At 37.2% G+C, this 117,934-nt stretch overlaps 8 protein-coding genes across 9 annotated transcripts in view; 6 read left to right on the top strand and 2 right to left on the bottom strand.

Annotated features, from left to right (window-relative positions):
• The window catches only part of LOC110094994 (methionine aminopeptidase 1D, chloroplastic/mitochondrial-like), a gene marked incomplete at its 5' end in the record, with an annotated part of 18,471 nt that extends 14,978 nt beyond the window's left edge, over nt 1-3,493 (top strand). The window contains 1 exon segment of the mRNA XM_028695164.1: nt 3,183-3,493. Within this exon segment, the coding sequence (XP_028550997.1) occupies nt 3,183-3,328 (146 nt within the window).
• A 1,167-nt stretch (nt 3,494-4,660) lies between these two features.
• Nucleotides 4,661-11,891, top strand: LOC110115567. The gene is made up of 2 exons (XM_020848834.2): nt 4,661-5,204; nt 11,704-11,891. Exon 1 carries the CDS (start codon nt 4,725-4,727, stop codon nt 5,163-5,165), a length of 441 nt encoding a protein of 146 aa, XP_020704493.1. The 5' UTR covers nt 4,661-4,724; the 3' UTR covers nt 5,166-5,204; nt 11,704-11,891.
• Nucleotides 11,892-16,306: 4,415 nt separating this feature from the next.
• Nucleotides 16,307-17,314, top strand: LOC110115678. Its single transcript, XM_020848990.2, has 2 exons — nt 16,307-16,681; nt 16,794-17,314. Exons 1-2 carry the CDS (start codon nt 16,505-16,507, stop codon nt 17,214-17,216), a joined length of 600 nt encoding a protein of 199 aa, XP_020704649.1. The 5' UTR covers nt 16,307-16,504; the 3' UTR covers nt 17,217-17,314.
• Nucleotides 17,315-30,462: 13,148 nt separating this feature from the next.
• LOC110115671 (polyadenylate-binding protein RBP47) lies at nt 30,463-66,561 on the top strand. The gene is made up of 6 exons (XM_020848978.2): nt 30,463-30,924; nt 44,590-45,043; nt 64,679-64,746; nt 64,816-64,946; nt 65,050-65,146; nt 66,198-66,561. The coding sequence occupies exons 1-6, from the start codon at nt 30,703-30,705 to the stop codon at nt 66,351-66,353; spliced, it is 1,128 nt and encodes a 375-aa protein (XP_020704637.1). The 5' UTR covers nt 30,463-30,702; the 3' UTR covers nt 66,354-66,561.
• Nucleotides 66,562-67,080: 519 nt separating this feature from the next.
• Nucleotides 67,081-73,394, bottom strand: LOC110115685 (serine carboxypeptidase II-3). Its single transcript, XM_020848997.2, has 8 exons — nt 72,999-73,394; nt 70,565-70,672; nt 69,470-69,744; nt 68,206-68,454; nt 67,993-68,111; nt 67,650-67,736; nt 67,425-67,530; nt 67,081-67,342 (listed from the first exon to the last, which is right to left on the bottom strand). Exons 1-8 carry the CDS (start codon nt 73,378-73,380, stop codon nt 67,190-67,192), a joined length of 1,479 nt encoding a protein of 492 aa, XP_020704656.2. The 5' UTR covers nt 73,381-73,394; the 3' UTR covers nt 67,081-67,189.
• A 6,355-nt stretch (nt 73,395-79,749) lies between these two features.
• On the bottom strand, nt 79,750-100,487 carry LOC110115656 (alternative NAD(P)H-ubiquinone oxidoreductase C1, chloroplastic/mitochondrial). 2 transcript variants are annotated; one of them, XM_020848967.2, is made up of 11 exons: nt 100,182-100,487; nt 97,274-97,467; nt 96,361-96,456; nt 93,943-94,009; nt 93,659-93,830; nt 92,673-92,766; nt 86,362-86,577; nt 82,288-82,695; nt 81,874-81,950; nt 80,217-80,320; nt 79,750-80,022 (listed from the first exon to the last, which is right to left on the bottom strand). In XM_020848967.2, exons 1-11 carry the CDS (start codon nt 100,354-100,356, stop codon nt 79,883-79,885), a joined length of 1,743 nt encoding a protein of 580 aa, XP_020704626.1. In that variant the 5' UTR covers nt 100,357-100,487; the 3' UTR covers nt 79,750-79,882. The 2 variants fall into 2 exon arrangements, with proteins under 2 accessions (XP_020704626.1, XP_020704621.1); XM_020848962.2 differs by having other exon boundaries at nt 93,659-93,836; nt 100,182-100,486.
• A 12,898-nt stretch (nt 100,488-113,385) lies between these two features.
• LOC114579704 (uncharacterized PE-PGRS family protein PE_PGRS54-like) lies at nt 113,386-117,219 on the top strand. Its single transcript, XM_028695142.1, has 3 exons — nt 113,386-113,541; nt 113,665-115,472; nt 115,767-117,219. The coding sequence occupies exons 1-3, from the start codon at nt 113,386-113,388 to the stop codon at nt 117,217-117,219; spliced, it is 3,417 nt and encodes a 1,138-aa protein (XP_028550975.1).
• LOC114579705 (protein argonaute 2-like) overlaps nt 117,216-117,934 on the top strand; it is a 4,968-nt gene continuing 4,249 nt past the window's right edge. Inside the window, exon 1 of the mRNA XM_028695148.1 lies at nt 117,216-117,929. Within this exon, the coding sequence (XP_028550981.1) occupies nt 117,216-117,929 (714 nt within the window). The remainder of the gene's footprint in view (nt 117,930-117,934) is intronic.

The following is a 117,934-nucleotide window of genomic DNA, read 5'->3' on the forward strand; positions in this document are numbered from 1 at the left end:
AATCTTTCCCTATAACCGAATTGATTTTTGAAACATCCTTTTCATTGTTGAGTTTGGGCGTGAAGCCAACATCTAGTTGGCTAATGCCATCATCAATGCTGGAAACTTTGTAGCTACTATACACTTAGGTTGCTACAAAGCCTGTTGCTGGCATAAATGTTCGATGACATACTATAAGGCCTTAATGCTGAAATACCTACACAATGTGCACACTCGCTCGTGTAGTGAGTAAGAACTTGTAAAACTGTCGCAACTATGGAGGATCTTTTGAAAAGGACCATAGTATCTGAAATACTGAATTATCCATAAGCCCCAACCATGAAAGGGAAACACTAAGCAAAAGTTTTCTGCCATTGCCTCCAATCAACACCGCTTCTATTGCCAAAGTCTCGCACTTGGAAAGCGTAATGATGAAGCTTTTTCTTGTAGAAGAAAACTATCAAAAGAAGGTAGAGGGTAGAGGCGGAATTTGAGCTGCAGCTCAACAATTATTGTTGGAGCAACCTCTAACGCCTTAGTATCTAGAGTTGGAAGCAAATATTTCTGACCCGGAATAAGTTTGAAAACTTAATTTTTAGTATTTAAAGAACATCAAAATTTCTTTATTAGTGAGGAGGTATTTTTAAATATTTATTTAGGTTGACATCGTACTTCGCATCATGATCTAAAAATAAATATTTAAAATGATAATTCCTACTTCGCCCGTCACTTTTTGTCTAATTATGTCTGCAAATTAAGAAAATGGTAATGCCTTCAATTGAGCGCATATATAACAATTCCGAATGTTGGAGGTTCGTCTCCTTAATTTCCCAAGATTTTGAATGTTAAGTCAAAGGACTTCAAAGGCTTCCTTTGGGACAACTTTTTTACTGTTTCTTAAAGCAGTTTTTTAATACAAAATTAAAATTTTCATACTAAAAAACTGTTTTAAGACGCAATAAAAAAGCTGTCCCAAACAAAGCCTAAGAGTGACAGTTTCAATAAGTCAAGTTTGAGAAGCACAAGCTTCTCGAGCTCGAGTCTAGAGCTTGAGCTGATGTATAAGGTTGGATTTAATAAATCCAAATGTGATAGAATTGCTGACAGTTTCTCTTATTCAAAAGTCAGAAAAAAGCCGTACTAAAAAGGCTCCTGTCTTTTCAATATGATTGTAGGACCTGCCAAGTTCTAAGCCTATCCAATTTAAAGAGCTAGAGTGACCCTAATGTAGAAGATTCTCTGAATTGGTTGACGGGTTAAGGCAAAGTCGAAGAGACAATCCTCACTCTATAAAGCATTCATACAGTCACTTAAAATGATTTCTAAATATCCAAGCTAAGAACTGAAGGTCATAAAAGAAGATTCTAAGTATGCAAACTTCAATAAACCTGATTGGAAAAAGCACAATTCTCAACGACTCAAATTTAAGGGCTTGAGTGGATGTATAATGTCAAACTTAACAGACCTAAATATGATCGAGTTGCTGACAGTTTCCTTTACTCAACAGGTCATGATAAATGCTATAGTACAAAAGCTGCCATTTCGTTAATTTGATGGCAATAGATATCAAGTTTCAAGCATTCAAATTGATAAATCTAAGGAGGTCTTTTCAATTGGTCAAAAGGTTAATGTTACATAAAAAAAATGATAGTTACTCAAAAGGAACCTCTAAGTCAAGTTTTAAGTTATCAGCCAAGTCAAAATCTCTAATTCCTTCCGCAAGTATAAAAAAGTGTAAAACGAGGGTTGGAAGAATTTTTCTTCTTCAACAAGTTGGACAAAGCATAAAGCAAACATCCAAAGAAGTTATCTAGATGTTTTGTTCAAAGCTCGAGGCTGAGTTGAGGCTGATTTGGTTAGAAAATATTAGAAATGATATTTTTTTATTAGATTTAAATGAGAATTTTACTCTTAATAGGACAATAGAGAAAAAAGATTCATGTAGCCGACCCCACGTAGTGAGATAAAGACTTGATGTTATTGTTATTGTTGTATGAATTATGTATGTACCTGTGTCAATCGTTAACAAATCACTAATAAATTGTTTGGACACATATTTCTTACAAACCTAGTTTGATTGGCCTAACTTAGCCTGGTTCGCTTTCACTTCCACAAAATGAGGGCGCACTATGCCATTAGCTCGCTTCCACTTCCCTGACTTGGCCAATACCACTTTCTGCCCTCTGTTTGAATCGTGGAGGAGAGAGAGGCCATAAAAGGGTTCAATGGTTACAAGAGGTTGGGAAAATTTTATGATGTTGCCGCCCTTTAGAAATTTTTTTTTTTTTGGGACATTTAGGCCATTTAAGGCAAACACACACACAACGCATACACAAAGACTCGAATTCAAGACCTCTTAGTTGGAAGCATAAGCTCTCAACTAACAGGCCAAGATGAGCTGTGTTTGCCCTTTAGAAAATTTTCCTCATGGAACATCCATGGGTCATGTCTGCAATATCTTTCGGGATGACGGAAGCGATGATCCCAATATTTTATGGGGCATAATCAAAAAAGAAAAAAACACATATACAAATACACACACAAATACGCGCGCACACACACGATGAGATTGATTGTAACGCCGATGTAGTTCTTGCGGGCATGTTATAATATTAGGGTATTGCACCGCGACGGGTGTCTAAAAGAAAAGGATGAAAAAACTAATTTTACATCAAAAAATTATAAACAATATTTTTTTATTGAATTTAGACTTCTTTTGAGACGACTTTCTTTTTGCTTCTTAATGCATCTTTCTATTAAAAAAATTAAAAATTTTGTACTAAAAAACCGTTTTAAGAAGCAGTAAGAAAGCCGTCCCAAATGAAGCCTTAATCATAAACTAAAAGTAGTAGTGATTTTGTGCACTGAGGTTACGTTTTGGACGATTTTCTTACTGCTTCTTAAAACAACATTTTAATACAAAATTAAATTTTTTTTACACTAGAAAGCCGCTTTAAGAAGTAGCAAAAAAGCCACCCCAAATGAAGCCTAAGTCTCCAAAATCCTCTCGTAACAGTTCCCATTTTTCGTTGTATTGTTGATGGCACTTGCATGTTGGAGATTGCCCCATGTTTCTATATTGATGAAATCTCTGGATCTTCTGAACTCCCAATGAAATTTCTGTTTCCTTCTAGTTTTTGATTCATTCAACTAAATTTCATTTTATCAGTTCGAAATCTGTAATTCATCATTAAATTCTGCAGAGCCCATGCTTACAATGGGAAGCACACAGCCTGTGATTTGGTCTGATGACTGGACCGCTGTAACCAAAGACGGAAGCTTATCAGCGCAATTCGAACATACCTTGCTAATCACAGAAAATGGTGCAGAAATATTAACCAAATGTTGAAGAATATGCCAGTGCTATGCTGAAAGGGTACAATGCTGCCAGGTTATTTTTATTGTTTGGTCCTTTTTGTATGGCGGACGTGCCATTTATTTGTTATAAAAAAGCCATATTTAGGATCATTTTTTATTATTTATTTTTATTTAAATATATTTCATTTTTAGGATACTTAATTGGCCTTTAAATTATTAGATTTTATTCATATAAAATAATTAAATAAATACATCATAGATCCCTATCTATATAAATTGGAATGATTATTCATTCATTTTGGTTTAAGCCTTGCCTTCCATTTGCCAAATCAGAGAGACTTTGGGTATTGTTTAGGACACTTGTAGTGTTTTATAAAGTTGGTCGTGGAGAAAGCAACTTTACTCTTATGGTTGTAGAAATCAACTTTCATCATAGAAAATTTTGAAAAATAATAAGTACGAAGAAAATAGTAGTCAAATAAAACTATAACTACTGTCTCAAAAAGTTTTCCGATACAAATCCTTTGTTTTGCGGGGAATGGCATGGCTATTGAATTCTGACTCATGACTCATAATGGACTGGTCAGCCATGAAATGATTAAATGCTTATGCTCTTATTTTGCAAAGTTTATTGCCTTTATGAAGGCATGATGTTGAAGCTATGTTCGAACGAGTTTTGGTGTGCCAACATAATAAGATTAAGGCTTCGTTCGGGACAGTTTTTTTATTGTTTTGTATAGTTATTTTTTAGTAAAAAATTTCTTAAAAGTGAAGAAAAAATAGTAGTTTAAAGTTGTCTCAAACGTAGCTTAAGCATGAAAATAAAGTTGGTTAACTTTGCCAATTCCTTTGAAGCTTTCAACGTTAGTATGATGGATATTATTAGAGGCCTTCCAAAGCTAGTTCTAAATAGGGGTCTAAAGCTTCGAATCTCCTCTACTATGACCTCGCCTCTTCAGTGGGGCAAAGCAAGTGTGGACTTGATGTCGGTGGGTGGCCTTGATAGGTCCCGCTGGTGAATTAGTTACGCTACCAAGCGCTCTCTTTGAAGTGGCAATGAGTAGATACCCTTGATCCCATATATATATTGATTTAACTTGTGATGATTATAGTCGGCAGTTGTGGCATTCAATAAGATGATGATGATGACATCGATGATTTATAGTGGCATTGGTTGAGAATGTTAAAACTCAAGATATTTCAATGTAGTTTTAAGTATTTTTAAAAATAACTTGATTTTTTAAAAATAAAAAATAAATAAATAGGCCGATATAAATGAGCAATTTATTATTCTAAAAATTTAAATTTAATAAATTTAATTTAGTTCTCTGAAAAAAAAAAAAGAATTTAGTCTAAGGCAGGGATCAGTGAGATTAACAAGCCCCATGATCTTAGCCGGGTACCGTAAGAAGTAAAGAAGACCAGAGATGGGCAAGGGCCGCTCTCATGGATGGAGCGTTTTCGACACAATAAAGGCCTTCCCCTCCTCACCCGAAGCCCTAATGGCTGAAATCGATGCAGCCATTGCCGCCGTCGAGTATGGCCATGCCACCGCTCTCCTATCATCATCGTCTTCATCTCCATTCCCACCTATTGCAGCTGAGACCAATAACGCGGTGAGTAGTGCCTTTGGGCCCAGAGGATCCTCCCACGATGCACGGCTGGCGGAGGAGTCCTACCGCGCAGCGTGCTCTGCCCTTGCCACTGGCCGACCGGACGCCGCTCTCCGATCCATCCGCGTCGCCCTCGCGAGTTGCCCGCCGGACAAAACCTCAGCAGTGGCCAAACTTCGATCGCTTTCTTCCATCGCATCCTCTCAGTTGCAGAAACAGAACCAACAGCATCAGCAGCACTCGCCACTGCTCTGATGGTCAGAACTTAACCGCGTCTTCTTCTTAGTGTTCTTGGTGAGGTTCTTGCCTATCCTTTGCTTTATTCTTGAATTGTCGGAGTTTTTCTTGGAAAAAAGAACTGAGTTTGGAGTTTAACATTTGGACAAGAAGCATGGGGCATGTGATCATTTTTAATAAAGGTATTGAAATACCACATACCATGATTTCTTTGGAGCTAATGTTGTTATCTGTAACTCTGGATTTAATGAGGTACTGTCTTACAGTGATTGGTGATGGAACCAGTCCTGTTGAATTGGTAAATGGTTTCTCGTTTATCTAACTAAATTCCTGTGAAGATGTTGTTGCACTCATGCTGGCTTGATTTTGCTAAGTTGGAAGTTTAGATAAACGAAGAGGATTGACAATGATGGAATACATTTGGATGATGTTATTTGATTATATCTTGAGTGTAATGTTATCTTAGGAATCTATTTCACTTGTTTGATGGCCTTTTAAGATTGCAGCTATAAAGATGTAAAATCTAAATAGCTGCCATCTAGATGTTAAACCAAATCTCGTGGAAAATCTAAAAGAAGCTATTTGATGGCTAACAGAAAGATACAAGAAAAAAAAAGTTTTAATTCAATTTTGACTGTCTCACATAGCATTGCAATTTTACTTAAAAAGAAAAAAAAAAAGAAAAAAAATGACAGCTGTTATATTTCACTAAGTATATTATTCTAATCCAGAAAAAGAACCAAAAAAATCCAAAACAATGACTGTTTTAATGGATGAAAGAAATGATGAAAATAAAACAATATGTTGAATCACCATTATCATTTTTGATGCATTGCAATCTTACATATATTAACAATAGGCCAACCAAAAAAAGTTTGATAGATCACCCCATCACTAAATTATTAGGTGATTCAAGTTCCATGGCTTGTGAAGAATTCTTAGTCACATTAGCATCTTGGTGTTTGCACATTTGCACTGATATTTGGTGGCTTTGACTGAGTTTAGAAAGAGAAAAACCTCTTACTTGATGGCTAAGCAGACTTTTGGAGTCAAATGCTTCTTCGTTATTTTTTTTTTCTTGCACGGTCATTTTTCAAAGTAATTATTTGAGTTTCAAGCATGAAAGCTGCTTTGATATTGTCCTTTTCCTTGCCTCATTTAGCCATTAGAGAGCTTGCTAATCTTTTTTTTTTTTTCTAAATTTGTTTGTGTTTATACAGGGGTTTAGGTAGACCCTTAACTATTTATTCCATCTAAAAGGGTCTTTATAAGAAAAGTACAAACAAGAGAACATATGTGTAAATTACGAGTAAAATTTTTTTTTTTTCTAAATTTGTTTGTGTTTATACAGGGGTTTAGGTAGACCCTTAACTATTTATTCCATCTAAAAGGGTCTTTATAAGAAAAGTACAAACAAGAGAACATATGTGTAAATTACGAGTAAAATAACTACAAAGTTGACAAAATAAAAGGTATTCCTCCATAGTTGTATACGCTACTTGCATCTTATCTCTGAGATTACAGCATCAATATATATGTCTTCCTAATTCAGAAATACCATTGAACTTCTCTTCAATATTTTGAGAAACCTTCAATTCATATCCCTCTTTAACCATTGAATTTGTAGTTGCATTGCCTTTCCTCCAAATACTGTCAAATCAAACTTGAATATAATTAACAATTTCCTTATTCTCCTCATCATATAGAATCCTCCATGATCAATTTTTATCACTAAATACTGATTCATTTAAGGATAAAGTGTCCACATCTATAGACTCGCCCATAATTTTCAAACATATATTGCTAACAAAGTTCTAATTCATGAGCCCGTGTATACGGTTATATAAATGCAGAAGTTTTGACTCCCAAGAATCATAGAATGTAAGTTTGATTTTGCTTTTAGTATCTCATATTAAACCACAATTGGCAGAATTTCCAGGATTGCCTTTTGAGCAACAATCCTCATCCAATTTAACCTCCCCTAGGCAAGGTTTCAACCTCTCACAATTTTCACACTCCTGGATTCCTTTTTCTTCCATAGTTTATAATATGAGTACCAATTTTGTATCTTTTAAATGAGCCATCCTCTATTAGATTCACATCTCTGATAATTCTAATTTGATCATTGGCTTTCCATGCTACTATGCTCCATTGAAATTCATGCCCTTATATTCAACATCATTTTTCTTTAGTCATGTTAACCATACAATAAACATAGGTATCAACAATCTCAATTGATCACTATTGATGCAATCCTCATAACACCACCACACATTCAAAAGAGAATGAGTTTCATATAGTTTGGAACTTGCAGCTAAAATATTGAAGCATAATGATTCCATATCTGAGTCAAGGTCTAGCTTTTGATGAATAGATCTCCTTAGCAACATTAGCGCTGGGACAAACATCTGAAATTCAAACCTTCTCAAGTCCTGTGTCGACAGGTATTGCATCCTTCAAAAACCTCCAACAAAAATGACATTGCGGCTTTTATTTCATAGAGCTTCAACTAATGGATTGTTGGCTCTAGTTCCCTTCTTCTTCAATATCTTTTTATAACGTTTAACATTTGTAATTTCCTTAGACAATATTATTGGAGAATCGACAGGTTTGAGTGATCATATTCCTTCTTATAGTTGCCATGTGTTGGGATACGGCGAAGCAATAAGTCCATAAGATTTTAAGCCTTCATAATAATCCAGGTAAGACACGAGTCTCCTGACAGCATATTTACTCCCATTCATTAACATCATTATATCATCAGCAAAAGATAAGTGACTAATAGCTATAGGAAATCCCTCATGGTAATTCATAGATTGTTATTTATTGAACATTTGTATTAGCCCTCTGGAGCTATATTCTGCAACGAGTATGAATGGAGATAATGGGTCACCTTCCCTAAGACTCCTGCAGACTTTAATGATGCCACCGCTTTCCCAATTCAACAATTCTGATAATCAACAATTATGATTCGAAGTTTGATTACAGATTTGTCTTTTTCTCCTTTGGAGGGCAGAATTTTTGGGCTATTTATTTTGCAACCAGGTAGAGAGAGCGGCAAATCCTGAGCCCGTGGGCACTCTGTGTGCTCACTGTTTTTGGTTATGTGGCTCCTCTCTAATTTTGGTTTTTTTCTGGGTTGCTGATAGCTTGTATTTGGGAAATTTTATTTTCTTTCCCTCTTTTCTTTTGTGTCTTGTTCTCTTTTAAGTAGTTTTACTTAATAGTTCTGCTTACATGTAACTATCTCATTTTAATGAAAAGGGCTTTGCCCATAATTTTCCAAAAAAAAAAAAAAGTTTGATTACAGAAATCCACATAACCTTATTATATCAGAACTTTCCCTGGACCTTATCCTATGTTTTAACCAAGTCCAGTTTCAAAAATATACTGCCATCTCTAATATTTCATTTCAACTCAGTTGATTACTTTTGGGCTGAAAAAATATTATCTGTTATATTCCTGTCAGTAACAAACCCACTCTGATTTGGAGCAATCAATTTAGGTAGTAAGGCAGCAAGCTTGCGATCAAGTATCTTTCTGATTATTATAAACAGCTGAATAAGGGCTTATTTGTCTATATTTGGTCAAAGAATATGGATTTTTCACTTTAGGAATCAAGACATTAGATGCTATTTTAAAGAATCTTAGTAACACATTTCCATTAAAGAATTCCATAGTGTCTTCATACAAGTCATCTTGAATGAAATCCGGACATGTTTTATAAAAACAATGGGGTTAGGAGTTTCAATATTTGACCCTACTTGAAAAACTTCGGGTTCGAGTGAACTCATTTTCCCAACAGGTTGGGTTCGGGTTTTGTTTTCCGACCCATTTATAAAATCGGGTCAGGTCGGATTGACCCGGAAACCGAAATCAGCCCAATATGTTATTCATAAATAGACCATATTAGCCATCATTGGTTGCAAGGAATGGTAGTATTCATCTACAAGTGAACAAACACTGATATTGATTGCAGAGATATTGTAGCATTCGTTGTAAGCTTTTCGTATTTTACCCACGCATTACAACTATCGCACATCTTATTTATTCACCTGTGTGTTGATGTAGGCTACCAATTGCGAACTGCATTTATCATTGGTTCCTCTTGTATGTTGGATGGCAAATTGTCATTCAATGCACATCTGTATCTTCTGCTCACAAGGTGCTATTGATGTGGGTGTTGTGCTTGTCTTCGAATAATTGCTGGTTGTAGGGATGATCTGGCATATGCTACATATTATTCACTGGCTCGCTGCCACCCGTAGATGGACAATTGTAGCTTGATGGGTCTCTTACAGCTGCTTGCAGGTGTTCACACTCACAACGGATTGTTGATACCGGCTCACACATGAATCATTGCATCATAGGTTTTCTACTATATTTGCATATCTACTATAATCTTCTCAGATATGCTTATAGGGGAGCTACTGTACTTGCGTCGTATCCACCGATGTCATTCACGGGTGGTTTTAGTGTGCTTGTTAGTAGTGACAAGTTGTATGCAAATTGTTGGTATTGACTGCGAGGTATTGCTGTATTTAGTGTCTGTCACCCTTATGTGAGCTGTTGTATGTTCAATAGGTGTTCTGTAGAAAGGAGGTGTGGAATTTTTAGCTAATCAAGGGATCTTATTATGTCAAGTGCTGAAACCTTTTGAATAGGCCTTCAAGTCTTTTTATGACAGCAACCAAAGATTGAAGGGCCTATCTAAGGTATGTTGTTATAGCATATATAACACTCTTCAGTAGAGTAATTATCCCTCCCAGTGGCAATATTTGATATTTCCAACGATATATATTCTCTAGAAAACTTTTTTATCATGTCCTCAGGAAACACACTTTAAGCCTTTGAAAGAGACATCCCAAAGTATTTAATATCAATATTTTATTGGAGAATCGACAGGTTTGAGTGATCATATTCCTTCTTATAGTTGCCATGTGTTGGGATACGGCGAAGCAATAAGTCCATAAGATTTTAAGCCTTCATAATAATCCAGGTAAGACACGAGTCTCCTGACAGAATATTTACTCCCATTCATTAACATCATTATATCACCAGCAAAAGATAAGTGACTAATAGCTATAGGAAATCCCTCATGGTAATTCATAGATTGTTATTTATTGAACATTTGTATTAGCCCTCTGGAGCTATATTCTGCAACTAGTATGAATGGAGATAATGGGTCACCTTCCCTAAGACTCCTGCAGACTTTAATGATGCCACCGCTTTCCCAATTCAACAATTCTGATAATCAACAATTATGATTCGAAGTTTGATTACAGAAATCCACATAACCTTATTATATCAGAACTTTCCCTGGACCTTATCCTATGTTTTAACCAAGTCCAGTTTCAAAAATATACTGCCATCTCTAATATTTCATTTCAACTCAGTTGATTACTTTTGGGCTGAAAAAATATTATCTGTTATATTCCTGTCAGTAACAAACCCACTCTGATTTGGAGCAATCAATTTAGGTAGTAAGGCAGCAAGCTTGCGATCAAGTATCTTTCTGATTATTATGAACAGCTGAATAAGGGCTTATTTGTCTATATTCGGTCATAGAATATGGATTTTTCACTTTAGGAATCAAGACATTAAATGCTATTTTAAAGAATCTTAGTAACACATTTCCATTAAAGAATTCCATAGTGTCTTCATACAAGTCATCTTGAATGAAATCCGGACATGTTTTATAAAAACAAAGGGGTTAGGAGTTTCAATATTTGACCCTACCTGAAAAACTTCGGGTTCGAGTGAACTCATTTCCCCAACAGATTGGGTTCAGGTTTTGTTTTCCGACCCATTTATAAAATCGGGTCAGGTTCGGATTGACCCGGAAACCCGAAATCAACCCAATATGTTATTCATAAATAGACCATATTAGCCATCATTGGTTGCAAGGAATGGTAGTATCCATCTACAAGTGAACAAACACTGATATTGATTGCAGAGATATTGTAGCATTCGTTGTAAGCTTTTCGTATTTCACCCACGCATTACAACTATCGCACATCTTATTTATTCACCTGTGTGTTGACGTAGGCTACCAATTGTGAAATGCATTTATCATTGGTTCCTCATGTATGTTGGATGGCAAATTGTCATTCAATGCACAGCTGTATCTTCTGCTCACAAGGTGCTATTGATGTGGGTGTTGTGCTTGTCTTCGAATAATTGCTGGTTGTAGGGATGATCTTGCATATGCTACATATTATTCGTTGGCTCGCTACCACCCGTAGATGGACAATTGTAGCTTGATGGGTCTCTTACAGCTGCTTGCAGGTGTTCACACTTACAACGGATTGTTGATACTGGCTCGCACATGAATCATTGCATCATAGGTTTTCTATTTGCATATGTACTATAATCTTCTCAGATATGCTTATAGGGGAGCTACTGTACTTGCGTCGTATCCACCGATGTCATTCACGGGTGGTTTTAGCGTGCTTGTTAGTAGTGACAGGTTGTATGCAAATTGTTGGTGTTGACTGCGAGGTATTGCTGTATTTAGTGTCTGTCACCCTTATGTGAGCTGTTGTGTGTTCAATAGGTGTTCTGTAGAAAGGAGGTGTGGAACTCAGCTTGGTGTCGGTTTGAATCGAGGAAGGATCACGAGAGTGTAGGAGAAGAACTGACGAACGACGAGTTCATTCTCATTTTAATGCCAAGGCCGGTCGTACCGGAGGATAGGCGTCGACGCGACCGGAGGATAGGCGTCGACGTGGGGAGCTTGTCCGAAGTACGTCCTTAGATGACCGGATAGCTGCATATGCGATATTTGAGATGGATTTCCGGCTTACAATGTGCAGAGTTGGACACTGATGTTGAGTAGGTACAGGATTATTTTTTTTTTTTTTTTTTTTACAGGTCAACATATGCATCACCCTTTAGGTCATAATTCACGAGATTATTTTAAGGATTAGTAAGATGTCCACGCTACTGTCATTCGATGGATACCATGTGAACTGCTAGAGAAAGTGAAATGTAAGGTCAACCCAATATTTAAAGTTTTTGAAGGAGATTTAAGCAGACTGACAGGTGAAAAAAAAATCTTCTTGATGAAGAGATGCGATTCGATACTACATGTCCATAATTTCTGCTTCCTTTGTTCTCAGTTAAGTTTTCTTGTAAGTTGTAATCCAACTAAATGTATATTTAGAGTTTTTTTTCGCTACTCCCTGATTTTGGTGCCTAAATTATTATTTTTTAAGGTGCAATTATTGCCAAAATTCCCTTGCAATTTTCAGTGCTAGATCCACATGCCACGGCTGCTGAAATTTGCCCAGCGAATCTTGGCATAAGTAGCTATCCTTTTGTTTATATGATGAGTAGTAGGGAAAGCAGAAGACCTTTAGTCAAGTGGTCTTCTAGATTTATGTAAACTTCTATAAGAAAATGGAAGATGGTACTGCAGAAGTGCTAGGCAAGTTTATATCCTTAAAAGAATCTAAAAGGATTCTTACTTCCTTTTCAAATGCTTGCATGACTTTATGAATGTTTGAGAGCAATCCAATTTATTCATCTGTGCACATGTACCATTGCCTGCCCTCCCTACCCTCTATTTACACAGCTTAAACAAATCAGAAAGCATAAATTATAATTAAGGTGTAAAATAGTTGAGCCGAGCTTATTTAACCCCTTGACTTGAGCTGTTGAGCATGAATTTGATTAATTAATCTAGTTTGAGTTCGAGTCTGAACTCATAGAATTATTATGTTAATGTTATTAAATTTTAATAATATTATTATTTTTTACGTCATCCTGTTCGATCTTGATTTGACCGGTGTATTATAATATTTATTTGAATCATAATTATCTTCTCTCTTTCATAATGAGCTGGCTCATGAGTTGGCCCGAACTCATAGAATTACAAGTGAAATAACAAAGTATCACTTCATATAAAAAAGTGATATTATTTTTAAAATTTTATAACAATTTTTTATTTGAGCTCCAAAATCTCAATATATTTTATATCACTATTTTTTAAACAAGCTTACTCACGAGCTAATTAGTTAAATCAGGGCGGGCTTGAGTTTCATATGTTTGTTCATTGAGTTTGGCTCATGAGTTCTTTATTAAGTAGAGTTCAAGTCGTCTCATGAGTTGGCTTGACTCTCACTTCTAATTATGATAGTGAGGTGCAGATGTTTTGTTTCATCTTTAACATTCTCTTTTATCATAATTATGACTTATTTACTTTGATAAACAATGACAACATGTTTATCTCAACAGCTCCCTTGATATGCACGGAAATATGACAATCCTGATGACATAGCCATCTTTTCATTTGAAAAAGATAGCACTAAAACGACATCCTGGTGCTCTATACAAGTTATCTAAGGTTTCGTTTGAGACGGTTTTTTTCTGTTTCTTAAAGCTGCTTTCTAGTATAAAAATTAAAAAAAAAATTTGTACTAAAAAATCGTTTTAAAAAGCAGTAAGAAATCCGTCCCAAACGAAGCCTAAATGTACATTTTATTCCAGGTAATCTTACTATTTTCAAGCTTGCTCCCATGGAAAGAATGTGAAAGGGTTGCATTTGGTACCTAACATCATAGTTCTGGTTGAGGACAGGCCATTTAAGGCCAAAACTGATATATTAGAATAGTCTCTGTCTCTATTTCTTCTTTGTAGTTGATACGTCTTGAATTTGCTCTAACTTTAGCTTCAAGTGAAATTTGAAAACTATGGCCACCAAAGAATTTTCCGCAAAGTGCCAGTGGTAATTTCTTGGTTAAGTGCCTTTCTTCGTCACACTGAGCTTTTTGGGAGCTTTGACAGAGCCATCCCAACAAAAAAAAAAAAAAAAAAAAGATTACACCAAGAAAACTTGGAATGCCTTGTCTAATGTTCCTGTACTTAGATGACATGAACATTTCTGATATGATGGAGATGATAATCACCATAAATTGTATTTGTTTTTGTAATATTATGTATTGTAATGTAAGTATTCTGAAAATTATAGTTTTAAAGGATTTTTTTTTTTTTTTGGAATGGGGGTATCTACCTGCTGCTACTCAAAAGTTAGTGCTTGACAGTGTAATTAATTCATCCGCGGAACCTAGCGAGTACGAAACACGATCCAAACCCGACCCGGAAAAATCCAGGTTAGTGTCAACCCGGACCCGAAACGGGTCAGGTTCGAGTTCAACAAATCAATTCGTTTTAAAAATTGGGTTGGGTTTGGGTTGACCCAGTAACCCGAAAATGACCTGAAATTGACACAAAAACTCCTATTTGACTCGGAAACCCGAGATTGACCCTTTTTTTACTCGATTTTGACCCGAAAATTGAAGATTGACTCGATTTTTGACCTGAAAACTACCAATTTTAGGTCAACTTCGGGTCATTCGTGTCGGATCAGGTTGACCCGGATCCAAATCGGGTTGGTTTCGGGTTCGGAAACCTGACCCGTTTTTAAAAATGGGTCGGGTTTGGGTTGACCCGAATAGTGCCGGGTCAATTCCAGGTTCGACCCAAACCCCACCCGTTGACCCGAATTGACACCCCTACTAGCAAGGCCATCCATCGGCATCGGGCCCACGCTTGCTTTGCCCAATTGAAGAGGTGAGGCCGTAGTAGAAGAGGGGATTCGAACCTGGGATGGGAGGTTTCTAACCGGGCTCACCTACCAACCACCCTAAACCTTGATGGATAAATTTTAATGGAATTCTTGATCAATTTATTGTAAGGTACCTGCAGCTGGAGCAGCCTTTTAAACATTGAAAATAATTTCATTTGAAACTTGACGCTAATTCAAGTAACTTCAGTAGTTGTTAATCTATCAACCACTGCATGAGCAGTAAGATTCATATGGTTTCCTTCCATTTAACTAAGCAGTTTCAGGCCCCTACAATTTTTAAAATTCTAATAGCATAATTTAATGACTCTATATATAATAAAACCAACTATACATAATTAAGAACAGGTGGGCCAAACTAACTGGTGGAAATTTAAGAGGAACAGTAGTAACTAATAAAAGACAACCCAATTTCTTTAATTCATATATTTTGATTGAACTCTAAATAACAAAAGAAAAACAGAAAGAATTATTATGTGCGGACACCGGACGAGAGAACCGTCCGGTTTTATCTCTGTGAAAAGTAAGAGTCTAGTGATTTGCGCTTTTACTATTCATGCTGCGTTTTTTCTGTTCACAGAGACAAAATTGAACGTTTCTTTTTGTCTGCTCTCCGCACAGAATAATTTGTCGAAATTGAGAGGCTCTAATATCCTACATTCATTGATATTGTTGTCACCAAAATTCAGTTTTATCTGCTAAGGGGCCGGTCTAGGTTACGTTTTTAAACTTTTTTTTTTTAAATATATTTTCCAAAGAGTTTACTTTTCTCATCAGAATTTTCAACAAGAATTCAGCACATAATAGAAAAATAAGTGTAAGATGTATAGGAATGGACTATTTTATTAGAGATTATGTGCTGTTTTGATGTTGAAATTGTCTGATCAAAGCATTGGATTTTGATCCTCTTCAATTACTCGGGTAATTGCACTTAGAATTATCCTTATAAGAGTGGTTGCACCTATAATTACCTATCCCAACCATACAATTCATGTTAGAATAGTTTTAAGAATTTGACCTTAATCATTTAATATGAATTTGTTGATTGGGATATGTAAATGCATATGGTACAGTTATGCTGCTGATTAAAATTTCGTTTTAGTGCTTTCTAAAGTATTTTTTTTTTAAATAAAAAAATTATAATTCGAGAAATTTTTGTACTAAAAATTTGTTTTAGAAATCAATAAAAAATTGTCCAAAATGAAACCTAAATTATTACTCATATTCTGCTAAAACATTGTGCTTTTACTGTGTTTTGACTGTTCACAGTAGCAAAATTGAATGGTTCTATGTGTCTGGGTTCTACAAGTAATAATCTCACGGTTGGAGAAATTATTCTATGCGGACAACGAATGAAGAGAACTGTTCGGTATTATCTTTGTGAACAATAAAAGCACAGTGAGCTGTGCTTTTACTGTTCACAAAGATAAAACCGGACGGTTCTCTCCATACAACATCCACACATAATAAAATCTCGTAGGTTGATACTAATTTTTAATAAAAATCAACTATAAAGCTATAATTAATCATTTCGAGCTTAATCAAGGTGTCAATGTCAAGTATTTTCCTTATATTATACTTGCTAACTTTATCTTTACCCCAAAGGCTTTGAAAACCTTATTCAAAAATACAAAACTAGGTTGCAATGCCCTTGTCACACATTGCCAATTTCCCAACCACACTGCACATATAATATTAAAGTCTATATAAATGCATACATTAAAAGCCACAGGCTCTCACTAGATTTCATTCAGCTGACCTTCATAGCACAATGGCTCCTTGCTTTTCCCTTTGCTTTGATCCCCATAACCAACCAAAGCTCCCCTCCTTCCTTAAACCCTTCTGCTTCCCTTTCTTCCATGGCCCTTTCTCCCCTTCCCCTTCCTCTGTTTCTTTCGATGATGGTGACGACGGCGCCGCTGAAGACTCCGATCTTAACAATTATCATGTCTATATATATATACGATTCAAGCAGAGTTTATAAGAAATTCCTTAATAGGATTTCTGTCAAGGGGAAAATTTAAAAAAAAACTGAACTTTTGCTTTTTCTTCATGTTTAGGTGATCATCTTGGAGATCAGGCAACGGGCGATGAAGGCGAGAAGCGAGCCGAGGAGCTCCTTCGTGATCATGACGGCGGAGGAGTTCGCGAGGCTGATTAAGGCGGCGCCGCCGCCGAATATGAACAAATCCGATGATGCAGAGGACAGGGAGAAGAAGAAGGATGGAGAGTATGAAGGAGAAGACGAGAAAGATGAGGACTTCTTCTCGGTAAGAAGCTGCTTCTCTCGGTGCTCTACTGGAGACGAAGAGTACTGCTTGAGTGGTCGGACGGCGGCATCGGAGAAATGGTTCAGGGAGTGTGAAGGGTGGCCGTTTGGGCTGTGGCGGCATCGGAAAGTGGTGGTGCTGCCGCCGCTGCCGAAGTCCCCGGCGGACTCTTGGACTTGGCATAAGAGAAACCTGAATAATGTCAAGGTTTGACCAGCTTTTATTACTGCTTTAAAACAAGTGTAGTGGATTGGATTTGATGAACTGAAGGACATGGAAATAAGAAACTTGGAAGTATATTTTGATCCAAACTTAATGAAGTTGAATTTTAAAATTTCAAATTTTATTTTTTTAATTAATATAATATAATATTTATTGATTCTTTTTATATTTATATTAATTTAAATTTATTTTAAAATTACTGGTATATAAAAGCTATGCATAATAACATTATAAACATCCCAAACTTATTGAGCCCCCAAATTTATTGTTATTGAGCATGAGTTCAGGTGAAATGCATAGGCCTTGGAGTTGCTAAGGACTTCAATTTGTCCTAAATTTATTTATAGACCAACTATTCTCAAATTTATATTACATGTATTGAATTTATAGATATCAAGATAAAATAATTTAGGTTTTTTTATTACTTTTTAAAACCGTATTTTAGTATAAAAAATTTTTGAATTAAATTTCTGGGATTTTTACATACATAACATTTAAAACTATTCAAAATACATATTCAATACCCAAACTATTATATTTATTAATATAACACCTAAAACCTTCATTTTGTATCTATTATAACACTCGTCTTCCTCGTCTAAATTCGTCGCCTTCTCCATTGATTTCCCGCACGACTATCTTCTATTCGTTCGAGCAATCAGATTCACTCGCAAGTTCGTCGCCACTCATCTGTTCGCCTATTCGTCCAAGAAAAAAAATTATTTATATAAATATTCCACATGAAGATGTAAATCTCTTTTGATGTAAATAGTGAGATATCAATGCTACTTTTTATTACCTTAATTTTGATATATGAATCTTTTTCAAGTTTTTTGTAATGATACAACAAGTAAAACTTCGTTCCATCATCACCTCTTTTATGAATATTCTATTGAGATCTAAATAATAGTATTTTTGGATCATTAATCAAAGATGTCATACTAATATCTATCATTAAACCACCATAATCTAATTGAGTAAAACTTAATTGATTTGGGTGCACTAATTGGATCAACTTAGGGGCATCTTTGTTTGATCACATTTTGATCATGAGTGGAGATCTCTTTCATCATTTATTGAAGGTATCTATAGTGAACTCTACATATTTTGGATACTGATCATCATCATGGGCGGAACCCAATTGTTGGGGTTGCCCCCAACAAATAGTAAAGAGAATTCATCATTGAATTTCAAAAATATCCTTCAAACCAAAATTTGTTCCGGGGGGCGCTGCTCCTAAAAATTACCCCTGCAGGGGTGCTGCCCCCTTGGACCCCCGACATATATGTCTTATAAGTTTAAACCCCCCCCCCTGAAAATTAGAGCTGGTTCCGCCCTTGATCATCATACATTTCTTAAAATCTATAAATAAGTTAGAGCATTCAATATTTTGGGGAGTTCTAGAGAAGTTGGAGCATTCAAGGCACGAAGAACCATGAGATTTCTTGGAGAATTTTGAAGCTTTAAAGGTCATTGGGACTTTTAGAGTTGTTCATGCCTAGAAAGTCACTTGGATCCTCATGAAGCTTTGATGAGCCACCCTTGGCAGTTGGCATGTCAAGACATAGTTTCGTTTGAGATAATTTTCTCATTGTTTTAGTATTAAAAAAAATTTGAAACTAAAAATTATTATACTAAAAAGTTGCTTTAGAAAATAGTAAGAAAGTTGTTCCAAACGAAACATTAGGCATACCAACAAACAATTTCATCTCTTAGAGAAGACGTTTCTTCTATAAGATAAACAATGTTATTTTTGGATTATTTATTAAAGATGTTTAGGATTTTTTTCTCTAAGATTACTATCACATTTAAAAGCATGAGATAGTAGTTTTACTGACGCATTATATTTTTATCTAGTATGATAATTATTTTTTTTGATATTTAGGCCAATTAAAAAAAACTCAAACACGCATCACATACACAAGATTGGAATCCAAGACCTCTTTGTTGATAGTCAGAGTATAAGCGAACAGCTTTAACTTATTTACCATTATGCCATGTATTCTTTATATAAGGAAACTTGTACCGTAACTTTAGTTTAATGAAACACATCTTTACTTTCCTATCTCCGTCCCTGTCTGCTCTCTCTAGGACGTCTGTCCTCTTTCCTTTTTCTTTGTCTTTATGGTATCAGAGCCATCCATGGCTGATCAAGAATCGACAAACACCCACCCTACCCCTTCTCCACCTTCCGGCCACCATTCCACAAATCTTCTCATTCCTCCACAACTCAAGTTTCTCATATCAAATATCAAGAATCTCATTCCCCACGCCCTCACCGCCGACAACTACGCCATATGGCGTATTCAAGTTCTTCAGCAATTTACTGCCAACGGCTATGCTGGACATCTCACCGGTGCGTCTCCTTCTCCTGCCGATGTCACCTCCCCGAAGGGTCTCCGCTGGCAACTTGAAGACAGCAATCTTCTCTCCGCCTTATTTTCAACAATATCGCCTTCCATCCTTCCTTACATCATAACCGCCAGCTCCGCGCAAGAGGTTTGGCAAGTTCTTGAACGTCGGCTTCAACCCACATGTCGTTCTCGAGTAATACAACTCAAGAACGAACTTCATCAAATTCAGATGAAAAACCTATCCGTGCAACAATATCTATCCCAAATTAAAACAATTGTTGACAGTATAGCCGCATCTAGTTCAAAAGTTGATACTGAAGACATCATCATTCATATTCTAAATGGCTTACCCTCCTCCTACAATCCCTTTAAAGCCGCAATACGCACCTATCCGATACAGCTAGATCTGGACAATCTTTACTCCATGCTGTGCAGTGAGGAGATTAATGTCACTCAAGAACATGCCAAAGACTCATTATCTGCAGCTGGTAACACAGCTCTATATACAAACGCCTACAATTCACAAAAAGCCCGATCTCAGAAACGGTTCTTCAAGAACAAGAATCAACAACCCACCCAGAACTCCAGTGTGTCGGTTTCGGTACAGACGCCTACCGCAAGCAACACAAGGCCTACCTGCCAAATTTGTGGCAAACCAGACCACATAGCAATCAACTGCTGGCACAGGTGTAACTTCAAATACGCCCCCACGATCACAAGATCTCCCCAAGCCTTCACTGCTCAAACCACTCCAACTAACTCATCCGAATGGATCTTGGACATCGGCGCCACCTCCCATCTCACGCCGGACATCGCTAACGTGCAATACCCTAATTCCTACGCCGGACCAGACAGCGTCTCCATCGCCAACGGCTCGACAATACCAATTCAAAATTCTGGTCAGGGCATATTACCCCTTCTCGACACACCTCGTAAGCTTTATTTACGCAAAATTTTACATGTACCCTCATTAGCTCAAAATCTGCTATCAATTTCTAAATTAACTACTGAAAATCCAATATCTATAAGATTTGACGCCAATGGTTTTGTAATTAAGGATATCCAGGATCGTCGTCCGTTACTTCGTGGCAATCTTCATAATGGTCTCTACAATATTAGCAAACAGCGAGCCATCAATCCCGTGGCCCTACACGCCAGTACTCACGCCGCTCAGACTTGGCACAACCGGCTAGGACATCCTCACCGACAGATCTTCTCCGTCCTCTCGCACGCCATTCCGGACATCAAGAATGTTACATCTATTTTACCTTCTATTTCTTGTAGTGTGGCCAAGAGTCACAAACTTCAATTCAATAGAACAATTTCAATTACTAAATGTCCTTTTGAGCTGATTCACACGGACCTCTGGGGCCCGGCCCCTATATCGTCACTTGACGGCTTTCGCTATTATGTTCTTTTTACTGACGATTTCACTCGCTTTACATGGATTTACTTAATGCATACAAAGCAAGAAACGTTTTCCAAATTTAAAATCCTGTACAAACTTATTAAAAATCAATTCCAAACAACTCCGAAAATTCTCCGCTCCGATGGCGGAGGCGAATTTGTAAGCAACGAGTTCACCTCCTTTCTTCACCACCACGGAATTCAACACCAACTGAGCTGTCCCCACACTCCCGAGCAAAACGGGGTGGCTGAACGCAAGCATCGTCACCTGATAGATATAACTCGCACCCTTATTCACGCTTCCAACATTCCTCACGAGTTTTGGGCCGAAGCTCTATCCACTGCCAATTACCTTATTAACCGGCTTCCCTCCAAATCCATAAACCTTGACACTCCTTTTCAACGTCTTCATGGCCGGCAACCCAACTACACCTTTCTTAGCACATTTGGTTGCCTTTGCTTTCCTTGGCTCCGACCCTATGCACCTAACAAACTGTCTCCGCATTCACAAGAATGTGTGTTCCTTGGCTACTCAACTTCTCACAAAGGCTACAAATGCTGCAACTTAACCACTCAAAAGGTTCACATCTCTCGGCACGTGGTCTTTTACGAACAAATTTTTCCATATAAAACTAAGCTCCGCAAAACCACATCAGACCACATCCCCACGCCCACTCAGATATCTCCCTACCTCTTAACACCAACCTCCACTATTCACGCTTAACCCAGCCAACCTGCAATAATACAACCGTCTGTGTCCTCCCCATCTCACATTTCGGGTGAACTCTCCCACTCGAATCAACACACTCCTTCAAATTCCGCGCTACCTCCCACTGCACCAGCTCCTACCACTTCTCAACGACCAACTCATCACATGATAACTCGCCTAAAATCAGGCATTTCTAAGCCTAAACATATTTTGTCACTTGTGAGTACCATTTCTGTGCAGGACACGCCGAACACCTACAAGAAAGCTGCAATGCAGCCTCATTGGCAGAAGGCCATGCTAGACGAATTTCAAGCGCTCCAAAAACAAGGCACGTGGATTCTTGTTCCTCCTCCGCTCAACAAACCTATTCTCGGTTGCAAATGGACCTACAAAACCAAAACTCTCCTCGATGGAAAACTTGATCGCTACAAAGCTCGCATAGTTGCACTTGGATATGATCAACAATTGGGAATCAACTACACAGAAACCTTCAGCCCGGTCGCCAAAATGACAACAATTCGTATCCTCCTCACCTTAGCTGTACACCGGAAATGGCAGATACTGCAACTAGATATCTCCAACGCGTTCCTTCATGGGGATCTACTCGAAGACGTCTATATGCGGCAACCACCAGGTTTCGCTGGTCCAAACTTCCCCAACTCGGTATGCAAGCTTCAGAAATCTCTATACGAGCTCAAACAAGCTCCGCGCCAATGGTTTGAAAAATTAACTCAATTTCTTCTCACAAACGGTTTCAGGTTCAGTCGTTCCGACCCGTCACTTCTTATCTTTACTCACAAAAACATTCAAATCTTTTTCCTCATTTATGTCGACGACATTCTTGTAACAGGGAATGATGACCAAGCCATTCAAAAACTTCTTACGGATCTCAAAACAAATTTTGTTCTGAAGCAATTAGGTGATGTCTCCTTATTTCTCGGAATACAAGCAATTCGGACACCTGCAGGCCTCTTTCTCACCCAGCACCACTATGCCGAAAAGATCATACATGAATTCAATTTCACGGACAGCAAATCGGCTCCAACACCGAGCACTCCCAAATCCAAACAACCTCCACCGGACCTTCAGCCACTCTCTGATCCTTCGACCTATCGCCGCATCGCCGGATCTTTACAATATCTATCTGTAACTCGCCCCAACATTGCCTTCGCTACAAATCAAATTTGCCAACAAATGCATCAACCAACCAATTCAGATCTCCAAGCTCTCAAATGTCTCCTACGCTACATAAAAGGCACTTCCACCTACGGTCTTCCAATCCAAATCAGAGATCTCACTCTCCGAACCTACACAGACGCCGACTGGGCCTCGGACACGTCTGACTGAAAATCGATCTCGGGCTACTGCATGTTTTTGGGATCTACCCTCATCTCTTGGACCGTCAAGAAGCAAGTAACGGTCGCCAAGTCCTCTACAGAGGCAGAGTACCGAGCTCTCTCGGCAGCCACCTCCGATGTCATCTGGCTACGTCGCCTACTGGATGAACTGGGCATCCCGCAACACAACCGGACTACCATTCATTGTGACAACATCTCGGCAATGGCTCTCACCGAAAATCCAGTATTCCATGCACGAACCAAACACATCGAGATAGACTATCATTTTATACGACAACACCTCAACTCCGGCGGAATACAACTCAGCTATATCGCTTCCACCGACCAGATCGCAGACATTTTTACTAAGTCCTTTCCTCCTGCTCGCTTTAAAGAACTTTGTCGCAAATTAACCATTCAAGATCAGAATGATTAATTTGAGGGAGACTATAAGCGAACAACTTTATCTTATTTACTATTATGCCATGTAATCTTTATATAAGGAAACCTGTACCGTAACTTTAGTTTAATGAAACACATCTTTACTTTCCTATCTCTCATCCCTGTCTGCTCTCTCTAGGACGTCTGTCCTCTTTCCTTTTTCTTTGTCTTTATAGAGCTCCAAACAAATAGACCAAGGTGAGTTGCATATGAAAAACCTTAAAAGTTAGTGATTCCTAACATCTTTGCATACTAGATGAGCATGTGAGCTTAGGAATTTGAAATAATCTATTACGTTCTACTAATGAAACGCACTAATCAACCTAAGGTAACAATTTTCCAAGCTTGGAAATTAATACGATCATTAACGTTTTGTAAGATTACTTGTATTTGGTGAGATTTCACATTTAATGACATTAAGTGAGGCGTTGGGGGTTTGCTTAAGAAGATACTAAGCAATGAGGATGGATGGGATTATGGCTGAAAACGACTCGAGCCGAGCTCGAGTCAGAGAGTGAGCTCGAGTCAGAGAGTGTTTGAATCTAGCTCGACTTGAGGGAGGAAAAAAGCTCGTTCAGCTGCTCGAGTGACAATTTGCGCCTAGTCCATCCGTCGTCACAACGTCCGTCGCCACTCGCTAGTGCCAACGTTGTCGCCAGGTTTTTGTCGTCGCTAGCTTCTCCGGCTCAACTGGAGACGCTAGCTTCCGTTGCAACCGACGACACCAGCGACAACTCGAGCTTCTTCGTTTCAAATGGCGATGTTAGCTTCCTTTACAACTTGCAACAGGCGACGCCAACGACAATTCGAGCTTCTCCGTTTCAACTGGTGACGCCAGCTTCTATTGCAACAGGTGATGCGAGCGACAATTTGAGCTTCTCCGTTTCAACCGGCGATGCCATCTTGCGACTTGCGTTCGTCCGTCGTGACAGGTTCTCCCGTCGCCAACATCCGCATGCTTTCATTTTCCCGCCGATTGTATTTTCCCACTAGCGAGATCATCCGCGAGTTGCTGGACGAGCTCGCGAGTCGAGCAGTGTGTAGTTCGAGCTCAAGCTCGATAAACAGTCGAGCTCGAAATCGTGTTCGAGCTCAACTCGTGAGCTCGATAAGCTCGACTCGTCGAGCTCAAGCCCGCTTGTGAGCCGGCTTGACTCGGTTGCACCTCTAGATGGGATAGAAAATGATCTTTCTAGAATGAGAAATTAATCCTAAGAATTTACCCCAAGAAGGAGAAATTATTCTGTGCATACACCGGACGGTCCAAAGATCAACTAGAACACACAACGTCACCCGACACAAAACGGTACCGAGCAAAAAAATGACGTGACACATTCTGATTGATCTCCGAATGCCGTCTGAGATCGGCACAAAAAAAATTTTCCATAAGAAGACAATACTTGTAGATAATTTAGAGAAGATTCCTAAGAAGTTTTTTTAGAGTGTTTGAGAATGCAACTTAGAGACACTGTGTAGGAACGCAAAACAGAGTCAAACGATGGACAAACTTGACAGTAAATAATGTAGGATCTACATCAAGAGTTGAGATTATATTAAAGCCTAAGTAGATTACGATAATTACATTGGGCATTAGGGTTTATTTAAAAGGACATTAAGAGGATGTCATCAACTTTTTGCAAGAGCAAAATTTTCATCATTGTTTGGGGTTTGCATGTTTGATGGACAACATGATCTAGGCGAGTGGACTTAGTAGTGTTGAAGAGTAAGGCTTCGTTTGGGACGGCTTTCTCACTGCTTCTTAAAGCAGTTTTCTAGTACAAAAATTTTAATTTTTGTACTAAAAAGCTGCTTTAAGAAGCAGTAAAAAACCGCCCCAAACGAAGCCTAAGTGTTCAAGAAATTGAGATGGATAAAACACCTCAACTTAATGGTGAGAAGTATGCTTGAATGTCCTCTAAATAATAATTCTTAATGCATGGTAGAACATAAGGAAGTTGGGATCTAAATTTTTTATTTTTTATTTTTTTGAAGGTCTCCGCAAGTGAGATTCGATAAAAGATAGATCGTCTCATTTTAAAACTCTTCATGTATCTGGGGAGATTTCTCGTTAATTTACTTTTACATATACAAAAATTTACTTTTTCATAAACTAAATGCAATCCTTCAGTGATGATTAAAAGCACCATCACTGATAAGGTTCCTCTTATATAGAGGAGAGTAAAAGTTTTATTATGATATCCCTTGTTCAAGGGAGGGCTTTTTATGTCAAGATTAAAGCTTCGTTTGGGAAAGCCGTCCCAAACGAATCCTAAACCTAGGAGCTTGGAGTATCAGGGAAGAACGGATAAACGAATAAAAGTTTGAAGCTTAGCATATACATTCTACATAAATATTTTTAAAATATTTAACTAGCTTTTCATAGAGACTTACAATATCATAAAAGACTTAACATACGAAAATTATCATTCATCAAAAAAAGTTTCACATATATCATGTACTTAACATTCGAAGGGAGAGCATATAAACTATTCTATGCTAAGTACCTATCATTAGATGTTTCATGATTGTTATAAACAAAACCCCTTCTATCATCTATTTACACCACAAGAGAATTTTCTTTAAAAAAAATATTTATCAATTTATATGAGTTAGTTATATGTGAATAACTAGTGTCTATATCCCATTTCTAAAATACATTAACTGAAAGAAAAAAAAAAGCATATTAGTCATAATATTCAAGCTATAACAAAATAATAAACTGTGATTTTTTTATTTGAATAATAATTATAATAATAACTATTGCTTAAATGTTAGAGTTATATATAATAATGGAATAATAAATTGTGTAGTGACTCTTTTTGGCCTACTTTTAAGAAAAAAAGGCTAATAAAAAGGCCTACTTTTACATTGATCTTTAACAACTCATTCAATTTGTCATAGTATAAAATTCAACAAAGATTGATGTTATATCTTTGCACCTCATATTCAATATAATAATGTCATTAGTCAAAATTTTCAATATAATAAATGACTAATATCTTTTTATTGGTATGATTAGAATAGACATCTCTATGAATAATAAGGTAACTCAAACATGTACCCATAAAAGATATCCTAATCCAATTCCCATCAAAAATATCACACCCAAAGTCTGAAAGGCGGTGCACCTCGGTGATACAGATATGATGAACAAATCAATCCTAACTCACGAGATAATTAATCTCAACAATTATGATCAATTAATGTTGTTTTACATTAAAGATAAGAATATTTTATATATTAATAATTGTAACAAGAACATAAAAGCACAAGTATAACAAAATAAAATTTAACTACATCAATATAATCTTTAGCAATAATTGAACATGGAGATAAAAATAACTAATGAATGAAAAAAAAAAAAACTATATAAGAAATAACCACCCAAAATCTAATAAAAATATAAATAATGGCCAACAACTTAAACTTAGGTATTTGATTAATGTAATAACTAATGTTTGAGGTTGTTAGCTATGAGGAGAAAAGGATTTGCAACATGAGTAAAAAGAATGATGGTGAGATTTCGGCTTCTTTTGGGACAGTTTTTTGTTGTTTTCTAAAACAACTTTCTAATACAAAAATGTCTTGAATTAGAAATTTTTGTGCTAAAAAACGATTTTAAAAGGCAATAAGAAAGCTGTCCCAAATGAAGAGCCTTCTTGTTCTTAGATTATGAATCAAAGGGTATGTGACGTACGCCTCGCCAAATTATTAGTCTTAAAAGCATGAGTTGAGGCACTAATGGGGAGCAAGATCCTCATAATGATTATAAAAGAAGAGGAGGGTGAAGGCTTTTCACATGAGAAGTTGGGGTAGTCATTTAGTTCTTGGTCATTAAATTAAATTGGTTCTCATATTCTCTATAATCTTTAAAATCATATCTTAGTTCTGAAATAGTAGTAAGTACTTAATATTAATCTCTTCTTCAGTCTCCCATTTTGTTAAACTTATTCTCGCCGATCTCCAATCTTAAATGTTGTCTATTATTTATGCTTAGGGTTGAAACCTTATTCTTAGATTTGATGAATCTTCTTGGCGGCCCGATTAATTAATTATGATCCTAATATTTCAGTCTCGTCAACCTCAAATCAACAGAAAATATATTTGTATTTTCTATTTTAAATAGCTTCATATGGTGTCATGCCAATACTAGCATTCAAATTATTATAAATCGAATGTAATCTTTCTAGTAACTTCCAAGTTAGGAATATAAGCTCTTAGTGCAGCACGCAACGCTCAGCGGCCCGAGCCAGGCAGCCAGCATCCAGTGACGTGACTCGACGACGTGATGCTTCGGGTTCGCCGGTTCTGCCGTTCGGGACACGCACCGCGAGACTCACCAGTGACGCGACTGGCCGTTCGGAATCGGGACGCGCACCGCGAGACTTCGGGTTCGGCCGTTCGGGAGGCGTGAGGCTGGTCGTTTCGGAGTTCAGGACTCACGCGACTTGACAGCTGACGCTTGGGGCAGGGCGGGCAGCAGATCCGGGCAAAGAAATTTCGGGTCAATTTCGGGTTGCCGGGTCAACCTGAACCCGACCCGTTTTTTTTTTGAAACGGGTCAGTTTATTGAATCCGAACCCAACCCGTTTCACAAACGGGTCGACCTGAACCCAGATTTTTCTTGGTCGGATTCGGATCGGATTTCGGGTCGTGTCAAAAATTGACACTCCTACTTAAGAATCTATACCAACTAATGAAAAGACAATGAAAGAAGTAACTATTTAAGCAACCGCAGCCCAACTTTCAATAAAAATATAAATGAAACATTACAACTTAGGCTTTATCTGAGACAGTTTTAAATTAATATTTATTTCCTACTTTCAAGAGATTTTTGTATTAAAAGTAAAAAATATTTTTACAAAGCAATAAGAAAGTCGTCCCAAACGAAGCTTAAGATACAAAATATTTTTATAAGTGATACATCATCAAAAAATTATCTTGATGGGCACAAATCTCGATGCAAAATCAAGTTGGAAACTTCAGAAATTAAAATTGGAAACATCCGAACTCGAATTTTAGCAAACATATAGTCAAACTGAACATCTTGGAAATATGAACCCAACGACACCAAATTCGACTCAATCCGAGCTCAACTGAGTCCAAATCATGGACCCGAAGCCCTGTTGAAAGGTTCAAACCACAATTTGGATTATCAAATGGTTTCCAAACATTATGTGATTATAGTTGAATTGAGCGGCTCAACGAGACGAATCCAACGAGCTCAGGATCATTGAATTCCGACATCACTAAAACCTTTAAATGTCTGACAAGCTGCCCATAATCAAGGGATTCAATATCGGCCGTCCATTCAACCACTCCCCATTTGCCCTTGATCTCTCACCTATTTACGGGTCATGCCACTCCAAAAATTTATAAATAGACCTTTCATTTCTCTTGAGAGGGGATCGAAGCAAGAAAAGAAGAAGGAAGAAGCTCCCTCGACCACCGTCGGACTTCCGTCGGACCACCACTTGAGGCCCTCACCTCCATCGGACTACCGCCTGATGTCGTTGCTCCGCCGGACCACCACTTGAGGCCCTCACATCCGTCGGACCACTGCCTGACATCGTTGCTCTGCTGGACCACCACTTGAGGCCATCACCTCCACCGGACCACCACTTGAGGCCCGGACTTCAACCGGACCACCACCTAACGTCGTCACCTCACCGGACCACCAATTAAGACCCTGAGCTCCGACGAACCACCACTTGAGGCCCTCACCTCCACCGGACCATCGCCTGACGTCGTTGCTCCACCGGACCTCCACTTGAGGCCCTGAACTTTGCCGGATCACCTCCTGATGTCATTGCTCTGCCGGACCACCACTTGAGGCCCTGACCTCCGTCGGACCACCCCCTGACGTCGTTGCTCCACTAAACCACCGCCTAACGTCGTTGCTCAGCCAGACCCCCACTTGAGGCCCTCACCTCCGTCGGAACACTGCCTGACGTATTTGATCCGTTGGACCATCACATGAGGCCCTCACTTCCGTCGAACCACCGCCTGAGGCCCGAACTTCCGCCAGACCACTACTTGAGGCCTGGACTTCCACCGAACCACCACCTGAGGCCCGGACTTCTTCCGGACCACCACTTGAGGCACAAACTTCTATTAGGCCACCACCTGATTCCCAGAGTTCTACCAAAGTACCACCCTACTATTATCGCCCGTCGACTATGGTCCTTCCGACCTCCAACACCTATTATGGTTCTTCAAACCTACATCGCCAGACAACGGTCTTTCTAACCCCAGTCTCCTACCAACTACGATCTTTCTGACCCATGTCTCTTGCCTACTAAGGTCTTTTGGACCCTCATCTCCTGCCGATTATGATCCTTCCGACCTCCATCACCAGACAACGGTCTTTCTGACCACAGTCTCCTGCCAACTACGATCTTTCAGACCTTTATCTCGTGCTGACTATGGCCCTTCCAACCAAACAAACATGTTTATGTTGATTATTGTAACTCCCACCTTATAATGTGCTCTATATGAGGCACATTTGTAACATCAAGCCAAGGCCTTCTCTCTAAGAAGGGCCTCATTTGTAATCGACTGTAAATACTAGTGGATTCATTCAAACTGGACTAGGTCCAGTGATTTTTCCCCCCTTTTCCGAGGCTTCCACGTAAAAATTCTAGTGTCTCTTATGAACGCTACTCTCTCTCTCTCTTATCTGCTGGTGTGCTGGATCTTCGTACAATGCTAAGACATTAAACTATATATTTCTCTACCGCCGCCGAATACTCCAGGATGCAATAATAAGAAACATTTTTTATCATGAGTCATAAAATTTTCAAGGAACATAAAACCAAATTTATAACACATGTAAATTTTTAAAATTATTTGTGGTAAATATTTGATTAGAACATTCTTACCCAATTTAAGTAAAGAATATTCTGACCCTATTTTTTTCTCCAAACGTATTATATTGCATATCCAGCCCACAATTTGCTCGCTTCCACCAGTGAAAGAAACGACGCAAAAGCCGTAGATCCGTCCATCAAGGCCGTCTGCTGCACGTCGCAGCCCTCATCGGACGGCTGTTGTCAAACCTCACCTCGAAGCCGCCTCACCTATAAAACTCCTTCCACCCCTCCTGCAAGTTGCAACTTGCAAACCTTCCCTCAACTGCCGGCTCCCCGCCCCCGCCTCCTATCTTCATCCTCTCTATTCTCCTCACCGCACAATCACCACTATCGCCTCCAGAAGCCACGGAACCCGCGATGCAGTACCCTCCGGCGACGTTGATGATGCCGCACCCGATGGCGCCACCACCGCCGCTGCCGTTTACCCCGCCGCCCTTCTTCGGTTACCACCAGCCGATGCTTCCGCCGCCAGCTCAAGGGAGAAGCAGCGGCGAGGAGAACAAGACGATCTGGGTGGGAGATCTCCAGTACTGGATGGATGAGAATTATCTGCATAGTTGCTTTGGACATACCGGCGAGGTCTGGATTTCTGCTCTCCTTGTATTCAATGCTACTTTCGTCTATTGTTGTGATGTTTTCATTTGTGTCAATGGGAAAATAGTATGTTTATTTGATTGTAAATTTGATGGAGAGACTTTGGTATTTGGAGCTGGCATTGATGAAGCGGTGCTCTGATTCTGAAAAGGGATACTTCTCAAAAGAGAACTTGAAATTTCCTTTTGTCTATTGAATTTCGTTAGTATTTAGATCTAGTGAGCTTGTAGGCTTTTTAAGAGACATAGAAGACATTTTATTTTCTTGTTATATGCTCTGTTATTTCATTGATCTGAACTAAAAGTAAGTTCTAGTATCTAATGTGATATATTTTGTGTTCTGCCATGGAATTAAATTTTGTTGCTTGTTTATGTGGAAGGGGAGACACTCCTAAAATCAAACATTATTTCTTGGGATAACATTATCTTTGTAACTTTCAAAGTTATATGCAATTTTCATTCAGTTAGACATTCTTTATGATTATAGAAATCTATATTCTTAGTGATAAACGCTTATTCTTCCTAAAATTTTCACATAAACTTTTAAATTAGCCGTAGGAGATCAACCCATTTTTGGCTTCTATTTAATTATTGGCCTTATTAGTTAGTATTTGTTGAGAATTTTGGAGGATGGGTCTGGACATTGGATTAAAGAAAGCCATAGCTCATGCATGCAGGGAATTTTTTGTAAAGATGTTACCTGATGTGAACCCATGAGTTCTCAGTTCAAAAGGAATCAGCCTAGCTAACTCTATAAGCCTTCGATGTTCTCTCTGACATCTACTATATTATGTCATCAGACTGAACTTTGAAATTCCTTTTTTCAATAATTACACCATGATCATTTAGTGGTTAAATTTTTTGGATTCCAAGTAGGGAATCTATATTATGCATGAACCTTATACTATTGTTTTGGCTTAAATATATATTTTTACATTTAAGCGATATATTTTGTTCATATTACAGTTTGTAGGTGATGATTAATAAATGTAGCTTGTTAGGCATTTTTGCTTAGCAATGCTTTTTTTTTTGTTTCATATATTGAGGTGCTAGCCTTAGTGGCTTTTAGATGTTTAGGGAAAATTATTAATGATCAATGTTGAACCGATTTTACTCTGGCTTAAGTTTGGCTTAAATGGATTTAGTTTAATCTTGAGAAAAGATAGACCTAGAGGCTATAGCTTGATCTTTTGTTAGTTAAAGCTAAGTTTGTGATGTAACACCTAAATTAAAACTCAAACTTATGGCTAAAACCAATTCTAGTTTGAACATATTAGACAAATTTATGAACACAAATTGTATTTATTTTATTATTTGAATAGTTTTTTTTTTGGATAATTTCATTTTAAATTTCAAATAGTTGTTTTCATTTGATCTCAAATTGAACTAGGGATTTTAATTACAATGCCTATTTCAATAGATTGGGTACATAATTAAGATATTTCCATTGATTTAAGATAACTTATGTATGTAAATAAATAAATTTTCAATATCATATATTGAATTAAGATATTTCTCTTAAATCCTCTCTCTCTCTCTCTCTCTCTTTCTTCAACCTTCCTCGATCGATAATACAACTACCTTAATCTTCCATTTTAAGGAATTATTTGTTTCCTACAATAACCGAGACCTTCCCTCCTGCCTCAATATCTCAAGCTTCTTCCTTTTTCATTTCCTTCACTTCTCAAGTCAATTTGAAAAAGGAAATAAAAGACAATGATAATTCAAGCTAAGGATGAAAAATAGAACATCGAAAATGAATATATTTACATCCATGATTCCTTATTAGTTATCTATCACTGATGAAATCTCGAAGGTGAACCTTAACTCATCAACTTCTATTTAACCTTACCAAATTCTACATCTCTTTGGGGAACATGCAAACATTCATAGAAATCGTGATGTAATAATGTTGATTTTAGGCTAACCATTCAATCTTAGGACATTTATCATAATTGTGCTATGATAAAGTCAATTTTTTGAATAATCATTTGGTTAGAGTATATTTGTTGTGTCCCTATTGGCATTAAATTTTGAACTAGGTTTGTTTGACAATATTTAATTTGACACTTGCTCTGTTGTGAGCTTTGGTCAATTTAAGTTTGGCTCTTGAAATCATCTTAGCGTGGAAGGTTTAGTTTTTCCCTAAGGATAAAATGATAAATTATTTTGTATTTTTATACTTTTTATATATTTTAATGGATTTTAATATTTTAATATTTGGGACATCTTTTTGGTATTTTTTGTTAATTTTTGCTCTTTACATTTTTTTGTAAGGGGTATTTTATTATATTGGGTAGCCAAGGGTTGAAAGTATTGGGGACTAATGCTTTTGGAAGTTTGAGATTTTAAACACTAACTCCTAGGACAAGAATCTTGAGAATTGATTGGGTTAATGGCTATAATTACCTTTATTTTAGATTTTGACTTCATCATGACCATCATTACGGAATAAGAGCTTTATGGGAGCATTTATTACAACATGGTAGCATAGTACTTATTTGGTAGAGTTATTGTTTCTTCTTATTATGATTAGCTTATAGTTTACCCATCATCAGGAATGGATTTAGGTAGGCTTTTCTTGCTTTGGACTTTTAGGAATTCCTTGAACTTGATGCACTCAAAGGGAGGCGACCCTTTGGGAATAATGGTTTTAATTTTGATTTGTGGCTCCTTAGACTTATGTATTGTGTTGGTTGCGAGCTTTGGATTTGGATTGTAATTTTGATAACTTGTGTACATGCGAACTCCATTGGAGGTTTTTGTGTTTGATTTAGGTGTAGGTAGCATTTGGGAAAAAAGGGTGACCGCTAAGATTTTAGATCTAGGATCTTGTTTAATGGTAGAAAATTCTGTCTATATTTGGTTGATTGTGGAGCTATAATTTAACCTCATTTCGGATGGTTTAAATAATGTTTTTGCATTTTTAATTTTTCATATTTGCTTTGAGGGCTCTAACATGTTTGTGGGCATCAACTGTGTTGACCTGATCAAAATGAAAAGGAGGAATCCTATCAGGGTCTTATTTAACTTTATCTATATGAGGGTAGAACTTGATTTTATTAGTTGGTAGAGCATTTAGGTTTTGACATGGGGAGTTAGTTTAGCATTGTCATGGAGGGATAATTTAACCTCCTCATAGAGGAGTTGCATTTTATATGTAATGGTAGTCGAGTTGAAGATGTATATGATTCCCATGTCCTTTGGTGACTTGGTAAAAATCATAGACCATATTGAATTTGCATATTTTAGAATTTGGACGAAACATAGGGCTAAAGCATTTTGGTTATTTTAAAAATTTCCAATTTTTTGTAATTTTTAATTTGGATTTGAAATTCATACTAGAGATAGATATTGATAAGGGGGAACTCCCAACCAAATTTATTAGTAAAATAGCATTTTTAGGAATTTTAAAAAGTTGAGAATTGGCACCAAGAAATGCAACAATCAAAGTGTTGGGAAGTTGGATTTAAAAATTTTATTATATGTATAACTCAATGAGAAGTGGCACCAAAAAGTTTTAGAATTTTAGAATTTTTAATGATTTAATTAAGTGCAGGAAAATCAATGGTAATTTGGGCATGATTTTCCTTAAGCTCGAGTTTGAGAGTGGATGAAAAATACCCACTAGTATGTTACCTAACAAGACAAAAATGATGAGTCAAGAGGAGCTTCGAGAGGGGACCCATACCCACTAGGCAACTAACGCTTAGAGAGTCTATAACTATGTTCTTTAGAACTGATTGTGTCAATTCATAGATATTTTCAAGCTTCCTCTTGTAAAACTGATTGGGTTTGGGGTATAATGGTTGCGCTCGACAATACCAAGCTATATTCAACATAAATGAACTTATGGTTGAGCACCATGACATCTCCATAACAAGAATTTTGTATCCATGAAGATAACCATGTTTTAGTTGTTATAGTAGACCTTCAGCTTGAAGCGCTTGCAATCTACCATAAAAGGATAGAAAAGTAAAGCTTTGGAAATTCAAAGGCGCGTGATATAAAATCATATTAAAATAAAAGAAGAAAAAGAGGGGAAAGTGTTTAGAAATCTCCCCAATACCTCTTAAGTATGATGGGACTTTTTTAAGGCTTTTTAGGCAAGTGCCTCTTAGATAGAATGGCCTTAGAAGAGCATTTACATTTTCTATTTATAGAGGGAAGTACTAGGGGCAGAGAACCCTAAGTTAGGCCTGACATTATCTAGTTCATTTCTACTTAGAAACTTGTTGTAGATCAATATACTTTAGAAACATCTATTTTGGTTAAAGGATATATCATTATTTGGTCAGTGCAGATGATGGACATTTTTTGTTGAACTTGATTATAATCCCATACTTTCATGTTCCTAGGTTATTGTGGATTACAATCTCCTTAATCAATAGTGGTAGTTGACACTAATTGATTTTCGATCCTTTCAACAATCATGAGTTATGGCATTCAAGGAAATCTCATAGGCCTACGATAAAAGCTTGTTGAATGTGCTAATTTTAAGGTCATTGATAGAGGACGTAATGCCTGTCGAGTGACCATATGGTTTACAACTCATTAGCTTAGCTATTAAGTAGCATCCAAGCTTAGGTTGCTAACGTAATATGATGGCTCCATCAAAACTAAGCGAACCTCTTGGTTATGGGGCACATGCAATGCGAGATTATTTGGGGACATTGTATGGATACACTTGATATGACATTAATTTTTGTGAGCTTTGGTTAGACTTGAATTTGATGTCTTTGGCAAACTGAAGTGTGTGATGAATGGATGGCTACTTTGAACATTAAATGATCAATTATTACTTGATTTTTTGGTTTTTACATTTTTTTGTTTCTTATTGTTTTTTTAAAGGGAGGCAGGCTTAGATTTGATGGAGTTTTGTGTGACTATAATTTACTTGATTATGCATCTTCCTAAGGAAAAGAGTTTGAACTATATTTTTTTCATGGAATTTGAAAGAGCATTTCTATAATAAGAAATCCCTTCAATTATGATTGATTATAATCATACCCATTATAGTGGAAAGGCTTAAAGCATTTATCTTTGTGATTGGAAGCTTGATTTTGATAGTATATTCCTTCTATTGTGGGGTTCCGAAAAGGGAAACTGCTTCGCGAGGGTTAGAATGCAAATGGTACGATCGCACTATCCCGTAGGACAAAATAGTCGCAAATCTTTACACTTCACGCAAGTAGGCCAATGAAAGAGTATATGGAATTATACATATTATTATTCATGAAAAATAATATTTTTTAACTACACATTTCGATGGATAAAGATGTATATATTTATATATATATATATTATATATATATACTATATAATAATATATATATATATATATATATAATTCAATAGTCATGAGATTTTCCCATTCGATATATCAGCTTGAGTGGGGTTTATTTGATGTGGTGTCGGTTCCCACGAGTGCAAGCCTTCGTGATTAATTACATCCAGGCCTTGACCTAAGAATACTATCGATTATGGATGCTATTTTATTCTCTTCTTAGTTTTATGCATAGTGGGATTCCTAGGTTCTTTTAATCTAAATGAGATAGGCTCAATGGGCTATTCAACACTCAAAGATCATGCAATCATCTGATCGATATGAGGGGAACAAATCAAGAGAGGATACATCACAAATAAAGCATGCATGAGAAAAAGATTGAAGGGACATCATCAGTGTAACGTAGATATGTGGGATTTATAGCCTCCCAAAAATGGGGAGTTTACCCATGATAAGACATGTAGCGATATACTCATAACACCATCCTTTGATCCTAGTTCTATAGAAGACGTATTGTACTCCTAGTACTAATGCCGTCAACCTAACTAATGCAAGACAATGATGAGACTTATAATTTAAATCCCACTAAGGACCTAAACAACCCTGACCTAGATTTATCACTCTGCTCTAAAACTTCACCTAGCATTTTAAATCTATACAACCTAGTTTTATACAAATATAAGGGTGGTGGGGAGGTATAGAAGAGTAATTAGCCTCAGGCTTGAGCATGAATGATATTATGCTAATGCAATTGTGGACCATCCCTCTATGTGATAAAATAAAATCTACATGTTTGACTCAGGCTATACATGAAGGGTATGACTAATTATAACTAGTCGGTAGCCACCATGAAGTGGTCTAGATTTGAAATATTAATTTTACTTTAAAAGATTGACTTAAGAGTAGTCATAAATTAATTTTTGAAATATTAGTTGATTTTAAATCCTATATTTATTTTATCTTGATTAGACAAATTTAACTTTTTATAGAAAATTAACATCCAAAGAGCCTAATGTAAGGACTTCGTCCGAGCCACCCCTAAGCATAATAGTGAAAGAAACCTAAGAAAATCATATAGTTTTAGTACGCAAACAAAGTTAACACACTAATCATCCATGAATAAATAATAAATAAGAGGTTAGAAATTTAGCTAGGTTGTTTAATATACCCAAGAAAAAAGAAAATAGGTAGCTGAGCTCTACCATAATTACAACTCAGTCTTAAAACTATATAAAAATAAAAAGGTATGTAGGGTCTTGATCGTTCTTCACATGTTTGGCCTCCTGCCTTTTAAAAGACCTACATACCTATATAGCTTTCCTAACTAAATTACATATGAACAATAAAATTATATAAGTTCTCTGCGAAATAAAGATTAGCTCAGTTATAATAAGACCGTTATATTCATATCTAGGCTTAGTCCTTAGACCACATTCCCGAGGGCTTAATAATCTTCACGGTACTTGTTAGTAAACGCATTTATAATGATAATTATAACAGTTTTATGAGCTCATTGGGAACTTGGTCACTTGTAGAAGATATCTTTATAAAAAGTCTAACCACTTAAGGGCAAATATTTACTCATCAATCCATAAAATAAGAAATAAAACAACCAGAAACAAAACATCACATCTTCACAAGTGCAAAGTGAAAAATAGAGAAATTGAAAAATGTTATCCTCCCTATCCTAGGATGCCTATAAAAATGTGTCATATGTAGCACCTGAGTGTGTGAAGTTAGTGTTAACTAACTACTCTAATTTAGGTGAAGGCTTCAAGTTGCAAGGTCAAATTTATATTGTTTAATTTATTAGCCCAGAGATTTTTCTTTAAGTGATTAGCTATTTTGAGTGGATTAATTTCAACTTAATTTTAGAGTTATAATTTTGATCATTAAGTTATAAAGAGCCCAAATACATAGGCCTTAACCTATGCTAGTTTTGTAAAGAATCGAGAGGCAAATGACCCATCCTCAATCCTACACTTGACTAAGGCTAGAGTGATTACAAGGCTACCAGGTTGGCTAGTCTTTTCTTGGTTCTCTAAGACTCGAGACAAGGTCAGTAGGAAACACACTAAAATGAGCCTATTGTCCACCACAAAAATCCTAAGCCTCCTATGTCTAAAGTTGATCAATTTTAAAAGGGTGAAATAGGATGGAACACTCACTACATAATGATGTAATAGGGTTATATCGAATCTAAAGTTTGACACTTGGGTGGTTAGAGAGTTGGATTGGGCTCCTAATGGTTGCTTTAAAATTCTAAAAGGGAATAATTTGTGCAAATCTATAGACTCTTTTCTCCTTCACTTGTGAAGTACATGGCATTGTCACAATGAGCATGAGGACTAAAGCCTTCTAGGACACGTAGCCCTGCAGCTCGAGGTTTTCAGCCTATATACCTCACACGAGTTAAGGGAGAAGGTGCAAAAAGAATAAACACGAACCAAACATAAATTAAGGCACTAAGGTTTGACTTAAAGTTCATTTTCTTTTCCAACACCATATGTTGCATTTGAAAATATATTTTAAATGGTGTTTTCTATTTCTTTTTATAAGATTTGGAGCTTAACACCTACATCTAGTCAATTCCTTCGTTGCGTTATCACAAAGGGTGTGAGTACCAAAGACTCCTTAGGACACGTAGTCCCGCAGCTTGAGGTTTTCAGCTTATAAGTTTCATTGACAAAATGGGTAGTATGAAAGCTATACATATATAAAAATTTAATCATGGGAATTTTAATATGACGAATGAAACTCAAACATGGGATCCTAGACTAGGTTGAAACAATGGAGCCTAATATATCACCTATTAGAGAGACACACTACACAAAATTAATACACAAATCAACATAACATGTTAGAGTTCAAATTTTATTTTTCTTTTCACATTCTTAATCATGTTTATGAAAACAAGAATTGAAGGCTAAAAAATCATTAAGATGTGATTTTTATTTGCTTAAATGTTTTATTAGCTAAACCTAGAAAAATCATCCTAGTGAGGTCTGCTTCGTGCTAAAAACAGTGATACATATGGCACAAATGAGTGTCCTACACTACAGGCCTGGTTGATTATATGAAGATCTTTAAGATTCATAGAGGGGGGCTAGCTTTGACCAACAAGGCCAAAGCTTTGTTCGTACACTAACATATGACTAATGTCTAATACAATCCTACCAAATATCATTGAGTGAAAGTAAAAAAAAATAATCCACGGTGTGTGCAAGTGTTACCAATTTGTTCACAACAATAGAGATGGTCTTAACAAAGTTGTAGAAATTATATCTGACCATGAAGCAAGCCTCGACATGTATGTATGCCCCACAAAGAAGGAGCCTCTTCAAAGGCCCGGGGAAACATGACTCGTCAACCAACATGAAACACAACATGAGTCCTTGGCAAGTAAAGCAAAAGAATATTTATAAGCAAGTGGATCAATAATAAATATAAGTGACCATCAAGATAAAGTTTTGGTGTGGTGCAAGGTGTATGTAATGATCTATACATTAAACAATACATGCAGATCAATGCTACTAACTGTTAGACCGGTCCAGTGGACCGGTCCAGCCGGTCCGCACGGGACCGGTTGAGTCGCGAAACAGGCGACTATTTTCGCCTGGGCGGAAGCGCCGCACGCACGCATGATCTACGGGAGCTTTTTAGGAAGCTTTTTTGAGGGTTTTGAGAGGGAAATTTGAATGTAGGGACTGTTTAGGGATTTCCTTTTGATTTGTATGCATTAAATAGTTTGTTTTCCTAGGGTTTGGGCATCTGGAATTTGGCTGAAATTTGAGATCTCGTAGAACTAGGATTTCTTTGGGCTCTAGCGGCGTCTAGAGATTTGGGAGAGATCGATCCTCCTCTCGAATTGAGGATCAATTGTATCTTTGCTATTTCCTTGCAACTACTAGTAAAATACAAGTCTTTTCTCGGATTTTTGTGCAGTTTTTCCTGCTTTCATACTGTTTTTGGCTGTTTTTCTGCTGTGGACAGCAATTTTACATTGGATCTACTTGGTTTTGGTGAGAAACACTTGGAAATCCAAGTATTTCCTATCAAAAGATAGATAAATAAGATACTGCATGAAGAGTATGATCAAAGGCATGAGATAGGTAAACATGCAGTTTTCTAATGAAGTTGGGGCATTTATAACTAAGATGTTAATTGTCATTCTATATGCAAGTGATACTAATGGCAATATGATTAATATATATGATAATGTGTGCTTAAAATCTTTCAAAATAAGTTGAATTCTTCATATATTTTGGGCAAATGAAGGAACAAATGAATAGAGGTGAGTTTCTAATTTTAGGGATTTTGGTAAGTTAGAGCATTCATTCATCTCTATGTCAACTTTGCAATGCATTGCTCATGAATTTAATCAACCATGCTCTTTGTGAGACTTGCAACATAAACTTCAAAAAGGCAATGAGAAGTTTCACAATAATTAGATGCTTTTCAAATTGATTAAACTCATCTTCAAACACTTGCAAAATCTTGTGAAAGTTCATAAACTACAACACATGCATATTCCTATGCTTGTAAGTAATTTTTGTCATGGTTTATGCTTAAAAGAGAAATATGCATGTATTTTGAACAAGTTGCAAGTTTAAGAACCCTATCTTATGCTTCATTTAATTTAGGATATTATATAAATAAGCTCACACAATTTTGAAATGGGATGGAGTGTAGCTTATGAGTCTGTGAGAGTCCATAGGATATTCCAAATTAGCTTAACCAATATTTAAAATTAGATGAGCATATTTACATACTTTGCAAATGTTAGGTGAATGACAACCCTAACAAATGCAAGTTCAACACCTCACATCAATTTTGGCATGACATGTGTAGAGAAGGGAAAACACAACTTGCAATATTTGAAGGCATGTGCATTAACATTTGATCTAAGATCAAATGATTTTAATAAGTTTTATGGGTTTTTACCTCGCCGGGTCAAGTCACAGTGCTAATGGGTATCCTTTGGCCTTCAAAAGATGAGATAGAAGAAGTAAGAATGTGCTTGCTATCCAAGTGCTTCGGATGTCATTCCCGTTGTTTGGATCACTCTTGAATGCTGATTTTACTGTCACAAGCTCACCAGAGATGGTATGAGAGGGAGAAAAATGTTCCTACAGCAGATCGTCTGCCTCCAAATGTTCTCACAACTCTCCACTTCACTTTCCGCTTAGCCGAACATCAACGGTGTACGAGAAAGACTCCTCAAGGGGCTCAACACTCAGGCCACTTCCTCGATCTGTTCGGATCATATGCACGAGTCACCCTTATTCTTGCCAAGATTAGGTCGTACGTACAGGAGGTACCAGATCTCGTTCGTTTTTTATCCTCCCGTAGATTCGTCCCAGGAATGTGAAATGATCGCTCGATTCGGCCGGGTCTCGAGCACAGGAACTCCAGTTGCTCGACTGGTCTGGATCGATCGCATGTAGGGAAGCTTCCGTTCGACTTTTCTTCCCCGGTCGCATGCGAGACAAGTTGCTGTGCTCGGCTCCTGCTGAAGGGAAGGCACACAAGCAGAAATGACCACCCCTCTTCTCTGGGGCTCGGGCTCACACAAGGAGAAGAACCTTGCTCATATCTCCCCGCATGCTCTCTACATGCATGGACGAAGCAGGAACCTGTAGCCAAAAAAAATGGAATCCCCCTACAGAAGCTCTCGGTTTTGCCCTATATGCTTCAAAAACACAATTGTTGCTTTGTTCAATTTGATCTTCTGTCGCTCAAATCCCTACTACGGCAGAAAAAAAAAACTGTAGAAAAAGGGAAAAAGGACCTGTAGTAACTGTTGGTTTAATTATAGCCGTTAGATCTCATTTCCTGATTTGGGAAGTGATTTGAATTAATTTAAAAGTCAATTGGAGTTTTGTTGAACTCAGATTTAGTTAATTGGGCTGAAATTGAGTTTGAATCAAACCAGATTTGAATCGATTTGGGACAATTTGGGTTCAATTTGGTTCGATCGTTCGAGTCAATTTGATGAAATGGAACTTGGATCAGCACTGATTTGGATCAAATTTGATTTGATGGGGTTCGATTAGGTTGATTGTGCACAGTCGAGCCCGATTGGGCTCAAATCTTGCTTGATAATAGGAATATAAATTCGCTCGAGAGGATGCACGCGATAAGCGAGGTCAACAGTAGTTATAATATTTTGACTATTGAATCCATCATGAGTGAGAAGCTCAAAGCATGCATCTTTCTGATTGGGAGTTTGATTTTGATGGTAGTCTTCTTTTATTAATTTTTTGATTGAAGCCATCATAGAGGTGAATTTGACATTGCTTGATTGATTTACTGTCAGTAGCATATATTTTATTTGGATCATGAGTTGTCACGAATAAAAAATCTATATGAAAGTCATATATAAATTATATAATATATATGTTACGACACATGCCTATATAAAAATGCATGTGCACATGCATATATGTATGTATATTTTTTTGTGTAAATAAACATAACAGAGCTGCTATCAAGACAAGAACAGTTGAACAAGACTTTCTTTGCTTGACCCAATAATGGTATATATTTTAAATTCGTTATGGATTTATAATAATTATAACCATCATGGGAGAGTTGGCTCGTCAAAGTGCCTTTAGGCTCCCTTGGCTTGGAATACTTTTATTTTTTTCACAATATTGGGTAATCCTGACTTTATTACACAAATTAAGGCGAAGGTATATGTGCTTTTTTAATTGAAGTTTATTGTGACATTAACCTTATCGCTTAAAAGGATAATGCAATACTTTTGGTCAACTACACAACTCTCCTTGGCCTATTGGTTGAGAGCTTAGGCTTTCAACTAAGAGGTCCAGGGTTCGAGTCTATGTGTATGCGTTGTGTGTGTGAGTTTGCCTTAAATGGCCTAAATGTCCCAAAAGAAAATGTAAAAAAAAAAAAAAAAATTTTATTGTCATCGTGCTTCTACCATACATGTTTTATTTTTCCTTGATCTTCATGCTTTGGAGCTTGATTTTCCTTCAGACGCATGCATCATGTTTCTCTACCAAAATGTAAATTTTGTGAAATGCGTGTTAGATGCTGGAAAAGTATGATTTTGGCCTTTTTGCTATTGCTAAAGTTGATGCCAAAAGGACACTGGTATAATCTTTCTGAGCAGTCTGTTCATTAGCAGACAGATGATATTGCCTTGCTTGGGAGAAATTATTATGAGCGGAGACCAGACGGCGAGAACCGTTCAGATTTGCTACGGTTTTGCTGCCCTTTTCTTGGGCTTTTGCAAATAATTAGCAAAAGGGCAGCAAATATGCATTCATAATTGCACTTTTGCTGCCATTCTGCTGAGTATTTACAAAAGCGCAGCAAAATGATAACAAATATTCAATTAGTAGGATATTTGTTGCGCTTTAGTTGCCCTTTTACAAATACTCAGCAAAAGGGCAGCAAATCCAAACGATTCTCGTCATCCGGCCTCCGCACAAAATAATTTCTCCTTTCTTGAGGATGGTGTGTAAAATGTTTTCATTGATCAACTTAAAATTTCATGATTCAATATTGTTGTAAACCTTCCTAAAATGATTAAAGGTGTAACAGACAACAACAACATCCAATGTTTATCCCACTACATGGGATTGGGTACATGAATCATTTTTCTCTATTGTGTCCTATCAAGTGTCAAATTCTCATTTAAATCTAATAAAGAAAGGTCATTTCTAATATTTTCTAACTAAGTTTTTTAAGGTATGCCTCTGCCTTTCGTAACATAAGCCTAATCTAATACATCTACTCTTCTAACCGGGTTATTGGAAAGCCATTGTTTTTTGTGACCAAATCATTTACGACGACTCTCTCTAATCTTATCTTTCACTGGAGCTACTCCAGCCTTTTCACATTTATGCTGTCTCTATGAATAAAGCACTCATCCATCTAATCATCCTCATCTCTGCAACACGTAACTTAATTTCATGCTTCTCTTTTAATGGCCAACATTCTCCACCATAAAGCATTGAAAGGTCTCACCGCCATCTTATAGAATTTTTCCTTAAGTTTGAGGGGGACTGTTCTATCACACAACAAGCCTAATGCATTCATCAACTTCAACCATCCAACTTGAATTCTACTAATAATATATTCATCTATTTCACCATCACTCTGAAAAATAGACTCAAGATATTTGAAATGATGTGTAACAAGCATTGTGGCAAAATTGTTGTTCTTGAATAAAAGTATTAACTCTTTAATGAATGTAAGTTTCATTAATATTAAATTTTATGGATTTATAATTGAGAAAATGGACACATTTTTTGTATCTTTGATATTTATAATCAGAAAATTCATTTGAACCATACCTTGTACTTGTTATTTCTCTAACTCGATCTTTGGCAGGTCTTCTCCATAAAAGTGATACGCAATAAGCAGACTGGAAAGTCAGAAGGATATGGTTTTGTAGAGTTCTTTAGTCATTCAGCAGCGGAGAAAGCAATTCAGACCTTCACAGGCAATTTGATGCCTAACAGCGACCAACTTTTTCGGCTAAATTGGGCATCGTTTAGCATGGGTGATAGGCGTTGCGATATTGCATCTGATCACTCTATATTTGTAGGGGACTTAGCACCAGATGTTACTGATACTCTGTTACAAGAAACTTTTTCCAGCAAATATTCATCTGTAAAGGGTGCCAAGGTTGTTTTTGATGCAAATACTGGCCGCTCAAAAGGATATGGTTTTGTGAGATTTGGAAATGACAATGAAAAAGCACTTGCCATGACTGAGATGAATGGAGTTTATTGTTCTAGCAGGCCCATGCGTATTGGAGCTGCAACTCCAAGAAAATTATCTGGTATGTAATATTTATTTGAGGCATTATCTTCAAATGTCCAGAGTTATACTTGTCTTCAGTTTTTTCTCATGGGCTCGTTGCTGTTCCACTTATAGGATTTTTTATTTAATTTTCAATAGACGTGAACTTTCTGTCGTAACTAAATTAAAGTGTTTCTTTTGCCCAGGTTATTAACCGTGCTTATTTGATAAGACTAATCCCTATAAATAGTCTCACCTCATGTTCAAGTTTAAGAGCGATAAGACTACTCCCTCTAGGCAAATCAGGCCCCTAGGTAAAAGACTTGTAGTAGAGCCGAATCCCCTAGGAAGAAAGTGAGTCTACCCTTGACAATGTCACCTCATTCTGACTGAGTTTTTTTGGTGAGTTTTAAAAACTCTGAAACTATCAAAGACCATGTTTTGCCTTAAAACTTAAAAGAAGATAAAAGCTTTATAAAATCCACACTAAGTTGCTATACTAATGATGGACCAGCAGTTGAGCCGGTGGGCTCCACTATTGGGGGGGGTGGGGTGGGGTGGGGGGGGGGGGGGGGGGGGGGGGGGGGGGGGGGTGGGCATTAACGAAGAAGAGAGAGGAGCTCAAAGGGGAATAATTTTATTTTTAATTACTTACCATAGAATACTAAAATGAGAGGGAAGTTTATTTAGGAAAATGGGGATGATTTAGATTCATATTTGAGAGGGAATTATAAAAAATTCATTTAGGAAAAGATGACTAATTTGAATTTAGATTTGGTAAGGAATTATGAAGGCTTTATTTAGGGAAATAGTGCTGATTTGAATTCACATTTGGGAGGGAAATATGAAGGTTTATTTAAGGGTAATTAGGTTGTTTTATTTCCAGGATGTGATTGTGTTTTTGTTGTAGTCTTCTTTGGAGTTATTTCTAGCAGTGCCTAGGGTTTGTGGAGAGTCGATCTTTCTCTCAAATAGTAGATCAACTTGTATCTTAGTTCATTGTGTTGAAATAAGGATTTTTATCGTTGATTCTACTGTGTTTTCTCTTTGTTGGAGATCATATACCTATCAAATTGGTATCAGAGCATGATTTGAGACTTATGACAGCAAAGAAATTTGATTCCTTGGAAGAGCATTTGTAGGAGAAGTGGGCCAACTCAAAGCGACATTTGAGGAAAGAATTTCATCAAAGGAGGATAAGTTTTCCAACCTAGAAGAGACGATGAAGAAGGTGTTGGATCTTCACGTCCAATTGGCGTCATCAAAGGCAAGAACACTGATAGGAGGAAATGCAAATTTCTTCAATAAGAGGGATGATCATGATGTAGAAATCTTGGGAGAAGAGGAAAGGTGACAATCTTTTGAGCCACTTTCGAGGAGAGGAATTGGATGGGGGGAGGGGTGGGGGGTGGGAAGGGAGGTTATGGCATGTGGACTTATGGAGATGAAGAATTCAGGAGGGCTAAAGTTGAAGAAAGGGAGACATGAGAGGGGACATGGGGGAGATTATCATAATTGTTACATAGGGGGAGCCAAAGAAGGAAGAGGGAATTGGGGAGGAGGAGATATGAGGGTGATGAATCTAAAAATGCTAGTGTTTGAAGGTGAAGATGCACATGTGTGGATATATAGGGTGGAGAGATATTTTGCAGTGAACGAGTTGACGGATGAAAAGAGGCTCACGACAGTCTCTCTAGGTTTGGAAGGAAAAGCTCTAGCATGGTATCAATAAAGGGACATGAGTGCTTCGATCAGATCATGGGGAGAGTTCAAGGCTTGCTTATTAGAACGTTTTTGAACCAATCGAGAAGGAGACTTCTATGAGTAGTTCTTCGTTCTTGTGTAGGAAGGGAATTTGATATAGTATCGATAGAAGTTTGAGTTCCTTTTCAGTCATGTGGGGAGACTGTTGGAGATGCTAGAAGGAAACTTCATGAATGGGCTTGAGACCGGAGATCAGGGATGCAGTGAGGGTGTTGAGACTAAGAGGCTTAGAGGAGACCATAAAGCTAGCCCAATTGGTGGATGATAAGAGGTCTCTGGAAAAGGAAAGTTAAAGCAGTCAGCCAAGAGCTACGTACCAGACAACGACCATTTTTCTGGCACCAAAAGTGCCACCTGTACCGGCCTGATAAAACGATCTAGAGATCGAGGAGTGGGAGCAAGATCGAGAGGAAATTTTCAGTGTTTGATGGAGACAGAGTTGTAGGAGAAGCGAACGAAGGGGCTGTGTTTTAGGTGTGATGAGAAGTTTATCCCAGGGCATAGGTGTAAGGACTAAACCCTCCAGGTTCTTACTGTTTATGATGACAAAGAAGTTGAAAGGGAGGGTAAAGGGGAAGCGATGGTGGTGGAAGAGGAGCATCTTCAGCTGGACGTATTTGAGGTTTCACTGAACTTAGTGGTGGGGTTAACTCCAAACCATACTATGAAGGTAAGGGGGAATATAGAGGGAAAGGCCGTGGTAGGTCTGATAGATAGTGGGGCAACCCAAAATTTCATTTCCAGTAAGATGGTGGATCGGTTGGGGCTAAAGCTAGTAAACATGAGTTGTTATGGGTTCATGATGGGGACATGGAAGATGGAAGGGAGTAGGGGCACTGTAGGGGCCTACTCCTAATGCTACAAGGGATACAGATAAGGGAGGATTTGTTTTTTTGTTGGAGTTAGGAAGCACTAATATGATATTAAATATGAAATGACTGCAAACTTTGGGGGAAACAATGATAAATTGGAGAGCTCTAAAAATGAAAATCCAAGTGGAAGGGAGGAAGATGATCATTAAGGGGGATTCTTGTTTATCCAAGACCATTGTATCTCTCAAGAACATGGTGAAAGCTATACAAGGCACGAAAGGGGGATACTTAGTGGAGCTTCAAAGCATGGAAGCAATTCAGGAGGACAAGGTAGAGGAGGTACCATTGCTAGTCCAGTTACTACCACACTAGTTCAGCGATACATTTTAGGCCCATCACGGATTATCCCCTTGTAGGGAGCAAAAGCATGCCATTACCATGAGGGAGGGAGCTATATCCATCAGTGTTAAACCTTATAGATACTCCTAGATTTAGAAGGATAAGATCGAGAAGCTGATTTGAGAGATATTGGAAGCAGGAATCATCCAACCGAATGTGAGTCGTTCTCGAGCCCAAACTGTTGGTGAAGCTAGAGATTTTGAGTGGACTATTGGGTCTTGAATAAGGAAATCATTCCAGATCAGTTTCCTATTCCTGTAATAGATGAGTTGTTAGATGAGTTGTGTGGAGCGGTGATCTTTTCCAGGTTAATTTGAAGTCAGGTTACCATCGGATCAGGATGAGAGCAGAAGATGTGCACAAAATTGCTTTCCGAACACATGAGGGATACTACAAGTTTTTGGTATGCTTTTTGGCCTTACCAATGCTCCATGCACCTTACAGTCTCTCATGAACCAAATTTTTTAGCCGTACATCCGAAGGTTTTTATTGGTATTTTTGGACGATATTTTGATTTATAAGAAGACCTAGGAGGAGCATTTGGATCATCTAAAGGTTGTTTTGGTAACATTGAAGAAACACCAACTATTCGCCAACTAGAAAAATGCTCCTTTGCACAGTCCAGAGTGGACTTGAGACATGCCATATCTCAGGAAGGGGTGACAACTGATCAAAGCAAGATTGAGCCACACTAAGGTGGCCTATATCCAAAACGCTAAAAGAACTCTTGGGTTTTTTAGACCTCTCATGGTATTACAGGAAGTTTGTAAAGGGGTATAGCTTGATAGCCGGCCCACTGATAGAACAGTTGAAGAAGGATAGCTTTCAATGGGGGGAAATAGCGACCAGAGCCTTCGAGCAGTTGTAAAAGGCCATGACTACAATTTTTGTACTAGCATTACTAGATTTAAGTCAGGCGTTCACAATGTTTAAAATTGCATAATCGGGTATTGAAGCATTTTTCATTCGTGAGGCGAGGCGTAAGCCTCAAAATCAAAAGATTGCGTAAACATAAAATGATAAATTTTTTATATACTAATGAATAAAAAATATAAAACATAAAAAAGCACAAGATATGAAGTGAAATCAAAATATCCCAATAATAAAACAATATGAAATATAGTTCAGCTCAAATTCTATCTTTTTCAAATCACAGTATTCTTTTCGTTAACATATAATTCCAAAAATAAATAGCAATGACATATCACATAAGAATTCATAAGTCATCAGCACTGTCATCACTAAGGGGGTCTTCATTTGAATCATCATTATTATGAACTGTTTTCTCCCCTTCCTCCTATCCTATAGAGTCCATGTCTCCCAAGCAGCTCCTTCTTCCTCAATATCAATTATCTTCCTCTTTCCCTAAATATTTTTGAACAATAATGCTTCACTTATTCTAGATTAAGAAAACTTATACAAAACATGCACTCATGAAGAAGCAGACTAACACTAACAACTATTACTAAGGATGATGAATAAAATAATATGCCGGGTAGCCGGGGCCCCCGGAACAAATTTTTATTGTAAGAGAAATTTTGAAGTTCTGTTTATTTTTAAAGTTTGTAAGTCGTTTGGCTGTCCCCGGAATAATTTTTTATTGTAAGAGTAATTTTGCAATTTTGCTTATTTTTAAAGTTTGTAAGTCGTTTGTATGGAAAGATACTGAATGGTATCGAACATGTATCGAGCGGTACCGAGCATGCACCAAGAGGTACCGAGCATGCACCTAGTGGTACCGAGCATGTATCTAGTAGTACCAATCATTGTTGTGCTGAGTGGTACCGAGCTATACCGAGCATGTACTGCTCGGTACTGACCGAAGACGCACTGGGGTGGTGGGCCGAACCAAATAGATATATATTAGGTTTTATTTTTTAACTTTAAGAGGCGAACGCCTCCAAAACATGAGGCAAGGCACACCTCAGTGAACTTGAGGCATACGCCTCAATGCTAGCTCTCATTGCGTAGGCTTTGATGCTTAAAAGTTCAAAATTATGTTGATGTGCACCTCTTATTGCGCAATTTTAAATCATGGGCGTTCATAGTGGAGACGGATGTCTCACGTTATGGACTTGGAGCGATACTCACTTCAGTCAGTTACTGACCACCAGGGAAAGGCTTAAAACAATTTATGAGAGGGAACTGATGGCTACCGTGCCAGCCATACAGAAGTGGCGTCCATACTTGTTGGGATGATATTTCATAGTCGCGACTAATCATAGGAGCTTGAAGTTTTTGTTAGAGTAGAGGATGATAACAGAGGAGCATCAGCGATGGCTCTCCAAGCTAATAGGGTATGACTTTGAGATATATTACCGACCTGGGCTAGAGAACAAGGCGGCAAATGCTTTTTCATGATGCTTGGAGATTCCACATATTTTCAACTCTATCAGTTCTGATGGTCATGGACTGGGAAGCCCTGAGGAAGGATAATGAGCAAGATGAAGGATTGGGCAAGATCAGATATGACTTATTGAAGGATAATGATAACCACCATGTATATGCCTTAACTAGTTGAAGTTACTATATCAAGGATGATTGGTGCTTCCTCGGACATCGATGTTCATCTCTCAGCTCTAGCGGGAGTTTCATGGCAGTTCTGTTGGAGGGCACTCATTGGTATAGAAAACATACAGGAGATTGATTGCTAAATTCTACTGGATTGGTATGCAGATGGATGCAGATGAGATGGTGAACAACTGCGATGCGTGTCAAAGACACAAGCACTTGGCAATGGCTCCTGAGGGACTCCTACAGCCTTTTACACTACCCGAGAAGGTATGGGAGGAGGTCACTATGGTGGTGGTGGATCTGTAGAGCAAGTACACATTTTATTCCTGATGCCACCCATATACGATAGTATCCGTCGTTGCGGTATTCATAAGGGAAGTGTTTCGTTTGCATGATATACTGGAGTCTACAGTGTCAGATCGAGACAAGGTCTTTTTGAGCCACTTCTGGAGAGAATTGTTCAAAATGTAGGGAATAGTATTGAAGCGCAACACCGTGTATCACCCCCAAACGGATGGGCAGACAGAGGTGGTGAATTGTAGTGTGGAAACTTATCTACGGTGTTTTGTATCTTATCCCAAAATTATGGTCGAGATGGTTAGCTTGAGCAGAGTATTAGTACAATATTTCTTATCATACAGCAGCTCAGATGACACAATTCGAAATCTTTTATGCTAGAGATCCTCCCCATTTGCTGTATTATGGGCACAACAACACATCAATATCCTTAGTAGAGCAGTATTTGGAGGAAATGGACCAGATATTAGCAGAATTAAAAGGGCACCTGTTGAGAGCCCAACATATCATGGAAAGACAAGTTGATGCACACGGGAGAGATGTACAATTTGATGTCGGAGATAGGGTTTATTTGAAGCTCTGACTATATAGACAAAAAATTGTAGCAAGAAGAAGGAATGAAAAACTCTCCTTGTTATTTTGGGCCCAATGAAATAGTGGAATGTTTGGCGTAGTAGCTTACTATTTGGACTTGCCAACCAAAGCAGTTATTCATCAAGTATTTCATGTATCATACATGCGACGAGCAATTGGAAAACACAAGCCATCCATAACATTATCGATCACATTGACATATGACATGGAGGTGATTTTGGAGCCAAAGGAAGTAGTAGGGGTGCGTCAGGGTGAGACTGGGGTTAAGGATGTATTAATTAGGTGGAAGAATTTGCCATAGGCCACATGGGAGCCTTATCAGACAATCAAGAAGCAATGTCTTTCAGTCCACCTTGAGGATAAGGTGGCTCTTTGGGAGGGGAGTATTGATGGACCGACTGCTGAGCCAGTGGACCCCATTAGGGGGGTGTGCGACGAGCAAGAAGAGAGAGGGCCTCAATGGGGAATAATTCCACCTTTAATTACACTTACCATAGAAAATAAAAATTGAAAGGAAATTATGTAAGTTTGTTTAGAAAAATGGTCCTGATTTTGATTCTGATTTGTGAGAGAATTAAGAAGATTTTATTTAGGGAAAGAGGGATGATTTGAATTTAGATTTGGAAGAAAATTAGGAAGGTTTTATTTAGTGAAAGGGAGCTGATTTGAATTTTAGTTTGGGAGGGGAATAGGAAGGTTTATTTAAGGGTAATTAGGTTGTTTTATTTTCAAGTTATGATTGTGTTTTGGCTGTAGTCTTCTTTGCAGTTATTCCTAGTAGCGCCTAGGGTTTGTGGAGAGCCAATCTACCTCTCAAATAGTAGATCAACTTGTATCTTGGTTCGTTCTACTGAAATAACAATCTTTCTTGCTGATTATGCTATATTTTCTCTTAATTATTGCTTTTTTTTTTTTTGGTTTGGGGATCGGATACCTATCAACTTACGCGAATCTTATTCTCCTTTAATTTTTATAAAAGCCTAGAGGAGATTGAATAAGAAGTAACTAAAAAGTGTCATTTGTGTAAGCCTAGTCCTAGAAGGCAACCCTCCTCCCTTTTTATGACAAGATTTGCGTTGAGTAGTGTGTAAGTCCCTTCTAGCTGACGAGTCTAGATGGTTACCATTGCAAAGATGAAATATTTTGAAAATTTTGTGGCCCATCCAAGGTGACGGTGAATTAAGAGAGGTATTGAAAGTGACTCCCCCTTTTCGACATAATTCACCTTTAGTTGCATGCGAGTCCTTCCAACTGACGAGTCGAAATAATAGCCCCCATAAAGACTTAAGTCTAGGGAAAGGTGATGCCATCTAAGGCACAACATCATGCCAAGTTAAAAATTAGAATATTTTGAAGAATATGTGATGTGGACTATCCTATTCCAACGGACTAGCTTACCGCCTTATAACGACTACCGATCTGCTCCACTACTCGCATTACTGTTTTATTGCTTTTTCTGTTACTGTTTTATTACCCTGCACATGGAGGAACATTTCTCTCCTTTTTTCATTTTACAGCAACTAGCAGCTTATATTAGGATTACTGCTGAGGAAGTAAGGCAGAGAATGATATATTGAAAACTGCTATTATCCCTTCCTCTATAGTCTCTCTTCTTCTTCTTCTTCAGCTTCTCTTCTTCTTCTTCTTTCCTGCACTATTCTTGTTCTGTTTCTGTGTATCTTCTCTGCAGGTTGCGGTTCCACACCACATTGGTATCAGAGCTCGGTTGCGAGCATGAATGGCGGAAGGAAGCAAGCGTCCAACACTCGACGAGGATCGAAGTTTGGAAGCCCTGTGGAATGCTCAAACGTCTATCGCACGTCAAATGGAGGTACTCACTAACGAATTCTTCTGATTTTCTACAGAGATGCGGACAGAGATCCGATCCTTGAGAACAAATCGACAAGTGCCCGTGATAGACCGTCCATTCACACAGGCACTGGCACCCATACCGGTACCGCGACATTATCAACGCCGCTACACAACCCATCAAACTGCATCAGATTCCGACAATGGGGCCGACACGCAACAAATCCTGGACGCATCCGACTAATCGGAAGATGAGCGACCGATTCAGTTCGGACCACCCCGACGACAACTGGAGCACCAGCATTCTCATGGAGAATTCCGTGTGAAGCTAGACATTCCCTTCTTTGACGGCAGGTTGAACATAGAGGAATATTTGGATTGGGAGAGAGCCGTCGAAGCCTTCTTTGATTATATGGAGATTGCACCTGAAAAACAGGTGAAATACGTTGTCTGTCGTTTGAAAGGCGGAGCTGGGGCATGGTGGATGCAACTGATACAAACACGGAGACGGGAAGGTAAAGGCAAGATCATGAACTGGCGCCGGATGAAAAGACTACTACGAGGTCATTTCCTACCTACGGACTTTGAGCAAATGCTCTACCTCCAATATCAGCATTGCCTACAAAGCAACAGGACTGTGAATGAATATACGGAGGAGTTCTATAGGCTCAGCGCCCGGAATGATCTCAATGAATCTGAAAACCAGCTTGTCGCACGATATATCGGAGGATTGAAGGAGAGCATTCAGGACAAATTAGAACTTAATTCTGTTTGGACCTTGTCACAGGCCGTGAATTACGCTCTCAAGGCAGAGATTCAGCTCAATAGGCACTCAAAAACTCAAACTCCACGTCGGTACAGTGCTGAATCCACAGGGGATATCAGCAAGACTCCATCAACCGCCGCTGGCGGTAGTAAAGCTGCTACACCTCAGACTGCCGGCGCAGGAATTTTGGGAGCGGAGCCAAAAACGACGTCTGCATTGCGACCACGGTTCCCAGTGAAAGAAAACAATCCTTACACTAAGCCCACAACGCTTAAGTGTTATCGATGCTTTCAGCCGGGACACAAATCAAATGACTGTCCCAACCGCCAGCAGCTCCAATTATTGGAAGGGGATCCGGAGGGTGATCACCATAGTGCCGAAATGGTGAATGAACAAGACTTTGAAGATTTACAAGCTGATGAAGGGGATCCCCTAGTATGTGTATTGGAGAAATTGTTATTAGCTCCCCGCCAAGCTGGTAATTCCCAACGTCATTCCATTTTTCGTACTCGATGTACTGTGAATGGCAAAGTCTGTGACCTGCTAATTGCCGGGGGATGCACCGAAAATATTATAGCTCGTTCTGTGGTTCAGAAGCTCCAGTTAAAGACCACGAAGAACCCAAACCCCTACAAAATTAGCTGGGTTAAGAAGGGTATTGAAATCCTTGTGTCAGATATGTGCCGAGTGTCTTTTTACATCGAAAAAAGCTACATCTGTGAAGTATTGTGCAATGTTCTTGATATGGACATCTGCCACTTGATTCTTGGCCGACCGTGGCAGTATGATGTCGGAGCCATACACGACGACAGAGCAAACACTTTTACCTTTGATTGGAAAAGCCGCAAAATCAGATTATGGCCTAACTCCTCCCACCTGGACAATAAGGCCAGCTTGGAGAAAACGGCTATGCTTATTGTCTCCGGACCGAATTTAATTGATTCCTGGAAGGATTCGTCTGACATGCTTGCACCGATGATCGCTGACTCACATCCAGATAGCCAATTGGCAGATTTGCCAAGCGAGGTTCATGAGCTACTCCGACATTACAAGGACATTTGGCCCGAAGAACTGCCCGCGACGTTACCTCCAATGCGTAGTCTCCAGCACCACATTGATTTGCAGCCAGGAGCCACGCTGCCGAACTTACCGCATTATCGGATGAATCCACGGGAACATGAAGAATTGCAAAGAATGATTGAGGATTTGCTGAGCAAGGGTCTAATACAACCCAGCCTTAGTCCGTGTGCCGTCCCCGCGCTCTTGGTGCCGAAGAAAGACGGAACTTGGCGAATGTGCATTGACAGCAGGGCCATCAACAAAATAACGGTTAAGTACCGTTTTCCTGTACCTCGTCTCGATGATATGCTCGACAAGCTCGCGGGGGCCACTATCTTCTCGAAGCTTGACTTGCGCAGCGGCTACCACCAAATCCGCATCCGGCCCGGCGATGAATGGAAGACTGCGTTTAAGACATGAGATGGATTGTACGAGTGGCGAGTCATGCCGTTTGATCTGTGCAACGCTCCGGCAACATTCATGCGCCTAATGAACGAAGTTCTCAAACCAATCCTTGGGAAGTGTTGTGTCGTCTATTTTGGCGACATCCTTGTGTTTTGCCCTTCTCTGCAAACTCATTTAGAGCATTTATCATCTCTTTTTGAAATTCTGAAGGCACACAAACTCTATCTTAACTTCCCCAAATGTGAGTTTGCAACAGGTTCTGTTCACTTTCTGGGCTTCATCATCTCCAGCGGCGGCATCCTTACGGATCCACAGAAGGTCCGTGCCATAGCAGAATGGCCAACGCCACAGTCAATCCCAGAAATTCGGAGTTTTGTCGGCTTGGCGAACTTCTACCGCCGATTTATTCGCGGTTTCAGCATAATTGTAGCACCCCTCACAGATTGTCTCAAGGACAAATCGCTGCATTGGACTAATGAACAACAGAATAGCTTTGACACCATAAAGGGTGCGCTCACTTCAGCTCCGGTGTTGGCCATCCCCGACTTCGACAAACCATTTCATGTTGACACTGATGCATCCGCTGTGGGCATTGGGGCTGTCCTTTTGTAGGAAGGTCATCCCATTGAATTCTTCAGTGAGAAGCTGAGCCCATCCCGCCAAAACTGGTCCGCTTATGAGCAAGAATTTTACGCAGTGGTCCGAGCATTGAAGCAGTGGGAGCATTACTTGCTCCATCAAGATTTCATCCTGTGTTCCGACAATCAGGCACTCCAGTTTATTAATAGTCAGAAGACGGTGAACAAAATGCACGCTAGATGGACCACATTCCTGCAGCGATTCAGTTTCATTCTAAAGCACAAGTCTGGAGTGCAAAACAAAGTCGCAGACGCTTTAAGCCGGCGCTCGGCGCTAGTTGTTCAGCTACAAACCGAGCTCCAGGGACTACCAAGTATTCAGGACTTATATGCAACAGATAAGGAATTCGCAGCACCTTGGGCTGAACTTTCCAATTCCCCCACCGTCTCCTTTCAGGATTATTCAATCTCACATAACTATCTCTTCAAGGCGGGATTATTGTGTATTCCTGAATCTTCGTGGCGGGAATACCTTATCCAAGAAATGCATAGTGGTGGCTTAGCTGCTCATGCGGGTCGGACCAAAACACTAGAGCAAATGCAAAGTAGATTCTATTGGCCCCATCTTAGGCGTAATGTTATACGGTTTGTGGAAAAGTGCCCGATTTGTCAAGTTTACAAGGGATCAGCTCAGAACACCGGTTTGTACATGCCTCTACCAGTACCAAATTCCATCTGGGAAGATTTAAGTATGGATTTTGTTTTGGGTTTGCCGAGGACCAAGCGAGGTGCTGACTCCATCATGGTCGTGGTGGACAGATTTTCAAAAATGGCCCACTTCCTCGCTTGTAAGAAAACCTTCGACGCTCTTAATGTGGCCATTCTTTTCTTTAAAGAAATTGTTCGCCTCCATGGCTTGCCCCGTAGCATTACCTCCGACCGCGACGTCAAATTCGTGAGTCATTTTTGGCGTGAGCTGTGGAAACGGTTGAGAACAGAAATCAAGCTTAGCTCAGCATACCATCCTCAGACCGACGGCCAAACTGAGGTGGTTAATCGCTCACTCGGCAATATGCTACGTTGCGTCGCCCATGAGCATCCGAAACAGTGGGATGATTATCTAGGCCAAGCGGAATTTGCCTATAATTCCATGGCCAACCGGTCCACCGGGCAATGCCCATTTAGCATCGTTTACACTGAATTACCAAACCATGTGGTTGATATTGCTATACTTCCTAAGTGCAAGAGCAAGTCGGCATTGCAAACGACTGAAAGTTACACCAAGATGCTAGAAGATGTAAAATCCAAGCTGTCGGCGGCCAATGACAGCTACAAGCAACTAGCTGATGCTCATCGACGGAAAGTAGTTTTCAATCCGGGCGATCTCGTCATGGTTCGTATGCGCCGAGAACGATTCCAACCTGGAACTTATTCTAAGTTGAGCCCACGCAAGATCGGACCTGTGCCTGTCATCTGCTGTATCAATGACAATGCATACGTCGTGGACCTTCCTCCGGAATTCCGCACTCCAGCAACTTTTAATGTATCCGATATATTTTCGTATAAATCTTCCGATGTAGGCGTCATCCACACCATTTCCTCAGATGAGGAAATTCTCAAGCCAGGGGAGACCTGATGTGGACTATCCTATTCCAACGGACTAGCTTACCGCCTTATAACGACTACCGATCTGCTCCACTACTCGCATTACTGTTTTATTGCTTTTTCTATTACTGTTTTATTACCCTGCACATGGAGGAACGTTTCTCTCCTTTTTCATTTTACAGCAACTAGCAGCTTATATTAGGATTACTGCTGAGGAAGTAAGGCAAAGAATGATATATTGAAAACTGCTATTATCCCTTCCTCTACAGTCTCTCTTCTTCTTCAGCTTCTCTTCTTCTTCTTTTCTGCACTATTCTTGTTCTGTTTTTGTGTATCTTCTCTGCAGGTTGCGGTTCCACACCAATATGTCAACACGAGTACATTCATTAAGAACTCAAGACAGTTGAACACACAAATATTGCCAAAAAAAAAAAAGAACTTTCCATTTAATTCATTTCAAATAATATTATACTTATCTATTACAGAAAAATGAAAAGGAAAAAAAAATTAAAAAATACAAAAACCGATTTCAGTTGAGTCATGCTCTCCCCTTCTGACAACTCCAACATCTAGTCATAGAAGATGTTCTTATCCTCAAATTTGCTATCAAGTTACTTGAAGGCGACCAGCTTTTGCAGGCAATACTCAACCTTCATCATGCTACTTTCTAAGTGCATCCTAATACTATAAAGTGTTTAAAAAAGCCACCCAATGCTCCTCCTACTTGAACTCTTTGGCTTGTCAAGTGGATTCATCATTGCTCCTGTTCTCCTCAAGTTCAGGTCTGATGTGAGTGAGTTCCTCCTCCAAGGTCTGCACTTGTCTTGGCAAAGCCTCCAGGAAGATGACACAGGCACAGGGACTCCAACGTTATGTTGAATAGGCGGAGAAGAAGGCTTGCAAATAGCTAAAGGCGACAAGAAGATCCCGAGCAGGTGGCCCCTCTGCACGTCCCTCTATGTGTGCGATTTCTAATGACATCTTGAGCATCGAAGTGGCTTCTGAAGAGGTTGCCATCTGCTAGCTAGTTGTGTCTTGTACTTACACCACTAGAATTGCCACCATCGTATTAAGTAAATGGTCAAGCAGACTGAGCGAGAGCCAAAGTCTTGTACTCTCTCGGTGGATGACCTAAAACTTGCTCATAATTATTGGTATCATAAGCATATTGGCGACATCAACCCAGTACATAAACTTTTCAAAAACTAAAAAAAGAGTTCTCCTTACCTCCATTGGTAGTTGGTTATCACCCACCTCCTCTAGCATAGAGCAATGATTGTTTGATGGTTCCTCCTAATCCTTTTGAGTAGGGCTCACTACATCAGGTAAGGTGTTGATCATGATAGGAATAGGGTGGACTCTCTTGGATGTAGAAATTTGCCTAGCATTCCTCTGAGTGAATGGAAGCTTGTTAGAATAAGAGGTAGAGGCAACCTTTGCCTTACTTCATCCTGCCACCACCTTTTTATTAATGAGCTGGCTAGATTTTCATCCCTCAGCATCCATAGATTTATGTTTGAAAAGAATATCCTTCCATAATTTGCAATTGTCAACATCGACATACTTCACAGGACTTGACCTGGCCATATTTTGTACGAGCTATAGGAACTGAGCTAAAGCAAAAGAAATATGACCTTATCAGGCCCCCTCGCTTCTATTTATAGCCAAAGGTAGTACAAAGGTCAAATTAACATCATTCTAAGGATGTTGGAGAAAGGCGCTCTTATCAAGGCAATAGTAAAAGTATAGCTTTTAAACTCTGTTTATTTTCTCTCTATCATTTGTTGACATATTAAATGTTTTTCTTCTTAATTCCCTTGTCTTTTTACTAGTCGCTCACCAAAGGAGAAAATGAACCGGTGAACTAAATATATGTTCATACATGGTGATGTAGGTAGCTTGCAGGTATTAATCAGGTGCTTCTCCTGTTGACTTAGGCAAGAGATGCACTCGATCCAAATGAGCCTTGTCGAATGGAGCATTCATCAGAGTAAGTTCAAGGTTGGGTAGGCATTTGCTAAGATGAAGCTCGTGCTATAAGAGTTCACCCCCAAGGATTTCGATCGAGGATGCATATATATTGAGTGAGTTCGATGAGAGAACTTCCCTCTCTACGCCTTCACTCGGAGAAGCACTCTCTTTATGAAGACTTGACTCTTTCATTAGTTCTCCTCCACTAAGGCCACCCACTTTCCACCGATATCACCCATCCAATCTTTAGGAAATACGTAATTATAGGACAGACAGTCATGGCTTGATCAATAGTATTCACCCCTAGTTCACAGCTGCACTCACCTAGAAGACTTTGTTGCTCACCTAGAGGGACTCACCACTCATCTTGGGCATGCATCTTCAAGGACTCGCCTAAGGTGTTCATCATGGAGGATCCGTTCAAGGCACTACCCTCTAAGACTCGCTTGAGGCACTCACCACCCGCACAAGGCACTTGTCAAAGACATAACGAGTGGTGTCATAGATACATGGCCATGTGTATATATTTTTCTGATGCCCCATAATCTAATTTAGAATAATTATATTTTTCATCTCTTATTTAATTTACCAGAGATTCTATTAAATCATCTATGTAAACTAGTCTAGCGGAAGCAAATCTATAAATTGTATACATCAATCTTTCACTATATTCATTCATCAAAATTTGGTTTACAATACCCAATAGATCACTATAACACAGATCTATCTCAATAAGCTCTTGACTATAAAAGAATAAAATAAAATATAAAAATCAAAAGGAAAACTCGAAGATCTTGAGAGCCTCACTCCATAAGATCATAATCTCTTCCCTGATATGAAATCAATCAAATCCACTTAATGAGCTTATAAAGCCCAGCAGGACCCCAATACTACCAAAAGTTTCCAATGCAAGACAATAATATCAATATGCTAGCTCATCTCAATCAATAGAAAATCAATGATCATCGGTATGAAATCATCAATCAATATCAATACATCAATAGAAATTAATATAAACTGTAAGATAAAATTATCTCAAGAAATATAGAAATCGATCAACATATAAGGAAATCAATAAAAATTTATAAATCAATGTTAGGTGTCGTACGGTAAAACACACATCGATTATCAATCAATTATGTTCATGCCAATGATTCCATCATATGTTTTTTATCAATGGCATGCCATGTGTATCTATGTATCAGCATGCCATATAAATGTTCTATATCAATATGTTCATCAATATCTATAATTATATATGTCATATGTTATGTCATGCTATTTCAGTTTCAAATATTAATTTTATTAGTTCTATACCAATTTTATCTATCAATCAGTTTATGTACTATCATGTAAATATAATCATGAATGTAATTATGAGTAGTAAGACATGCCATTTAGATTTAATGCGGTGTTTTTATCTTTTCATATTTCATTCATCAGTCTTATCAAGTATTCATTTTATCATTGATTCATCATCATTACATCATCATTACAAGTGGCTTTCAATAATTTATAAAGAGTCATTACTCTTTGCCCGTCGACGTAATCTGCAAATTTGTTAATCGGGGTTACATTACAAATTATATTTAAAGGAAAACCCATCAGCTCACCCTCTTATATAGGATAGTATGTTTTAAGAATCAACTCGTATTAATTTTAATATTGATAGCCAGCCTTCCTTGCTTACATGTCAAATTCTCTATGCAGTATAAGTCAATATCATGTATGAAATACAATGCAGAAAAAATTATACATTATTTATTTACGTCAGAAAATCATAACTATCGATCTACCCGATAAAATGCTCATACAATTCATATTTATCATATACAAAATATTACACAGTGAAAGTGTGGTAAACCTAGAGAAAATTTATTTTTGTCGATTTAGGAAATATTAAATTCATCAAACTCAAAATGACTAAAAATTAGAGCGGGATTCGGCGTACCTACCACGATTAGAAAAAACCTCAAAACAAAACCAACAAACAAAAATGCTCCTAATACCCTTTCTCTTTCTTCTCTTTCTCATCCTTCTTCCCTCTTCCCTTCCTCTTTTCCTTTCCTTTCCTGGCATGCCAAGTAAATGGAATAGGAGAAATGGTTGAGTTGAGGAGGGATTTATATTAAAAAACATTTTTTCGGTGCTCAATGCTGCAGCTCTTCCAATCTGGCGTTGCAGCGCTGCATGCTGCTCCTATTATCACTTTAGAACAGAGAGTTCAACACCACCACGAAGCTTTCCTTGCACCGATGTGCTCTCAAACACAGCTTTGTAGTGCTCCAACGTAGATTTTTAATAATTTATTTTAAAATTATTTACATAAATTTCAGGCTGTTGTATTCTACTCACCTTAAGAAAATGTTGCGGGCCACTTTGGGAAAATATCGCTCGCAACATTTCTAATATTGGTAGAAAAAAATTAAATATATACTAAATCAAAGTCAATATCAAACAAAACTAAATCAATTTATTAAGTAAATCCATTCAATTCAAAACAAATCGATATGTATTAATTCTACAATTGATGCAATCCAAAATACTAATCACTGACTTATATCATTCATTTCATCCAAACAATCATGAGTTCAATCAATCAATCGCAAATGTATGCATGTCATTCAATCATATATCATTCAACATGCTATGTAATACTAATCACTCAAAACTAAATGCATATGATTAAGAATTCTACCAGTAGATCCTCCATGTACATCTTTATCATCCTGTTAAATTAGACTGTGAACTCTAGGTCGTATTGGTGCTAGTGCCGGCGTAATAGAATGTGTGGGTTCTCTTTGCTTTCACTAGCTTCTCTTTTATCAGCTCTGTTCACAGATCCTTCAATGTATCCTCTGGATCCAATAGACCTCTATCATAGCTCCCCCTGGATTCCTCCGCTCTAAATCCTGATCCTATTCTATATCGTTGTTGTGGACAATCAACCATCCGGTGTCATTGCTGTCTACATTTGAAACTCTATCTAATCATTAGAAAATGTTCTTCAATATGCTTCTTGCCAGATTGGGCACACTTTGGTACACTTCCCACCTGCATCTCAAATCCTTTTCTATTGTTTGAAGATTTACTTATCTTTTCATTGTTATCTCTTATGGTTATATCATCTCCTAATCTCTTCCTGCTCATATCCTCTTTAAACATTGGTATAGCTAAATCATTATCCACTAATCTTGCTCTCTCAACCAACTCTAAAAACTTTTAAATGCTTAATGGTATCAGGGGTGTCTCAATTCATTCTTCAGTCCTCTAAAAAATATGTAGTATTTTTCTGCCACTGTGCTAATTAACTGTGGAGGGTACCTTACCAGTGCAATAGATTCAACTTCATACAACATCATGGTCTTGTATTCCTTCTCCAATCTCATTAAAATATCCTGCATTTTCTATCAAGTTGATAGAGTTACAAACCAATTTCACAAAAAAAATAAAAAATCTCCCCAAGTAATCTTTGCTTTCATCTTTTCATAGAATTTCTCTTGTTGTTGTCAAATCCACCATCACAGCTTCACCTTCAAACAAAAACACAACTAATGGCACTTTCATGCTCTCAGGGCACTGTATACTATCAAATAGTTTCTCTATTCTTAGCAATCAATCTTTTGCTATCTGGGGTTCTATAGCTCCTTTAAATAATTGTGGCTTCAATTTAAGAGTCTCCTGACTACAAAAGATTAAAGTAAAATGCAAAAGTCAAAAGAAAAATTTGAAGATCTTGAGAGCCTCACTCCACAAATTCTGATTACTTTCCTTACTTGAAATCAATCAAATCCACATAATGAGTTTATAAAGCCTAACAGAACCCTAATACTACCAAATCTTTTAATGCAAGGCAATAATATCAATATGTATGTTTATCTCAATCAATTGAAAATTAGTGATTATCGATATGAAATCAACAATTAATATGATCAGTAAGACAAAAACATATCAAGAAACATATGAATATGTCAATATATAAGGAAATTAATAAAAGTTTATAACGTAATGTCGTATGATAAAACATACATCGATTATCTATCAATTTTATTCATACCATTGATTCCATCATATATTTTCTATCAATGGCATGCCATGTGTATCTGTCTACCAGTATGTCATATCAATGTACTATATCAATATATTCATCAATGTTTATAAGTATATCTGTCATATGCTATGTCATGTTGTATTAGTTTCAATGGGAGCAACATGACATAACATATGACAGATATACTTCCATTTATATTAAAAAATATTTTTTAGCTTTTAGTTTTGTACGTGCATTGAAAGAAGTTCCTGTTCATATTCTCATAGCATAAATTCATTCTCTTGACAGCATAAAGGGATGACTTTTCTACTCTTAGAAGGAGAATCACCGTTCTCCATTCAATGAATTTTAATATTGTCAAACTTGAACGATTGTTCAAAACCTTGATAATTCTTTTTGACATCATTAAAACTAGTGACATAATTGATGTCAATATTTTTTAAGATTGTTTGAGAGGGATTATAATTTTCACAATGGATGGCTTAAATTGTATACGAAGATAGCAATTTAAAGTACCGAGACCTTCAAAGGACATGGAATCAAATACATAAATTGTTGATGATATCTTGTACATATTAATTAGTATTGATTGATGAAACACTTGTAAAACTAGACTTTTAAAATGACCTCTAAATATGTTCGATCATCCTTTTATTTTCCACATGATATGAATAGTTAAATAATTACGATTGAAATGTAGTCATATATTATATTTACAATCAACTGTGTAATTTTGAATTTGAAGAATATATATATATAACTTCACAGTTTGAGTGAGGTACACTCTGTCTAGAGAATAGGCAACATGTTATAGAGATTATTTAATCATAATGTCAGCTTATCTGTAATGTAGTGGTTATGACTACATTCATCTGTAATGTTCTACATTCATCAATACTTAACCATTGTATTTGAAATCACATGAGCTCAATCTCAATCATCCATGTCTTTTTTTGGTGTTATTCTGATTTCTTATGAGTTTTCTCACTGAAAGATGCATTTAAATGTTAATCATTTATGCACAAATTTTCACTCCATATTGTTGTTCTAGGTGGTTTAGGATCTGGCAGTGCATCTGGTCTGGGCTCCCAGGCGAATGGGGATTCAACTAACACAACTGTGAGCATGTTTAATGCTAATCTTTATACATCTAGTTCATCCTTAAATCTCTCTATTCTGCCTTTTCAGGTATTTGTTGGAGGGCTTGACCAAGACATAAGGGAAGATGAGCTCAAGCATGTCTTTTCTAAGTACGGTGAGCTTGTATCTGTTAAAATTCCAGTTGGGAAGCAATGTGGCTTTGTACAATATGTTGAAAGGTAACCTTTCAACCTTTTCTTGTGAACATGATGGATATTTGATCATAAGTAATTATATTTAATTTTTTAATGTTTCATCATATACCGGATGATTTTTTGGCAGAAAAAATGCTGAAGAGGCACTAGAAGCGTTGAGTGGAACAATGATTGGGAAGCAGACTGTTCGCCTTTCATGGGGTCGCAATCCAGCAAAAAAGCAGGTCGGTGATCATAAGACTCATTCTTTTATCAAACAGTAAACTAATGGGAAAACTACATCATTAGCCCCACTGTGTGAAATCCTTTATAAAATAAAACTAAATTTTTAAATATCGAGGCATCTTTTGATATAACGTTTAAAATTTTATTAGAAACTCTAAATTAAGTTAAGATTGCTCATATCAGAACACTTTTGGAATGGGTGATCTCCTGAAATGTTACACTAAGGGGACAAAACTGCCACAATGGACAACATCTCAATAGTTGAGAGTTTGGCTTATTACACTTTAGTAATTTAAAATCTCTCTTTTCAACATTTTCCCCACTGGGTGCCTCTTTCCACCATTTTGGTTCATATGTAAGCCATCTTATGGTTTTTAAATTATATGTTTCTTAGATATAATTCCTGTATTTGATGCAATGCAATACACTTTCATTTTAAATTTTATGCTACTTTCTGTAAAATAATTATGATTTGCTATAACTATTAAAATAGAGAAGAGGAGAGAATTTTATATAATTTGAGATGACTATTCCTTGCCCAAGTTTTGGGGAAAGGCATCATTTTGTAATTTTCTTGAATTTCAATTATTCTCCTTTTTTCTTCAATTTGCAATAGAGATATTACTTTCTTTATTTAAAAAAAATATAAAATTAAAAAATTACTTTCTTTATTTGCTGGTTAGCTATTAATGTTATTTGATGATTGCAAAGCCGCTTCATTTAGTTGCTAATTAGCTATCCATTTAAGATAAATTATTCATATTTTTTTCTCCAATGACTACTATCAAACTGCCTTTCATACACAACATATAATATACATTCGTAGCTTGCTCGATCATCTGAATTTTTCCATATCATTCCAGCAATTTCTCCATTTTTCCCATCTCACAAAGTATTTCGTGATCCACAAGAGTTTTCTGTTGAATATTTCCATATTTCTCAAAAATCTTAGACGTTCTTTAACAAAATTTTTGGTAAATTGCAATATAATTCACTTAACAAGCCTTGCCAACAAAATTTTTCACTATTCTACCTTTTTTTTTTTTACAGTTGAGATTTGATCCAACGAATCAGTGGAGCGGAGGGTACTATGGTGGGCAGGTCTATGGGGGCTATGGCTACGGAATACCTGTTCATCTTCCTGGCATGTATGCTTCTTATGGCCCTTACTCCATGTATGGCAGCTTCCAACAACAAGTGAGCTAAATAAGCTGTCTCTATAGGCGCTAATTAATGATATATAGCATTGCAGAATACGCCTAAATATCAATATTTGCCACCTAATCTATATAGTTTCTAGGATATGATGTGATGTGTTACACTATAGGAAAATTTTGACTGGTTGCTGTGATTAAACTAGAATTCTTTGTACTCTATTGGTGTGATTTAAGATAATTATTCATTCATTTAGATATGCTTCTTCACTGTCTTCCCCTAGTATGATCTAGTTAGATGGATCTTTTAAATTTTGGTTTTAATCCCCAGGTGAATCTCTATAGGATAACACAGTCGTGGAAGTAGTTTGCAATTTAAAATTATTGTTTATATGAGTTAAAATAAAATTATTTATATAAATTATCAATGAAAAAGGACTATGTTTGAGTTCCGTGCAAATGACAGGGGGAGCTTCCCTACTGCCTGTAAATATTCCTCCGTGTAAGTGCTACCTTAAAGGATTCCTCTTACTTAAGATAATTTCTATTATTTCTGTCATAAAAGGATGTGAAATTAGTTCATCATGTCTTGAATAAATATAACAAGTAGGATAAAGGTTTTGTTGATTTTATAAATATGAGAATCATTGCCCAGTGAGTGATTCAAGAGAAATTATGGGGTGGATTCAAAATTTTCTTAGTGTGTATGCTAAGGTAGCTGAAGGGAATAATCCAATAGGTTTGATTAACCAAGGATATCAGTCTATTTCAGTAGTATGTGAATTAAAATTAGAGAAGATAATTATATTTCACCATGAACAATAGCATAATGAGCTAACCAGTTAATCATATCATTAACATAACCTTTTAAATTATTAAACAAACTGTTCATTTTGCTTCTAGTGAAGGTGGAAGTTTTCCTAGGAGGAAAGAAGAGATCATTTCCAAAGCTCTTTTGGGCTGGTAACTAGGAACTTCATGTCCTGCCCCTCTTACTGTCACAAAAGTCAGTCCTTCATATTGCACAACATAGCCTCCAACCTGCAATTTATTTGCTCTTGTTAAATAACTTATAAAAACAAAGAATTTACCAAGTAAAATTGACACATTCTGCTATGCTTACTTCTTTGTTAAGATACCATGCCCTCCATGGTTTCAGGATAGGGAGTTTAAGCATTTTAATGAAGTTCTTCGTGTTGGTAATAGGAACAACAGAATCAACATCACCACTACAAAAAAAAAAAAAAAATCAATTTCTTTTATTTCGATCCTTTTCATCTTCACAGAGGTAGGAGCAGCAGTTATTCAGTTATATCAGAATTGTTTGATTATTGAACTATAAACATACCTGTACAACCAAATATATAAGCCGCTCGAAATCAAGTCCTTAAAAGTAGAAAGCATGGTAGCAGGCCCATCTCCCCAATGTAAAAGACTGAAATAAGGAGAGAGATGTTACAGCTCAGCCTAAGTTCAATTCAAGGAGATATTATTCTGTGTGGATGCTAAATGCAGATTTACATCCGGATACCAATTAAAATCAGTCACATCAGCGATATGGAGCGACCGTACTGAGTAGTACCGAGCCCCGATACCACGTTACCGAGCAGTACCGAGCCACGGGCTTAGCCATCCGGACGGGGTTCAACTTTTGCACAGTATAATTTTTCATAAAGAAGCGAGAACAATACCTGCAACCACTCCATTTTCCAGCTTTCGCATGAAGAGCTTTCTGGACTGCAGGATTGTTCAGGTAAGAACTAACATAGTTGTCTGTGCATGGATCAAAATCTCCTCCCAAACCATCCATCTAAAGCATGAAAATAAATCTCATTTAAATATCCACTAATTACAATAATTTAAACCATGAAAAACTTATCAAAACATAAATACTGGTAACTGACCGTTGTGTCCAAATTGAGCTGAAAATCAGTGGGGCAAATAGGAGCATATATGTTGTAGTCATCAATATCTCCAGTCTCAGAAGAAGCTGAATCAATGGCGTCTGTGCATTCGGTGGATTGATTTGGATTAGAGAAGTTGCAATTTGTCAGAATCTTAGTATAAGTTTCATCAGATATCATTGAATGGCCCCATAAGAAGTCAATTTCTGCTTTATCACCTATATCTTCGTATACGTAAGGGTTACCAACCTGAAACAAAATGGCATATTATTAATGATCAACAGATGACACTAAAAAATGATAGAAATTTGACTTCGGATATTCTGAGTAAAAGTTAAGTCATTAGCTAAAATGTTTCTTCTTGAACTGTAAGACATTTTTTATTGGGTCATATGCCAGAAATTTTTGTTTATGACATAATCATAATCTTCCTCACATCTAATGAGAAGATGACCTGGTGACCAAAGATAGGAGCCACTAGGGGTGTTAATTTGGATCTATAGGTTGGGTTCGGGTGGAACCCGAGTTGATTCGGTTTTAAACGGGTCAAATCGAAGCTGACCTGTTTATGCAAATGAGTCAGCTATTTTAATCTGAACCCGACACGCGCGAGTTGCTGGGTTGACACAACCCGACTCAGATTTACAAGATTTGGCTGAAGAAGCGTGGGCTAAGCTCCCGTCGTCGGTTGCTACTTCCAGTTCAGATTCAAAGTCGACAGCTAAGTAACATTGCAACGGCGAGCAGTAATGGCATGACTCACGAGAAGACGCAATGGCAACCTGTCGGGCAACGCACGCGAAGTGACCGAAGAGATGGGAGTCACGCGACTCAACGATTCAGGCAATGCGGGCAGTTGGGCACTAGACACGGGCAGACCATTTCCGGGTCATTTTCGAGTTTTCGGGTCAACCCGAACCTGACCCGATTTTTTAAACGGGTCGGATCTCAAATAACTATAAGGGGTGAACCCGAAGAAAATAGACCAAAAAAAAAAAGTACACTCCTGTTGATTAAACTGTGTCAAGTAAACTCTTAAAGGAGATGTTGACCGAATCAAAAGACAGTATAAAGATCATTAAAGAAGACGAGGTTATGAATTTTGATCCAAATTAGGATGATGTCTTAGAGGATATAATAGAAGACGCATTCATGGTGGATACTAAAAATATATATTATCTTACAAATTATAAAGAAATGTCATGTAATTATATTATTATGTAATAAAGATGATGAAATTAATGAATTGATTATGATTAATCACCGCTATGCCGCGAAGTTTGATGTTTGTTCTGTTGGATATTTTGTTGTTCTGCATAATGGTATAAGCAAGTTGAGGGACATAATGGCCAGCATAGCTCTCTCCTGCGATGAAAAGCTCAACGTTCTTGTAATGTGGAAATCTTTCCAACCAATTTATGAGAAAAATATAGGAGTCATCAGCAGTTCTTCTATCTCCATTTTCATCATAATCTGATGATTTGTTTGAATATGAGAAGCCAACCCCAGCTGGAGATTCCAAGAATAGAACATTTGCCACTGTCAAAAATAAACTTTTAAGAGATTAATTTTACATCTTGAAACATAAGAAAAAATCAATCAACAACAACATCAAGTCTTTTGTCCCACTACGTGGGGTCGGCTACATGAATTATTTTTTTCTATTATGTCATGTTAAAAGTCAAATTCTCTTTTAAATCTAATAAAGAAATATCTTCTCTAATATTTTCCAACCAAGTCTTTTTAAGTCTATTCTACCTTTCTTAACACAAGTCAAATCTAATACATCTACTTTCCTAACGGGGTTATCGGAATGTCGCTGGTTTATGTGACCAAACCATCTAAGGCGACTCTCTCTAATCTTATCTTCCACTGGAGCTACTCTAACCTTTTCATGAATATTCTCATTTCATATCCTTTCTCTAAAAGTAAAGCCACTCATCCACCTGATTATCCTCATCTCTGCAACACTTAACTTAGTATTATGCTTCTCTTTTAATTGCCAACATTCGACATCATAAAGCATTGCAAGTCTCACCACCATTTTATAGAACTTTCTTTAAAAAAGTTAAAATTTTATTTTTTCTGATAAATTTTGCAATAATTTTGAGTTAAAATTTTAGAAATATGAATACGATTTCATCATTTTTTGGGAATCTTTAAAAAAACCAATAATTAGAATAAAATTAATGAAACATTTCTTCATTTCTTGAGTTAATTTTTATTTTTTACTAACACAATTTAAATATTTTGCAGCTCAAAAGGAAAGAAATATGAATGATTTTCTACTGTTATAAACAATTCAGCAATCTAAATTTGTGAACATAAAAGAAAAAAAAATAAAATAAAAAGCTCTAACCTTTGTTCCATGAATAGTAGTTTATGAAAAGCGTTTTTCCATCACTTCCTACTCGGAAGGGTCCTAATTCCTCCATGGCTCCAAAGCCCAATGAAGAGCATCCTGGTCCTTTGGATTGCAATATCATAAAAATCCATAAATAAATCATAAGAACAATAGCATGTGTAAATTAATTATAAGTTTTCTAATAAATATATCATAAGAAATTGACCCATAAAGTCATCTTATAACTATGTAAAACCAAGAAAATTTCACTACACGTAAATAAAGCTAAGTACTTAATATTAGCTTCTATGTAGAGAAACAACTTATCCATCATACTACCCTCAAATTAGAGGCCTTATCAAAAGAATCAAAATTTCTACCAAATGATTTATGTTAAAAAATAAATAACATATTATTTAGATCTCTCACAACTCATATTTTATTATATAATATCTCTCAAATACTTATTTTTTAATATAAATTTAAATTTTGATCATTTTTGTCTCCCTCAAAGAATTAATTATTCTGCGTGGACATCGAACATCTTTCGGAGACCAATTAGAATACGCTACATCATCCCTTTGTTCGGTACTGCGGCTCGATACTTCTCGGTACCGTTAACGTGGCACATTCTGGTTGGCCTTTGGATGACGTTCTGCATCCGGTCTCCGCATAGAATAATTTCTCCCCTCAAAGGCATCTTCTAATATTGTTTTGGCTTATATATGTTATAAAAGGATAAAGAAATTAAAGTGCAATATAAAATTAATGGCCATGTGACATTCATTCACATATCACATTATCTTCTTAGCCCCACCCTCAAGATTCAAGAGCCTCAATCTACCTATAGAGTATATTCCTTTTACATCATTACTTGTGACTATATTATAATGTCTATAGAACCTATATATGGGGCCTATCTAATGACATGAATTTATGATAATGATATGGCTATTCTTTTTTTTTTTTAAATTAAAAAAAAAATAATAATAAATGGATTTATCAAAATAAACTATTCAAAAAACATATTATGATGAAAAAAAATCCCCTTTTAAAATACATAAATGGTAAAATAATCTTTTTGCTATAACAAATGATTCTATTTGACAAAATTCGATAAAAATAGAACTAATCTTTAATTAACAAAACATTAGTGTTATATTTAAAAAAAAATTGTTAAATGTTTTTCCCCGTTAGGTTAACAAGATTCGAACGACCTTTCAATGCTCTTAAAATAAAATTATTATTTAAATTTGATAATAAAATATAGTCTTAAGAAAAGGAATTTATGCCTATTGAGTACAGTTACCCTAATAAGAAAAAGAAACATATTGATTTCAGAAACAGCAACAAAGAGTTCTCTAATATAAGTAAAGTGGTTAAATTTAAGAGCCCGATAGCGGCCTGGCAACCCCCAAAGTCGGGCCCATGACACCCCTAAAAGCCATGGCCCACTTCCCCTATTTTTGGAAAAAAAATTGCAAATGGACTTTGCATTGAGATTTGTGCACATCTAAATATGACTTCTAAGCCCATCGTAATGCATTTTGCATTAGAATATCTTTCCATAACTTCTTTTTTTTTCAAAATTTTAGAAAATAAATATATTTTTGAATTTATAAAATAATTTGATGAATGATTTTTCATATATATTTATATAATTGTAATAAAAAAACTAATATTTTGAATAATGTTCTCAAGGAAATAGTTGAAAATTGGAATACAATTTATCAAATAAATAAAATTTTAAATCTTTTTAAAAAGAAAAGAATGTCACTCATATTAATAAAAGTTTAAAAGAAAATTATAAAATGTGGTTAAAATTAGATGAAAGATTATAATCATATCTCTGCATCAATCTTCAAGAATATAGAAATAAAATTATTTGAAGGAGAAATTATTAGATATGAATTATATACTACATTTTTCACAAGAAATATGTTAGAGCGCACAAATATTACTCACTACGTAATTCATTTGTTTTGAGTACTCGACAATTATGCAGTCATCTTAAATAATAGAGCCATTGCACAGGCCCTAATTTTCCCATTTAGACTTCGTTTGGGATTGATTTCTTTCCGCTTCTTAAAGAAGGTTTCTAGTACAAAAATTTAAACTTTTGTATTAAAAAGCTGCTTTAAGAAGCAACGAGAAAGCCGTCCCAAACAAAGCCTTAGGCTTCCTTTGAGATAGTTTTTTATCACTATTTTTCAAAAAACTATTATACCAATAAGAAAATTGTACCCAGCGAAACCTTAATAAGTCAAAGAATAATATAGCGGTGAAATTGTTCAATCACTTCTCATCAAATTTGACGAGAGATTCCAATGAATTAAAAAGAAAAAGAAAACTTTGACAGATTAAATAACTTTCCTTGAAAAATATTGATCATAAAATCAAACCAAATCAATGATTGCAAAGAAAACAAAACAGATGCTCAGCTTATTACCTCCATTTAACCACAAAATAAGTGGTTTTTTATCCCTATCATGAGCTGATTCAACAAAGTAGTAGAACAGTTCCCTGCCTGCCTTTGGATCAACTGTCACATAACCTGAATATTGATCAAAATCAACTCCCACTGGCTGCCCTGGAAGCTTTTCAATTCTGTCAGCCTCCATCTTCCCTTCATGCCGGCCGATGAAAATCTTCGCCGGCAAGCCATTACCGGCGAACTCCGGCCCAGCAAAGAAAGTCTTCTTTGACAAGCTCTGCCATTTGATCAAGCTTCTAAGCTGGTCTCCCTGCCTAAGAGCTTCATGAACTGGAGCTAATGAGAAGAGGCAGAGGAAGATCAAAAGAGAAGCAATAGAGAGTAATGGAACCATCATTTTCCAATTTGATGAACTATTGGATACAAATAAGTATGATGTGCACAGATATAATTGTATTGGTTGCAATGAATTAGAAGCAACTAATTGCATTTATGAGTTGGTGACCCTTCAATTGCAGCGAATTATGAGTTGGTTTATCAATAATGATTGCAGCGAATTATGACAATCTGTTGCATTAAGGAAAAAAAATATAAACATTAACAAATGATTTATGATTTTTATGGCATTCTTTATGAATTACATGAGCTTTCTATGATATCTATGAAAAATAATTATATTCCTACGATAATTTATATTAGCATGATCTTAAGAATTAGTGCAAAAGTTAATTATTTTCAATCAAAATTTTTTATATTCTAAACTAATTTGTTATCATAAAAATCTTACAAATTGATTGAATATATGTATAACAACAACTACAACAAATCTTTATCTCATTACGTTGAGCCATTGAGGTACAAAAATTCTCTCCATTGTATCTTATTAAGACTTAGGCTTTGTTTGGGACGACTTTCTTCCTGCTTCTTAAAACTACTTTTTTTGTAAAAAAAATTAAAAAACTATTACTAGAAATCCGCTTTAAGAAGCAGTAAGAAAGCCATCCCAAACAAAGCCTTAATTTGGAATGACTTTCTTACTTCTTCTAAAGTAACTTTCTAATACAAAATTTAAATTTTTTTTACTAAAATACTGCTTTAAAAAGCTGTAAGAAAGTCATTCCAAATGAAGCCTAACTTTATTTGAGACATCTTTCTTATTTTCTAGTAGTACAAAAATTAAAATTTTTATACTAAAAAATTACTTTAATAAGCAGCAAGAAAGTCATCCCAAACAAAGCCTAACTTTATTTGAGACAGCTTTCTTACAATTTTGCTTTTCATACAACTACAATTTCTATTGGATTATTACCATTTCATTGTTTTCAATATTTTTTTACTAAAAAATTGCTTATTACAATGACTTAAAAAAAAAAAAATTTCTCCACAACTTTATAACCAACTTTATAAAAAATTGCAACCATTTCACACAGACCTTAAGAGTCAAGTTCTCATTTGAATCTAATAAAAAATGTTTATTTTTAATATTATAAACAAATTTTTTTAAGGTCTAACTCTACCCTATATATAAATATATATTTAATTATTTTTTTATTTGTTTGGATTAGATTATGTATGATTATCCCCATTGTACCATAAAACATTGAATATTATCAAATTGGTAGAATTAAACAAACCTACCAAATCGGACCAATTAGTTGAATCATGCCATTATTTTTTGCTCAGAGTTTTAGTATTGTTGGGAGTCAAAAAGGGATATAATTATTTTTCATTTTCTTTCACTCTCATAGACCCATAATTGTAGATAAGATAAGATTTTTAATTAAATCTGCACTTAAGCTAATAATCCGTAAGCATAAGACTTTAAATTAACATTTATACGAAGAAAAACAAAACCTTCAGCCATTAAAATAATCAAGCAGCCATTATTGGTTGGTTGCTCCATAACGAAGTTCTTTGTTTTTGAGTGTAACGTCGTTGCTAATGATTAGTTGTCAATGATTTCTGTAAGACTCATTGGCATGAAAAACTAAGTTTGTTACAGCGTCAACATCATTAAAATAAAATAAAAAAATCTGATGCTATTAGCTGTTTAGATGCCATAACTCAGAATTTATGATTTTAATTAACAAAATATGACATTGGGATTGGATGATATATTATAAAATTTATTATTTAAAGAGATATATAAGTGATTTAAGATAACGAAGATTTCATTTGAGATATCTTTCTTATTATTTTTTAAAATTATTTTTTAATAAAAAAATATAGTAATAATGCTTTAAAAAGCAATAGTAAAACTATGCCAAATGAAACCTAAATATTCTAATCTCTCTCCCTCTCCCCCCAAAATTTGCAGAGGCTATCATCCATAATTAAGATTCACGAAACCAGCACAATTAACAACATAAATTACTATTAGCGACGCACACCTGCATTAGCCTCTTCCATTACTTTCTGAAGCTCAGCTCCTGTCTGCCAGTTCTCCTGCAGCTTTCAGAGTTCACATGGCTACCTTTATCCTGATTAGGCTTCGTTTGAGACGTCTTCTTACTGCTTCTTAAAACAACTTTCTAGTACAAAAATTTAAATTTTTGTACTAAAAAGCTGATTTAAGAAACAGCGGAAAGAAAGCCGGTCCCAAATAAAGCCTAAATCTCTACCGCTACTACTACCTTGTGGCATTTATGTAAATTCCTTTTCTACTACTTCATCTAGTATAAATGTATCTACTGTATCCAGTATTAACCCCCAATTTTCTAGTTGGCTTCTTCTTAACAAGAATCTAGCAGTTGCTCTCTTCTCCACAATCTCCCTATCCTTGCTGCCCTAAATTATTAACTTGGATTCTTGTCATTTCCAACTGGACAACTCTTGAACGCCGACTATTCTCTACAAATTGTTGTAGAGTTATACAACTCAAGAATAAACACTTCACTCTCTCACTATGTGAAATTAGTCCATGACTGATTATCTCTCCACTGTAAATGTTTGGTGGACACATTGCTACTTCTGGTGGTACCATCGACACGAAGATATTATCCAATATATCTTAAATAGTCTACCTACTAACTATCAAGCCTTAACAACCATCTGAACAAAGGTCACACCCATTTCTTTGGATGATTTATGTGCTCTTCTCTGTAGTGAGAAAGTCATTCTTGCAACAGATGCCACCAAAGAACTCTTCCTGATGAATAAATCAACACCTGATATGCAGTTTACTCTCGCCACCACAAGGGGTTGTGGCCGCGGCCATCAGCCTTTCATCTTTGCAGACGATATGCAAATTCTTTCGTTGCTTCCAGGGGCAGTCACATCAGAAGTCCCATGTAATGTCAAATCTGTAGAAAAAAAAGGACATTGCCTTTTCTTGCCGGCACCATGCAAACCTACAATACACTCCTTAGCACCGCACACATTGCTAGCTGAATCGTCATCTCCTACTGATACTCCATAGTATTTAGACAGTGGAGCCTCTGCTCACTTAACACCCAACCTACATTCCTTGCAGAATGCCTCAACATATCAAGGATCCGATCAAGTTCTTATTGGCAATGGTACTACTCTTCCAATCAATCATTCCGGCAAAGGTCTTCTACCTACACCTTCCCATATGCTCACTCTCCCCTCTCTGTTACATGTTCTACATTTATCCCACAAACTTCTCTCCATGTCTAAACTTGTAGCTGATAACAATTGTTATATCTTATTTGACTCCTTTGGTTATGTTATAAAGGATCGGAATACACATCAGCCTCTTCCCCAAGGACCCCACCTTAATGGACTCTATTTGATCCCCACCGGTTTTAACTTCTGCAAATCTCAACAAACTACCACTTTCACTGCATCTACTATCTCCACTCTTTGGCAATGACGATTGGGACATCCAACTCCTGCAACTATCTTTGTTATTGCAAAATCATCTCCTAGTTTATGTATCTCCCTCTCCCCCTCTATATGTACCTCTTGTGCTCTAGCTAAAAGCTACAAGTTACCCTTTAATGAATGTACTACTTGTTCTACAACTCCTTTAGAACTCATTTATGCTATAATGCATGGGGATCTTCCCTTGTTGTTTCTACAAATAGTTTTCATTTTTACTTAATTTTTGTTGATGACTTCTCTCACTACAGCAGGGTGTATCCTATGAAATCTAAATCTGATACTACACCAAACTTCATTCAATTCAAAATTTTCATTGAAAAACATTTACATAAAACTATAAGAACTCTTTGTACTAATGGAGGCGATGAGTTTCTCAATAATACTATTCATTCCTTTCTAGTTCAAAATGGCATCCATCATTAATATACTTGCCCTCACACACCTCAACAAAATGGTATTGCTAAATGTAAGCATCATCACCTTCTAGAAACAGTTCGCACTCTCCTCTGTGATTCCAAATTATCCTACCATTTCTGGATTGATGCTCTTCGTATTGTTGTATACTTTATTAATCATCTAGCATCCCACACTACTTCCCAAAAATCCCCTTTTCAGCTTCCCTATAATAAACTGCCAAATTACTCCCATTTTCGCGTATTTGGTTGTCGCAACTACCCTTGGCTACACCCCTATGCCCCACATAAAATCACACCTCACTCAACTCCCTGTATTTTTCTTGGCTACACCTCAAATAAAAAAGGAAACAAATGTTACAATCCCAATATAGGTCACATTCTTGATTCAAGAAATATTCTCTTTGATGAGTCTACCACAATTCCAATCCCTCCCATTTCTCCAACAGATAACATTCCATTTCTATTTCCTCCCCACTTTCCAAGCTCACCCCACTACCTATTTCATTCACATCTCCTTCTCCTCCAAATAGTCCACTTACCTCTTCTCTACCTCTTATCCTCCTCCAGAATTACTTCCACTTCTTCCACCTCATCTACTTCCCCCACTACCTCTCTATCTTCAGCTCCATAGCACATTAGACACCCAATGATCACCCGCCTCCACATTGGCTCCCTCAAACCTCACTAACCCTGGATCTCAATCATACCATCCTAACCACCCCAACTACCTACATTCCAACAATTAAATTTCCTGAATGGCATCAAGCTATCTCCATTGAATTCAATGCTCTTCAAGCCCAAGGTACATGGATTCTTGTTCCACCTCAACAACATCAAAATGTTATTGGATGTAAATGGATATTCAAAATTAAAAGACATTTCAATGGATCTATTACAAGGCCCGGCTTGTTGCTCAAAGATTTAAACAAGAATATGGTCTTGACTACAATGAAACCTTTAGCTCCGTTGCCAAATCTCCAACGATACGTTTATTTCTCACAATCTCTCTTCATTAAGTGGTCAATCATACAACTTGATATCGCAAATGCATTTCTTCATGGCCGCTTAGATGAAACCATATACATGATCCAACTCCAAGATTTTCAAGATCCACAATATCCCAATCAATATGTCTCCTAAAAAAAGTCCTTTATGGTCCCAAACAAGCTCCTCGCCAATGGTTTTCCTACACTTTCCTCTTATCTCATTCTTCAAGGCTTTCATTCCAGTTCAATCGATTCGTCCCTCATGATCTACAACACTAATAACATTCGCATCTACATTCTTATCTATGTTGATGATATCCTTCTAACAGGTAATGATCAATGCTTCATCACTAAACTTTTCCAAAAACTTCAGCGATGGTTCAATATGAGAAACTTAGGCAATGTGTCGGCTCCTTGGTATTGATGTGACTATGACAAACAACTCCTACCATCTCTCTTGGCACACATACCATGGAACTCTTAAAGCTGGTATGAAAAACTGCAACCCCCTTCTTAACCCCTTATCTTCCAAACTACCCATAGCTCCTGAACTACAAAACCCTTTTCACAACACTTCATTGTTTCAACAGCTGTCCGGCTCCCTTCAATACCTTACTTCAACTCGCCCCAATATTGCCTTTTCCCTTAATAGAATTTTCCAACACATGCATAACCCGTTGGATTGCCATTTTCATCTCCTTAAACGCAAACTCAGGTACTTAAAAGGAACATTCACATATGATCTTCTTCTCCAACAAGGTAATCTCCAACTTCAAGCTTTCCCAAACTCCGACTAGGCCGGTGATGATACATATCACAAATAAACTACATATTTTTTTGTTTATCTTGGCCCTAATCTCATTACATTGAGCCTGAAAAAATAAATCATTGTTGCTCGATCCTCTACCGAAGTTGAATATAGGTCACTTGCCGCTAACACCACCGAAATTATTTGTCTTCGTCGCACTGCAACGACTTCTCGCTCGATACAACCCCTCTGTTTTGCGACAAATTCTCAGCTCTGTCCATTGCAAATAATCTCATTTTTCATGCAAGGACAAAACATATTGAGATCGATCACCATTTCATTCGCGAAGCCATTAATTCTCATCTTATTACTATCCAACACATCTCCTCTACTGACCAGATAGTTGACATCTTCACCAAGGCCTTACCCAACTCTACATTCTCTGATCTCAAGAGCAAGTTGACGGCCTACACTTCCCCTCAACTTGAGGGGCAGTATTAGCCACGCACACCTGCATTAGCCTCCTCCATTACTTTCTACAGCTCAACTCCTGTCTGCAATTTGCCTGCAGCTTTTCAGAGTTCACATGCCTGCCTTTATCTTTGATTAAATCTCTACCGCTACTTTTTAACAACATGACATTTATGTAAATTCCTTTTCTACTACTTCATCTAGTATAAATATATTTATTGTATTCAGGATTAACTAGTCTGTATTCAATACAGCTGCTATACCCTGAGCAATATAAGTATTCTAACAATTACTAATTATTAGAGAACAACGCAATCATGATGCCAATAACCTTAATGTGAAACTATTTGGTTGTAAATAAGAACATATGAGACCATTTAGAACAACCTGACAAAGATATATGCTGTATTGATAATAAATAAATCCACAACACTAAGAAAGTGAGAGAGCATTAGCTATGGTGGTTTGTAGAGAAGCAACGGTATCAACTGCAGCTTTAGTTAGCCAACTGATCCCGACTTTGAGTCGATGCTCATCGGTAGGCAATCTCCAGAGATAAGCCAATTTCCTTGCTGTAATGCAGAAAGCAACCATGATAAATAAATAAGGCTTTGTTTGGGATAACTTTCTTACTTCTTCTTAAAGTAACTTTTTAGTTCAAAAAATAAAAATTATGTACTAAAAAGCTGCTTTATGAAGTAGTAAGAAAGCTGTCCCAAACGAAACCTAAATCTGATACTGAAATGAATTGGAGATGCGAAGTTACCAGTATGTCCAATGGGTCCGTCCAAAGTAAAGCCGTCTATAAAGCTTGGTGAGACTGCAGCATCATTTCTTCCAAGGGTCATCATTTCTCCAAGATTCTGGAAACTGGACATCCAATGAGCAGAGCTTGTTACTATGGTGGTTAAGCAGCTTCTCACAATGAAGCAATGTTCATTTTAGCATCACATTGTACTTATCAAGCTTCAGTATTTTCATCTGCAACTTTGTTTTTTTTTTTTAAAGCACCCGCAGATTGAACAATTGAATCCGGAGCTTTTCAAGATTCAGATGTTCATTTGGATTTTTCTCTGGGTTTCAAACAAACCTCCAGTGTATATATATTATCCCATCTACCCTCTATATTAGTATATCTTTTGTCATAAATTGTACATATCAATGATAACAATCTTTTTACCTAATTATCAACTAATTGCGATCTCTTCACAAATATATATATATATATATATATATATATATGGTGATTTATCTCTTGAAACTAACAAATAGAGGGTTTGAAAGGTAAAATGAGAAATATGAACTTGGGAAGCCAAAAGCTTTGCCTAAAAAATATAGCAGCTCCACTCTCCCTTCTTCATCCAAAACAACAAAAGGTAAATTTTACGAACTCAATAAAGGTTAGAGGGCAGGCCTGGAGTAGTTAGGTGGTTCTATTATAACATGCAAGTCATAAATTTGAGTCATGGAAACTTTCTTTTCCTATACAGGGGTAAAGAGGCATCATCAATCCCATCTCAAACCATACACAAGTAGGAGCATCATGAACTGGGTATGCCTTCAAGAAAATGATTTAAGTCATTAAATTATGAAAGTTTTGATAATGATATTTTTGTATGCAATGCTCAATCAAAAATAGAAATATAAATATTTATAAGATATTTCACATCCTTACAAATTAAATTTTATGATAATTTGCCAAAGAAAAATTGCTTTGAATTTCAAATAACTGGCTCAATCATTGTGATATCCTAATTATGTGTGACAACCACCAACCTCTTTTCTTGCAAAGAAACAAGTGACCCCCATGTAATGGACTCTTTCTGTTCGTTCCAAAGTAATGGCCCCTTCAAACAATTTTCATTAATTTGGCATCTATTCTTTCATTTTTCTACATTCTTTCTCAAGTTAGAGGTTAGATATTAGTCTACACATTTATCAATAAGGAATTCAAAACTAGATTCGAACAATCCTTAGTAAGGATCTCTGTAATTTGCATGGAGGCAAGACTAAAAAAGCTTATAATTCAAGCTTCAAGCTTTTCTATTCTAAAATGATGGTTAACCTCAATATGCTCGGTTCAAGCTTCAAGCATTATTCACACTTTAAAGAGCACTAGTAACTTAATCGGAGATGTTGTCCATTTTGCTAAATAACTAAAGGTAAAGTAACTGTGATTAATGAAGACATTCATACAAGACAAAGGATGCTTGGATTTCAGGGTATTTAAAAAGAAACTGTAAACCACATTCCATCTCAATTCTCAACGAATTAATATAATAAAAAAAAGACCGTGATTTTTCATAAAAAATTTGTCAACCAAATCTCTGTCCTCTATAATTAACTGGGCTAGTTTTTCCTCAGCCAAAATAATTTAAAAGCCAGATTTCATTTAAACCAGGAAGCTTTAATGATATACGCACCGAAATGGTAAAAGAGGTCGATCATTAATAGCTGCCCAAAGATTCCAACCAGCAAAATCCGCTTGCTGAAATGCAACCTAGAACAATTTTGAACCAAAAGTTATTTCAAAATAATTATCAAAATATAGAAATGTTATGATAAGTCAATGAAAAAGTCAAGTGCGAGCCTGTGCATTCATCCCACTACATTGCAGATGCACAGCAAACAGGTGATAACTGTGCCATTAAACGAAACAAAAGTGCCAGTGCGTGCAAATTTGCAAAGAACTTGCACAGACATGCATGATAAGTACAAAGCCAAAGATCTACCAGAATGAACACTAAAAGCAATACTAAAGCCATTAGAAATTTCAAATAACTTATATACACAGAATGCTCACTCAATGTGATGATCATAAATAAGAATCACCATACTTGTGCAGTTGCAGGAAGCAACTTTCCAGATGAATCCCTCATAGCTGCAGAGTCCCCTATTGCAAATATTCTAGGATGACCTTTTACACGGAGAGTTTCATCAGTTTCTGCTTGTCCCCTTCCATTAAGTGGTAGTGCACGAGGCTGTTCAGAAGGTTCCAGCTCAGGCACAAGAGGTTTGGAGCCCACAGTCCATAAAACCAAATCTGCCTCGAGAATCTGACTCTGCAGACCTCTCTGAGCGGGTTTTAGCTCCAAAATATATTTACTGAGTGTTTTTACTTCATTATCAACACTTATTTCTTGTTCAGCACCTATAAACACAGCTGAATCTTTACTAGGAGGAGCTTCAATAATAGAGCTCACAAAATAACCCAAGAGAAGCTTAGTGTTTCGAGATGAAAGAACCTGTAGAATAATAGCAACCTATAAGAATAACACCATTATTCCATGAGAGATGCATATTACATAGAAAAAAATTCTTAGTTAAAGAAAATTTATGGAGAACCACCCTCATCATAATTATACATACACCAACAGTTCCGGTTGGCTTTGCATATTTTCCTTATTTTCTCATTCCTTGAGTGTTGCAAATGATGCTAATTCTAGTTATCTCAACTCTTTGCACAAACTCTAATTAATATAATATCAATTTAGCATATCAAACTAAGAGAAAAAGCTCAAAATAATCTCCCGACCATTTGTTTGTATTTAATTTAATCATAGAATATTACATTTCTCCAATTTGGTCCATCGATTATATAAAATTGATTTAGTCCATCGATTATACAAAATTGATCTCTAATGATCCTGGAAGTAGAAATTGGGATACAAAATGACCAAATTTAGTCCCTCGATAAAACAAAATTGATCCCAATTTTAGTCTTTGAGAACAAATAGAATCAATTATGTATGGTTAGAGGACTAAATTGGAGAAAAATTACTCTATAACTACATTGAACACATACAAATAGTTAGGGGACCATTTTGAGCTTTTAACGTATAAAAATACAAATGTTCATCTTCAGCATATAAATAAATATTTCATAGACTAAAAACTACATAAATTCAAAGAAGATGAGTGAATTTAAGGGCTGGATTACCTTTTCTATTTCTTACTACAACAACAACAACAACATCAAGCCTTTATCCCACTACGTGGGGTCGGCTACATGAATCCTTTTTCTCCATTGTCCTATTAAAAATCAAATTCTCGTTTAAATCTAATAAAGAAAGGTCATTCCTAATATTTTCTAACCAAGACTTTTTAGGTCTACCCCTACCTTTCTTAACATAAGTCAAATCTAATACCTCTACTCTCCTAACCGGGTCATCGGAAGGCCGCCGTTTTATGTGACCAAAACCATCTAAGGCGACTTTCTCTAATCTTATCTTCTACTGGAGCTACTCCAACCTTTTCACGTATATGCTCATTTCGTATCCTATCTCTAAGGGTAAAGCCACTCATCCACATGAGCATCCTCATCTCTTGCTACACTTAACTTAGTATTATGCTTCTCTTTTAATGGCCAACATTCGGCGCCATAAAGCCTTGCAGGCCTCACTACATCTTATAGAATTTTCCCTTAAGTTTGAGGGGTACAATTTTATCAATAACAAACCCGATGCAATTCCTCCACTTTAACCATCCCTGATTCTGCCTGATAATATCCCCATCTAATTTCACATCACTCTGAACAATAGATCCAAGATATCTAAAACGTTACTCTTATTAATGGACTTATCGCCCAAGTCACAATCCCTTCACTAGGTCTATACTACATAAATATTACACTCCATATATTCCGTTTTAGATCTTTACTAAGCGAAAACTTTAAATCTAAGGTTTGACCTCCATAATTCAGTTTACCTCACTCCCCCTCTCTAGTCTTATCACAAGAATAATATCATCAGCAAAAGCATACACCACAGTGACATCCTCTTGCAAGTCTAGTGAGAACATCCATGACTAAAGCAAAAAATATGGGCTTAAGGCTGATCCTTGATGTAACCCACAAATAGGGAAATACTTGGTCAATCACCTTGTGTTTGAACACAGTAATAGCTCCTGCATACATATCTTTAATGATTTGAATATAAGCATTTTGACTCCTTTCTTTTTAGAACTCTCCATTAGCATTTCTCTGGGAACTTTATCATATGCTTTTTCTAAATCAATAAATATCATATGTAGATCATCCTTATTTTCTCTATATTTCTCCATCAAACATCTTAATAAATGTATGGCTTCCATAGTCGACCTACCCGGCATGATCCAAATTGATTTTGAGAAATATTAGTATCACGCCGCAACCTATGCTCCATAACTCGCTCCAAAGTTTTTAAAGTATGATCACGATTAACTTAATACCTCTATAATTCGCACAATCTGTCCATCACCTTTATTCTTAAAAATAGGAATTAACGCTCATTCTCCACTCATCTGGCATCTTTTTAGTCTTCAAAATGTATTAACAAAGTTTGAGTAAGCCATGAAATTCCTTCATCTCCACCAGCATTTCCACACCCTCTATTGGAATATCATACAGGTCCAAAGGCTTTTGCACTTGCATCTTCTTTAAGCCTCTCCTAACTTAAGTTTATACTATCTCTAGGGGGCCGATAAAAACTAACATAATCCAGTTGTATCGTTCCAATTTAGAGGTAGGTAAGGGTCATTAGTAGTCAATACATTATTTATACATAATCTTCAATTAAAAAGTTTAAGCAAAATATCTTCATGCCATCTTTGTTGAATATCATATTCTAAGAAAAGTATTTTTTGATCTTCATCTTTAATACACTTCACTTGAACTAAAACCTTACTACTCCTATCTCTTTGTTTGGCTAACTTATACATATATCTTTCTCCCTCTTTAGTATCTAATCTATTCTATCTCTTACTAAATTAATAAAAAAATTTCAAGTTCCAAAATCCTTCAATCACCATTGTTCCGCTCTAACTGATTATCAGTGTTTATCTGACACAGATATCTAGCTAAATATAGTTAATCACCATGGTGACCTCATTATGCGGCTGTGCTTATCTCTCATTCATCAAATAATTATAGCATCATTCCTTTCAGAAGGTTTATTATATTGTTCAGACATAACAGTGCCAAAATGAAATGTCAGACATTCAGTTTTGAAGTACAGAAAATTGTAAAACAACTTTGCACATCTAACAGCAAAGCTGCTTTGCACGTAGTAGCTGCCTGAAAGTAAAATCTCTCTTCATATGGGACATTAATCTGATAGCACTGGAAATTTTTCATGATAATTCCAAATTGTTCATTGGTGAAAATCTCTCGTGTTTCAAACATTATGCTGTAAAGATTTGGTCTTGTTTCCAGTTAATTAATAGGCTTTCATGGTGAAGAATATTGTATGTATTTGGAAAGCCATTCAGAAAGTTTTAATAAGTAAAAACCAGTTGGAAAGCTTTAAAATAAATTAAAACTAAAAACATTCAATGTATTAAAAAGATAAATCATATTTCATTTAAATCAAAATTATTATTTTTTAGACTTTTGTCAAGTTATAACTATGCCAATGGTTGTCATTGAACGTCAGAAGAAAAGTTTTGCTTTGCTTCAGAATGCTGCCTTATAATGGTGTCTTCTAAAACCTCAAGTAAATAAACGTATCTATGCACAGTCCATTCATTGTAGTTACAGTGGAAATGTCAGCTCATTCAGGTGTACATTCTCTATGCCATTTAATTTGGTTGATCATTATACACAAGACCGATAAATTCAAGTAATAAAGATTCCGCAATAAAACTACCGACTTCCCGCGACTCAGTTTTACATCTTATCGCAGGATTACCTTGCTTCTTAACCAGAGTATGCCTAGAAATTGATGATAAACTTATTGCTATAAGGCAAGGTGAATACGTAACATAGGAATTATTACACATTTAGGCATGCAGATTCATATAAATTTTTGTTTAGATTTTCTTTCACAACAATTATAGCTTCCTTGAGATGTTTAAATAATTCAAAATGCAGTGATCATCCTAGATTAAGCTGAAGCTTTACTCCCAAACCAACATATTAGAAGAAGTGATCATACTTTTAAAGCAGCTTCTCTATTTCCAAAGGGTGCAGTTGGACAGATGGAAGTTTCAACATTGATTGCTTGAACTATTCCCCGACCTTTTAATCTCTCGGATATTGTGGCAGCTAGCTCTACTCCAGAGTAACCACACCCAACAATAGCAACACTTATAGTAGAAGAATCTTTGCTGAATTGCTCCCTTTCCAACATCCTCAACTTGTCATCAACTTTCTGCATTCATTACTTGTCAAACTATAAGACCAATTAATTGGTGCTTCCGCAGGAATCAGAAGAAGCATATATAGGTAGCAAAAATACAACAAAAGTGGTTAAACAGAATCATGATTTTCATAAATTAAAAAAGAAGAAATTATGTTAAACATAAATTCAGTCTAAAACATTTCAATTGAGCTCTCTTAAGTGCAAATTGTCATGATCCATTTAGACGGTACAAGAAAGCAGTAAATACAGTATTTTTTGCTCTTGTTACTTTGTTTTTTTTTTTTTTTTGAGATTTTCAAAGGAGTAAGTTAGGTCTTGAGGTTTGACCCGTCCAAGGATGCCCTGTTCCAAACATTAATTATTTACCCAGCAAAACATGACATTCTCTTTCTCTAAAATGGAAAGAAAACAATCAGCTGATTTGTAAAGCATTGGAGGGCAATAAGAATTCAAGATTAAAAATGCCATTTTTCAAACCATGACTCATAGTTTGTTTGCATCCTGTTCACAAGCATATTTGCTTTTGACAAGCAGTAGTTTAAAAACATGAACCAGATATACATAAACATAAAGCACAAAAATGCATTAACAACAATTAAATGAAAAATAAGTTCGTTTTAAGAATGCATAATCAACAAGAAATTACTAGATTTCTAGCAGTTCGTCAGTACCAACCACAATGGTATCACACAAGAAATTGTTAATTTTTCTATGTTAGGTTAGGTCTAGTTTAAGAATTCCTGCAAAAAATAGCAGGCTTTTTCACCCAGATTTTTTTGTTTGCAGATGTAATGAGTGGTATCGTTCGTTTTTTCCGCTTTTGAAAATCTTTAGGTTATGCTTAGTTTGTTTTTGTTTTCCCAAAGAAATAGAAATGTTTGATAAAATGTGCCAAAATGTAAATATGTTTGTTATCTTTCATGAAAACAAAAACATAATCTTACATCATATGGGACTATAAACCAAGCAATCCTATATGGATTATAAACTTTTTGAATAAATGATACTACAGCACGCAATAATTTAAATTACATAAGCCAATTTTATATTAATTTTGAATACAATAATACTAAAATTGTTCTAAAAAAAAAAGTGCAAATACAATTTTAGCATAATAATAACAATATCCTATAACTTAGAACTTCGACTAAACACCAGGAACAAAAGATAATGTTATGTTTAAATAGTAGAAGTATCGAAGGTTAATCATCAAGTCAATAGGGAGGCCAACCTTGAATTATTGTTATAGATTTAATCATTAATTTGTCAATTGAACCTAATAAACTTGCTTGTCGCTCAAGTTCCATACTTGACCTCATGCCCTAGTTTTGCTCCATGCTTCGTCCATTGGCCTCGCACCCATGCACATGATGCGCATCATGTGCCTTATTACTCATGCACTTCTCACTTACACTAATAGAAACTCAACTGATCGGTTCATGTAATAGCTCATTCTTTAATCTAGTAAAATAATTTTTCAAGAGTCATTATAAGTCTAATTTGCAAACTATGTATATTATTGTGCTTTAATTATAATAATTTCTCCAAATTTAAAGAGCAGTGTAGATATGAAAACAAGAAGCGTCTGATTTAATTTCAATTCCTTGAGAAGTTAACACATATCAGTATAAGTGAGTTTTCTAAAATCGTTAGGTGTCCATTTTGCAAATTAATTTTAGCAGAGCATTCTAGACATATTAGGATATTTTATGAATATTTTTTTATAATTTTTGGATCCCTATATTTAAAGATATAAAAGAATTTATAAGAATTTCACACTAAAAATTGAACAACAACAACAACAACAACAACATCAAGCCTTTATCCCACTACGTGGGGTCGGCTACATGAATCCTTTTTCTCCATTGTGTCCTATTAAAAGCTAAATTCTCGTTTAAATCTAATAAAGAAAGGTCATTCCTAATATTTTCTAACCAAGTCTTTTTAGGTCTACCCCTACCTTTCTTAACACAAGTCAAATCTAATACCTCTACTCTCTTAACTGGGTCGTCGGAAGGCCGCCTTTTTATGTGACCAAACCATCTAAGGCGACTCTCTCTAATCTTATCTTCTACTGGAGCTACTCCAACCTTTTCACGTATATGCTCATTTCGTATCCTATCTCTAAGGGTAAAGCCACTCATCCATCTAAGCATCCTCATCTCTGCCACACTTAACTTAGTTAAATTGAACAATTAACATAATTAATTTTATGTCCTTAAGACATTTTTTTAAAAAACATCCATTTCTATTAATAGAATTTTACATAAGTCATTTCCTATTTATCATTTTTTAACAGATAGCAGAAGAGAGAAATTGCGAAGAAAAAGAGAGGGGAATTAGAGAGAAACCTAAGGTTCAGCAATCGTAGAGCTGTTTTTGTCGTCCGATCCAACTAAGAAATTTGTTCGTCTCAAGATAGGCTACTATTATCATACCTTTGATTTCAATGATCATATTTATTTTATATTTTATGAATTTTAATTTGATCAAACTTACAAAAGTTTCGATATATTTATTTTTAGCAAACTTTCACTGTGTAACTTTTAGTATGTTATAATTTTAATCACTCTGCACATATTGACAAGAATATGTTGAATTTTCACATAGTACTTTTATATTTTGGGGGGGACATTTCTTAACTTAAAATTTTAGATAAATGTGAAAATTGGATAAATAATTATCAAATCTCATAATATTAATGTATGACATGTATACTTGTTACAGTAGATATATACATGGTGAAAAATAGTATTTCGACAATTTTTATAAATTTCATTAATTTTGGTTCATATGCAAATTTTATATGCATTAATATGATACAGTGAACTAAACATTGAGCATAATATCACTTGTTTGCTAATTGATATATTATATATGTTGTGATATGTATGCATGTAAGAAATGCTAGTCAGAAATGATTGGCTGATTAGGTAAACTAAAGACATGTTTACTTTATATAAGAGGGTGAGCTGTCAAGCTTTCTTTTAAAATGAGGTATTATAACCCTAAATAGTATGAAAAGGGAGACACAAGAAGACAAATTGATATGATATGATACACCAACAGACAGGAAGTGACGACTTCTTATATCACAATCATCTAATTTAAATGACATGTGATATGATTGATTCCTGAAAACATGACTAATATGATTGAGATTGATTCTCATAGGGTTAGCCTTTAGGACTAGATACAGAAAAAATTTCACAATTAGTTTGATATCTTTTCTTACTTAGAGTGCTTGCATATGCATATATATAATATATATGATATTGATAGACCGGTCCAGCCAGTCCACACAGGACCGGCTCACATTAAATGGGGCGGAACTCTTCCGCCCCCTAGATGCGCCGAACGCAATCGCAAGCCGCAGGAGCCGATTTTGGAAGGATTTGGAAGGAATTTTGGGAGGGAAATTGAATGTAGGGATTGTTTAGGGAATTCCTTTTGATTTGTATGCATTAAATAGTTTGTTTCCTAGGGTTAGGGCATCTTGAATTTGGCTGAAATTTGAGATATCTTAGATTTAGGTTTTCATTGGGCTCTAGTGGCGTCTAGAGATTTGGGAGAGATCGATCCTCATCTCGAATTGAGGATCAAGTGTATCTTGCTATTTTTCGTGTTCCTTTCATCAAATAATACAAATTATCAACTGTTTTTTGTGATTTTGTGCGGATTTTTGTGAAGAATTCTCGCTGTTTTCCGAAGATTGATAGAAAATATTTGAGATCTACAAGTGTTTCCTATCAGATATACATGCATAGCATAGATATTATATGGCATGCATATGATAATGACATGTGTATGACATAATAAAATGCTATATAAATTATTTTGTAGCAATTGGGCATAGATTTTAAAGAACTTATTGATCATTTTTTACTTGGTTACTGATCAATATTTTTAACATATACAGTTGTACTGATGTTTATTAATCATATGACATGTTATTATTTCATTGATTGTTACATGTTTTTACAGTTATATGTTCATATTGATAATGATTGAATGATTATATGCATATTGTTCACACTGTCTTGCAATAATTTCAATTGTAGGTTCTGAAAACCTACTGAGCTGTTATCTTACTATGTGGTTTTATACATTTAAGGGACATGATCTAATGGAGAGAGAACATATTTGGGATTCAAGTTTTATTTTCTTTCTATATTTTCTCTAGCTTTATTCTTTTGTAGTGAGGAAATTAGAAAGTTGAAATGAATGTAATGATTGGTCTTCTAGCTTCTGTATATGAATTTTGAAGGATGAATACAGTTTTATATTTTGATGTATATAATTTTTAATTATTTCCCATGGATCAGTTTATATTGATGAATTTATAAAAACTCTAATTGATTAATTAAAAGATTAAAATGCTTCCCATCTTGGGGCATTACAGTCCATGCCCCATTCGTTATCCTCTTGGTCATGCATAGTGGGCTCTCGTCAGTTCTCTGGCCCTGATGCCTCGTGGGGTCAGCGTACTATTTTTCCTATGCTCGATTTGGTTGGCTTTTGAACTGAGCTCCTCTTGGTGGCCCTCTCGCTACCTTCACTCCCTTTTCTCCCATTTATTGTCGATTTTTGTTCATCCTTGCAAATCCGACATCGTGCTTGATCAATTCCTTTGGTTTCAAATGGTGCCACAACTACCATTATGTTATTGATCATGCATTATAGGCTTTCACACATTCACTCTTAGGTTAGGCTAACTCATAACATAGAACCCACCTAGTCTATGATTCCAGTGAGAGAGCAGTGAATGAGCATATTGATCTCATCACTAGATATAGGCAATTGACTTAGACACTTTTATGGTCAGCCTTTAGTTTGCTGATGCCTAGCATGTTATGCCATTTTTGTAAAGTTTGCATATAGTTTAGAAGCAACACACTAAGGTAGATAACCTAGACAGACTTCAGACACACTTAGGCACTTTCTCCATCTAATCAGTCTAGGACATGTCTATCTTCTCATCATTTGGAAGGACATATTGCACATTTACATGAAAACATGAATTGACTGGTATTCTTGACCTAGGCAGAGCGTAAGTCCAGGTTACAATCTTCTCTACAATATTGAGAAGATAGTTGGGCCCTTCTTGGTCACATGCAATTAAAATGTAAGTCTCACGTTTAACAAATTCTCTACCACATTGAGAAGTCCAATCTAAGTTGCTATTGGAGCATAATTTATATTTGTCAGTCTAGGCCTAGGTCAACACCCTTGGTCTATGAGGACTACTTAGATAAGGTACCTCATGGTTTCTAACAAATGATCCTCAGGCTACCACTTGACTAAGTAGACTAAAGGCATCAATGAATTTGGGACGAAAGAATCATAGGATCTTGACCAAGGGCTTCTACCCACTTGATAGGTTAGTCCTCACTTCCTGATCGTCACTCATTTTGGCTTTCACTTTATCAAACTTATATCAATCACTATTCAATTTGAACACAATAATTGACTTTTTAATAGAGAGTGTTATGGGATACACTCAAGATGTAATTAACCTTAAGAGCTTGCTTCTTCGAAAAATCTCAACCCCTGGGATTAAAATAAATCTTGCTTGGAGCCACATTCCTTGTTGGGGAAATCCCTATGGGACATAAACTTAATATGCCTTCCATTGATCCTCGTAGCCTATATAGCATATTGATCAACAAAAGTTTGTCTTCTACAGTTCTACTGTAGTGTCGCAAGTGTCTTTTGATGTCTACAATTAGTTTTTAATTTTTTTAAATTTTGTATGGCTATATAGACTCCTAGATTTAGTCAACAATACATCAAGGGATTTTCCTCAAACAGTTAAACAATAGAGTAGTCAGGTGAAATTTTTCTTTATTTTAAACAATTCAAGGAGTACAGCTCTATAGCATGATCCATGTAATAACAAGCATCGGTGGAGAACATAAGTTCTAAACTCAAGTAACACATGCATCAAAGGTGGCAAACAGTCAATGGGGAAGAAAAACTCTCAGCCCAACTATATTTATTGACAAGATGGAACCAAAATGCTGCCTACTGTGGTATGGCCAAAAGGGTCATTCCCAAATTCTAGGATATAATGCTAGATGAAGAAGCGCCAGAAGCTATCTTACAATGGCATCCTCAAGAGTTGAGAAAGGATAGGCAAATTCAGCTGAACCTGGCACAACATCTAGCTTGGCTGCTGCTCCTAAAGCCAGCACCAACCTGGCTGACCATATGAAATGAATATAGTTAGTGTTTGGACAAAAAGGAAGAAGATATTTGAAAATAGACCATCCTAGCGTTTGTTTTCCTAATTTTAATGGATTAAGTGGAAAAACGGAAAACCATGATGCATGATAAACCAGTCTAATGAAAAGGACAACATAAGAAAAAATAATTCTGTGAATAACTACTACATTTTGAATACATCATCTCTAGAAGATAATCTTCAGAAACATTTAAAATATATTTAAGAACATTAAACAATAAAATTAAGTTATATTCACGCAATCAAACGCTGGCAATGAAAAATATTATGCAAGTGGAAGGAGAATAACTTCTAAAAAATAGAGGTTATTAATTAAATAGGGCAAAACTACCCATGGTTCCAACCAACCAAGGGTGCCGTGATAGTTTGCAAGTGGAACTTTGACTGTATGGTGTACAAGCTCCTTGGAAAGGTAAACAAGAACCTCTCTTAAATAAACTGAGTTGTTTTTATATGGTAAACACGCAAACCCGGAAACGTGCAAGAAGAAGGGGTTCTCATGTCATTGATATCCATTTGTGTCTCTCACATGCCGGAAAGAAGAAGTATGTGTCAATCACCAGCTGAAAGGGACAAGTATATGTCACTTACAAGCCAGAATTCGGAAATCATGAAGGCTGTACTTCTTAAGCTAATTAACAATATCTAGGTCAAACAAGGATTGAGTTTATCATCTAAGGCAACATAATTCACATTGTAGAAAACAAATCAAATGCATCAGTTATGTATAAACAATGGCCATATATTCAAGAAACAATGACCATGCATAGTACTTATGATAACATTGTTATTGAAACATGTCAGGTCACTAGTAAACAAAACTTCAAAATAGAGATTGCATACTACCAGTCATATTCAACTAGGACACCGCTTTCAAGAAGCACAGTTCCTCCAGGACCATTCTTCCCGGGGTTATCCAAGTGATCAGATGGTCGCAGAAGCTTTACTTTATCTTTAATAAAATGAGCGCTAGTGCTTTTCAACAGTTCCGTAAATGATGGTGCAATTTCCCATGGATCTACTTCTGACGTACCATTTACAAGAGAATTAGTAAAGTAGAAAATAGTAAAAGTAATGAACAGCTACAATAATAAAATGGAAGTTAAGACTATGATGCAAGATTCCATTACCTCCTGATAGAAGCTCGTAAAGCAGGGGCTTAAAAACAAATTTATCTGACTGATCAACAAGTAGAACCTGGTTTTCCATTAAATTGTTAAATGTAATCTCCAAATTTCATGGTGAAATTAAGATCTTAATGAGGAAAAAGTAAACTTTGTGAGCAAAAAGATGCTATATGCATTCACGGTAAGGAAGAACTTGAAGAATGTTAACAGAAATAAGCAAAACTAGCCAACTAAATTATGTTCCAATAAACTAAAATTTCATATATCTTCATCAATGATTTACCAAGATTGAGTTTTGATAATGTAATTGATAAACTATTGATGATCAACATATATAACTTTGCTTGAGGGAGAGTAAAAAAAAAAACTTGAATTCATGACCGGCACATCTGTATCTATAATAATATAATAATTCAAAATAACAATTCTTCATCTATAGCTATTCAGAATCCGTGGATGACACATCATCTACAACTATAATACCCAAAAGGTTCAAAAATAAATATAAGCATAAATTTCCTATAAACATCAACTTATTGTCATTAATTCTAAGGTTAGCATAGGACTGTTGTGGAGACTATTGTTAGCTATTGTAAATGGCTGAAATCAACTGTATTGCTGAAATCAGTAAAAAAAATGGAAGGAAAAGCTGAAAGCAGGGAAAGAGAAGAAAGGAAGGGAGTTAAGTAGAATAAAGAGAAATTTGGTAGAGGTGGTGTACAAAAGAAAAAGAAAATAGGATCTAGAAAAACAAATTCATAGTAAGGTGAAATACCCAAAAAATGTCATAGAAAATAGTAAAAATTTTATATATTTGCAAGTTCATATTTGTTATGTTTATAATAACATTTATTTCAATTTATTCCAGTTTATTTATGTATAAATGGTTAATTCATTAAGTAGTGATTACAATAGCACACTGTATGATTGTGAAAAATGTATGATATGAAAATATGAAATAGGTCATATATAGGGGATAAGCTCGCGCAAGTAAAAGCGAAAGTCCTAACGAGGTAAGCCTACACTCTCGAATTCTAAAAGTTGAGAATTCAAATACAACCTTGAATGAGAGAGCAGTTTCAATACTAAAAATTGGGAATTCAGACCTAGCCTTGAATTATAAAGCTGGAATGGTGCAAAAGTTAAAGTCATCATATGACTTATATAAAGGCGTTGAATAGGAAACAAATCAGAAAGTGGAATTATGCATTTCTTATATCTAATTTGAAAATTTACATGTATTTTAAATTAATTGCCAATATATTTATTATTTCTTATACATTCATTGCATATTACGTTGAACTCTAGCTCATTAACAATGATTATACTATAGGAAAGGAGGAATCAGTATGGCACTAGACATAAAGGGTGACTGAAATTTTTGTATACATACACTTTTTGGTGTACAAAGAAATATGAATAGGAGCTGTACAAACACTTTTAGGGATGTAAATAAATTTTTAAAAGTTTACTAAAGCTTTATATTTCATTTGAGGTGTGCATTTGTTTGAGATATTTTGCATATGTTTCATGTCATAAATTATAAAAAATTAGATATATTAGGATAGTCTGAATAGGCCACTTCTTACTCATCTGATTATGACAGAAGTGGTTCAGAATGGGTTTTAAGTAAGAAGAATATTTGTTCATATTCTCCTTCTCTGTTACATTTTAAATTGATTATAAAAGGTCAAAATGAGATGTGACAACAACAATCTAAATTATGGACCGTAACATTCCATTCCAGGGAGATCTCATCAAAAAGAAAAATAATCCATGTTGTTTCCTCTTGTTTTCAATTTATCTTGTATATTTAAGTTTGCATTCCAAAGATTGGTTTTCAAATTTGTTTCTTTACTAAATAGTTGTCTCTCTATATATTTCCATACATTTTTTCATCCTTTTTAACACAAAATAAGTCAATTCAATCATAAAATCTCCAATTTTTTACTCACTTCTCATTCTAATGTTTAACAGGATCCCTGCTATGAATACTTTCTTATTGATCAGCTCAATGCAAAAATCACATACATTGTAAAAATCTCGCTTACATAAAACCAAATTTATTCTTGAAAACGAACTTGATTTTTCAAAGTCTACATTCCATCACTTTCTCCTTTAGCTTCATCATCTGTCTCTTAAGTTTCAGTACAATATAAGAAAAAAAAGAGTAACAAATGGAAATTGATGGTAGAATTCTGGAAGTTGTTATTATCCTCTTCAACTTCATTGAAAAAAAAAAAGATGAAGCAAACAATGCTATGCCAATGACATACACTACATTATTCTTAAACAAAAAAATAAAACAATACAATGGGGAAAATTTCTTTAAAAAGCAATTTGTGTGTAGCAGCTAATCATCTCATTGCAATTACCGAATGTTCAGATATGAGTTCTAGATAAAAAAAAAGCTAATTCTACCTGTGGTTTCTTATCATCAGTCCATACAAGTGATTCAAGTCTTAGAGCAGTGTACAAGCCCCCAAATCCGCCTCCTAAAATACATATCCGTGGCTTCTGCAGCAAAGAAATAGCACAACTCTTGACCACAAAACAAACACTTCCTGTTTCTCATATATAAATGAAACAGTGCTTCAAGCTAACAAAATCAACACAAATTATATGCTTAATTCAATATGAAAAATGAGCCGCATTAGAACAAAAGTCAATAACATAAAAAAAGAGAAGTAAAAATTCACATATAATATTGAAAATTAAACCTGTTAAAGGTTTACGCATATGTTTATAGCATTATAAATGATATTTGTGAAAATAATTGTATGTCTGTCCATTATTTAGCTTAGGATTCGCTTCCTCAAAACAAATGTTCCTCCCATGATATGGGATCAACCACACAAATCCAGAACAATACCTCCAAACCACTAAAAGTTAGGCTGTTATGTGTCATAAAAAAGAGAGTATTCCACATTCTACGCCTGGGAGCTGAGCTTTTGTGAAACACAGCTATGGAGATTAGACTGATCTATTATGCATTGGACATCATCTCCAGCATCAGAATGAAACTAATCAGCACTGTTTCAAAATGTGCACATTCCACAAGCACAGATTTCACATCACAACTCATGCTGTCCTCACAGAGCTTCTATTCAATGAAATGTTTTATCAAACCTCAAAGTGAGCATAAAACTGACAAAATAACAATATGATTAAAGCTGAATGTAAACGCTTCAAACTATATCCTTGTTAACTACTTCTTGTATCTTACATAATAACATTAACATTTCAAACAATGACTAGGACAAGTAAAGACTGATTTATAACCACATTGAACCTTTAAATTGATAAATGACTTTCGTTTATCATGGATAATGACCTGGTTATCTGGCCATCTGTATGAATTTTGTACTGTTTCTCCTTCTGATGTGTAACAAACAAATCTGTCCATGCTTGTTCGTCCTAATGAACTACTGCAGAACAAACTTGCAGGGGGAGGAGAAAAGAATGCTAGTTTGCCAGCATACCCACTTAAACACCTCAGATTAAGTTTATGCCGCTGGCCTGCTGATCCTGAAAAAATCCATGAAAGAATGCTGCCATTAAAGCCTCAATAAACAATTAGGCATCCAAACAGTAGCAAAAGGAATTCATAATGTCAATAATTACTTCTTAAATTAGCACACTTTGATAAATTTAGCCAGAAAAACAATGCTACCATTAAAAGGAGCTTTGTATTCTACCTAGGAAGCAAGAAAACTTTCAAATAGCTTTCATGTCTATGTCAGACACAAAACATCTTTGACACCCCCTAACACATGTATTATAAGTTGAAATTTGTGTTAGAAGCATTTTAAGATAAAATAACGTTCCAACACAGGTCAGATCTGGCCTGACATAGTCCGGACAACCTACAAGGACATGCACGTGAGGGATAGCTGGCCCATGAGAAATCAACACAGAAACAAAATATATATAACAATTGACAATGATTAATTAATGCTAATGTGTTAGTATTACTAACAAATGACAATGGTCACATGTGATAAAGCATTTTTTATTACTAATAGAGTTTGTTTTTTGTTTTGTTATTATTAAGCTTATTTTGAAGTTTATGTATATAATATTACACTTCACCAGGTTATATTTTTATTAAAAAACTACAATTAATTACATATTTTATATTAATAATCTATTAAATATAACATTCTCTCCCTTTCATGTTGTATCCTATTTTTTACAGTTGTCATGCCAGCATGGTCATGTCATTTCATGTTTGTATGATAGTGTTCGTGTCTATGCTTCATCAAATTCTACCAATATGATTTTCTAACAATTTATTGTTCTCTTTTAATCAAACCATTGAATTCCTTTCATTGAATGTACCACTCAATTGAAAAACATTTAACCTATTTTCCATTTAGGAATTGTTTGGTTCAATGCTATTTTGATAATAGTGTTATCTAGATAACAATGTCATCTATCAAATGCAAGATGTCTAGCTCAAAGTTATATTACTTACCAATGCAATGTTATCAAGACATCAACTATGATGTTAATGTTTCTTTTGGCATCTATTTAGTTTAGTCATTAGATAGTTCAACATCTAGATGCCGGCAGATTTGGTGGCCATCTAAAAGTATCTAAATAGAACATGAATTTCATTTATGAAATTATTATTTGAAGATTCCAGCACCAAGCAGTTGATATCTACAAATAATATAACATGAAATAGAAGATGTCAGCGAATCAAGCAGTCACTTAATAAGCAACATTTTTTTAACTTTGAATTTAAATTCATGGCAATAGCTAATCACAAACACAATTTTAAAGATAGATTGAAAAAAAAAACTTGATCAAAGTTTCTCATAACAAGAACACATGTTGAGTATCCAAACTCTAAGTTCAACTTTAAAAGACAAAAACTTACAACAAGTAATAAATGCTTTTGTGCTGTTGTTAAATTTGTATGTTTTTTCTACAATTTTGACTTCATATTTTATACGTTCACAAGTAACAAAGAAGGTGAATTATTAACAGAAGTTGAGCCATACAAGGCTAAATTTTTTTGTAATTATAAGAGTGTTGTTATAACATACATAAGATTTTCATTTTATTTTTTCTTACCAAAACTTGATACAACTCCAGAAAATTCACATTATCAACATGGAACTCAAGGGAATATATGAATTGAAAATTTTCAAAATTAAATTCAAGATCATCTGAACTCCAATTTCAACAAACTAATAGTCAAACTAAACATATTGATAACATGAACATATTGATGCTAAAAATGATCAAATCCAGCTCCAAATGAGCTTAAATCAAACACTGGAATTATATTTCAAAACTTTTGAACATAAATTGATTGATCAAATGATTTCCAATTATAGCATGCTTACAGTCAATCAAGCAGCTACGAGATCAATCTAACGAGTTCAAGATCACTTGACTATAATTGCCTAACATAATTAAGGCATTCAAATATTTGATGATTGATTTATGATCAAGGGAAACAATATGGATCATATAATAGAGTGCTTTGTATTCAGGCTGAATTTACCAAAATGCTCATCTAAGAAACTCTATAAATAGGGCTTCATTCTCTACAAAAATGAAGGTGAAAAAAGCTAAAAGAGCTAAAGGGTTCTCTTGCATTTTTCGGCTACAACGACCACCAGAAATCACTGCCACCGTCTTCAAACTCCTATCAAGATATAAATATGTTGTTGGGTTTTTAACTATCAGCCCATGAACATCAGATTTCTATAATTCCTACGAGAAATCTCTAACAATTATTCTTAATTGTAAATAACCCTAACTTTTTCAAGTATGAGGAAGAGAGGATTCTTGTATTCTACTCAATAGTCGATTATTACAATCAAGTCAGGCCCCATGATTTTACTCCTTCCTAAATTTTACACGTAAATAATTTTGTGGTTTACCAAAACTTTTATGTGTGTGCTTGATTTTCGTGCAATGTCAAGACACTAAACTCCAACTTTAGGGTTATAAATTTTCTAGCACATAACAAAACTTCTTACAGTTATTGTATGCAAAAGAAAATTGGAATTACTTTTTATTCTTCATTCATATGAGACTATTCCTCCCAACCAAATGAAGCTCAACTGATGAAGGTGCATTATAGCTAGTTAATGTAAAGTAGGCATCCTTCCATCAAGAGAAGAATCAAATACCACTAGCTAAAGCCAGAAAACTAAGAGGAATGGTACTTTAAGGACACATTAGGAGGGAAACCCTCCAAACGGCGCATCAACGAATAATACCTATGATTGACCGCAAGGAACCAGCTGAAGTAACAGTAAGCGAAGAACGATACAGGGTTCTTCCCTTTCTGTTTGTTTTTTGAACCGCTACTCTCGGGCGGTTCAAGGGAGAGCCTCTTAGCAATGCGTGAAAGGACCAACCAGCAACCGTTTGGGTTTGGGCAGTCACTTCCATGGATGGCGACGGATCTCCGGCGATGGGCCAACACCCTAGCAGAGAAAAGTATCGAGGTTGGCGTTAAAGCGTGCAAGAGGCGATTGCACGTTTACGGGGACGAACGAGGCCACGTTTGTTTTATTTCATGAAAGCGATATCGAGCAAGAAAGGTTGGGCATTTATTGGGATTTTCAGAAGCCGCGAATTAGCCCATAACTCTATGATCTGCTTCAAGGAACTTAATGGGCCTGTCTAATATTTTATAAGGATTAAGGTGCTATTTGATAGCTAAAATATTTATAGTAATATTTAATCAGAGGGTTGAAACAATGTAATCAATTTAATAAATCTATTAAATTTATCAACATAGGCATGATTGAATTTTATAGTAATATTTAATTTATTTAACATTTATTTGCCAATTTGAATTTCCAAGAATGATTATGAATAGAAATTTTAGATTTCACGATGAAAATATAATTTTGTTTTAAAAAAAACTGAGAAAATTCAATGAAGGAATAAAAAGGGTTTTTTGTTAAATGATTATTTCTTTCTATAATCAGCATAAAACTTGTTGAATAATTATGACATGAATACTTTAATACAATATGATAATTTCTTAAAATTCACTATACCTCTTAGTTTCGTAGTAAGATCTATAGGAAGATATAGCTCAAAGAAACTTAATAGGAAATGTTTTGTTTTAGATTTTGATGTAGTGGATCGTCGGAAGATGCGACCTGCAAGAAGGATTTGGGGTTTTCCCAATCCAGGGAAGAAGAAGAAGAAGCTTTCCAAAGCTTAACAAGGGATAATATTATTCAATGCTTCAAAACCTTACATTAGCTACTATTTAAAGAGGAAGATAGAACTATCTAGAGTAAGGAGGTAAACTAGTCCCTAAGCACAATAAAAGCTAAGATGTTCCTACATCATTCTCCCCATGTGTCAAAAAGCTCGACTCCGTCGAGGCACGTTATTAGAAAGGAGGTAGGGTGGCAAACAAATTCCGGGATCGAAAACTTTGAATGCAGACTTTAAAATTACCAGATGAAGAGGCTTCCTCCAAGCCAAGTAATAATTGCTCTCGGCACCATTACTGTCATCAACTTCGTTGGATTTGCTGCCCATTATCTTACATATATTACTGCCCTCATTGATCACAAGCTCATTTAACTGGACAAAGTCGGTACTCGCAGTGGTGCAATAATCAAAATGCATTGAAATTGTCCTCTGGCATGTTTCTTCAACCATTCCACCTGTAAACATCTTTGCAAATGGAGTGCTCCCCATGCTAAGAATCAGTTTGTGTGACCGAGCAACAAGACCATGTCCTTCAACATAAATGTTTACATCACTATGCTTGCCATTTGCGAGAAATTCCTTAAGCTTGCCTATAACAGCATGCTCTTCGAGTGGGAAGAGGTCAGACTGCTGAACTTCACAAGTCAAATGCCAAGCTTTCCTTACAGCCTTAGATATGTCTCGCCAACATATTTCGCAATGCTGATCCAGCGTCAATTCAAGTAAATAACCATCAGGCCCAAGAGTACCTTGATAAAGAGTGATAGTGCCTCCCTTCCTAAGCTGAAAATAATTACCTATAACTCCTCCACATTTAGGATATGCAGTGGTTGTTCCATCACCATACTCCACCCTCACAGTAGTTCCTTTGTCCCTTCTCATGCTCTTAACAATAGTTTTATCTTCTTGCAATATTCCAGAAATTGCAAATGCATCTAGCAAAACGTTGTATGCTTTAGTGACATTTCGTCGAACAGTTGGAGAGCATTCCACTGGATAGATTTTGGCAGTAAAATTTTGACCGTGCCTTTACACATATGCAGTATAAACATCCCCATCACCACTGCTCATTATAAAAACATCTTGTTGCATGCTCCCATTCTCATCGTTCTCAGAAGTTTCAATCTTAGCTAATGACTCTGTAAATTGCTGCATACTTTTCATGTACATGTCAACAATCTCCTGTTGTATCACTGGTTTCTCGGGCTCAAGACTGATCTTGATCACAGGAGGAACATATGGCTTTTCTGGTGCATCAGGATAACTGGTATCACTATCTGCAACTTCACTGGTTTTGTTTTTCTCAGTTGGAGATTCAGTAGTGCCTGGTGGTTCTGAAACAACCTGAGAATTTGCTGCATTTGTCACAGTAGGCACATCAGCTGAACCACTACTTAAAGGAGAATTATTATTTGCAACTCCAATGGCGATACAACCATTGTAGGTCGAGAAAATCTCGACATTCCTTTTTTCGGCATCATTATCAGGGCAATCAACACGACATTCGCCGTTTTGAGACTCTGTATTGGAGGGAGTAGGGAGAAAACCAGCCTTCTCCATGTCGGCAAAGAGAGTGGCTGCAAGATCAAGCCGACCACATCTTGCCTGCGTTTCAATCATCATCGCATAAAGACCAAAGTTCGGCCTGAAGCCACTGGCCTTCATTTCATCCCAGAGGCCAAGGCCGGCATTGAGCTTTCCCGCCATCGTCATGAACGCCGTGAAGTCACACCGAGGAAAGTGGATCTGAAAATCAATCCGTCCCGGCCAGATTATTGCTGCGCAAGCTCCAACGCCTCCTTCTCGTCGGTGGCCGTGAAAACGGCCATTTCGAGCCCCTGAAAAATAACTTTACCTGATGCATTGAGCCTCGGGATGTCCATCAAAGGTTTCAACGGCGAAGGGAGATAATCGGATTCCGACGAGTGAAGCATAAGGCTTCGGCCGGCTCTGAATGCGAAATGTCCTTCCAAATCTGATTTAGAAACCCATCGAGTTGAACTCAGACCGAACGGAGGGATGGTATCGGCGGCTGGGTGCGCGGGGGTCTGGTCGGCGGTGGCCTGGTCGGCTGCTGTCGGCAAGTTGAGTTGAGTGGCTGTGGGATGGGGCTCCGTCGGAGCGGGCGGTGATGGAGGATCTAGTTCGTCCATTAATGGCGGGAGAGTCTCGCCGACAGGTCGAAGGCTGCTGGAGCTCGCCATGAAGGACTCTGGGAGGTTTGAAATGGATCGTTTGCCGAGCTGTGCCTTTCTCCGGCTATTATGCAGAAGCTCCACAGCCTGAGATAGGTTCCTCGCAGGGCTCTCAGACCGGGATCGCGATGACTGTGTTGAGCAGATACTCATCTAGGCGGAAATGACATGAACGTTTGAAGAATCTTCGGCCTCAACTGTGGATGATGCCGGCATCGACGAGTGGAGTAGGCCGGCTGTCGGACCAGTGAGCGCATTTCGCTGGAGCATTGAAAATGCAGGCGAATCATGAGGCATTTATTTTGAGGTTAATATATTATATAAGGAATTAATCAAAAATTCTATTATATATATTTAATTCAAAAGAAGTTAAGGAGTATTTACATGCATATCACACAATATTTATGTATTTACATGTCTAAGACCTAAACTTTGGTATTTACTTATCTAAGCTTTAGTGTCTTAATTACATCAAAATATGTATTTTACTTTAAAACATTAATATTAGTGATATTTTTATATGATTTAAAGATTTGAGTATTATATAAGTAAATATCAAAATTTACATTTTAGATATTATTGTTTGTTAGAATATCACGATAGTAGAGAGGAAAAATTTAATGTTTAGCTTTGTATGATGATTTTGCATACGCACAAATAAAAGAGAAGTTTCAAGAGAGATCGGAATTTTTATATAAAAAAAATATGAAAGAAAAAAAAAAAAAAACACTAGGCCTAGCTTACTTAAAATGATTGCATTAGTATATGTCAATAGTTACAAATAATGTCCTTTAGTGTAATCCGGGTAGACATTATTAATACAATGTAGTATACACTAATTGGAGAGGAATGATTTCATATTTGAAGTTGTAAGAGCTTTGAGGCATTCAAAAAAATATATGTCATATGATCAATGATTGTTCTTTATAAATAAGAGATCGAAGATAAGAGAGTCTAGAATAAATGGATGTTTGGTTGTCTAAAAAAGAAATGTAATTTAAAAAGGAATACTTTATGTTATATGGATGAGTGTAAAGTAAATGTAAGTTAATGCTTTAATTTTTTGGCTGGTTTGAAAAAAAATGAATGTAGTGTAAAATTTAAAGATGGTGGCGGCCGACGATGAGTGACTATTCCTGACAGCGACCTACGACGAGTGGCAGTGGTGGTGGTCAGTGGTGGGTAATGGCAACGGCGGGCAACGGCGGTTGGCGGGGCTGGTCGATGGGTGGTGGCGTCGGTGGGTGGAGGCCGGGGGTCAAGCTAGCTTGCTTGTGATGTAAATGATTCTTGCTCAAAATTAAACGAGGTTAATTTATCTCAAAAATTAATTAAAATGATTTACGCTACATTTACTTTTACTTTACTTTGCATTTTTTTTTTTCATCCAATTAAATGTACACTAATATTTTTAAAATCATTGTATTTGTAATACTTTACACCCACTTTACTTCCAATCAAACAACCCCTAAAAGTGTTAACATAAAGAGTTAGAGTTAATGTTGACACTGGGTATGACCTTATAAGCGATGGCATGTGTCGGTGTTAATGGTGATGTTGGCAAGTGTTGGCTTTTGTGATGATGGTGCACATTAATCTTATAAGTGATGATATATGAAAATATTATTGGCGATGATAGGCATCAAAGTTAGCAGACTTCGACATTGATGTTAATATCATACATCATCATTATAGATGATGACATGTATCAATGTTATTGACGATGTTGAAAAAAAATCTAATATGTATCAAAATAGTTAGGCGACACTGGTTAAGAGATTATAATGAGGAGATAGTGGTTGATAGACCATAATTTAATAATGATGGTCAATAGGCCTCAGTTAGGTAATGGTAATCAAGAGATTGTAGCATGAAAATAGTGGTTAGAAAATTATAATCGCGTGACAATGATCAAGTGATTGAAGTTTAGTGATAACAGTTGGAGAATCATAATTGGGTGATGGTGCTTAAGGGATTGTAGTCAAGTAATAATAGTTAGATTATCATAAACATGTGATGGTGATTAAAGGATAGTAGTCGAGTGATAATAGCTAGAAAATTGTATTCAAATGATAATGATCGGAGGATTGTAGTTGAGTGATGTTGATCAAAGGTCTATAATCAAGCCATGGTGGTTGGAGGTTCAAAGTTGAGCAATGATGTAAAGCCAGACAATAATATAATGAGACTCCAATCAAGTGACGGCATTCAAAAGATCGTAGTTTGACAATGATGGTTAAAAGATAATAGTTGAGAGATGGAAGACCATAGTTTGGAAATGACGGTTGAAGAACTATTATCGAGTAGAAGTGATGCATAAACTATATTAGATGATAGTGGTGGAGAACTATAGTTAGGTGATAGTGGTCTGGACACGTAGTAGAATAGTAGTACTCGGGAGACTGTAGTTGGTTCATGATTGTTGAAAGATGGTAGTTGGCTGCTATGGTCTAAGGACTTTAGTCAAGAAAAAGTGGTTGGTGAATTATGATTAGTGGACAATGGTCTAGAGCCAGGAGTTGAGAGATTGTGGTTAGATGATCATAGTTGAATAATGATAGTTAAGAGATCATAATTAAGTGGTAGTGGTGTCAAGAGACTCTTGTCAAGGGACAATGGTCAAGAGGCTATAGTTCGACAATATTGGTTAGTTAGGTGATCATGGTCAAATGATTGTAATTTGGTAATAGTGGTTAGAGGACTATAGTTGGAAAATAATTGTTAAAAGACCATAGTCAAGAGACGATAGTTAAGGACTATAGTCGGCAAGAAGTGGTTTAAGGATTATAGCCGGGCGATGGTTATGGTGGTAAAAAAGTTGTAGTTGGGCAATCGTGGTTGGAAAGCTATTGTTGGGTGACAATGATTGAGAGATCATTATTGAACGTTGGTGGTTTCTAAACTATAGTTGGGCAACAATGGTTCAATGTTAGTTGGGTGATGCTCAAAAAAGCCTCTAAGCCCTCTCCTCCTCTCTGGTTCAACCCCACTTCTTCTAAGGTATAATGGTATATTTATAGGTTTCTTATATTAATATTTCAATAAATTTAGCTAAAAATCAATACACTTCATGAAAAACAACTCTTCTTAGGTTCATTGAATTTGTCTTATTGAGACACTTGATTTGATTATAAACATGTAAAATCTAGAGATAATTTGTTCTATAAAATAATATTCAAAATTTATTAACATTGATTAAGTGTTTGATCTAGCTCATTTAGATTCAAATGGATTACTTTTAGTGTCATTGTGTTTATTGCATTGAGACGTTCAATTTTATCATAAGTTCATTGACTCCTCCTGTCATATAGTGTTTTTCAAGCATTTAACTACCTTAATGATGTTGGAATTTAGTGATCTTAGGCTCGTTGCATTCAACTCATCGAGCCGCTCGATTTGATTATAATCATGTCATATTTGCATATCATTTTGTCATCTAAATAACGCTTTAAACATATCGAATACGTTTCAAACTCTTAATTTTTATCCATTTGGGCTAGCTCAGATTGGATCGATTTTGATGTCGTTGGGTTCTTCTTTTCGAGATGTCAGTTTGACTATAAGTTTGCTGAAATTAAAGTTCATATAATCCTAAATTTCATTTTGGAAGTTTCCAACTTGAAAATGCCTCGAGATTTGTGCACGATCAAGACGATTTTTTCTGACGTATCAATAAACATGTAAAATTAAGAGATTTTTTGTTTCTTTAAATAATATTCTAAATTTTTTAACTTTGTTTAAGTGTTTGATCTAATTCATTTAAATTCAGATGGACTATTTTATATGTCATTGTATTCATTGCATTGAGACGTTTAATTTTATCATAAGTTCATCGAAATTCAAGTTTAAATGGTAAAAAATTTAATCTTAGTAAATTTCAACTCAAATATTACATTCATATTTGTTCTTGACCAAGGAATTTTTGGGTGACATATCCATCACATAAATGCAAGAAAATTATATGATATGCATGCAAATCCTCTCAAATTCAATGGCTTAATAAGAAGCACTTTGAAAAAAATTTGTTGAGAATAGCTTAAGATAAATTGGTTGAGAATCGCCCAAGTCATTTTTTTTTTATTTTAAAATTTATATTAATCAATGCCACCGCATTATAGTTGGGAAAATAAAGCATGAACTGAAACAAATAGTTTTTTTTTATATGTATATTTTTTTTCTACAGAATTTCGGTAGGCCCACTAATGCCCAGGGGTATTTCAGTATCTTGACCTTTCTTCTTAAAAGAAAAAATAAAAGCCGGATTCCTTGCATTCGTGTGTGATAGCGTAAACATGCGGGAAGGCATATGCGCTCCTCGGGATCGCTGTAGCCTCCGTGTAGCCCGACGTGAAAGCTTTGTTTGGCATACGACAGGATCACCCGTGTTGATTTCCGTAGTGCAGTGACGCTTTTACAAAATTTTTTTTTTTTTTTGGAAAATTTTGATGCAGAAGCTCATATCATTGCTAAAGAAAGGTTACAAGTAAGTAAAGGAACAAAACTATAATCCAAACATCTCAGACAAAAAGAGATTTTGGATTCTAAATAAATGAAAATTACAATTCACTGAAATAAAGCAAAAATAAAATGGCATAGAGCCAAGGACTCAGAAAAATGCTCAAAATACACGAAGGGTCAAAAGCACGAGTGGGACAGAGTTTGAGCATAGCCCCTGGTTGCCCAGAAGACCGTCCGAGGGGCAGCTGAAGTAATTCAACGTTCATCATTGTCCTTCCAAAAAATTTTCCCTTCAAATTGTTCAAATTCCCAGAAAATTGCAAGAACTCAGTCTATAGAATGGAAATAGTCAACAATCTCAGGCCTAGAGTAGAGCCTCTACCCATTGTCCAATTTTCAGCACAGTTCCAGCCATGTGTTTTAAGCAAAACAGCTTTCCTAATTTTGGATATGGTTGTGGCTTTACAATTAATAATGCCACCAAATAACCTATCATTTCTTGCTCTCCAAACAAAGTAAATCATAGCAGAGGCAATAAGTAGATAATAATTTCTGGAATTAGAGGTAAAACCTTGATCCAAAATACTGTCATATAGCTGATGAATGTTTGGTCTCATGTAGAGATTGTGCAACCAAGGTAGAAGAGTCTTAGCAATATCAAAAGTAAAACTGCATTCAAAATATATGTGAGTAATTGATTCCAAATCACTATGACAGAAACAGCACCTATTAGGGACAGTAACACCACGAGCGGCAAGAACATCTGTTGTTTTTAAACCACCTCTAAACACTAGCCAGACATAAACAGAGAATCGTAGAGCAGATTTTTTGTGCCAAACACATAAACCATGAAACCTTGTTCATGTTAGAAAAAAACTGGATATTAAAATCACCAAATTTCGGGTGTTGCTTATCAGTCCAGTAATGGTTCTCCTTGTGCTTATCAATAGAAACATAATTGATAATAGAAACAATTTGATTATCTAAACAGTTTGGAAGTTTCCAGTTATCTCCGTGGATAAGCTGAGAGACCATTAAATCAAAGAGACTAGAGTAGCTGGAAATAGGGTGCAAACTATTAAGAAAATCAGCAACATATTTACCTCCACACCACGGGTCCCAAATGAAAGATAGGTTGCTGCTAGAGTTAACAGAGAAGTTGATACAGCTTTTTATCTTAGTGGCTTTTTTACTCATAAAATCCCAATATTGAGATTTGTTAACATCCTTGTAATTCTACAGAGACTGATATTTAGCTCTCCACCAAGAAAAAAGTAAAGAGTTGTCATTTAAAAATATCCAAATAGTAGAACAAGCATAGTTATGATAAATAGAATCAGTCGAAGGAATGCCCAAAACCCCATTAATTTTTGGACAACAAGTGTTTTTCCAGGATACAGTGGCCAGTTTTCTCTCATTAATGTTGCCAAAGAAAGTGAAACGAGCACACAGTCTAGCAATAAGTTTACAACAATCCTTGGGTATAATTGAGCCACGAATCCAGTAAGCCAAAGTATTGGAGATAGTAAATTTGATAAATTGAATTCTCCCAGCTAACAATCACTCGGTAATAAACCGGCCAAGAGGAAACGTAGAATTGCCTGAGCCGAGCCAGATCAACAATCACTTGCTTGTTTACTAAATTCTCTAATTTTAACTTTAATGGACTATTTTGTCTTTAAAAAATGTTATACTTAGGTTTCATTTATGATGATTTTTTTTATTATTTTTTAAAGTAAATTTTTAGTAAAAAAATTAAAAATTTTATACTAAAAATTATTTTAAAAAACAGTGAGAAAGTTTTAGAAGTGTGTCATTTCTTTTCTTCTCATGAAAGGCGTAATGATAACTCACATTTAACATTCGTTTTTTTTTTTTGGAAAAAATTCACATAGGGACTTACGTATTAAATAAGAAAGCGGTTATAAGTCTTTAAAGGATCAAAAACTCGCCTAGGAAAATACAACATTTGGAATAAAATATAAAGAGCTTATGATTTAATTAATACGAGTAACAACCAACAAAAGTAAAACCAGACAACCAAAGAAAATCCTAAAAGGAGTCTTTACAGGAAAATCAGAAACCCATAAGCGAGCAACGACACAGCTAGATAATTGTTAAAGTAAGGATTTAGGTTTTGTTTTGAAATGATTTCATACTATTTTACTTTTCACTTTTCAAAATTATAATTTAAATTTGACTAATATTTTTTATTGTTTAAAAAAATGTAATTAAGGCCTATGAAATTGATGAATTGAAAATTCGAAGTTTGATAAATAACTATTATATGCAATCTTCATATGATTTGTTCTTTTAAATGAAAAAATGCTTATGAGAGGTGCAATAATTCTAAATAATTGTAATAATCCACATATAACTAAATTGTCTCTTCTTGCGTTTTTCTCATTTAAAAAATTAATCAAAAATATTTAAATTCCTATTATTAATGTATAAAAAGTCAAATTATAAATAATAAATGGCAAAAAAATCAAACTATTTATGAATTCAAAAGTTTCAGTATTCAAAAAGTTAACATATCTCTTTCATGACAACAAATTTCACCTAAATTATATGCGAAAAAATGAAAGTTTAATTAATAATATATTATAATGATTTGACAAATCACCAAAATTCTTTATGATAATTACATCTTAGCATTATTTTTGTACATATTTAACTAGTTAAGTACCTTCTTAGGTGCTGAGTGCCTTTAATTGGTTCTGTACGTTTGTAAGAAATGATGATATCCGAAAAGAAAAAAAAAGATTGTTCAATTAATTGTATTTGATTAGTGCTAATGATCATTGTTTGATGGATAATACCGGAAATTGTAAAATAATAGACACGTGAGACAAATTGTTAGAAAGGTCCGTGACTGCATTGCTAATAAATCTGACATCATTAATCAATATTTTTTTTTTTTTTGATATTTAGGTCATTTCAGGCAAACACACACAACACATACATATAGAATCAAATCCTAAACCTCTTAGTTAGAAGTCTTAGCTCTCAACCAATAGGCCAAGGTGAGCTATGTATAAATCAATACTAGATAATAACGTAAGGGAACTGCACTATTTATTACTCAGGCCTAGTTTGATTGGATATTTTTTTGTGTTTTTTTCTTTTTAAAATGAAAAATTTATGTCTTCTTTGCCGTTTGGTTCATCAAACCATGTTCCCAATAACATCATTTTTTTTTTCATTTTTCTGATGTTTTGAGAAGCTTTTTATATATGCTTATTCGTTAGAAAACTCATTTCTCTGAGCCATTGTTTCTTAAAACTATCTTTTACAAAAGTACCGGATAACCAAACGAAACCTCGGTATATCCATGAGAACGACGATAATTAATCAGCCTTAAAAAAATTTTATTAAATATTTTTATTATTAATATTTTCTATTTTATAAACTTAGAGCACACATTGAATATTTATGACTTTAAAGAGACATAGGTTTCATTTGGGATGGCTATTTTACTATTTTGCCACTACTAAAAACATGACATTTTCGCAGCAGTTCATAGCGGCTGTTTATAAACTACCGCTATAGAGAGGTATAGATAATAATTTTACCCGCTACTAAAATCTCATAACTTTGGCACCCGATTAGTAGCGACGATTTTAAAAGCCGGCGTAGGATTAATATCCCCCCCTCCCTAGCCTCCGATCCCGCCCTACCCATGATGCCAATCCTTTATGTCGTGATCCCGATCCCCTCCTCTCTTTCATTGTTCGTGTGAGAACTCTAGGTGATCGGCATTTCAGGATGTGGATTGCGGCTTTGGGATGTCGATCGCGGCAATGGTAGGCAATCGGAGGGTTCAAAGCCTCCAAACAAGGGGAACAATAGTCGTGTAAAGGGTAAGCAATTGGAGGGGGGTCATGGTCGAAGCATGCTTTTCAAATGCAACAATAATTTTTGTTTGACCACTATTTTTGTATTGCATTTAAGAAATTTTTGTGCTATGAACAAGTTATTTTCTCCAGACAATATTTTTACAATCACCATTACAAAAAGTTGCAGTCGTGCCAAGCAAAACTTTAAGGGCCAGTCTATTTTGCTGAAAATGAATGCAAATAAAATAAAATATAGCATAAACGTAACGTAATGCATTTGAAATGTTTAGAGTTATTTGGTGTAAAATAAATACATGCGATTATTATTATTATTATTATTATTATTATTATTATTTTGGTTTAAAGTAAAATGAATATAGTATAAATCCCAATGATAATAGTGATTGGTAGTCAACGGTGAGATATGATACACGATGATTATGACAGTGATGGCCAACCAGTCGGCGGTGCCGGCATGCGACTATAATAGCTGAGTTATCTTGTAGTTTAATGTAAAATAAATATAGTATTGTTGCGTCCAGGAGTATTCGCGGCGGTAGAGAAATATAAAGTTTATCGTCTTAGCGTTATACGAAAATCCGGCACGCAATCAGATAAGAGAGAGGGTCTAGCATTTTATGAGACACCAAGATTTTTACGTGGAAAACCCCTGTAAAAGGGGGAAAAATATTATAATAAAATATGTGTACAGTCACAACTTAATGAAAGAATATGTATATTGAATAATGTTAGTTAAACAAGACTATAGTTGAAACTCATTGTAAAAAATGTGCACTTGTAAACAAAAAAAATTGAATTAAATACATTAGCTATTTAATCATGCATTTGAGTTGCTACTTCCTTAAAGAGAGACAAATTCTTCTTTATCTTCTATTGAATTCTTATATATTTAGCCTACATTAAAAATAATAATGATTTTTATACTACTTCTCTTTTTCTTTGAAATTAAAGTATGAATATTAATGATCCTTTACTTTTTGCCTTGCACGAAGTATGTAAATTCAACATGAACATCCACATCCTCAACAATTACTTCTTGCAACAAAATTTTTTAATCAATTAGTTCACAAGAAGGTGAAAAAATAATTTTGCTATGTATTCAAATGTTTATGGGTAAGACTTCAGTAGAAGTTTTAAGTAGTTGATAAACTCTATTATAATTATATGTGCTAAGACTTTGTTGGGACGAGCTTTCTTTACTACTTCTTAAAGCAGTTTTCTTAGTTAAAAATTTTAATTTTTTACTAGAAAGCTGCTTAAGAAACAGTAAGAAAACCGTCTCGAACGAATCTAAGAACGCATTAAAATTCATGTGTGTATATATTGAATCCCAATTAGATTTTTTCCATACAACAAATATTTTGTTGGCAATTTTATAGTTAAAATTATTCAAATCATAACTTTCTAAATAAATTAAACAACAAAAACTATTAAAAAAAAAAAAAAAAAAGATGGAGCCAAAACCTAGTGAAACGAATCCAAAAAACATCAAAGGAGTGAAAACTGACAACCCAAGAAAAAACGAAGAGAGAGAGAGCCAATGAATATACACCACCCAAGCACTCGCAGAGAGAGGAGGAGTGCCACAATTAGAGGGTGGGGGTAGGAAAGAAAAAAAGAAGAAACTAACACAAAGGGTCATGTGGAAGGGCTACAACACAAAAAAAAAAAAAAAACCCAAAAGGAAAAGAAAAATGGGGAGGGGAGAAAAGGGAATGGCCAAAGCATAAATGCGAGAGAGGTATGAAAGAACACCGCCAATAGAACGCACAGAAGGCGCAGCTGGCCACCGGCGACTGGGGGTGCCATCACTGGCAGAAGCAGCAGGGATCAGTACCGCACCCGGGGAGGACCAAGCACGAGGAGCAGGGGGATGGAGACGAGAGGCAGGGACAGGGAAACCAAAATAAAAAAGAAGAAGAAGAAAGAAGAAGAAGAAGAAGAAGAATAAGAAGAAGAAGAGGAAGAAGAAGCGCAGGAGGGATGTGACACCAAAGAACGCGAAACAGGGCAAAGGCAGGGACGGACGGGAGCGGAGAGTAGGGGAGGGTCAGGCAGGGGCAGCAAAAGAGAGGGCCCGGAAAGGGGGCGGGGCACGGACGGCAACGGGGGGAAGGGTGGGGGAAAAAGAGGTCGGGAAGAAAGACGGGTCAGAGCACAAAAAAGGGCGGAAAGGCCAAGACAAAAAGAGGGGGCAAACAAAAAGGAGGGGGGCAGGGGAAAAGCAGGCTAGCGACCAGGAGGCCCCCCCGCCAAGGGCGGACCCGGGACACGACGAGGTGCCCGGGGGGAGCGGGGAACCCGCCGAGCCGACCAAGGGGCCGCGAGCGAACAGCCCAAAGCCGCAAGCCACAGCCGGAAAGGCCGAGCACCGAGAGGCGCACACAGAACAAGGAAAGAGAGGAGGAGCGGGAGCACGAACAGAAAGGAGGGGCAGCAGGGGAGGGCGGAGCGGAGGCGAGGGAGGGGGAGAGGAAGCCGACGCCGGGCGGGAAAAGCGGCGCGACGAATGCTGGGGCCAAAGGAGGAGAGGGGAGAAGAGCGGGAAAAGGAGGAGCGAGACCGCGCGAGAGCGGGAGGGGAGAAACCACCGCGAGGAACGGCGGCGAAAAGGGCAGGGGGGGAGGAGGGCAAAAAGAGGAAAAGATCCAGCCCAAAGGGAAACCGAGGGCCGGGAAAAGGCAGAAAGAGGCCAAGGGGCGCGAAATGGGAGAAAGAGAAAGAGGAAGAAGAAAAAAAGAGGGAAGAAAAGGGGGGAAGGGCGGAGGAAGGAGCGGCGGGCGCAGGAGAGACCGAGGGGCGGGGGGGAGCCGGGGACGGGGGAAAAGAGAGGGAAGGAAACAAGGGCGCAGAGAAAAGGAGTGGACGAAGACGGAAAAAGCAGAGGAGAAAAAGCGGCGCAAAAAAGCAGAAAAAGGAAAAAAAAAAAAAGGAGGAGGGGGAACAGGGGGGGAGGAACCAAAAAACAGCAAAGAAGGACAGAAAGGGGGCAGGGGAAAAAAGAAAAAAAACACAAAAAAAGAGCCAAGCAAAACGAGGCCGGGAGAAGAAAGAGGGCAGGGCCCGGACGGGAGGAGCGAGGAGGGAGGGAGACAGAGCGCACCGGGGCCGAGGGGGGAGAGCGAAGACGCGAACGAAGAGGGGAGAGGGAGGCGAGAGGGAGGGGGGGGGGGGGGCCGAAAGGACCGAAAGAGCAAAAAAAAAAAAAAAAAGAGGGAGGAAGGAGGGCAGAGGGAGGAGCAAGGCAGGCACGGACCGGGCGACCAAGGGGGCGCACGGGCGAGGAGGGTGGACAAGGGCCGGGGAGGAGCAGCAAACAAGGAGCAGGAGCACGAAGAAAAGACCAAGGAAAGGGACAAGGCGGGGGGGGGGGGGGCGGAGGAGCAGCAGGGCGGACAAAGGGACAGAACCAAGGAAGGAAAGGCACGCAGCACCGAAGAAGGGACGGAATGGGGAAAGAGGGACAAAAAGAAGGACGAAAGGAAGTAGCAGAAAGGGAAGGGGGAGGGCAAACAGAGAAGAGAGGAGGAAGGAACGGGCAGGGGGGCCGCAGAGAAGGGAGGGGCAAAGGGGGGGCAGGAAAGCGAGACGGGGAACGGGGGGAAGACGGAAACGGGGGAAGGCAGAAAGAGGGGAGGGGGCCAAGGAGGAGGGAGAAGGACGGGGGAGACAGGAAAGAAGAGCGAAGGGGAAAAGAGGGGGGAAGGGGAAAAGGAGAAAACTCAAAGAAGAGAAAGGGGATGGAGAGGGGAGGAGGACAACGGGAGGAGAAGGAGGGCACCGCGCAGAACAGGGGGCAGGAAAAGAACAAAGCAGAGTAAAGGGGCAGAGAAGAGGGAAGGGAGCAAACGGCCGAAAGGGGCCAAGGCAGCAAGGCAGAGGGCGGAAGACATGGGGGGAAACAAGAAAAAAGAGGAGGCAAAGGGAAAGGAGAAGGGGGAAAAGGGAAAGGAAAAGAGGAGGAAAGCAGGGCAAAACAAAACCGAAAGCCGGACGGGAACAAGGAGCTAGCGGGGGGGGGGCGCGCGGAGGGGCGGGGCCGGGAAAGGACGCGGGGAGGGGCGGGGGGGGCGGACCGGGGGGGGGGGTGAACGCGAGGAGGGAATAGCAGAAAGCGCGGAGAGGGGAGGCCAAAGGGGGAGGGCCGAGGCGAGGGGGAGCCGGGAAAGACGGAGAACCGCGGGCGGAGGGAAGACGGAAGGCCCGAGGGAAGGGGGCCAAAAAAAAAAAAAACGAAGGGAAAGGGAGGGAGCAGGAGCGGCCGGGCAGGAGAAGAAAAGAAAGGACACACGGCGAAACGGGCGCACGGGGGGGGAAAAGAAGGGAGGAGAAAAAGGGGAAAGGGGGAACGAAAAAGGGACGGGGAAAAAGAAGAAAAAAGCAAAGCAGAAAGGAACCAAGGGAGAACAAGGGGGAAGAACAAAAGTAGGCAGAAAGGGAAAAGGAGAGAAGGCGAGGAAACAAGCAAGGGAGGGGGGAGCCGGCCGGCGCGGACAAGGCGACGGGGCCGCGGGCCGGGGGGACCGAGGGGGGAGCGGGGAGAAGGCAAGGGAAGCAAAAGGGACGAGCGGCCAAGGACGGGGGCGGAGGGGAGGCGGGGCGCAGAGACCCAAGGGGGGGGGAAACGAGGGCAGACGGGTGGGCGCGGGCACGGGCGGGGGCAAACAGGAAGGAGAGAAAAACGGGCCAGGAGCCGGGAAAAAGACGGGGGGGCCAAAAAGGAAGGGGGGGGGGGCAGGCCGGCGAACGGAGGCGAGGCGGAAGAAATAGGCGGGGCGACGAGGGGGAGAGGGGGAAAGGACAACGCGGGACGGGGGGCGGTGGGAGAGCGAAAGAGCAGGCGCGGGAGAAGGACAAGGCAAACAAGCGCAAGAGGGGAAGGGAGGAGGAAAAAGGCACGAGAGAAAAAGGGTGGAGGCAAACGGCGCGGGGGAACGCGAAGCAGCCAAAACGAAGCGGGCAGGTGGACCCGGGGGGGTAGGAAAGAGGGGCGGAGGGGCGAAGAGGGGCACCGCGAGGGCAGCGACGCGAGGCGCGGGGGGGAAGGGGCGCGCAGCGGAGCCACGGAGAGAACGAAAACGGCCAAAACGGGGAGAGAAGCAAAGGGCGGGCCGAGGAGCAAGGAGGGGCGAGGAGAAGCACAAGGAGAACCAGGACGGGAGGAGAAGCAACACCACGAAAAGGGGGAGGAAGAGCCAGGGGGGCGGGCGAACAGGAACAAGGGGGCAGGGGGGAGGGGGGGGCACAAAAAAGCGGCGCCGACGAGGCGCGGGGAGGCCGGGCGAGGGGAGAGGGGGGGAAAACAACAGAGGGCGGGCCGCGCGGGGGGGGACGGGCCCGAAGAGGGCGGGGCTGGCAGAGGGAGGGGGGAAGCAAGGACGCACAGAGAGGGAAGGCAGGGGTACGGGGGAGAGGGCGAAGACGCGGCGACCGGGGGGGCACAAGCGCGACCAGGAGACCAAACAGGCAGCAGCGAGAGGACAGGAGGGGGGAGCAAGGGGACCGCGAAGGGCCAGAAAGGAGGAGCGACGGGAGGGCCGCGGCGAGGAGGACGGGGAGAATGAGGAGCAAGAAAGGAGAGGGAGGGGGGCAGGAGGGAGGGGAAAGCCACAACCAGAGCCAAAAGGAGGAAAGCGGGGGGGCGAAAACACAGGGCGGGGGGGAACGGGGCGGGAAAAGGGGACAAGGGGGAGAGGCGGCGACCGCGAGGCCGGGAGAGGGGGACGAGGCCAGTGGCGGAGACGGAGGGCGGGCAGGGGCGGGGAAGGGAACCCAAGTGAAGGGAAAAGGGAAGGACAAGGAGGGAACGCGAAAAGGACGCAGCGGCCCCGCGGAGCGGGGCGGCGGGCAACCAGGGGCGAGGCGCAAACGCGGGCCCACGCGGGCGGGGGACCGGCGGGGGAGGGGAAGCAGGGGGGCGGAAGGCCGGGGCGCGGAGGCCAGGGGAGGGCGGGAGGGCAGGGAAGGGGAAGGGGCAGGAGGGAGAAGCACAAAAGCGCGGGGCGGAGAGGGGGGAGGAGAGGGGGCCGGGACGGACGGGGAACCGGGCGGGGAGCCAAGGGAGAGGAGCGGCGGCAGCAAAGGCCAAAAAAAAAAAAAAAAGGGGGAAAAGCGGGCACCGGCACGACGGAAAGCACCCCGGGGAGCCGGGCGGCGGCCCACACCAAAGCGGGCCAACGGGCGGGCGCCCACGGCGGCGCCCGCGCAGCCCGAGGCCGCGCCGAGGCCGGCCCGCCGGGGGCCGCGCCGCCCCGCCGGCCCGGCCGCCGGCGGGGCGGG

This window comes from Dendrobium catenatum, unplaced genomic scaffold, assembly GCF_001605985.2.
Source record: "Dendrobium catenatum unplaced genomic scaffold, ASM160598v2 fragScaff_scaffold_67, whole genome shotgun sequence".
Lineage (NCBI taxonomy): Eukaryota > Viridiplantae > Streptophyta > Magnoliopsida > Asparagales > Orchidaceae > Dendrobium > Dendrobium catenatum.

Coding starts and splice junctions, on each gene's coding strand:
- LOC110115685 (XM_020848997.2), bottom strand. CDS start 73,380: ATGATGGTTCCATTACTCTCTATTGCTTCTCTTTTGATCTTCCTCTGC. Junction 68,455..69,469: donor TCAAACTTCGCGGCATAGCG/GTGATTAATCAT, acceptor ATTTTGTTTCAG/GTTGGTAACCCTTACGTATA. Junction 67,737..67,992: donor GGAAAATGGAGTGGTTGCAG/GTATTGTTCTCG, acceptor TCCTTATTTCAG/TCTTTTACATTGGGGAGATG.
- LOC110115567 (XM_020848834.2), top strand. CDS start 4,725: ATGGGCAAGGGCCGCTCTCATGGATGGAGCGTTTTCGACACAATAAAG.
- LOC110115678 (XM_020848990.2), top strand. CDS start 16,505: ATGGCTCCTTGCTTTTCCCTTTGCTTTGATCCCCATAACCAACCAAAG. Junction 16,682..16,793: donor CCGATCTTAACAATTATCAT/GTCTATATATAT, acceptor CTTCATGTTTAG/GTGATCATCTTGGAGATCAG.
- LOC110115671 (XM_020848978.2), top strand. CDS start 30,703: ATGCAGTACCCTCCGGCGACGTTGATGATGCCGCACCCGATGGCGCCA. Junction 30,925..44,589: donor GCTTTGGACATACCGGCGAG/GTCTGGATTTCT, acceptor GATCTTTGGCAG/GTCTTCTCCATAAAAGTGAT. Junction 64,947..65,049: donor TTTGTACAATATGTTGAAAG/GTAACCTTTCAA, acceptor ATTTTTTGGCAG/AAAAAATGCTGAAGAGGCAC.
- LOC110115656 (XM_020848962.2), bottom strand. CDS start 100,356: ATGGAAGTGACTGCCCAAACCCAAACGGTTGCTGGTTGGTCCTTTCAC. Junction 93,837..93,942: donor TTACGAGCTTCTATCAGGAG/GTAATGGAATCT, acceptor ATGGTACGTCAG/AAGTAGATCCATGGGAAATT. Junction 86,578..92,672: donor CAACTCTTGAGGATGCCATT/GTAAGATAGCTT, acceptor TAATGAATGCAG/AAAGTTGATGACAAGTTGAG.
- LOC114579704 (XM_028695142.1), top strand. CDS start 113,386: ATGCGAGAGAGGTATGAAAGAACACCGCCAATAGAACGCACAGAAGGC. Junction 113,542..113,664: donor CAGGGGGATGGAGACGAGAG/GCAGGGACAGGG, acceptor AACGCGAAACAG/GGCAAAGGCAGGGACGGACG. Junction 115,473..115,766: donor CAGGAAAAGAACAAAGCAGA/GTAAAGGGGCAG, acceptor AGGGAATAGCAG/AAAGCGCGGAGAGGGGAGGC.